General features: G+C 46.7%; 2 protein-coding genes across 10 annotated transcripts; one reads left to right on the forward strand and one right to left on the reverse strand.

The window, feature by feature from the left end:
* Positions 1-735: 735 nt before the first annotated feature.
* Positions 736-28,526, forward strand: PDZD7 (PDZ domain containing 7). Its single transcript, XM_083615305.1, has 15 exons — positions 736-1,223; positions 3,066-3,206; positions 4,432-4,606; positions 8,038-8,214; positions 10,289-10,436; positions 11,461-11,521; positions 12,754-13,224; positions 14,094-14,279; positions 16,401-16,558; positions 19,019-19,110; positions 19,353-19,444; positions 20,549-20,620; positions 21,569-22,162; positions 23,075-23,175; positions 26,726-28,526. Exons 1-15 carry the CDS (start codon positions 1,031-1,033, stop codon positions 26,870-26,872), a joined length of 2,808 nt encoding a protein of 935 aa, XP_083471431.1. The 5' UTR covers positions 736-1,030; the 3' UTR covers positions 26,873-28,526.
* On the reverse strand, positions 28,157-96,647 carry LZTS2 (leucine zipper tumor suppressor 2). Of its 9 annotated transcripts, none has more exons than XM_083615326.1 (7): positions 96,233-96,366; positions 91,397-91,446; positions 84,781-84,870; positions 37,763-38,173; positions 36,200-36,796; positions 33,828-34,097; positions 28,157-32,621 (listed from the first exon to the last, which is right to left on the reverse strand). In XM_083615326.1, exons 4-7 carry the CDS (start codon positions 38,141-38,143, stop codon positions 31,953-31,955), a joined length of 1,917 nt encoding a protein of 638 aa, XP_083471452.1. In that variant the 5' UTR covers positions 38,144-38,173; positions 84,781-84,870; positions 91,397-91,446; positions 96,233-96,366; the 3' UTR covers positions 28,157-31,952. The 9 variants fall into 9 exon arrangements, with proteins under 9 accessions (XP_083471452.1, XP_083471451.1, XP_083471455.1 ...); XM_083615325.1 differs by lacking the exon at positions 96,233-96,366 and adding an exon at positions 92,092-92,281; XM_083615329.1 differs by lacking the exon at positions 96,233-96,366 and adding an exon at positions 91,751-91,887.
* Positions 96,648-117,395: the final 20,748 nt, after the last annotated feature.

A 117,395-nucleotide genomic window follows, 5' to 3' on the forward strand; every position in this document is an offset into this window, starting at 1 on the left:
AATCTGATCCATTTTCTTTTCAGCTTTAATTTTTCTACATTTAGCTAGGTCAGCCATAGTCAAACAATATTATTCCTGCTTTTTATTCTACATAAATTCCATGGAACACAACAGTCCCACTACAATGAAAATGTTTCAAACAATGTTTGCAACATGCTTATGTCTTACTGTAAAAATGTCTTCATCCACCATATTGCTTAGATAATAAATATGAAGTGCCTTCATGTCTGAAACTGTTGAATTAGCATTGGACCCCCCCCACACACACACACACCTAACTTCAAAGAGTGGATGCAGTGAGCACTGTGTGAAAGGTAGTAATATTTTTGTAAAAATTCTGCCAGCCACAAATTTCATTTTTTTAAATTTCAGTTTCTCAACCTTGTGAGTGCAAAAATATTGTTATGACTGTCCTCAAAAGTTCAGGTACTAGAGGGACTGACTGAGGGTATGCTCCCTTGTCAAGGAGACTTCTGGAGTGCCATAAAACATGTTCTTGTTGCACCACAAACTCAAAAGAAATCCATGCAGCCATCCTAAACTTATTTACATAGAAATAAGTCCTGTTTAATTCAATGGGAATTGCTTCCAGTTAAATGTGCATAGGGCTTAAATTTGACTAAAGGCTTTAGGGTAAAAAAATGATAGTATTATTATTACTACTACTACTATTATTACAGAATACATGTCTGGAAGACAGAGAAAGAGCATGAATCTAAACCCATGAGAGGCAAGATGTTTTCACTGGATCCTGCATTTTAAAAATAGGTGAATTTTCCTAAGGACAATCCTCAGTGGTAACATCACCATCGACAACAACAAAATGAGTCTACGAGAGGTAATACTATGATTGATGGAAACATGTCCAGCAACGGTTTCCGCTGGTGGGAAGCAACCTAAGGGGCCAAAATGTAACAAACTCGCCCAACTTTCCTGAAGGAATCAGGCCCAAGCGCAGTGTGCTTCTCCAACCCATCAAGAGACCCAACAGTGAGAGTCCTTCTGTGCATAACCAGCACCCTGTCCTGCCATGGCATACACTCCTGATTCATTCCAGAGCGAAATCATTTACCCGACTCACTCCCGGGGCTCCAGCAGTGACATCAGCACTGCCAATCGCCTCCTGCTGAGCAGGCAGAACCGGCTCCTGAATGGGAACCTTCGGGACTACCGCACCTCGTCCCCCATGGGAAGAGTTATCCTCATCAATACACCCCTTGAAGGTACCGCTGGGGATGAAGGTGGGAGGTGGTAGTGTGCAAAGGACGTCATTTCTACCTACATAGCCAAGCCAGATCCTGGCTGGATGGAGAGAGTTGGTGTCATCCTTTTGCAAAGGAGTAGAGCCATAGCCAAATGGTGCTGTTTGTTCCTTTCCTTGCAAGATCAGTTGCAGATTTATGAGGAAGTTGCTGTGACCCAAGAGAGCCAATTAGCACGCACACCTCATTGCCCTGCAATTTTATATACATTCCAGTATTAGTAAACAAACCAATTATGTGATTAGGAAGTATCACAGTAATTAGAAACGTGCATTTGTAATATGCATAATTCCAGGAAGTAAATGTTACCTCATGTTATATAGGATGGGTTGTTTTCGGCAATTATTTGGTGCAAAGAAATGAGGTGTTAGGGGCAGAGATAAGAGGACATAGAGCAGTGGCAGACCTTGGGGTCTCAAAATTCAGCACCCCATACCTCTTGCCTTCCATACTACATTATAGTTGCAGTGGCCCCTATGGCACACCAAGGCTCCGCACCCAGTGCAACTGAACCAGCCGTGCTCCCCTAAATTAGCCTCTACATTGAGGGAGAGAGATAAAATTGATTCAGGCAGCTTCCCATAATGCTGAGCCTCAGCAAAACGGGACTTTCTACTATGCTGCCACTTTCTGATTGAGGACCAAAGAAGACACGGTATGAGAAGTCGATGAGCAGAACTGTGGATCCTTTTTAAACAGGGTGCATTTTAAACAGGCTCGAGCAGAGAGGGTGAGATACAGCTGGGTATACCTGTTCCAGGCCTCAGAGGGCTAGGCCAGCCAAACGGGGAGTGCCACCAGGCCTGCCAGACTTACACTGTTCAGGATCTATAACTTCATTCTAACAAGACTCCTCCATCAGGCCTCAGACAAGCTCTGCATGCGCCTGATTTTAGTTGTGAATTGCAACCATAGGGATCATAGGGTGAGGAAGAGCTAATTTGGATCAGGGCCATGATGGAGATAGAGCTTAACACTTTCTCTGGGGCTGCCCTCCCCCATTCTTCTATTTGCCCCAGGTAGCAAAACATATAGGTGTCATATAGAACATTTTACAGGCTCCTTGATATATAGAGGTCAAAATCTAGAGATTTAGAGGAGAAAAGGCTCTTGCCACCCCAACCCCAACCCCCTCCAATAGACTGATCTGTCTCCTCATTTGACCTTGCCCTGAACAAAGCCACTCCCACAGCTCCTATTAACATGTTGCAGTCATTTTATTACGGTCAATAGCCAGTGTCAAGATAAAAACACCAATTACAAAATTGAAAAGCTGAGAGCAAAATAAAATAGTATAAAATCACATCCGCATAAAAAAGCAGTTCTAGTTGGGACTCTTCTGGAGATGGCCATGTTCCCAGGGTGTGAAGGCATTTACAATATTGCTGCCAGATAGGAGAAGAGGAGGGGGAGATGCTTGTTGCAGTTCTAGGTTTGTGTTGTGTGTATTGTAATCATTTATATTAGACAGGACATCCATGTGTGCATTGACAGAGGAGATACACTTTGACAAACGCTCCCATGTCTCCCTAGGAAGTAAACTGTCAGGGATTTCATGGCATGCCCTCCAGCCTGCCCAGATGTCATTTCTGGGTCTGGTGGACCCACAATGATGGGGAAGAGAGGCTAAAATGCAGAGCGTAGGGAGGTGTGGCATATTTCTCTTGCAATTCTTTCTACTATCACTTTCCCAGTGTTTAGGGTAGAGGATCATGGGTAGCTCCTTTTGCTGGTCATTCGAGCGCAGTGAGTGTCCTTAGTGGTGCCATTTCATAATTATATCATGCTGTATCCCCATGACAGCTAACAGTGATGAGAGTGATGCCATCAATGCCATTACGGTGGAAAAAAGCACAGATGGGAAGCTGGGCTTCAGTGTGCGCGGAGGCTCGGAGCATGGCCTGGGTATCTTCGTCAGCAAGGTGGAGGAGGGCAGCAGTGCAGGTAAGCAAAATCTCTCCAACCCTCCCAGCCTTAAAAACAGACAACAAGCTGCTTGGATGTTCTGTCCATAAAATCAGGACTTCATTCTAGTCCCTGCAACACTGGCAGAATCACCTAGACTTAAATCTTTGCCAACAAGTGGTCTTCCAGTGCTGACCAGTTCTTCTTCAGGACCTAACCCATGTCTGGAGGTTGTAGCAAAACCCAAGCAAAGTAATTTATTTGAGACAATGTTTATGTGTCATGTTGCTAAGTAGTTCTGGAAGCATATCAGTATAGAATTCCATGACATCGCAAAATGTCAGATTCTCTAAGAGCCATGCATACAGGTCTTTAGAGCTCCAGTGAAGAATAAGTATTTTAAACAGAGAGAGAAAATATGCTATCAAGGCTATTATTATTTTTATTTATTACATTTTTAGCCCACCTTTCCCCCAAGGAACTCAATGCGGTGTACATGGTCCTCTCCCTCCTCTGAGGGGAAAGGGCCAAAGAAGGAAATTATAAAGTAAAAAGCTGCTGTTGTTATATAAATAAACTGGGAATATAAAGGAAGGGGATAAGAGAGAAAAGCTTTTACAGGAGGAAGAAGCAAATGTCTGACAAAGGAGGAGAGATGAAAGAAACTTGTAGTTGTGGGAGAGGGGCAGAAATTAGGTAGAAGTTGAGTGTGAAAGGAGAGTGGGAGAAGAAATTACAGAAGATGGGTAAAAATACTTTTAGGGTCATGTGGGAATGCGGAGGGGGAAATATTTTTTAAAGTTTTTTCCCACTTGGAGCCCCTGAATCAACAAATCCTGCCTGAAATGAGGAGGCCCTCACAATATCTCCATAGCAAATTATGTACTTAGCCTGAGGAAAACTGACCCATGGAACTCCTTGCCACAAGAACAATGCTGTGGCAGAGTTTAACCATTTCCAAAGATGGATTAGATATCAGTGGGAAACGATGTCAGTAAATGCCAGCTGTTTGTTCCAAACTCTGCTTCCTGAACCACCGTTTTGTGACTGAGGTAGGCCTCAGTAGTTTTCAGCTGTTTCAACTGGGAGTAGAAAGTTTGAAAAACCCTGCCTTACTCTAAAATGTGCGTGCTACATACTTTTATATTTTGTCATTTTAGTAATACTGTAAAAAAAAATATATTTTTAAAAAAAGAAAACCAGGAAAGAGAAACCCTCTCTAATCCTTAGCCCAAGTTGAGTTACCTGTATTTAATACCAACAGAACAGGCTGGGCTGTGTGTTGGAGATAAAATCACAGAGGTGAATAGTGTGAGCTTGGAGAACATTACAATGGGAAGCGCAGTCAAAGTCCTGACGGGGAACAACCGGCTGCGGATGGTCGTGAGACGCATGGGCAAAGTGCCAGGGATAAAGTTCTCCAAAGAAAAGACCACATGGTAAGCGGAACTGCCTGCTATGGTGACACCCTATTGTCAGCAGGCCCTTGGGTAACCAAAAATCACAATGTGTTGTTTGTAAGGGCCGAGGCAAGTGTGCTGGGCTCAGTGGAGCAGAGAAGGTGCGATCGGGTTTCGTGAGAAGCAAGGAGATGCTATTGGGATGAACTCTGACCAGGGCGCAGGAGAGGGACGGGTCAAGGTGACCTGGGGTTACTGGGCTAAATGCTCCCCTCTGACTTAGGGCACTTCCAGACTACTGCTGTTTCCAGGTGGGGTTCAATCACATACAGTTGCACTGCTTGGGTTGTGTTTACACCATACCCTTTAAAGCACGTTCAAAGCACGCCACCACCTTCACCAAAGAATCCTCACAGAGCTAGCATTCCCAGCACCCTTAGCAAATTACAGCTCTCAGAATTCTTGCAGGGAAGGCAAGCTGCTCTCAATGCATTTTAAAGGTGTGTTGTGTACCCAGCTGTAATTGTCTAGGATGTCATGCAACAATCCCTCAAAACAAGGTTGCCATATTTCAAAAAGTATAATTCATGACACCTGCAAACTTTTTTTTAGGAAGACCCCAAAATTGTAGAGCTTTTTTAGGAAACCACCAAACTACTTTTGGGGGGAAACCTACCCCCCAAAATACTGATTTTAAGCTTTTGGAGCTGTTTCCGCTGCTCTTTCCATCGCATTGTCATACATCTGGGTTTTGTCTGACATTTTGCCGATTTGGCAAAGTCCCCCCCCCCCCCGAACGCCATTTTTACACCTGAAAACCAGGACGTGTCAGGAATTATTCTGATGTATGGCAAGCCTACCTCAAAAGATCCGAGTTTTTGTATTAAGGAAAGTAACAAGGAAATGCACTGGAAAATGTGGGGTAACTCCTGCTTTTAGGTAACATCGCCAAAGCTCCCTGCAGAGAAATTGGGATGAATAAACAGGCCATTAAAACACATGGGGAAATGAGGCTGGACACGGGCTTTGTGCATAATATGTAGATAGGAAATGAATAGTGATGAGCAGAGGGCTGGGAAATCTTCTGCTAATGTGAAAGAGGGAGACAGAAGAGGATCAAGGGGGCATGCATGGGACTCTGTAAGCAGCAGGGCTGGATTAAAGCCTTTAGAGCCCCTAAGCACTGAAAATATTTTGGTGCCCCTTATGCAATTCAAAATCAAACAATGTTAAACTGTAAAACGGCATGTTATTTCTGGAAATGACACAATACATGTTGAAATTAAAATAGCTTCTTTCTAAGTTTTCTGATTGCAAAACTGGATAAATTCATCAAAACTGACTTGATGAAGCACATTCGCTTCCATAAGCAGTAGGGAAAGGGAATCAATACCTACCGTATTTTTCTCTCTCTTTTTTATTCATTTCAGATGAGGAAAAAGCATTTTTCACAGCATTCATAACCCGATCTCTACAGTTGGAAGTACATATTGTATTCAGTCTTTCATTACTATGAAAGATCCACGACTGAATTTCATGTTTTCTGTTTCATTAAACTTCGTGACATATAACAGTAGAACTGCTGTAGTTGCCCACAAAAGATTCACATTTCAGTCCTGAGGGTATGAGTCAACTAGTTTTTGGGAATCTTGTAAATATAGTACATCAGATAAGTCTGTATTATTTAGAAAATTAAATCCACTTGATACTTCTTCACATACATTTCACTTCTCTTCATATTAGCTTCAGGTGTATCAGTTATATCACAGTAAGTAGATACGTGAAATTTGTCTCTAAGATTCAGATGCTGTTTCTGATGCGCTGGTGCATTTGCTTGTTTTTTCCTGATTTGCTTGCAGGACTGGGCTACTTTGTAGTTAATGTCAGGCAAGGGATGCCCTCAGATCTTTTGAAATCATTCCTCAAAGTGTGCAACTGGTCTGCTAATGATTGACAGGTCTGCACAGGTTTTCAAATCCTTCTTAGTGGTAGCCCCTGTGATTTTGGAAATGTTTTCCCAGGGAGGTTTGGCTGGTGCCAAGCTTATGTGCAAGCTTTGGCACACTCTTCTAATCTAGTTTATAGTGGGGGGGGGGGGCTTTCTGACTGCTTTTGTTTTAGGTTATACTTGTTGGTGATTATCATATTATTGCACCACAAACTAGGCCCAAAATAGAAGACCTGTGCTCCTTCACACTCCCTCCTTTATAGTCGCTTTTAACCATTTGTCCTTGTTTCTATCTTTTTAAGTTATGTATGATATACCTTTTAACTACTAGCTTTTATTCCTTACCTGTTTTAAGTCTTATGTATTCAGTTTATCCATATGTTTTATCTTATGCTGGTCTGTGACCGAAATAAAGTTTGATACTGATACTTGCTCTATTACGTCAGCTGCTCTGAAGGGTGGGAGATAAGCAGGGCTTTTTCTTACACGAACTCAGTTCCGACACCTCTCAGGTGGGTCCCATTGCAATTCTAAGAGAACGAGGGAGGTGTTCGTGTTGAGTTCTGGCACCTATTTTTCTAGGAAAATAGCACTGGATATAAGTTTCCTAAAATACAATACATCATCCCCAGATCCAGCATGGAGAGGTTCTCTTCTGAAACCAGAAATGCCCAGGCTCAAGCCTGCTTGTTAGTCAGACACACACACTTATGGAAAATATATGGGTGGGACGTAGTTGCGTAAAGCAGAGGAGGGGAGTGGACATGCTCAAAGCCTCTGTTAAAAGCATGTTCTGGAGACATGTTTTGGTGTGTTGGGTGCAGTGGCGTAGCGTGGGGGGTGCAGGGGGGCGGCCGCACCGGGCGCAACATCTGGGGGGGGCGCTCACACTCGTAGCTCTCTGCCCCTTCTAAAATCCACAGGTTAGGGGGCACAAATTACTTGCCTTGCCCCGGGTGCTGACAACCCACGCTACGCCACTGGTTGGGTGTCAGCCCTAATAAGCCCTGATTCAAATAAAGCTTTGTTCCAGAGGTGGCCATATGTTAGTGTGGCTGGAGCCACCCCACATTGCTTTCATTCTCTTTCTGTCTCACACATGGACACATAAATTCTCTTCTCTCTCTCTCTCTCTCCCCTTACTCAGCCCCACTCCCCCCACATGGCACTTACCCCTAAGAGGAAAAAGCTCCCATCTGCATCCATGGAAGCTTTCCTCTAAGCCTAATTGCCAAATAGGGAGAGCCATTTTTCTCAGGGTGGTAGCTGGGGTAGTGGAAGACGAGCGAACCCTCCCTGTGTACAATAAATTAATAAATCATCCTGTTCCTTGGGTCTATTCCTAAGTCTCAGTTACGGTTGTTCAGCTTCCAGATTGCAATTCTGGTTACATTCTGACCGCCACCTATGGGCTTATTGATTTTCCAAGTTCCATTCAAAATATTTCAGCTGTTCATGGGGAAAGGTCTGTGTAGAACTCCCAGAGTCCAGAATCCTGAGTGAATTCTTTATCTCGCCACAGGGTTGATGTGGTGAACAAGCGCCTGATTGTGGAGAGGAGTGGCTCAACTCCATCAGACACGAGCTCTGAGATTGGGAGGCGGCGGATTATTCACCTGTATACCACCTCTGATGACTACTGCTTGGGTTTCAACATCCGTGGGGGGAAAGAGTATGGCCTTGGTATCTACGTCTCCAAGTAAGTCTTGAGGCTTGTCCACACTTCCGCTTGAAAGCATGAGTCTGAGTGGTTTTCTGCTCACCCCACTCAGTTCTCAGGGAAAACCCACTCTTTAGTGCTCAGTCGGAGCTAACATCAACCCAGAGAAAAATCCTGAATTGCCTTTGTTCTGATTGAGCACTAAAGAGCTGTTTCACACTGGAGCTTGCCACTTTTAACTGTTTTGGAATCTTGATAGCACCTTGGCTGAGTACACACCATACATTTAAAGCACATTGCTTCCCCCAAAGAATCCTGAGAACTGTAATTTATTCCTAACTGAGCTACAACTCCCAGAACCCTGAACAATCTACAATGTCCAGGATTCTTTGGAAGAAGACATGTGCTTTAAATGGATGGTTTGTATGCAGCCTAAGATTAGGTTTACTATCCCTGCATAATACTTAGGAACCATTTCTATTAAGCAGCTCCAGCCATAATGATACGATACGATTCTTTGTAGAAATACAGTGGTGCATTGTAGAACTTGTTTTGCTTGCTATCCTTGCTCACTCTGCAAGCCACAGAATAAACTACCAGAGCTAGCTTAAACCTCAATTATGGACGTTTACTTGGGTGTAAATCTTATTGAACTTAATGGATCTGTTTAATAGGTGCTCTTTAACACCCTTGATCCACCTTTTAAATGTAAAATTGGGTTAGTTATATCATGAGAAAAAGGTAGATTCCCCCCCCCCACTCTTTTGGTACAGGGCTGTGACTGTAATGGTTATTCAATCTTATTTGAATTTGATACCAAATATAGATCCTTCTTTCAGGTTAATTAATCTAGAGTAAAATGGCCATATCTTATGTCTGTAGTATTATCTTGTGTCTGTGTAGCATTTGTATGCGACTGTAGCAGCCCTCTAGCCTCTTGTATTTAGACTTTTTCAATCAAGTTTGTTCAGTCCCAAATGCATGCAGCCTCAGAGAAGCCACAGCTGATGTCACCTTCTGTAGCATGACCACATCATTAGATTTGATCCATGGCTTTCTATGATCTGGGGACAAATAATCTTCAGCTCTGAATACATTTACGGGGCCTATGCCAATCTTCCACAATTAGTTTAAAAGCTGGGTCATTTCAATAATTTACTGAGCCATTGGTGAATTTATTAGAAGGAGTCGCTCACATCCTGGCTGTTACCTCCAATCTAATCCCCAGATTTGCAAATCTTTCCCCGGACAAATTCCATCCCCAGAATGTCCCCAGATTTGCAAATTTGTCCCCAGGAAACGTGGCAGCCTCAGCAGCCCAGAGCCAGCCTGTTAGCAGGCAGGTGGCCGTTGCACAGGAGCGGCGCAAGGCGCATGGTTTCTCTGCCGGGCAAGGTGCAAAGCCCTTCTTTCGCACCCTGTGAAGCCTAAATGTGCAGACTTTAAAAAAAAACTGGGCAATGGTGCATCGCACACCCATGACTCCCCCGATCTCCCGCCCCCTTCCCCTTTTGTTTTGACAGATCGGGGGAGGCTGGGGGACCACGGGTGGGCAGCCATTGCCCAGTTTTATAAAAACTCTGCGCATTTATGTTTCTCAGGGTGAGAAAGAAGGGCTTTGCACCTTTATACAATATGCATGTGTGCTTGGGTCCAGGGTCTTTTGCCTCACCATCCCCACTACTGACTCCCTGTTGCTACTCAGCTTCCAAAAAAAAAAAATGTGTCCCCAGATTCATTGAAAAAAATCTGGTAACCATAATCTAAAAAGAAGGTAAAAAAGGCTCTTCTGTTTTCAGAATCCATTCTTAACACCTCATTCTCCTTTGAGAGCCATGAGGGAAAGTGCCTTAGAGGGACATGCCTTCCAGTTGTGCTAGGAGGAACCAGAGTTGTTACCACCCTTATTGTCATAGAATCCTGGGACTGGAGAGCTGGAAAGACCCAAAGGGTCAATAGGCCCAACCCTCTGACAGCTTCCCCTCTCTGTTGGCCAAGAACACGTTCTAGTTCCCCTTGTCCTGTTCACTTGACTTGGAATGCCTTGTATACCTGCCCCAAGCCTCACTGTTCCCATTCAAGAATAATCATCCTAATGTCGTATCGTTCCCAGAGTGGATCCTGGCGGGCTTGCTGAGCTTCATGGGGTCAAGGTCGGCAACCAAGTCCTTGCAGCCAACGGAGTCAAGTTTGACGACATCAGCCATAGCAAGGCAGTGGAAGTGCTAAAGGGGCAGACCCACATCATGCTGACCATCAAGGTGAGGCCTGTGCCTTGCCAAGTGCTGGGCCAAGATTGGGATAGGAAGGAGTGTTACTCTATGGGAGGATGACCCAGTGGTCCCATTACTATGGGAGGTTAGGGCCATGAGACGAGGCATCAATATCCTGATTGCTGGGTGTTGTCAGAGTTCTCACCAGCTCCCATAGTCAGCTTCCTACAGGTATAATCTCTTTCTCTACCTAGCCAGACATAGGATACATCCTTTCTATGGCTTAGCAGAGAGCATGGCACCCTGGCCTAGGAAAATGGCACTTTATAAATAAGTAGGCTACAAAGGGCCAGGGAGCAAAGACTACTATTTTGATAAAGGGCTGATCCACACTTTTGCTTGACCCTTATTTTTGATCATATAGTGTACCAATTAATTCCCCAGGGTTTGAGAGCTTTTCTCGTTGTTCCTAGCAAAAATCTGATCTTACTCACTGAACTGAAGCTCAGTTAAGCAAAATCTCTCTTCAGATTTTCCGCACATCTAATGAGATCTGATTCAGTGGGTGAGATTCTTACAAGACACGGCTACAAAACAAAGAGGAAAGCTCTTGAATCAGGGCGAATTAACTGGTATAAAACACAATCAAAATACCGGTCAAGTGGAAAGAAAGTAAAAAATACGGGTCAAGCGAAAGTGTTGATGAGCCCTTAGGAAGTGATAGCTGCTAGAGGTGGAAAGCAGAAGCCCTCCATTTCTGCTAAAAGTGTCCCGAAAAAGAGACCATACCCTCTAAGAAGTTGCTTGCCAAAGCAGCAGCACTGAATTCTCTTTCTTGCTGCCTTCTGTGACGCCCAGCAACTCCCTCCCCAAGACGCTGTGGGACCCAGACTCTTGAGACTTAGCAGATTCAGTTTCAGCTGGGAAGGGACCTGGCAGTGGGGGATGCATTATTTATCAAAGTGTCTCTCCGCCTGGGATCGGGTTAGCCTCTGAAGACACCGCTCAGTGCTGGGCAGGCAGCAAATGATCCCATGACGTGTTGTGTCTCTCTTCTGTGCTTTCCATCTAGGAGACGGGGAGGTTCCCTGCATACAAGGAAATGGTGGCTGAGTATTGCTGGCTCAACAGATGTAAGACACAAATGCACATTTTCTGTCTACATTAATATGCTGGATGTTGCTTTGCTAAGGATGAGTAAGGAGTGCCAGGGCATCCTGCAAGCAAATTGCTTTCCCTCCTTGCATTTCAGAAAACAACCCTCCTTCCTCCCTCACCCTTGTGTTTGGGATGTTTGCAAAGAATGCAGTGTCATCAAAAGACAAAACATGCAGAAAGAATAGCCCAGGAGTGGGTGCTGTGTTGCACAGACCATTGTTGATGGAGCTCAAATTCTCTCCTCCCAGTTGGCATTTTCACCCTTAAGGACATGCTTGTAAAAGCATAGATCTATGAGTCTGTTGCACGAAGAAAGAAAACAGCAGTTCAGAGGAGCATAGGAAGCTGCCTAATAGTGAGTCAGGACATTGGTACAGTGGTACCTTGGTTCTCAAACTTGAACCATTCCAGAAGTCCGTTCCAAAACTAAAGCGTTCCAAAACCAAGGTGTGCTTTCCCATAAAGTAATGCAAAATGGATTAATCCATTCCAGACTTTTAAAAACAGCTCCTAAAACAGCAGTTTAACATGAATTTTACTGTCTAATGAGACCACTGATCCATAAAATGAAAGCAATAAACAATGTACTGCAGTCACACAATCGATCAATCAGTAGCTGAACTGGGTTCCACACAGTCACAAAAACAAAAAAGAGCCACAAAAACAAAAACGCAAAATAAATAGCAAAAATAGACAGACCTCAGCGTAACACTCAAAACGGAAATGTGGCACTCCAAACGGAAGCGTAACGCTCAAAACGGAGCATGTTTGGCTTCCAAAAACAGTTCACAAACCAGAACACTTACTCCCGGGTTTGCACTGTTTGGGCTCCAAGTTGTTTGAGTACCAAGGCATTTGAGAACCAAGGTACCACTGTACATCTAACTCAGTATCAGGTGGGTATCCATGGCACACTCATAATCTCATTCCACACAGCAATAATAATAGCAGTGCTTGAACTATCTGGCACAACAATTGGGGTTGTTGTTTTTCCCCAGATACAAAGTTGTAGCACATTCCTTGCTGTGGAAATGCAATATTCCCACAACAAAAGCAATGTAAGTCATTTGGCCTGTGTGCAATAATGGGTAGCTTCTGTGCATTTATTGTACTAACATGGATTGTCAAAACAGGAAAGACTCCTATAATGCTCATTTCTCTCTCTCTCTCTCTCTCTCTCTCTCTCTCTCTCTCTCTCTCCACACAGTGACCAATGGCCAGTTGCAGGAGCTGTCCCAGACCTCGGAATCCAGCTCCTCTGCATCATCCTACTCCTCAGGGACCCCCTTCAGCTCCATGAATGGCCTGTTCATGGCCCCGATCCCCAGCTCAGCAGCACAAAGTGGCATGGTGGATGTTGGCATCTCTGCTGAACTGCCAGTCCAGAGACACACCTTGGAGAGAGCAGAGACCGCCATGCAGACTGATCCGCTCTCGGACGGTGCCTCCTATTCAGGGAGTCTGGTGATGGAGACCCGACGGGTTGTGGAGCCCTTAAAGATCCTGAAAGACACCGCCATCCGCACCGAGAGCCTCAAAGAGTCCTTCCGCTTGAAGAAGCACCGGCCCTTTGCCAGCAGAGAGACAACAGACCCCTCCCCTAAAACTGCCCTCCTTCTGGCACTCAGCCATCCACGACAGCCCATCAAGAGATCGCAGAGCTATCTGACCATTTATGGTAGGTGCCATGGGATCGTTATTCTTACCATGGTTCATGGAAACTGCAACATTCCAGTCACCCTCCCCATGTCCCATTTCCCCCCAGGGAGCATTCCACGCACACTGAGCATGCTCAGTCCTTATTGGGCTGCTGGGGTGATGGGGGTACCTTTCTGTTTTGACTACATAAATACTGAGAGAATTGAGATTGCTGCTGCTGTTATCATCATAGCAATAATGGCAATAATGTAGTTTAAATCAGGAGGGTTTACATTTCCCTCCCCCCCTTTCATTCTACATTAATGCAACATTATTTTGATGTCAAATATTAAACGTGGACCCAGAAAATAATTTTATGGAGGAAAAAGGAGAGAGGGATAAGGCAAAGAGAAGAGGATCAGACAAATTCATGGAAGATAAGTCTATCAATGGCTACTAGCCATGGTTGTGTTCTACCTCCACTGTCAGAGACATTACACCTCTGAATATCAGCTGCTGGAAATCGCAGGTGAGCAGAGTGCTATTGCACTCATGTCCAGCTTGCAGCCTATCCACAGTTATCTGATTGACCTCTTCTCTACCAGGGAGTTCTGAAAATGTACCTTATTGCTAAACAGTCCTGGTCCTTAATATGTAGGCAGAGGGGAGAAAATCCCATGGCACATCTGAAAGACACTGGTCTGTGCATTTTGTTTCATCATGCAGAAGGTTTCTGGCCCCCATTTAACAGGCAGAGTCGGAAAGTTACATAATCAGATACCTTTTCTTCTCCTTCTTAAAATGGTACCCACAATACACTGTCAATGGAGCTGGAGTGGGGAAGGATCATATTTTGGGTTATCCCACGCCTATGATCTTCAGGTATGACTTTTTGGATTCTTGCCCCAGAGGAGAAACGCCAGAGGAAGAAAGAGAAGCCGGTCTCCTCAGAGAAGAAGCCCACGCTCCAGCGCTCCAAAACCCTCGTGAACCTGTTCTTTAAAAGCACCCAGACAGGGAAGCCAAGCTCGGCAGCTGGGTCACCACAGACACAGAGGCGGTCCAAATCCCCAGCGCGGTCTGATGGCGAGAAAGGTAACAAAAAGATGTCCTGTTTCTAGCATCCTCCAGAGAACACAGTACTCTGGTCCTGCTTGATTGTAAACTTGCGCATGGCAGCAAGGTCCACTGAGATTTTTGGTGGGGAGAAACAAACCTTTCACTACAAGGCTTTCCCCCTTTATTGGGCAGGGACAGAAGCAGGGAGAATAAGTGTGTGAGCATTTCCCCTCACAGAGTTAAAATTCCCAATGACCCTTAACAAACTACAATGCTCAGAAAGGGCAAGAGTGTGTTTTGAATGTGCTTTAAAGCTTATAGTGCGTACACAGCCTGAATGTGATTGCCAGCCAGCAGGCAGCGGAACCAATCACCATTCCTATTTATATCAACAGCTGAGCTGGAGAATTTCTGTTCCTTTCTTGGCTGTCCATTTCTCTCCGCAAACCATGACCAAAAGAGAAGGCCCCGGAATCTGGCCTAGCCAAGATTAGGGGCCCATTTTACCAGGTGGATGTAGACTGGGCTGTTGGTTCATTTAGTAGAGCACTGAGAAACAGCATCTTCCATTCTGTGCTAAGGGCTTTTCCATTTGGCCTTTCATCCTTTCTACTGGTTGGGAGGTTCTTGCCCCGAGCAACAAGGGAGCACAACGGAAGTGCATTTGCCAAATGCTGATGCTTTGATGTGAAGCAGCTAGAGCAAGAATCTGTCTACAGACAGGAAGGTGGCCAGAGTCTGTCTGTGAGGCACATTAATCCTCTGGAGGTCACATTTGGCAGAACAAGTTGTCATAACCCTTGCTTCAGCATTTCATCACTAAACTGGAAGTGTCAGGAAAAGTCTCTGGGAAACATGGGGAAATGTGGCACAGAGAATTGTACTGTATACTGGCCTGCCTCCCTATGTCAGGGGGGAGGAGCCTCAGGGCCAGGAGCCAAATGTGGCCCCTTCTCCAGATCTTGCTCTCTCTGGGCCTCAGAAACTCTGCTCAGGCCCTGCTCCGTGCTCTTGTCTAGTTATTTTACCTGGCTGGGCTGGGTCCTTTGAAGTGCAGTAATACATTTTGGCCACACCCACCACTGGTATGTGGGCCCTGGAAGGTTTGACCATGAGGGAATATGGTCTTCTTCAGGCATCTTTTCTGTGATTATTTGTGCTCGTGATGCTATTGGGGCAGTCATACACCCTTCTGCTTTTGCTGCTGTTTGCACTTGCAAAGGTCCAAGGCGTGCATACTGCTTTGTGCAGTCAGTGCACATTCTGTAACTCGCTGCTGAAATCCTGTAACTTTTCACACCACAAATGTTTGGAGCGGGGGGGGGCATCATTTCACTTGTGTTGCACTAGACGCAGACGTGCCCCTCTATATGGTAAGAATGCACTAACATTGGGGAAACATCGCGGGACAACTAAGAAAGCAGAAAGATGTGTGGATGGCCCGGTATAAACCCATCACTAATGCACAATTATTCCACCGTGACTGGTTGAAGAACACACACATAAAACAATCTGTAGGAGCCAGTAGGTGGTAGAGACAGCATTGTCTGTCAGACTTGCACAAATTGTGAAAAAAAACACTTCTCCAAAAGGCAGAATGGCAGTAGTTTTCCTTTTCTCCCTTTTCATCAGACAGAGCAGAGACCAGTCCAAAATGGCCCCCGCTTCCCTCCAATTTGCCCTTCTCCACTACAGATTCCAAACTATTTGTCTTTGCTCTTTCTTCCCATCTCACCCTCTTGCCTGCAGTTAGCGTCGTACAGAAGATTGTCACCCGCACTCTGAGACGGGGTAACTGAGCAGGAAGGCATGCTGTGCCTTGGCCAACAAGCATGTAGCTTCGCGTGAGCATGCCTTTGGAAACCCGTGTGTATGTGTGTTTTTGTGTTGATATCAATTGCCACTTCTTCACGCCTTTCCTTTCTCAGCTGTGAATGTACAACACCTGAACATCCCATATCCAAATCCAGCACCCTGGCCATCTTCATCTACACTGGGGTGCTTGTGAGTACAGAATAACTTGCATGTGCAATGCCAGTAGTTACTCACAGACATAAGATTTCAAGTGCATGCGTACATTTCAGGCTTGTGGTTCCAGGTGGCTAATGGCCTCATGCTTTATGTTTTTGCACTGACTTTCTGTGGTGCCCCTCCCAGAAAAAGGCCGCTTTTTCCCCTCCTTGGGCTCCTCTCCCCAGTACAATGGCACGGAGCGCAGCAAAGTCACCGAGAGCCACCTGCTGCTTATTGAAGACATGGCCAGGAAGCTGCTGATGGAGGATGAAGTGGCAGCTGTGCTGAGACACTGCACCCGGGTAAGGATGGAGGACAGCTGCCATGTGTGCCATGGTGCCTGAATGGGCCGATCTCTCCCTTGATTGTGAAATGTCTTGCAACAAGATCTATAGTTGCCTCACTCTGCCTTCAGTTACGTTTGTACCTCTCTTCCGTAAGGCTGTGCTTTAAGGCATCCCATTTGTCCTGTTGCTGACAGGCTTCCCAGAAGCACCAGGCTGGTGACTACTGTGCCAAACAGGACGATTAACAGGATGGTCCAACATGAGGCTCTTGCATTTTGTCTCACTCTGGCACATGGTTTGGCAGTCTTTGCATTCATTTAACTAAGAGCCTCTCATTTTGCTTTAAGCGTCATGGCTTCCCCACCAAAGAATCCTGAGATTTGTGATGTGTTGAAAATCTTCAAACAGTTCTTAGCTCCCTTGACAAACTACAGTTCCCAGGACTCTTGGGGTGGGGGGAGACACAGATGACTCTTAAAGTGGAGTAAGAGTGTTTGTGGCCACAGTTGGTTTGCTTGTTTTTATTTGGAGCCTATTCTGTGCAGTAGTGATGTATGGAAGTGAGAGCTGGACCATAAAGAAGGCTGATGGCCAAAGAATTGATGCTTTTGAATTATGGTGCTGGAGGAGACTCTTGAGAGTCCCATGGACTGCAAGAAGATCAAATCTATCCATTCTGAAGGAAATCAGCCCTGAGTGCTCACTGGAAGGACAGATCCTGAAGCTGAGGCTCCAATACTTTGGCCACCTCATGAGAAGAGAAGACTCCCTGGAAAAGACCCTGATGTTGGGGAAATGGAGGGCACAAGGAGAAGGGGACAACAGAGGATGAGATGGTTGGACAGTGTTCTCGAAGCTAGCAGCATAAGTTTGACCAAACTGCCGGAGGCAGTGGAAGACAGGAGTGCCTGGCGTGCTCTGGTCCATGTGGTCACGAAGAGTCGGACACAACTAAACGACTAAACAACAACAACAAATTATGTACAGGCTTAGGGTGAAAATCTGGTAGGGCAAAGCAGGCATTGGCATGTCTGGCAATCCAACCTTCACTGCAGCTTTGAAGGTCTTACATACCCTCCAATGCATCAAAGGCAAAAACCGGGATGCCATCTTCCCATTTTTTCCCACGAGAGGACAGTGGCCATTTTTGGTGCTTTGATCTTGCACCATTTTGCACTGCAATCCCCCCCCCCAAAAAAAACCACCCAGTGCTTTTTGGGCATGGGTGCCATGCAAGATGAGGGAGGTCGCTGTGCGCAATTGCGTGAGGTCACAGCACCCAAAAAGGCCAGTGTCCTCTTGTGAGAAAAAATGTGATGTCCTGGTTTTTCTGGGACACTTGCAGGATATGGAATGTTTGCCCTCACCAGTTTGGTCCCTCCCACTTCTCACCATTCCTGTTGACCTTTGATGTGCCACTAGAGGGAGCTCTGAGCTAGCACATTTTTGAAACTCATTCCCAAGATTGCTTCTGGGAAGCCCAAGGAAGAGAGGGGGGCACTAATCTTCGTGCAGAGAGGGACAAATGAAACTAGGGCAGGGAGAGGATTGCTTGATAGCCTGATGCAGCAGCCACCCTGAAACGGGTTTCTTTTTGCTAAGACCGCTAAGGGCAGGATTACTTATCGCTTATCAGGAATCCTATAAACTAATAAAGACTTCCACCTACAAGCATGCAATTCAGCCCTATGCATATTGAATTGTGTTCATGGTGCGCGTGTGTGTTACATTCTTGTGTGTCTAGGACTGCGACCTTAAAATGCTTTATTAAAATGTTTAAGGATAGCATTCTGATTAAAATGGCTCAGTCTGCAGATAGGTCCACTGTCTGTATTCTCTTAGATTTTCCTGTCAAGGATCACACTCCCTTGGGAGTAATCTGTTGAGGGCCACTTACAAACAGTGGGCAGCGCTGAAACCAGCAATGGGCAGAAGCAGAGCCCAATGTGGGGTGGCTACCTATTTTCTTGCGCTCTTTCTGTAACACCAGCACCACACTGTATCTCTGACATGCCTTGTTCTCTGCCCCCCTCCCAGCCTGACTCTTGAAATCTGAAGTGATTGCTGCTGGGGCCACACATTGCCCACCTGAAGCCAGGACCAAACAATTGATGAGGGATAGGAGTCCAACTTTGGGTCAGGGAGGGGGAACCACCTTGGGTCTGAGGCCCAGTTTTGGCCTGCCAGGCCTCCCCATTTTCCCCAAATGAACACCTGCTTCACATCTGGTACAGCTGAAGATCCCAACAGAAAGCCAGATTGAACCCCCCAGCCATCCATTGATGCCCAGGCAGTTCAATTCTGCTTATTCTGGGAAAGAGTTCCTTACAGAAAGCAGGATTAAACTCCCCACCCATCCTAGAGCAACAAAGAGTAGTAACGGGGATCAGGGGATCTGTTGCTGCTTCAAACTGAATAGCAAGATGGGGCTCCCATTTGATCTCTGCTGATGGTTACTTTCCCCCCAACACACAGTACATCCAAGAAAGTGGGGTGGAAGATCTGGTGAGGCCACTCCTGGCGATTCTCGACCGGCCCGAAAAGTTGCTTCTCCTCAGAGATATCAGGTAGGAACAGGAAGCAATAAACTGTGGGAGGGTGAACTGCACCACTAAACTCAGAGGGTGGGGAGAGGGAGCGCAGGAGGGAAGCGCGCATCATCCCAGACATGCCCAGGGTGACCATTGCTTCCTTCCGGTACTCTTTGGTTATTTGCCATGTTCTTCCCCCAAAACAGCTGCATTGCATGAGCAGAGAGTTGAGCCACCAGACACCCATGAGTCTTCTCTCCCACTTTTTATTTTTACAGGAATGTGATCACCCCCACGGATCTGGGCCGTTTTGACAGTATGGTTGTGCCAGTGGAGCTCGAAGCCTATGATGCCCTGAAGAGCAGAACAGGTGGGGAAGGAACCAGCAAGGATCACAGGTGGAAGAAGGAGGGGGGACACTTTCCCTCCCCCACCTACTTTTATATTGGGGGAGGGTGATGGATTTTTTTTGGGGGGGGGCTTCTCAAAGCTCTCTTTAATTTTATGGATGCTAGAAGCAGTTGGTGGAAAACATTCCTATTTAAAAGGGTTGCCACGAGGAAAGGATTATTTCAGTCTATTTATTTGTCCTGAAAAGAAAGCAAATGGGGTGATTTGGGGAGAGCTCAGCTGAATCAACATTTCTTGCAAACCATCTGAATATTTATTCCAAATGACTGTTGATTTTTCTGCTCAGTTCTTCTTGGCACCAAGAGACAAAATCATGGTTGAAGCCAGGATTTATGTTGGGGGGAGGGGCAGGCTTCATGTTAGGGGGCAGAAGCTTAGTTAAGTATTTTTATTGATCTACTTGATTTAGGGGGGCAGCTGCCCCCCTGCCCTCCTTGGCTACACCCATGGGCAAAATGAATGTAGTGCCATTCATGCAACTAGCAATTGCCCCGTGCAATGTGAGAAAAGTGGCAGTGGACCCGTTGACTATCTAGGGGCCCCAGCCAGTCCCTTGGCTTGCCAGTCTCCACTGCCAGTTGTGCCTTCAACCTATCCTGAGTGCCAGCAACTGAGCCTGGAGTTGTGTAAAGCAGGGAAGGGAGACATGTGGTCCTCCAAGATGGGGCTGGGCTCCAACTCCCAAGATCCCAGATCCTTGGCCATGGTGGCTGAGGCTGATGGAACGTGGAGTCCAGCAATATCTGGAAGGCCTCATCCTTAATGCAAAGTACGAGGGAGTTTCTGAACATGTACATAGCACATCCTCCTTCATCACAGAGTGTGAGCTTAGCTTGTGTATGTATATATACATACATAATACTCTCCTGGGAGTAGGGCGAATAAGCCTTCTATAGAAGAAGAAGGCCTGACTTCCGAAGCCCCGGAAGCTCCTTTTTCTCTAGAAATTACCGGTAACCTTTGAGGGGAAAGTAGCCAGGAAGAAGGGCTGGCCATGATGCCAAACAAGATCACTGTGCAAAAGAAAATGAAGCTCAATTTGTCCACCTTTCCCTCTTCACAGTGAGGTCACCTGCTCTCCGCCCAGCACAGCAAGAAACACCTCCCAAGAGACATCTCATCACCCCAGTGCCTGGTGAGTCCCCAGCCTTCATCCTTGGGGTCACACACACACCGTGCGTGGGGGGAAAGACTTTGAGTTTGAGTTTGGGAGTGAGTTATAATACAGATGGCATGAATGTGTGCATTTCATTTCATTTGCAAGAGATGTTCCAGTTGCAGCGTTGGGGTTTCTGCAAAATCTGGGGTGTGTTTGGCAAAGGAGGGTGTCGGGCCCAAATATCTGGCACCTCTGGTTCAGTTAACTCAGAGAGCAGGGCTGGTGAAAATCTTCTGTGAGCCTCTGCTCATAGGGAGAGATGGTGCTCTGAAAAGAGGGGGACCATTGGACTGACGTGCTTTAAGCCAGCTCCTTACCTAGGAACCGAGAATGGCACATAGGTATTGTGGTAACTATTGGGAAGGGCCATATTTGTGATTCCTCCTAACACACACACACACACACACACACACACACACACCTCCAAAAAATCTCAGCCGAGGAAGCGCAGTCGAGACAATTAGCCATTTCTTTTGTATTCAGTATGGCGACATTAACTCAAAATGTTATGTTTTGAACAAGGTTGAAGTTGGTTGCTATTTCAAAAATCCTTATCTGCATGGAAGTACCAGTGCAACCAAGGAACTGGGAAGTATTAGCCAACTTCAACCACACATTTCCAGTCCTTTCCACAAGTTACAGACAGAGGAAACTGCCTAAAACCCAGACCATAAGTGTAGAAACAGCTTGTTATTGACTGGAAGCAGTTCTCAAGGGTGTCAGGCAGGGAACATTCCTAGCCAGGGACTGAACCTGAGACCTGCATGCAGCGCAGATGCTCTCCCACGGAGCTACAGTTCCTTCCAAGTTCACTTCAGGCATTCAGATACTAGACCCATCTCACCCAGTTGCTTTCCCTTTTTCTGAGGATTGCTAGGACAGGGCTGCTCGGGTGATGGTCACATCCTGTAACTCTGGTTTCAGATTTCCGGGGCAGCTTCCTCCTGAAGCCAGTGACCAGCGAGGAGAAAGGAGGGAAGGCGGAGGAAGCAGCAGCAGCAGCGCTGAAGGATAGGATGAAAGGCCTGCAGCTCTCATCCAGCCCTAGACGGACTCACCCCCGAGGCTATACCCCTCTTCCCGACGTGCCAGTGGATGCCTACGCCTCCCACAGCATCTCCGCCTCAACTGCTGGGGGCGGTGGGCAGCCCCACTGGTTCCTAAGCAAGCCAGCAAAAATGTCAGCGAGCCCCACGCGAGCACCACCCCCTCGGGAAGAGGCGGGGCAACCCCAAAAGCAAGGGGACGAGCGGCCTGGCCGAGGGAGGCCTCGCACGCCCAAGTCAAGCCATGGCAAAGCCACAGTGTGGGGGCCACATGGGGAAGTCCAGCCTGCCAAGGACACCCTGTACTCTGCTGTCAACAGGCCCCGAAGAGGTAGGCCCCAGCTGAAGCAGCTCTTCAAGGACGCCCCGGCCGCTGACCAAGAGGGCCTGCACCAAAATGGCCCCAGTGATGTCCTGGAGGAAGAATATGAGCTGCTGACGGTCAACCTGTCCAAGAGCAAACAGTCTCTGGGTAAGTTAAAGGCACCGCTGACAGCCCTGGAAATGGAAGCAAAGGTCCCAGCCCTTCCTCCTAGGTGATTTGCGTACAGCTAAGGAAACAGCTCTCAACTCTGACTATTATGAGGTGAGGAATCTCAGGCTACCGAAAGGAATAGATCTGAGATTTCAGGCTTCAATTCATTGGAAGGTATCAAAGGGAGGGGGGTCACATATGGATAGCCCTTCCTGTCACCTCCAGCAAAGTGGATAGCAGCTACAGACTCCCTTCAGTCTGGGAGGAGCATTGCAATGATTTGCTACCCAGGTTGCTTGTGTTCCCCTGTGGTGGCCTGGACTGTACTTCCCATTTCCCTAGAACAGGAGAAGGGAGATTGGACTCAACTCCCATCGGCCCCAGCCAGTGTGGCCAATGGTGAAGGAGGACAGGAGCTGTAGTTCAGTAACATCTGGAAGGCTGAAGGACCTCTCCTTCTCCTGACAAGGGAAAGTTCAGAAACCTCTCTGATTTTTCAGCAGGACTACCCTGCTTTGGAGGACTGATAAACAAGGTGGTGAACACCCGTTTAGAATTAGGTCTCATCCACACCATACATTTAAAGCAGTATTATGCCACTTTTAACAGTCATGGAGAAGTCTTTTGCTTCCAGCCGCAAAACCTTTTGACTTGGTCCTGCTACCTCACAAGGTCAGGACACCAAATTGGAAGACCATGTGCTTAAGGAGTTTGCAGGCCTATTGTTTGCCGAATTGCAAGTGAAGCATGTGTGCAACTCTCTGGCACCACCTGCTGTTCCCGGCTGTTGGCACACCTAGTGCTCCTGTTCTCCAGGGAGGGAGGATGGTATTGGCAGTGGATTGTATTGGCTCAGCCACTTTTCCAACTTACTACCAAGTGCTCACAGAGAACTACTTTGTTTTCCAGGGATCAGTATTTCCGGTGGCATAGAGTCCAAATTGCAGCCAATGGTGAAGATTGAAAAGATTTTTCCGGGAGGAGCAGCATCCCTGAGTGGAGAACTGGAGGTAAGCAGAGCAGCAAAGCAAGGCTGGCTTTCAGCGGCACCAGCGCCATACAGAGGCCAGGTACCCCCCACCCACAAACCTTCCTTGTTTCTCTACTTAGCAGCTGAGTATTACAATCAGCCCACTCATACACCCAGAGCAAAGCACTACTCAGTTATTGATGGTCTGGGCCAGCCTATCTCAATCTTGTGTCCCCAGCTGTTATTGGACTGCTATTCCCACCATCCCTAGCTAGCAGGGACAGTGGCCAGGGATGGTGGAAGTTGTAGTCCAACATCTGGGGGCCCAAGGTTGAGAAAGCCTGGTCTAGGAAGCCAATGTAGTGTGTGCTCTCCATGTTACAGGACTATAACTCCCATCAGCCCAAGTCACCATGGCTCAATGGTTAGGGATGGTGTGAGGTCAACAGGATCTGGAGTGCAGCACATGGGCTGTCCCTAGGGTAGCTGATCTTTGCATAGCCATTATATATTTCTTCTCAGCTTGCCCACAGCAACATACACAGCTTCTGCAGGATGCAGCAAACAACACTTACTCTGTGCACTTTCAATAGGATTTGTGCAGCTTGCACATCCAGCTCCTCCCCCCCCCCAAAATAAACCACCAGCAGAGCAGGACAGCACCCTCCCTCCTATCCCCCATACTAACAGGGAAACAATTTGGCCAAGGTCACCCAGGGGAGTCTGTAATAGAGCAGGCAGCAATCTCTCTCCTTCCCTAATCCCTGTACTCTCGCTTTGCTGTCTCTACAGTCTGTTCTTCCCCTCTCCTCCTCCCATCAAAGCAGCCTGTCCCTCTGCACCACTGTTCATGCAGCCTTAATCCTATGCAAGCTTACTCAAAAGTAACTCCTCCCGAGTGCAAGGGAGCTTAATCCCCAAAGATGAACAGGACTGCAGCTTCTGTGTGGAACTGGGACACATAGAACCTACTAAATTTACTCCTCTGTTCCTATTGCTATGAATTAATAAATTGCTTTCAAAGCAAGCACACTTTTACTGTACAACTGAAAAAGACTGCATGGATGAATCTATTGCAGCTTGTAGGATCTTGATGAAACCATTGTAATCTAAAAAGATCGGTGCATAAGTGGGACTAATGTGGAAAGAGTAAAAAAAAGAGACAGAGAGATTTCAGCCAGTCAAATCCATATACAGGAAGGTAATATAACAATCCTACAAGTGTGCCATATCATATCCCTTTGCCAGGGAGGGAGACCTTCATCGGCAAAGCCTGGATCTATTTATTCATTAATCAATGACATCTTTATCCCACTTTTTTGTCCCAGTATGAGGACACACTGGGTTATGCTAGCAACACAGGATTTTCCCGTAATCCACAACTAGGGTTCAAGGCATCTCTACAAAACAGACCCACCTTATTCCAGAGTATTTACCGTATGTCTCAGAGTCCATCACCACAGGACTGGGATGGGATCACTAGATCACAAGCAGGGGAATCCCAAGTGAGCCACACTGATCCCTGTGTTTGCGAAAGAGTGATCAAAGCTTTCTAAGGAGCCACCAACCCACATTGAGCAAGCCAGTCTCCTGGCTCCCAAACAGAAGAGTGTGCCGTGGTGGCCATACCAGGAATCTGACCCCCACCCCACCCACTTACATTGCCCCTTCCATGGCAAAGGGGTTGCGCCTCCCATCTGACATCCCCACAGCCCTACCTCCCTGCGCGGTTTCACCCTTTTAAGACATCCGCCCCCTCCCCACCAAGTAAACGCTCATTGTGCTTTGTCCTATAATGAGGCCGAGGGCCCCAGCGGCAGGCATACACACCCCATTGTGCCATTCAGGGTTCCCCACGGTTCAGGGCGCTGTGCGGCATTTCACAAGGCCTGCGTAATGAGGCCGGGCGCTGACAAAGAACCATTGTGGGCCTTGGCCCGCCCACCAGGCAACTTTTCATCTGTCCCCGGGAGCAGCTGTAATTAGATTTCCCCCTCGGTGGCCTCTTCGCTGAGGGGACGGCAGGCCCAGATTGCCAGGTGGCTCTGGAGGGGGGGAAGCCTAATGGTCCCCCAGGTTGCTGTGGCGGGGAGAAACGGTCAATGGCTGGCTAGAGGCACAGGTGACACTCCTCTGCGATATTTATGGAGGGCTGCTGGTGGAGGAGGGTGTTGACCTAAGGCTTGCCAGTTTCTTCAAAGCTCCCTTCTCTGTGGCCAGACCACCTCCCTGCCAAGCCCAGAGACAGGAGTCTCTCTCTCTCTCTCTCTCTCTCTCTCTCTCTCTCTCTCTCTCTCTCTCTGCAGCTTAGCTTTTGCGTTACTGCTATTCACAGGGATCCAGCTATTCTGCTAACTCAGGATGCAATATCCAGCTCGGCATTGTCGCTTGACACGTAACTGAACTATGGGACTCTCTCCAACAGGAGGCTGTGATGGCCACCAGTTGGAATGGCTTTTAAAGACAAGTCAACAAAACTGATGGCTACTAACCACAGTCAGAGGCAGTTGTGGTTCTCAACGCAAGTTGCTGGAAATTGCAGAAGGGGCGTGCTCTTGCCCTTGGGTCCTCCTTGCCACTTTGCTACAGGCATCTGCCTGGCTATTGTGAGAACAGGGTGATGGGCTAGATGGGCCTGATCCAGCAGACTGTTCTTATGTTCTTGTGGCATTGCTGGGCATCTGCTAAGGTCCACATCTGAACAGGGGACCCGCTGCCAATCTCTGGAGGCTCCTGGACATACTGTTCCTCCTCCCTGTTGTTACTTCCTGTTTTGCTCCTCTCTTCAACCTCCTGAGCAGTGCAAAGATCAAGAGCAGTCACTTCTGCACACCTTGCAATGGGCAAGCTGTGGTGCCCACTGAAGGCAACGGGAGAGGCAAGTTGTTGGGCAGCAACAATTGCAGTGAGAAAGAGGTCTCGTTCAGGGGAGGGAGCTTACCGAGGGCATCATATCCAAGGAACCAGCACTGAAGAATATGTGCAGTGTTCCCCAGCCTGGTGCTCACTAGATGTTTGGGCTTACAATCCCCATCCACCAAGATGGCCAAAGGTCAGGGATGATGGAAGTTGTATTCCACAACATCTGGAGGACACCATGTTGGCTGCTCCTGTTTTAGACTGTAATATCCATCAGCCTCAGTCAGCATGCTAGCTGGGGCTGAAGGGTGTAGCGCAAAACATCTGGATGGTTAAGGAAGGCAGATACAGAGTACCAAGGGGCATAGCAAAGATGGAGCTGCTTACACAAGTGAGACACAAGAAAGGTAGGTCAGCTGAGGGGCTTGTTCCGTGCAGCATCACCATAGCTAAGACAACTTGGTTCCCGTGTATATTTGGTGACTCTAGCTCTGAAGTGTAGCTGCACCTACCATGCTTCTGCTCTAAGAGCTCCCTGGCAGGTTTCAGACAGGGGTCTTTCCCAGCCCTACCTGAAGATGCTCAGGGTTGAACCTGAGACCTTCTGCATGGGAGGCAGATGTTCTGTCACTGAGCTGCAGTCCTTCTTCTTGAGCTACATCTCTTCCCCGATATAATACATTTGGAATACTGGGCCTCCCTTTCTAACTCCTTTGGGTTCTTTTTGCTAGGCGGGCCAAGAGCTGGTTGCAGTGGAAGGGGAGAGTTTGCAGAACGTGACCCACCAACGAGCTGTGGACATCATCCGCCAGGCCTATCGCAACAAAGCCAAGGAGCCTATGGAGATTGTGGTGAAGGTGCCGAAGAGAGCCAGGTAATGCCGTGGACAAAGCGACATGTCCTGAAGAACGTGGCCAGCCCAGGCCTTCGAAATGGCTGCAAGCCCCCACTGTCAGCAAAGGACCTGTTTATGATGGCTGCCTATTGCTCAGAAAAGTAGTGGTACCGCTGAAGCAAACTACTGGCTGGGTGAGTAAGAAGGGAAACCACTTAGCAAGCAGGGGGCTTAAGGGAACATGTCAAGCTTCCCATTTCCGGAGTAGCAGCAGGGAAGCGCAGGTGCACCTATCATAGGACCAGCCTCAAGAGGAATCAGGTGTTCTGTTTCCAAAACCCACCAAGAAGATGCTTTCATGAGCAGCTGTAAGTGGGACAGCTGCAACCAGGACTAGTTGCTTTGCAACAAACTTCATGCTGTAGTGAGCAGGCAACAGAGTTGTTTTTGGCATATGGAACTTTGTACAGCTCTCATTCGAGTGGAGGTTTCAGATAGCAGGATGTAGGGCTGGCACCTTTAAACCAGCCTGGCCACTTTTTAGACACTTGGCTAGTTGAGGTTGAGCACTTAGGCAATGGCACTGTTTTAACACATCTGAACATCCGTCTGCAAGTGAGTTGTGGATTTTCTTCTCTCCTTTTGGAGAGACAACCGTCTGAGGGTCCACGAGATCATTAGTGGAGGGAACAGGGCTTAATATATTCACCCAACACTTTCTTCCATTGAAACTCAAATGCTAAATCCATAGAGAAATAACAGGCAGCAGTCCCAGTAGGAGACGTATAGCAAAGCAAGCTGGTGGTCACTGTTTCCATCTAGCCTCAGAGCCGCTCTGCAATGGTCATGATGTTGCAAGCCAGCAAAAAGGAAAATCCTCTTCTCTGAACTCCACGTGGGGAGGACCTACAGAGGATCTCTAGCCTGGAATCCTAATGTCTGTTTCAAAGCATCCCCCAGCTATTGCCTAATAGGGAAGATCTGCTAAAGGAAAGGGATAGATCCATCCTCTTCTTATCCCTGAGCTGAAGTTGCTATTTTGGATCAGAGAGTGTCCATTTCCCAGGTGGATACATTCCCTATGGGGCATTTTTTAAAAGATGCTGCCACAAATGTTTTGCAAGCCACTGAGTGAAGGTGGCAATTGTGAACCAAGGTGCATTTGGACCCAGTTTTTATACAGCAACAAGTGCAAGACCACCAGCCCACCCACCTCTGCTTCTCATCCATCATCAGAACCATTCTACCCTATCTTCATCCTTCCATGCTCCACTACCTTCACCCATCAAACCACCAGGTGGCTTTTCTTAAAAAACACAGAAGTGGCTTTGTCGTCTTCTTCTTTTTTTAATTCACACTTTTCTTTTGGTTTGTACAAGAAATTTACACAGCTTGGAAAATATACAATTTCAGAAATAAAAGTAAAAAAAAAAAAGTAAAACACAAAGTGGTGCTAAAAAAAGGGAGGGGAAGAGAGGGATCAGGTAAGCAACAGTCACAGAAATAACATGCACCAAGCTTTTTCCTTTGGTCTAGTGTTGTGTGTCCCTGGCGCCAATCTCATGCACTCCCATAGCTATGGGCAGGAGAGTTAAGAATGACCAGGGGTGGAAGTGGGCGGAGATGGCTTGTTCTCTCGGAATGCACAACAATCTCCCAAGTGAACGTGGAAGCCATAAACTCCCTTCTGCAAACAATCCAAAGTATCATACAGAGCTGGAATGCGTCCTCCCCAAATTCTTGAGTGTGCTCTTTCATTTTCTTGCATGCGGATAAACAGGAGGAACTGGAGCTAAGGCTAGACCAGGCTGGCAGATATCAGGCAGTCCCTCCTCTAGCAATGGGGCTGTTATTTCCAAAGCGGCTTAAGCAGGGTGCTGAACTAGGCTGGGCTTTGGCTGCACTCTGGTCACAAGTCACTCAAGGAGAGGCTTCTCTGCTCAGCGCTTGCACAGCCAGAGGGACGGGGCTAAGAACATCTGACCAGCTTGGCAGGATGGGCACATCAAGGACTAGCTGCACAAAGGAGAACTCAGGGTGGTCAAGGAGAAGGTGGTGAGCCACTGTGGCTATCAGAGCCATGTTTGCTCTGCCATCTGGTTCTTCCTGCATTGGCTGAAATGATAACTCATTCCTGTTCCTAGTCCTCCTTGTTCAACTATACCCTGTTAACCCCAGGGATGTGAAGTCAGCCTGGCTACATCTCTCCACCAGAGAGAGCTTTTCTCCTTTACAGGATATTCAGCCACTCCCAGTCAAGCTCCTCTGGAAATTACTTTTCCGCACCCCTGAAGACAAGACCCTGCTTCGCTGACCTTTTTTGCTCCTGGGCAAATATCACAGGGTATTTGCAATGAAGCTCTTTTTGAAAGCACTTTACCTCCAGGAAGCTAGAGGGCAGCATAAAGCTTAATTTAGCAGGGAGGGTTTCCACAGCAGGTATGGAGGTCATCGCTCTCCGCAAGTGGAGATGCTGCCCTCTGAAGAGCCCATCTGCAGAAAAGGTCCTAGGCTATTTGGATGTGAGAGTAGAGGGTGGGCATTTGGGCCGGGCTTTTTCCTCATTTCCAAAAGCAGCTTGAGTACAGATTTTTAAAGATGTGTGGGCTTGAGGACACTGGATGGAGCAACTCTGGTGTTCAATTGCCTCCAAGCTAATTGCAACAGAAAGTGGACAGCTGAGTACTGCAAGATCAGAAAGGAAGGCTGGACTGAAAACAGGAACCAGGCATTAAAGAGAACCAGGATTCAAACTGAATCACATTTGGTTAGAAGCCATGAGGTGGAATGGAACTGAGACACCTGGAGAATGCAGGCATCTGGGAACAGTCAAGGGACGCTGTCCATCAACTGACCCGATCCTTTGCTAACCTGGTGTCCTCCAGATATTTTGGACTACAACTCCCAACAGCCCTAGCCAGTGTGCCGGCCGAGGCTGATGGGAGCTGTAGTCCAAAATATCTGAAGGACATTAGGCTGGCAAATGATGACCTACCCACATCTTCCATGAGAACCAGAAGCTAGCAGGGCACTCTGCCAGCCAGGCATGAAAGGAAAGCAATGGGTGTATCGTGAGGACGGTGCTGCAGGCAGGCTCAAAGGCAGTACCACTGGGCCCTCAAGCAGCTTATGGAGCCTGCAGGGAGTGGATACAGCTGGGCAGAAAAGCACAAGCTGGAGGAGGGCAGCCGGTGGTCGGGGGGAGACCCAGGCAGCAAGGCCAAACAAAAGGCACTCTCAAATCAGAGCTCAACCAGGAGCGACAAAGGCAATTGGGGGTGGGGTGAAAGGACATCCCAGATCCCCATGCAGCAGGGTTCCCCCCGGGGGGGGGGAGGGAGGAGTGGGGCTGGCAAGTAACTCGGAGCCCTGGTACAAGACTCAGCAACACCAAGCGAATGGGCAGGCCCTGCTCTTGTGTGGAGAACAAGACATCCCCAGCTTACAACAAGAGAAGTTCAAATATCTGGGAATGTCCTATAAAAATAACTTGGGCATCATTGTTATTACATATTTACTTATACCCTGCCTGTTTTCCATGACGGGACTCATCATGGAAGTGAGGATGGGGCAGGAATGCAGATGACATCGTCTATAGAAATTCAGAGACATCGTCTATAAACTGTGACACGTTGGCTGTCCTGGTCCCGTTAAGGTTAGGGCACGTGGCAGGGCATCAGTCAGCCAATGCAGATGCCTGAGAAGCTTTGGCCTTTTAGTCTTCTTGGGGAGGTGCTGGGGGAGGGGGTGGCTCCTGCTTCCACAGCACAGAGGGAGACTATTTTTCCTCAGCAAGCCTAGCACAGTGTCTTCCCACAATGCCTTGGGTGAGATCAGGTTAGGCCTGCATCTCTTCTGTAATTCCACACAATGGCTACCAGTCACATTTGCTAGATGCTACTTCCATACATCAGAAGCAGTTTGACACTGAATACCAGCTTTTTTTGAGGTGCGTGTGGGTAAACTGCAGGTGAGGGCTGCTAGACTCATACGCTGCTTGTGAGCTACCCTTAGGTATCTGGTTGGCCACTGTGGAAACATAATATTGGCCTTTGGTCTAACCCAGCAGAGCTCTTCTGAACGTTCTTTAGCACTGAAATAAGCACTAAATGTGGGACCAGAATTCAGCATCCTGAGAATCGATGTTGGGTCTTCCTGCTATTTATCATTCTTATTATTGCTGTCCTTATGACTATAAAAAAATAGCTTGTGTGGACCTTACAAAACAACCTGCCCTTTATAACTACTGTAAGCAGCACAAATTATGCAAACAAAGCGCATGTGTGCAAGTTTGCTTAATTTGTACAACTTGTCAGAGTCACAGCATCTGGGGTTCTCTCGGTGGCTTTTGATTGTATGCCCTCCCCCCCCCCCCCCATTTAGATTCACTTTACCCAGCCCGGGACTGGGACAAAGGTCAAAAGAGCATCCTGTAAAATGCTTCTCCAGCCAGCCTAAAAACAGGCGATGCTAATTCCTTCCCATCAGTTAAGTGGATCAGCTGGCTGTCAGCAAAGCCACGTCAGCCTAATTTCCAGCCAGGTGGTGGCTGAGGGCCAGTTGGGTCACTTCATACAGGTAGTGGCAGAAGAGAGAGCTTCCTGCCTTCACCGTATCTCCAGCCCACAGAACAGGAGGCAAAACGGTGGTAGCCATTTTCTACCACAGCCAGCACCTTTGTGAGAGGCTGAGGAGCATTAGGACCTAGAGGGCAGCTGCTTCCCCATGGGGAGGGGTGGGGAATGGAGGAGGAGGAGAAGATGCTGCTGCTACAACATTCCAAAGGGCGGGCTTAGTTAGAGGTTAGTCCCATCTCCCTACAAGGCAGGTCTGGAAAATACTGACAAAATCCTCAGCAGCCTCTAACTCCCAGTGAAACTGCCTGGCTTCTGGTCCTTGTCTTATCTCACTGGCAGTGAAATCTGTTAAGCTGGTGGGGGTGGGGGGAGTTCCCCAGACAAGTTAAGTAATGGAACAAGTGCTACCCAGTGGGATTCAGGTATAGCAGACTTCTCCCTCCACCACTGGTCCCAAGCTCACTCCATTCTCACGTCCGACGGAGCACGTTCCCTTGTCTGCAGCCGCACAGCCTATTCACCAAGGCCTTCTTCCTCCAGGCACGGTCAGATCTCGGTGGCGGCAATCTCCTCGAAGCAGATGCCTTCGCCCCCGTGCATCTCGTACTCCTCCATGTCCCGGGCCTCCAGTTCGAGGCTGAGGTGGCGCAGCTGGCTCTCCAAGTCACGGTTGTGCCGGTACATCTGGATATAGTTGTGCTGCAGCTGCTTCTGGTAGCGGATGACCCTGTCCTTTTCCCCCTGCCAAGTGACGCGCTCGGCGTGGAAAGCTTCCCGCTGCTCCTCGCCGCGCTGGCGCTCGCACAGCAGCTCGGTGCGCAGCCGTTCGGCCTGGGAGCGCAAGCCCTGCAGGGTATCGGCTGCCTGGCGCTGGGCCTTGGCCTCGTCGCACTCGGCCAACAGGGGGCAGAGCTCCCCGCCCGCACTGCGCAGTCCCTCCAACTCATGCTCCAGCCGCCCCACCTTCTCGCGCAGCAGCTCCGCCTCGCTCTTGCGCCTGGCCAGCTCGTTGGCACACACCTCCAGCTCCAAGGACTTGGTGTGGGCCACTTCCTGCAAGCCCAGCACCTGCTCTTCACCAGCCTGCAGCTCAGCCCTCGCTTCCCTCAGCTGGGCCCTCAGAAGCACCAGCTCGTTGCCCCGCTGAGCCACCTCCGCCTGCGATTCCTTCAGCTGCTGTTTCAGTAGCGAGATCTCGCCAGACTTCTGGCACACCTGGTGGGAGTGAAACAAGATGCATCAGCTGACCTGGAAGATGCCAGAGATTCTGACCCAGCAGAACGAGAGGCGTGGTTGGATTAAGAATGTAAGAAGAGCTCTGCTGGATCAGCCCAGTGGACCGTCTAGTAATAGAAAAATCATAGACATCATAGTTGGAAGGGACCACGGGGGGTCATCTAGTCCAACCCCATGCAGTGCAGGAATCTTTGCTCAACGTGGGGCTTGAACCCACAACCCTGAGATTAAGTCTCATGCTCTACCGACTGAGCTATCCCAGCATCCTGTTCTCACACTGGCCAACTAGATGCCTGTGGGAAACCCGCCAGCAGGACCCCTGAGCACAAGATCCTTCTCCCCTCTGGTGGTTTCCAGAAACAGGTATTCAGAAGGATTACTGCCTCCAGCAGTGGAAGGCAGAGCACACCCATCATGGCTAGTAACCATCCTTAGCCTTCTCCTCCATGAGAAGGTAGTCTGCTGTCCTCAAGCCCTGGAGCAAAATCACAGCCTGCAGAACAGGAGCCGTTAGATCACAGCGTAAGTGCATTTACAGCCTAGGGCAAGGATGGAAGAGACTGAAAGGGGAGTCCAATAATCTCAAGCAGGGTGAGCCCTGATACTCTCTCCCACCAAAGGCCAGGAATAATGCGCTCCTGTCAACAGGAAGATTTCCTCCACTCCCCCCACCCCAAAAGACCCAAACATCTCTGCTCGACATCTTCTGAACAGTGCCCAAAATGATGTGTTTTGAGGATATGAGAGAGAACTAAAAAGTATGCCAGGGATTATTCCCAAGCCCATGGTGAAAGCTATACTTCAAGACTCTATACCAGCCTTCTTCAACAACCAGAGGCTGTTGGGCTCAAACTCCCATCAGTCAGCAGGGTGAAAGGTCAGGGATGATGGGAGTTGTTGTCAACTAACATCGGGAGGGCAGCTGGATGGGAAGGCTGCTCTGGTCTGTCCTCCAATTCAGCCAGAAAGGGATAACTAGTGATTGGGGGGGGGACTTCCCTGTATAGACTAAAGGCAGGTGTTTAAAGACTTCTAAGGGGAAATAAGGCAAGAGGGAACCTCCAGGATCTCTGAAAGCAGCACAGCCAGCCCTCTGCTAGCGGTGCAACCTTGTGCACTATGCAACTTTCAAACCTGGGGGCGGGGGAGCCAGGGAAGCCCCTCTTTCACGCAGCCTAGGCTCACCTCCCACTTAGTCTCTTCCAAGCGGGGCCCCAGCTCCGTGTGCTCTCGCTCAAAGGAGGCGCAGCGCTTCTCCAGCAGCTCCCGCTCGGCCAGCAGCTGTGCAAAGTCCTCCTGGAGTTTCTTCTTCTCCTGCTGCAGCTGGAAGATCTGGAGCTGCAGCACCTGCTGGCTGCGCTGGGCCTTCTGCGCTGACTGCTGGAGCTTGGCGGTGTAGCCCTGCCGCAGCTCTTCCATCTCTTCCTCGCAGCGCCTCTGCTTCTCCTCGTACACCTGGAAGGAAAGCACCCCTTTTCATCAACCCCTTGCATTAGGAAAGCTCTGCCGCCGCTTGCAGCTTCTGTGTTTTAATTCAGTTGGCATCAACATTCCAGAATTTCCACTACCCCTCCCAGGGATCAGACCTATCAAATTTCAGGCAGGTGGGAGGAGGGAAACAGTCCCTGTTTTGCATACTTTTTTTTAAGGCTGATAAATAGATCTTACCATTAAGAATTTTCTCCTAATGTTTAGCTGAAATCAGCTTCCTTGCCATTTCCACCCATTGGTGCAAGTTCTGCCCTCTGGAGCAACAGAGAACACATCTGTTTCTTGATCTGAGTGACAGCCCTTCTGATAGTCAAAGGCAGCTATCATGTCTCCCCTTAAATTTCTCTTCTCCAGGCTAAACACATCCAGCTCTTTCAATCGTTCTTCATATGACTTGGTTCCTCCACATCTCAGCATCCTAGTTGCCTTCCATGGAACATTCTCCAGCTTGCCCGTATCCCCCTTAAAACATGGCGTCCAGGACTGCATGCACTAGTCCAGGTTCAACTAGCGCACAATAATAATAATAATAATAATAATAATAATAATAATAATAATAATAATAATATAATAATAATAATAATAATAATAATAATAATAATAATAATAATAATTTATTATTTATACCCCGCCCATCTGGCTGGGCCTCCCCAGCCACTCTGGGCGGCTTCCATAAAAACCAAAAATACAATAAAATATCACACGTTAAAAACTTCCCTGAACAGGGCTGCCTTAAGATGTCTTCTGAATGTCAGGTAGTTGTTTATCGCTTTGACATCTGCTGGAAGGGCGTTCCACAGGGCGGGCGCCACTACCGAGAAGGCCCTCTGCCTGGTTCCCTGTAGCTTTGCTTCTCGCAATGAGGGAACCGCCAGAAGGCCCTCGGCGCTGGACCTCAGCGTCCGGGCAGAATGATGGGGGTGGAGACGCTCCTTCAGGTATACTGGACCGAGGCCGTTTAGGGCTTTAAAGGTCAGCACCAACACTTTGAATTGTGCTCGGAAACGTACTGGGAGCCAATGTAGGTCTTTCAAGACCGGTGTTATATGGTCTCGGCGGCCGCCCCCAGTCACCAGTCTAGCTGCCGCATTCTGGATTAGTTGTAGTTTCCGAGTCACCTTCAAAGGTAGCCCCACGTAGAGTGCATTGCAGCAGTCCAAGCGGGAGATAACCAGAGCATGCACCACTCTGGCGAGACAGTCCGCAGGCAGATAGGGTCTCAGCCTACGTACCAGATGATACCAGATAATGAAACTATCACATTTTGTGCTCTGGATACTACGCTCCTGATCACACATCCTAGTCAGCATGGGAGGGGATGTAGCCAACCACTGGGTCTCAACAGAAAGATTACAATAATAGCAGCCTGCAAGCGCCCAAAATTACAACTAATTCACCTAGATGATAACAAAGTGCAAACTGGGTTCCAGGAACAGATTATTATGCTGTCTGGAAAAGCAAGATGACAGACTGGAAACATTTGTGAAATCATGACTCTGGTAACAAGACACACAACAATGCTCCTTTATTAGATTATGTAGACCTTATTTATGATTACTCATTTTTGTCCGTCACAATAGGATGCTGTGAGACAAACAGTTGGAGAACTTGTTAATGTCATAGTACGGAAGCTGCCAAGAAGGGGAGTGGCAAATCTGCACACTGGAAACCAAGTTATGCTGCTAATTCCTGCAAGGACTAGTTTCCAGCATGCAGTGCTGCCAGCCTACTCAACATCGACAACACCTTGCACCTTGCGATAGGCAGTGTACCCCTTTCTGCCTTGAGGTGAATTTAACCTAATTGTGCCACAAAGGAGCTCCCAGTTGCTTGACGTTATTGGAGATGAACCTGCCGGTTCCTGCCCTACAGCAACTGCCTCATGAAAGCTGCCTGGTAAAACGAGAAGCTGCTGCCGCTCCAAGCACCAACAAAGGCAGTCCCACAGTAGAAGCAGCCTTTCAAAAACCAAAGAAACCCTCTCCCTGGTGAGAAACACGAGCGCTCCCCTTGCTGCATCAGACCTGCCTGCATTAGGAGCAAGCGAGCAACCCCGAGCAGCTTACCTGGCAAATGGCCACCTCATTCTCGTCCAAGCTCTCCCTCAGGTGCTGCAGCTCGACCTCACGCTCCCGCAACTTCTCCTCAAGTTCGTGAATGAGGAGGGCTTCATCCGCTCCGCTGTGCACAGGCGAACGTCCCCCGCAGGAGCCGCTGTCGGAGGAATGGTGGCCCCGGCCGCTCAGAGAGCCCGTGCTCTTGCTCGACGACGAGCGGCCGCTGTCCGAGTTTGAAGGCCCCGTGAGGCCACGCGAACCGGCTCCTCCGCCACCGCCACCATCCAGGGTGATGTGGCCCATGGAGATGCTGACTGGCTCCATCTGCTGGCTGCATCCAGTACTGTAGGTGGGGAGGCTCGAGAGGGAGTTGCGCCCAGAGTCCGACATGGTCCCTGAGTGAGAGCTGGTTCGGCAGCTCAGGGAGTTGTGCTTCTCGGTGCTGCCCGCAGGGGCACCGCCAAAGAGCTGGGCGAGACTACCTTGGCTCTCGGAGAGCACGGAGGCACCAGGACGCAGAGCCAAGTGCCCCTGCAGGGGGCCATTGCGGTTCTTGGGCATGACTGGCTTGAAGGCCGTGGGACGGATAAGCGTCTTCTCCATGGCCTGAAAAACAGCACACAGGCACAGGATTGCTAGGGTGGAAGTTGATACCAGAAGGTTAAATCAATGGATAATGAACCCTCTCCGCCTTATCACACTTTGGGCAGACGTATACTCCATATATCACAAGAGAGGTAATGGGCCTTGTCTAATCTCAGTCAAGATTAGAAGGGCTGTTTCTGAACTTCTTTCGAGGATGGACCTACCCGCCTTCTCCTCAGCTGTCACAACCCTCTCCTAAGCAAGGAAGAACACGAGTGACTACGGTGCTACTTGTAGTAACTGATGTGGTGCGACTCTGGCTGCCCTTTTTTAGCTGATACAGACAAAGGCAAACAGGAGCACCATTTAGCAACATGGATAAGAGAGCTCATTAATAGTTGCCCACCCCCTACGGTGGATGAACCATAATCCCCAGCTTTCATTTTAAAATAAAGATGGTGTTTCTGGCACTTGTAGAAGCTGAGTTATGAGGCAAAATGTAGAGACACTATTCCTCTTATTTTGTGGGTCGTGAGAAACTAACCTGCTCCCTCTTTCAGTGCCTTAATATGCCCCTGGAAAAATTCCTGCAGAAACCCATGGACACTCTGCCATGGTTTTGCCTTAGCTGAATACACCTTCCTGGGTTTAACTGGGTGACATTATAGGTGCACTGAGAAGGATGAACTCCTGTGTTCAGTATGCATTTCTCTCAAGACAGAATCAGGATAGAGATGAACAATGGAGGAAGAGGATCCTTATTAGCCTTTTGACAGGGCTGAGGAAACATTCATCAGCTAGAATAACTCTCCGCAGCCTGGTACCCCTCAGGTAATTTAGGACTACAGCTCCCATCAGCCCTAGTACAGCATATCCAATGGTCAGGGATGGTGGGAGTTGTAGTACAAATATCTGGCAGGCACCAGATAGGGGAAGGCTGATCTAGACAGAGCAGCTTGTTCTGCCCAAAGCACGCTCTCTACTTACCTTCTCAAGTTTCCCCGAGACAGGCACCAACTTGGGGGGTGGTCCGCGGATGGTGCCAACTCGGGGCTTGTCATCCTGCAGGTCTTCCGTGTCACTACAGGGGCTGATGGGAGACACCTCTTCAGCCCAGTCCTCTTCGCTTACGTAAGCATAGCTGCTCTTCTTGGTGGGAAGTCCATGGCACAGGGGCTCTTGGGAACCAGCCCCGCCAGGCAGGCGGAAAGGGCCAAACTCTGTCGTGGCTTTGTGGCAAGGCCGGCCGGAGATTAGGCTGCTGACACTGCCCATGGCTGCAGGGGACGGGCAGGCACTCGTGTGGAGCTGGGCAGCCCCTTCAGAGGCGGACTCAATGGAGACAGGCAGGGTCTGCACTATGGCCATGATGTCCGCAGGAGGGGCTTTGCGCGTGGTCTGAAAGAGAGACGGGATTGGCTGCTAAGAACATGACCAGGAAATCGCCACATCAGCAGGGCCCACCAAAAACAGGCAGCATAAGCAGCCTCTGACGCAAGGGTCAGGTCTCAGAGTTGGTTCTCCTTTGAGGAGAAGAAAAAGAAGGCCTCGCCCGGGAGTGACAGCACTGACCACTGAGGAATCAGACCACACAAAGGAGCCCATCAGCTCCCAACCTCCACACTCTGCCAGGCCAGAGGTCAATGGGAAAGGTCCCTTTCAGCTGCTATGTGGGGAGACGATCAAAGGTGGCTTAGGGGAGAAAGAGAAGCCTTGGCAGCAAGGAGGAAAAAGCAAAATAGAAAACAGGCCAAGGAGCAGAGTTTGTGTTCCATAGTTCATTTACACTGGAAAAGTTAAGTCAGTCTCTTTCCTGCCAGGGAAATACTGGCATTCAGAAAATCCCAGTCTAAAAGCAACTCCAATTCCCCCGATATCACTGCCAGGCAATGATATTTAAGGTTAAAGATAGCTTCCAAAACACAAAGGAGGAGAGATCTCCCTTGCAGAGCACATCCAGAGCCTACCTTGCACTTGTGGAGAAGGGTGTTTTGCTTCCTGGTCTCCATCAAGCCAGGAAGATTCCCAGGAGCTATTTTTACAGAATGCTATGGATGCTACAAATCCTCCTATTTCAACACATGTCCGGATGTAAATTTATATGCTCTACATATATAAACTAGTCCTGGAAGAATCAGCAGCAGTTACGTCCACTGCTTTCCTGCCCCACTGCAAAATACACCAGTGTGTATGTGGGGAGTGCCCTCTCAAGCTATCTCTACTGCACAGAGAAGTGGGAAAGTCCCCACCTAAGATTCAGCACACTCAGAGTGGGCAGGAGTGATAAGAAAGCTGCAGAACGTACCTGCCATGCCTTTTTACATAACAGCAGGGACGTAGGAACCACTATCATTTAAAGGCCACCTTTGATTGTGTTCAAAGAGTTTCAAAGGCTGGAAGGGAACTGGAGGGAGACCAGAGTGCCAACTCTTTCCACAGAGGCAGGTTTCCTTTCGAGCAGAACCTGCGGCCTCTTAGCTGTTGTTGGACTACAAATCCCATCAATCGGCTATGCTAGGCAGGGCTGATGGAAGTTGAAGTTCAACCACAGGTTCCCCATCCCTGCTTTAGAGTTCCCACGCAATACTATGTTTCAGAGGCGCAACAACCCACTTGCCTAGGGCAAGTAGAAACAGCCCATGAAGTGCAAAGCCTCTCTCACAGCTAGAAAGGCTGTGTGTCTTTTCTGGCCCTTGAATCTAGGAGAGACAGCTGGGGTATTGTTTGTTCCTTCCAGGATGGGCATCCTGGCTGCCTCTCCTTGCTTCCAAGAGCCAGGACAGCCAGCTAGAGCTGCCTGCCAGTCTCCATGGAAAATGCCCATTGCCCAATTGCTTTTCCAACGTGGATTTCTTTTGCACGCCTCTTCCTTTCTGCAGCTGAAGCTGGGAGCTCCAAGCAGGTCTGCAGACAACCACCCTGCTAATGTTGCACAGAGGGAAACGACTAGCCTGCCATTTATACATACGGCTTCTGTTAATCTTTCCCGGAATTGCATGTGATTTTCCCCCTTCCGCAAGAAGCAGAACATGCTTCGTGTTCGGTTTAGGAGGTACTGTAGTCAATGGGGAAGCCACCCACCTAGAACTGATAGGGGAGCTGGGGTGGAAGGAAGCAGAAGGATTCCGGGAGGCAATTTCTCCGCCATGCCACCAACGGAGAAGAGCCATGGGGGAGGGAAGCCCAAGCACAGCAGCACCTCCCCGCTCTCGGCTTCCCTCTCCCTTCGCTTCTGTCCGCAGAGCAGATTTCCTTTTTATAACCTGCCCTCTGTGCTGTGCTTTAAATAGAAAGCGCCTGTGTCTCCCGCTCCTGCCAGCAGTTCAGGATCACCGAGCGGAACTAACTCGCATTTATTCCAACCCTAGGCACTAGACCAGCCCCTGCTCAGCTCCCATCTTGGGCAGTGCATGAGTACATGAGCATTTTTTTAGAAAAGCAGAGGGGAATTGGGAGCGGAGAACGACTCTAATAGAACAGGATCTACAACAGGAGAAAGACCTCAAAGGTAATACTTTGGCCTTGTTTTCCTTGCTTACCACAAGCCTTTGGTCTTGCGTAATGAAAGGCAGGCTCCCCAATGCTCCCCAGCGTAAAGGGATTTGTGCTTCACTACAATGTTTCAGAGAGCATCAACATGCAAAAGACTCTACCCTTGCTCACAGATTTAAACGGTGTTAAAGGGAACAGTTGCCAGATTGAGATGCCCAGATTACAGTCTGCAAATTCATGCAAAGAGATCAGAAATATCCTAGCCCAAGGTTGTGGGGTGTGTGCCTTCTGTGTGCTATCATCAACTCAAACATTCCTGATACACCAACACATCTAAGAGGGACAGAAACCACTGTCATAACTTTTGCATTGCCATGTTTGAAATCCAGCTGCTCAGGCAGTGAGATGTGAATGGGAGGCATGTGAATGAGGTGAGAGAGCAGCTGAATGAACGGTGGCCACAGGTGCTACTGACTAACAAGTGAAAACATATGCAACACATTTCTGTTAGTTCTTCACACCAGAAAGCAGCAAGATGATAGCAACCGAGGTTGTGGGATTTGCACTCACAAAAATCTTCAGACAGGCACAACTGTTCAAAATTGATTACCGTATTTTTCGCCCTATAGGACGCACTTTTCCCCTCCAAAAATGAAGGGGAAATGTGTGTGCGTCCTATGGAGCGAATGCAGGCTTTCGCTGAAGCCTGGAGAGCGAGAGGGGTCGGTGCGCACCGACCCCTCTCGCTCTCCAGGCTTCGCAGACCTCTCCGCAAGCAGCGGGAGCGCTTCCGCTGCTTGCGGAGAGTTGCCTGCATGCTGAAGCCTGCCCTCACTGAGCTCAGCGCGTCCAGGCTTCGCAGACCTCTCAGCAAGCAGCGGGAGCCAGCGCTGGGCTCCCACGGCTTGCAGAGAGCTGCCTGTTTGGGGGCTGGGGTCGGGGGAAGCTCGGGCCTCCCCCGCCCCAGCCCCGTGCCTGGGGGGAAAATAATTTTTCCCCTTTATTTCCCCCCCCAAAAAAAAAAACTAGGTGCGCCTTATGGGACGGTGTGTCCTATAGGGCGAAAAATACAGTAAGTACCAACAATGTGGCCAGTGCAGTACAGAATATACCAGTGGCAAGGTTAGGAAAGTGGCAAGAGACTGGGGGAAGTCAGGTGAACCTAAAGGTGCAGTTAAGGTCAGGAAAATTACATTGCTGAAGGAGCAGATATTGGGATGAAGGAACTTAAGGAGTGAGAGATGTGTGATGAACAGAAAATAGAAAGATGCTCCAAGTACGGGATTCACAGCATGGCAAAACGACGTAATGCAAGAACAGGAGGGAAGTAAAGGTACAACGGAAAGGATTCACTTTCAGGGGTAACTTCTGCTGCATCCTACCTGGCTACATTTTTGCACAAAGTGAGCCGACTGCAAAACAAAAAACATCCTTTTAAAACTTCTTCTAAAAGAAGCCAAAGCAGCTAGCTGTAAGAAAATGTTCCCAAACCACTTTGGCTTGTTTGTCTGGCTGACAATCTCATAGCCCTGTGATTTTGTAATGACTGCAAAGAATTTTAGATGACTGAGAATCTGTTCTCCTATTCAGCAAAAGGGCTGGGGAGAGGGGTGTATATGGAATAAGCGAGGCCACTGCAGGAGGAAGACCATCACTATCAGATCTTCTCAGGAAGTTCTTTCCAGTACACACACTTTAGGAGTACTTCCTGACAACTTCTACTTCCCCTGATTGTTAAAAAAGAAAAAAAGAAAGCCCAGCGCTGAGTCATGGGATGGGCTTTTGCTCCCAAACCCCACATTCCAGATGCATTTGTACAGTCCATGCAAATACGAATTAGATCACGATCTCTGTTTGTATATTCTGCTTCTGTTAAGTGGGGCTTTCAGAGAACTTGGATGTTTTGCCAAAGGGGCAATGAAAGTGCACAGGGAAGGAGGGAGAGATTTACAAAACAGAGGTCAGAAAAATGTGAGTCAAGTTCCCCAACATTTTTCCATAGCAAAGAAGGCTGGAAAGTTGTGCCTTCAAAGAAAAAGAAAAACCTGGAGGAGGTAGCTAATAATATACAAGAACAAGTTTGAAATAATAACATACAGGAAGAAATTTGAAAAGGAGCAACTGCTGCAGGAAGAGTTAACTCTAGTTTTTGTGAGGCCAAGAAGGGATGTTTCTGGGAACAAGGCCTTGAACTTTGAAAATTCAAGCACACAAGAAGGAGACTGAAAATAGCAACACAGTCTTGATACTGGCCAGCGCCCTTGTGTCAAATGGGAAAATTATATCAACAAGGAAATTGCAGTCAGAGCCTAATCCTTTTTAATCTTATTTATGTTTTCGTATTTAAGACATTTATATATTGCTTAATCATTCATGTTTCTAAGTGGTGCACCTAAAAACAAAACCCAGAAAATTAAACAATAAATTATGAATCAGAATTGTAGACTTGGAAGGAACCCCTAGGGTCATTGAGTCCAACCCCTTGCAATGCAGGAATCTCAGTTGAAGCATCCATGACAGATGGCAATCTAACCTCTGCTTAAAAACCTCCAATGAAAGAGAGTCCACAACCTCCCAAAGGAGTCCATTCCACTATTGAACAGCTCGTATCATTTATCATAAAACCGAACACTACCTTAAAATGCCCCCTGAAACAAGAAAGTCTTAGTCATGTGCCTGATGTTCAGCAAGGAGGGTGCACATCTCATGTCAAATGGCAAGGAATTCCACAGCCTACTACACCGAATGCGCAGCTTCTAGTGGTTACAAGCGTTGCATCTGAACCACTCACCCATTGATCAAGCAGAAACACATAACCTTGGATTTCAGCCTTTCTGTGCATTAAAGGTAAAGGTAAAGGACCCCTGACAGTTAAGTCCAGTCACAAACGACTCTGGGGTTGCGGCGCTCATCTCGCTTTACTGGCTGAGGGAGCCGACGTTTGTCCGCAGACAGTTTTTCCGTGCACTACATGCACTCAAAGGCTGCAGTGACATACACTTGAGCTGCAATCCTATGCACACTTACTTGGGAGTAAACTCCACGCCATTCAGTGAGACTTGTTTCCAAGGGGGGGGGGGAATGCCTAGAATTGATTGGGCTATTAACTCTGCTGCAACTGACCACACCAAGCCACATGAGGGAGGAAAGGGCACTTACACAGCATAACAAGTCCCTGACAAGCCGGCCCCAGACATTTGCTCCCAACAGGGTCTGGACGGTATCCTCTCATGCACTCCCTTCCTGAAATTCTAGTCCCAACAGGGTTTTGCTTAAGGCCCTGGGGGAAAGCAAGGCAGCATTAGATGTTGGTGGGACATCAAGTGCTGAGTGACAGCTGTACAGAGGTGGTGCGTCTTGCAGCAAATGGTCAAGGGAGACCCTGCTAAGCTCCTGTTCTGGAGGTCTGCCTTTCCTATGCTTCCTCAAAGTATGCCCAGCCCTGAGCATCTGCTCTCTGTCTTCTCTGCAGAAAGCTGACAGAAAGGAAAGGGCATTATCCCAAATGCAGTCAAGAACTGCCACTGCTCTCAAGAACAGGGCTGATCAAAAAACAGCAAGGGCAGAGGAAGACTTGGCAAGGGAGTCGGGAGGTGATTTACAGCTGTTAACTATTTAAACAATTTGTATACTAGTAAAGGTAAAGGGACCCCTGACCATTAGGTCCAGTCATGGCAGACTCTGGGGTTGCGGTGCTCATCTCGCTTTATTGGCCGAGGGAGCCGGCGTACAGCTTCTGGGTCATGTGGCCAGCATGACTAAGCCGCTTCTGGTGAACCAGAGCAGCGCACGGAAACACCGTTTACCTTCCCACTGGAGTGGGACCTATTTATCTACTTGCACTTTGACGTGCTTTCGAACTGCTAGGTTGGCAGGAGCAGGGACCGAGCAACGGGAGCTCACCCTGTCGCAGGGATTCAAACTGCCGACCTTCTGATCGGCAAGCCCTAGGCTCAGTGGTTTAACCCACAGCACCATCCATGTCCCACTGTATACTGCTTAACTACAAATGTCTCTAGGCACCTTTCATTTGCGGATAACTATCTAGTCCTCTTCTTGGGTACAAAGAAAAATCTGAAGACCCTTAGAGCTCAGAAGGCAAGCCGAGTGAACTCAAACTTGACTCGAGAGTTTTGCATTTAAAGATATATAAGCCCATCTTACAACTGAGAGGCTGGCAAAGAGTTTTGAGAATTGGGGGGGGTATCTTTGTCATGCCAGCTGACAAGGGTCCCACTGCCTCCTTGCCCCACAGAGCTAATGTCACGGTTGCTGCCCTCAGGAGAACCCTGGAAAGGAAGGTTGAGGCAAGGGATAGCAAATAATCCAGAAGAACTGTGAGCCCCAAAGGGTCCCCCTCTGCATGCCAAACACAAATTTAACAATTCAGTGGGGTAAGTGTGGGGGGGGAGAGATTGTGCATGAAGAGTTAATTAAAAGGAACCAAGGTGGTGGGAGGGGAGAAGGAGAAAACAGCTCTCTGTTCTCTTCCACATCCATTCACTGGCACTGTGCAGAGCACGGAAACGCTTTTTAGAAGCAAGGTGGGGATATGGTGTGTGAGGAACAGTAGACAATCTGCAAAAAGTCACAGCTCAGTTCCATTTCTCTAACCCAAAGCTTGGGAACACAAACTCAAGTACGGTTCGATTCCAAATAGTTTGCCTTAACAACACCATCGTATCTGCAGAAGTACGAGAAAGGTTTGTTCTTATTTCCACCCTGCCAATGCATATCCATGGGCACCATAAGCCTCACTTTGAAATCTGACTCTAGTGTTGCCTGCCCAGGCAGTTCTTTGGCCTAATCAAGGAGGAGGAAGAAAGAAAAATTTGGTGGGGGGTTGAAGCCCACCTGCCACCAGTTCCATCCAGGCCCACTGGCTGTCCACCCTGGCCATAAGGCTTCCAAACTGCAACAGGGAATTGCTGAATCTGAATTCCAGATTGCTGAAGACGAACACATTGCTTTGTGCACATGCTGCAATGAGGGACCATTGCTTAGCGGCAGAGCACATGCCCTGCATCCAGAGGTTTCCATGTTCGGTCCTTGGCCACTCCAGTTAAAAAAGGTGATGGGGAAAGACCTCTGCCTGAGTACTTGGAATGCTGCTCCCAATGAGAGTACACGATACTGGGCTACGTGGATAAACAGACAGACCTCATATACATTTTAGCTCCATGCTCACACTTTCACTACTGTCAAACAGAATCACAAGTGCTTGAGGGCTTCCTACAGGCATCTAGTTGGCCATTGTGAGAACAAGATACTGGATTAAATGGGCCTTTTGCTGGATCCATCAGGGCTCTTCTTATGTTCTATACATAGCTGTCAACTTTTCCCTTTTCTTGCGAAGAATCCTATTCGGAATAAGGGAATTTCCCTTTAAAAAAGGGAAACGTTGACAGCTATGGTTCTATATAAGCATGCCTTCGAAGTGTGGAAAGCCAAGGCCTTTAACAAACAAAAAACAAACCCCCGATTGTGGATGTCCCAGTAGAGGAAGCAATATGGACAGCTCAGCCCCCAGTCCAGATGGCATAAATAATAAGATAGCAAATAATTAAGCTGCAGAGTCTATAGCTGTGGAGCTGGAATTCCCAAGTGCCCACAGGAAATTGTTCAGGGCAGATGGGGAGCTAAGGGGCTAGATGAATGGCCACAGAAACACCATTTGCACTTGCTGCAGAGAACACCAGAATAGCATCAATGTCCTTTCCAGTTAGCTTAGGCTTCCTATCCATAGACAAGGGATTATTCTGTTCCTACTCCAAGCCGGCACAGACTAGTTTATAAAGCTGCCAGATTTTAACTCAAAGGTAGCTGCATGGCAGGGTTAACACAATTCAACGTTCGCTACAATTTGCAATTGGAATCTATTCAAGAGAGAAAGCAATTTCGAAGAGGAAAATAGCCTACAGAGCCTGCAACAGCACAGACAATGAGCTGCCCGTATGGGCCAGATCAGAGATGATGCAAAATTCATCTGCTGCTGCTGCAGCACAGCCAAAAAATTAGGGAATGTTCCACAAGAGTAAATGGCATTAACTTTGGTTAAATAATACCCTTCCTACTCAACAGGTAATAATAATAAAATGTTTTCTTATCCACCCTTCACCATAAAGTCCCAGGGCGTCTTACAGCAATGTTAAAAATACGATTAAAAGATCAAATCAAACAATTTACAATCAAAAGAATAGGTTAGGTTCTAAAAACATGCATCTCAGGTGTCAAAGGCATCTTCAGCATATGGTAAAACCTTTATAATCTGGTGTACCTCTATAGGGAAGGAATCCCACAGCTTAGAGGCTGCCACAGAAAATACTCTCTTCTAGGTCACCACCTCCCTCACCTCTGAGATAGGAAGATAGGAACTGCTGCCTTATATAGAATCAGACCATTGGCCCATCTAGCTCAGTACTGTATACACTGACCAGCAGCAGCTCTCCAGAGCTTCAGGCAGGAAGTCTCTCCCAACTCTTGCCTGGAGATGCCAAGGACTGAAGCTGGGAGCCGCTACATGGCCCTGGGGATGGCAGATCTACCAAGAGGGCCCAATCTGTTGATCTTAACACCTGAGAGGGCCTCTAGGGAACGAAGCAATCTTTCAGGTATTTTTGACCTCAGTCAACTAAAGCTTTAATCCAGGGATAAGGAACCTTCAGACAGGGGACCAAATCTGGGTCTCCAGGTCTTTCCATCTGACCCTTGAGACTCTCCTCAGGCCACATAAATGCCAATGCCTGCTGTGTCAGTAGCCCTGCTCAACCCCATCCTTGAGTGCTTTTGCTTGGATGGAATGTGTCCTTGAACTGTGACAATGCCTCTTACTTGCCTAGATGGAGAGGCAGGTGTAGAAACCTCTGAATTGTGCACCTATTGTGTGGAGGAAGGAATCAGACATGTTGCTCCATCCACTTGTTGCCACTGGCTACACCCACCGTAGGTATGCTCCCAGAACGTTGCCTTTGAGGGAATATGGCTCCCCAGGCTGAAAAAGGTCCCCCAGCCCTGCTTGAAACACTGAGCCATGTTAGTATAATGGAAACCCATCCGGTAATCTGGCCAGTGCATTTTGGGCCAGCTGAAGTTTTTGAGTCATCTTCAAGGGCAGCTCCATGTCGCATGTGTTGCAATAATCCGATCTGGAAGTTACCAGGGCATAGATTGTGCAGTGACCAAGTCGTCTCTGTCCAAAAGCAGCCTGCTGAGCTTCTCATCAAATGAAATAATGAAGCAGGGCGTTAAATGTTTAACAAGATTCTGAAAGGGAATGGAGATGGGGCTCTGATAACCAAATTTATCAAGATCAGAGAGCCAGAGTCTTCTGCCTGATAGCGAAGTCCAGCCTCCTCACAGCGGGAGCTGAGCCATTTTTGCGCAGCCTGAAAACACTGGCTGAAATTCTCAAAAAGCTAAGCTTTCCTTTTTCTGATCGCTTAGCCTTCATGGCTGAGAGAAGATAGAAAACATAAAAGTGTTTCCGTAATAGCTCACAAAAGCAGAATGAAAGAACCCACCTAACATGATGTTTTCTTAATCTCCTCACAGGATTGGAGAGAACAAAGAGTTTTGAGCATGCGAGTTTCTCAACCATCCCAAATAGTTGGAAAATGCCATGGCTCAGTGACAGAGGACATGACCTGCACGCAAAAGATCTCATATTTAACCCCCTGCATCTCCAGCTACAAGGTCCCAGGTAGAAAGACATCTTCAAGATTGCTACACAGAGTAGATCAGGGATGGGAGGGAACCTCAGGACCAGGAGACAATGCAACACCCAAGTCTCCCTATCTGAGTCTGAACCTTAGGATCCTCCCCATGCTACATTCCCTCCCTACCCTCCCTACCCTTCTCTGCTCAGGGCCAGCCCTGTCATTAGGCATGGTGAGATCACTACCTCAGGCAGTAGAAATCCCTGAGGCAGCATCCCCACGGTCACCCCACCAGCGTCAGAAGTGGCAGGGCACACAACAGACAGAGGCAGTAGCAGTGGCAGGTATGGTGGGGGTGGGAGTGGTGGCAGCAGCAGAGCAGCACTTCCCATATTGCCTCAGGCGGCAAAATGGGATGTGCCACTCTCTGGTAGGAATGTGAACTCTCTAGTAATGCCCCCTGCTTGCATTGGTATACAATGGAGGGAGGACAGAGTGGGGTTTGTGGGTGGGTGGTGATACAGAATAAATAATAAGAAACTAGGCTACCATATAAAGGTAAATTTTACACTAATTTCTCCGTCCACTTTTGCAGCTGGCCCCACCCCACATGTAGCCCAGCCCCCAGAAGACATGGCTGGCCTTGGGTTCCCCACCCTCAAAGTAGACAACAGGGAGCCAGAAGGAGCAATGGTCCAACACGAAGGCAGCATTCTCTATGTCCATATGCCACTGGAAATTTGAGATTATTTTAAAGGAACTCCCCCACTCCCGGTCTTTTAAATGACAGACACAACACAGAGCTAAACTAGGTATCCATATGTTTATTCACCCATTTGCCTATAAAGTCTTACTTTTTGCACCAAAATGAGCGCATGAAGAACAAAAAAGGCCCCATCCTGTCTGAACTCGCCATATTAGCCACTTAAGGCTGTTTGCCTCTCACAGCCTGGCTCACTTCTGGTATCCAAGCCAGGCTGATGGAAAACAGCTTAAACCAGCATGGCATGGCAAGGCAAGGGACAGGTTTCGTTCTGCTCCCCCTGACACTCGTGTTGATATAGGAAAGCAGGAGACACCCCCTGACCCTCTCCAACACTTGAATAAAGTGTATTCTGTTAGTGTATAATAAGCATGCACATATCTATTTTGGCCCACAGAATCAGAGATGTGTGACACATGCTGAGAAACTGCAGTTAGCATTGAAAGGAAAGTTCATTTACAGCAAGCAGACAACAATCCGCCCTTTGTCAACCCCCTTCCGCATCACCCAAGGACACTGAATTTGCGGCTTCCACAAACTTTAACAGAGGCATCTTGCAGACAGATTCTCCACCACCCCAGTCTTTCTGCCAAAATGAAAGATGCTGATTTTTGTGCAATGTGCTATACAGCGTCACTCTTCCCTAGACAGCGCACATTTCCATGTTTGGACTTTGATCAATGTAAACTGAGAACTTCAGTTCACTGGTTGCTGGCAAAGCATTCTAAAGATGGTGTTTTCAAAGTTCGACTCCTGAACTGGCTTTATATCTATCAACTACGACTTGTGCTCAGCGCATTCAGCCCTCTGGACACTTTCCAAACACGTCCCATCCTGTTGATCAACAAGAGCTAGAACAAGGGCAGCCAAAGCTGTTAAGGCTGCAAGCTCCCATCATATCTGACCATTGCCAGGGCTGGTTGTGGCTGATGGGTGCAAGAGTCCAAAAACACCCAGAGGGTTCACGTTGGCTAGTCCTGAACTAAGGAATATAGCACAATTTTCACAGAAGCACAGGATGGAAAGCTGCTCTGCTCTGAGTGTTGCTTCTTCCTTTTGATGATCACCACTGCTGTCCATAACCAGAGGAGGAACAACTGCTGGGAGGTGCGCACCTGCATCTGCGCAACCAGTCACCTTCATCTGCCCCAGCTGCAACAAAACATGTCTCTCCTGTATTGTCTCTACAGCCACAGCAGCAGCTGTAACTCCCCAACAGTTTAACTTCATCCCCGAAGGCACATTTTTCCATTGTCTCCCAAGACAGACAGATGCCAACCAACCCTACCAGCACAAGTTATTAGGCCAGAAGGATCATTGGCATGAATCCCAACTATGCTTAATGTATCCCATGCTTCCTGCCTGTCCATCCCTCCCCACTCTTTCAAGCACTGGAAGGAGACACATGGAAAGGAACATCTTGAAGTGAACCCAGGACAGCAGAGTGCTCATATAATAATGCAGGGGTCAGCAACCTTTTTCAGATCATGTGGTGGGCCAGACTATATTTTGGGGGGGGAGATGAACTAATTCCTATGCCCCACAAATAACCCAGAGGTGCATTTTAAATAAAAGGACACATTCTACTCATGTAAAAACACGCTGATTCCCAGACCGTCCGCGGGCCAGATTTAGAAGGCGATTGGGCCAGATCCGACCCACGGGCCTTAGTTTGCCTACCCCTGTAATAATGTATCTATATTTTAAAGAAAACAACAGCCAGGTTCTTACATAACTTGTTGAAGTGGCCATGTTTGCACGAAACGGTAAGCCAAAGTTTCCAGTCTATTGCAGCTTATTGTGAACAAGCAGTGGGTTAGTGCGCATTGCCCAATCATTCCTGCTTTGCTCCCCACCCTGGAGAAGGTGCATCTAAACGATGGATCATGGTGTATTATTCTCTAACAAGTCCCAATCAGCAAATCAATCACAAACCGCGGGTTAAGGTTGGCTCGTTAACATTGCTTGTTAAGGAGCAACAAACCAGGGTCTGTGAGTTCAGACATAATGATAAGCCAAGTATTCCTGGACTGTTTACCACTCTCATGTCAGGGAAGGAGTGAAGCTGGAACTATTGGACAGGATGCACCAACACATGGCTTGTTCACAATAAACCACGAAAAGTCAGAAAGTTTGGCTTGCCAATATGTGCCAAGGCAGCTGCTGTGGCCCAGCTGAAATGTAATTACAAACAAGAGTTTGATGCTTATTTATCTCCTCCTTTGTCCTCACAATGCCAGTACTTTAAAGAGGCAGGATCTTTTTTGGCTAGTCAAATGCCCACCTCTAGGTTTCATAATCACAAAAGGAGTGCACCTCAAAAGACAAAGTATGAAAACAGCCCAAAATCATGCCAGAGACATTATCCCCATCTAAGTCTATTATTTGCATAAGTCATAGGCTGCTGTGTGACAAGAAGTTCTCTGAGCAGCCTAAGACTTGCCAACACAACACATAAATGTACTCGAGACACAATAATCTGTATGTCATCTAACACATAAGTTCAAGAAGCATTTATAAGCTGAATTTCAGGGATACCCAGAGAAGGGAGCCCATTTTCCACAGTCCATCCATCTAGGAAGCCATGCCCTCCCCCACCCACCCCACACTTGCTGCTCCTCTTCATCCAGGACAGGCATCTGCCTGGAAACCGGATCTTTGTTTCCATGCAGGCCCCTGCTGCTCCAGGCCCTGTTTGATGTCAGGATCCTCTTGTCCTTAACATAATCAACATCTCCCAGCAACCGCCAGGCTAAGGGATTATGGGAGAAATAATCCACCAGCAGGAACAGCAGCAGAAGCCGAAGTTGGGAGACAAAAGCTCCCGTTTTCATGCAAATGTTGGCCTGAACCAATGAGCCTGGGACTCCAGGGAGGTCCCGAATTTGACCTCACAGCTGGGCCACTCTCAGAGACAACAGCCTAAGAAAGTTGCAGATTGTACCACTCAGGCCTAGCACCTGGGAAACCCATTATGCAAGGCAGGAGAGCACAGTAAGCAGATCAGTTCAAGGGAGATGAGGATCTTGGGAGTTTTTCTTTCTGCAGGGTGGGTAGGGGTGTCACAAATATTTCAGTGAACAAAGTATCACAAAATGGGATTTATAGTTTCGAAACTGCTGAGGAATTAAACTATTCCATCGTGAGGACTAGAAACTTTATTTGATCATTAAAGTAAACAGCTTAACAGAATCTGTAAGGTCCAAGCGTTAGGTGAGTTTTATATTAAAATAGCTCCTCTACTGGGGACGCAGGTGGCGCTGTGGGTTAAACCACAGAGCCTAGGACTTGCCGATCAGAAGGTCGGCGGTTTGAATCCCCGCGATGGGGTGAGCTCCCGTTGCTCGGTCCCTGCTCCTGCCCACCTAGCAGTTCAAAAGCATGTCAAAGTGCAAGTAGATAAATAGGTACCGCTCCGGCGAGAAGGTAAATGGTGTTTCCGTGCGCTGCTCTGGTTCGCCAGAAACGGCTTAGTCGTGCTGGCCACATGACCCAGAAGCTGTACGCCAGCTCCATCGACCAATAAAGCGAGATGAGCACCGCAACCCCAGAGTCGGTCACGACTGGACCTAATGGTCAGGGGTCCCTTTTCCTTTACCTAGCTCCTCTACTACTATCCCCTCTACATTTAGAAGAGCAAGAGAAAACTGCCTTAAAGGTAAAGGTAAAGGGACCTCTGACCATTAGGTTCAGTCTAAAACCCTCATCATCCCTATGCTTATAAATCCAATATTATTTTGTTAGAGGTTGGTCCTAATGTCTGACAATTTTTAATACTTGTCAAACCCAGATCACTAGGATCAATCAAGCAGAGGTCTTATTTTAAAATGACTGTGTTTGGGGGGGAAAATTCTTCTACCAGAAAATCCTTAGATATGTCAACGTTGAAATAAACCAGTCTAGGGAAATCCCAACCTCTTTATTGCCAAGGGATGCAAAGCAGCACCTAGAAAGTTGCACCATTTTACCTGCATGTATTAGAGTTTATAGCACCTGGAAAGTTGTGTGGATAGTAAACAGAACAGGCGAAATAATATTCAAATCCTGAAACAGACATGTTGCTGGACATCCTTCAGTTATCTCCTCGGTTAAATTTTTGTCTAAAAATCTGAAGTAATGGCAGGAAAGCATATAAAAATTTCCTAATTAAAAAGTACTAAGCATTATTATTTGAGACTTCCACTTTTGACCTGATTTTCAAAAGGTTAATTCATGATGCCTATTAAGTCTAGAATTGAGAAAGCCTGGCTGCAGCTGATGGAGTCCAAGAACTCTGGAGGGCACCAGTTTGGGAAAGACTGTTCCGCAGGTTATGACTCCCAAGCCAGAAATGCATTGGGATGCACTATAGTGGATTTCAGAGTAGAATCGTTGCTTATTTGTATTTATTTGCTCGTTGCAGATTTATATACAAGGATATGCTTTGTGAGTTCAACATCCTCAGGTTTGTGAACATGGATGGCACAGTCAGCTGAAGTTCTTTTCTAGACCGTTTACATGGTCAAATGGGATCAGACAGTACCTTCCACACACCTCCACCAGGGCTTCCTTTGCTCTGGGTGTCAAGAATTTGTGAGCCTGACCCCATCAGAATAGCCACATTTCTTTTTGGAGGATTCAGAAAATTTTGTTTATGCTTGGTGTCTAATAAGCATTCGAAACTCCATTGTTCTAGGCACGTTTTGCGACAAGGAATTTCATTAGCTCAAGCAGTTTCTGAGTTCTGGGCCTACGATTTCAGATTAAAACTGCAGAGTGGAAGGAAAGGAGGACCTTTTTCTGCCTCCCCACTTCCAGCCACTCTCTAAAGACTGGAGAAAAGACCCTCTTACGAATATTTGGGGGGCAGGCAGGGGAAGCATGGCTTTGTGTTTGTTTGTTTTTTGCAGTCTTCAGATGAGGACTAGACCATGTGAAAAATGAACATAAGATTTCAGCTGCAGGTCATTCATTTTTCATCTTTGTATTCTTGTTATTTTAAAAGTGTGCCTAGGTTTAAAGTGCCGTTTAGCTCCTAGCTTTCATATCTCAGTTTCTAACACTGTGTCTCTCCAGTCAAACAAATAGGGTCCCTGATAATTTGTTGCTGTTTCCTGTAGAGCACTGGGTGATTTGGTTATCTTGAGCCAAATACTCACTTTGGTACAGTGGTACCTCTACTTATGGACACAATCCATTCCAGGGTGCCGTTCGCACTCCAAAGAGTCCGTAAGTAGAGCGCCGCTTCTGCACATGCGCATGACGTGATAATGTGCTCCTGCGTATGTGCGAAGCAGCAAACCCGGAAGTAAACACTTCCGGGTTTGTCGCATTCATAACCTGAAAAAACGCAACATGAAGCAAACACAACTCGAGGTATGACTGTACTTCACATTGCTGTGCTTTCCTACCCCCTACCTCTACTGTATAAAGAAATAACTCAACAGGAACATATTTGACATGTTTGACAGTGGAAAGGACCCCTTTGGGAGGTTGTGGACTCTTCTTCCTTGGAGGTTTTTAAGCAGAGGTTGGATAGGCATCTGTCATGGGTGCCTTAGTTGAGATTCCTGCATTGGGAGGGTTTGGACTAGATGACCATTGTGGTCACTTCCAACTATGATATGAAGCTGCCTCATACAGAGTCAGGCCACTGGCCCATCTAGCTCAGTATTGTCTACACTGACTGGCAGCAGCTCTCCAGGGTTTCAGGCAGGGGGTCTCTCCCATCCTTATCTACAGATTTCAGGAGTTGAACCTGCAGCCAACACTGCATGCAACAAAGGTGCTCTACCACTAAAGTCAAGAAGACCTGTCTCTATGATGCAGTTATCAATGGCCCCTCTGACACATGGAGATGTTGTATGCAGGCAGATGCTGCAGAACACAGAGAACAGCACATCATGACTGGACCAATCTGCCAGAGGGCATCCCACCCCTTTAAGTGCAGATCCACTCTCCCCAGCATGAGGGCAGGCCATGTGATAGCTGCACACATGACAAGCTAATGAGTTATGATCACTAGGAGCGCTGGATGGATGTGGAGTGACAGGCCACCCAGAAGAGCAGCCTAGTGCACACTGATCAGGGGCAGCATTCAGTCGGGGCACAGCTGGGTCAACCCAGCAGGGTTCCTCTCCACATGCACACACACACACATTCCACATAAAGCCATGGAGAGGAGGAACCATCTTCACCCTCTTGTTGAACCTGGGGAGTAAGAATTTAATCCCACATGATGACCTGGGCTGGCACCGGAGGACCGAAAGCTGCCAGGTGATGTGTCTGCGCCAGGTTTTTTCCCCAGGAAAGCTGTACAATTAACACGGAGACCCTTCAGAAAAGAAGAGAAGGGGGAATGAACAGGTACAAACAGAAGGAGACATGGCCTTCTGAGCACTACTGAACCCTGCAAGTACCTGACACATCATAACTACGTAGCATAAGCAGATCCCAAGGCGCATGTGTGCACATGTGCGCACACAGTCCCAACTCCCCCAGTATGCTGACACCAGATCCCGGCAGCCAGCAGCTGGCCACACTCCTGTACTCCCAAGCCCAAGGCCTCGCCACCTAGGCTAACCCAATCATAGTGGCAAACTGGATATGCGGGCACCACAATTCCAGCGGCATCTGCCTCAGCTATGTGAATACTTGCAGGCAGAGAGAAATGTGCTGTGTTGCACTTTTGGGGGGAGGAGGAGCACAAAGCAAGCTCAGCGACTCATGGGATGGGCAGGGCTCCCAACATACCAGGGGGCACAGCCTGATTGCCAACTGATCTCTGGAACACAGGCCCAGTTGTCAAGGGGAAGAAAGGAGTTACTCTGAAAATTAAAATGAGAAAGCAGAATTCCAATCAACTCTTGATCATTGCGTATGGTGGCATTGTACTGCTCAGCATACAGTTAAGGGTGTTTTTTGTGGGGGGGGGGTTAGAGATGGGATTTTAATTTGCTGACTGCAGCAAAGCCTAGGGGCAGTGCTGCCGACCACTGTACAAGTTTAAACAGCAGGAAGTCAAAAAAATGGATTGGCAGATAAACAATCTAAATAGAGGGCCAGCTGCAGAGAGCCTTAATCCCAACTAGCTGCAACATGTTAACCAAAATAGTTCGCTTTTACAGAGCATTTTAGAAAGTTTAAAATGTATCACATACATTGGTTCAGTAATGATGCCTCACAAGGTAAGATCAGCCTTATCATACCCATTTTGCAGAGAAGGGACTGAGGCTGAGAGAGAGTACTGGTTTGTTAAGACCTCTAAGTTTGCTGCAAAGGAAACATTTGCTTGAGGACTTCCTAGTTCACAGTTTATACACTTCAATACACCTGCCTTGTAAATAAGCCAACAAAAGTTTGTTTTTCAATAATATTCCTAGCCTGCATTCCCATGCTTGCCATAGATGTGGAGAAGTCCTATTCTGCAATCCCACACATGGAAATGTAGGCTTCTCTACCCTCCTAACAAGCTAGCCGAAAGAAAGAAAGAAAGAAAGAAAGAAAGAAAGAAAGAAAGAAAGAAAGAAAGCCTTCTACCAAGTGGACTGGAAGTAGGAGGATGAAAGGACTGACTGGCACTCCTCTGCATTTCCATGCTGATTGCAGAGAAAGGGGTTTTTCTTCTCCTACAGCTAGCACAGAAACCAAGTGGGCTGTTGGGAGAAGGAGCCGCCTCCCCCAGCCCTGTCAATCCCCAACATGGAACTCCTGAAATAGAACTCTGCCATTGCGCATCCTTGGGCAAGCCCTAGCCAGGCATGTCCAAAGTCTGTTTCAGGGGCCTAATCCAGCCCGCCAGTCTGTTTAATCCGGCCCCTGTGGTAGTTTATTAAAAAAAAACCTCAACAACAACTTTGGTTGGCCCTCACGGCCCTTCACTTCATCAAATCTGGCCCTCTTTGAAAAAAGTTTGTGGACACCACTGCTAGGCATTCATATCCTGCAAAATTGAGATCTCTAGATGTGAGCAAACCAACTGGCTACAGTTAGTAATTAACCTTCCACAAGGACCAGGTTCAAGAGCCCTTGGCGCTGTGCTGGGCTTTTCATGAGATAAATCTGCAGAGGTATATAGACAATGTACTATCCCTACCCTAGCTGGATCTGAGAGTCATTGACTGTAACTGTTTCTTCATTTGTTTCTCTGTCTAAAGGTCTACTACCTCACTTTTCACAGTTGTCTCAAAGCAACTCACAAAGAAAAAAGTAAACATACAATGTACAAAAGGCATAGATTAAACATAAGAAAACAAGAACATTAAACATAAGAAAACAAGAACATTAAAGCAGCCTCCTGAAATAAAAAATTGTTCTGACCCAACATCTGAAACCTTGCAGTGTCAGTCCTCGTCTGGTTCCTACTGGACGAAGCTCCATAGAACTGGGCTCACTATGCTGAGGGCGCAACCCCTTGTTAATGTGGGTCATGCTTCTGGACCACGGGGAACCACTAGTAGCTTTCCATGTTGGAAATCTATGCTTATCCTCCACTGGGAGACCAAAAAAAGAAGCCCCCTTCTGCCACCATTTCTCCCAAACCACTCTCAGCACTCAGAGGCTTCTTTTCCCACAATGCAGCAGCGGAGGGCAGCACCTGTGGCCCTCTAGAGATAGTTGTACTTCAACTCCCATCAGCCATAGCCTGCACTGTCAACAATCGGGGGTGATGAAAGTTGTAACCCAACAATGACCACAGCCTCCACTCCCAATGCTTTGGAATAAAATGTGCTACTTTGTGCATGGTATCTGAATAAGTCTAGGAAAGCCATCAAGGGAGAGGAGAAGCCTGCTGCCTCCACTTCTTAGCATCGGTCTTAAGCTGCGTGCCTGTGTAACAATGCTGCCCAGCGAACAAGACACTGCAGGGAGGGGAGGGGAGGGGAGGTCAGTCAGGGCTGTACCCTCCCTTCCCCCATCTATTTCACTTCAAAGCAAGGAGCTGAGGCATCTGCTGAAGCTATCAAGGCTGTCCAGCCTAAAGCTGAGGAACAAAGAACATGATCAGAGAGTAAGCAGACTCTTACCCTTCCACAGTCCCCCTCCCTCCTCTCAACTCTGCCAGCAGAATGTACCCAAGAAAAAGCTGCTCTCCCCCCCCCCCTCGCCTTTGCATGCACGGATGCACCCATCACCAAAGATTCCCTAAATCCCAGCCCTGGCAGTCTGAGCACTAGAGAGGCTTCCTGGCCCTTCAATACTTTTCTCTCCTATCCATCGTTCACGGGCATCTGGCCTGGAACTGAAAACGGCAAATGGCAGTGCTTTGCCCAGACTTTTCCAAGCCCTGCAGGACCAAACTGCCAGCAGCAGAGAGTTTTAAAAGTTTCAGGGCTTTCAGGTTCTTGTTTATAGAGAATGGTGATTCACAAGCTTGCAAAGGACAGCAAGCTGCCCCTAACAGGAGAGTCCCTACCGCAAACAGGCTCACGCTGGATCTTAAAAAGCACCATATACACAGAGGCAAGAATCCGAACACAATGAGTTGTGATGAATGGTTCCTGTTGTCTGTCCTCTTCACAAACACAAAGAGGCCACCTCATTTCTCCAGGAAATGTAATTAACACACACAGTCGCCTCTTGGGAGTCCCCAGCTCACTCACATGTACCCCTAACGACAGAAAAAGAGAGAACAGAATAAGAGAATTCATAGAGCTGGAGTGAGATGGCTTAGAGCAGCCTTCGTCAACGTGGTGCCCTCCAGATATTGCTGGACTACTGCTGAGCAGGTCAGACCAGGACTGTGGAAACCCAGGTCCAACTCCCCATCCAACTACTGTACAAATCTTATAGGGCAATTCTGAACCCGTCTCTCAGCCTAGCCTGCAGGGTTGTTGTGAGGATAAAACTGGAGGACAGACATATATTCATTCCTGAATTCCTTGAAGGCAGGATATAAATGCACCTTATTTATATCCTTGTCCTAGAGAGGATCTTTTATAGTTAATGCTTCTGATATTAGCCCACAGCACCCACTGTTATTCCACATGCAAACAAAAATCTCCAGGGCTTATCGCAGTCAGTCACCACAGCTAAATGCAGAAAGAGGAGCTGACAGAAACACACGTACAACAGGGAAAGCCAGCTTTGTTTGGTCTGCCCAGTGCAACGCACATGCTTCCAGCATAATATGCAACTGTCTGCATATAAACACATTCAAAGAGACTTTTTAGCTGTTGCACATGCTCCTACAGGATGCTTGCGGAGCATGTCCCAGTATCAACATTGGAAGGTTTCCTCATTGGCCTCCCCACACCTGTGCCGAAAATAGAAACCTACACTCATCCACCCTACAATTTCCACACACCATGCACACCCACCTCCAGCATTGAGAGACTAACACTCTGTCCCAGACCCCACAGCCGACCACTGAACTCCAGCTCCCATCAGCCCCAGTCACCATGGCCAATGGCAGGGAATGATGGGAGTTGTGGTCCTGCTACATCTGGAGAGCCACAGGTTTACTCCCCCTGCTCTGCACAGTATCATCCAAGGGCTTTGCATAGCCTATTCTGGCTGCTGGGGTCACTCTGGGGTTCCTTTGGGGCATCCACAGCCCTCTCCCTGGGGGCAGCTGGAGGACTAGCCCAATTGCTCAGAGCAAGCACCTGAAATGGACTCTCAACAGGCATAAACCCCAAGCCAACCCATCCAGGCAGGGGAGGGAGGGCTCTGGCAAACAGCCTGGCCTCCCTCAACCCAGGTACTGGCGCAGATTCAGAGCACCGGGGATGTGGAGGAGGAGGAGGCCACGGCCAAACTTTCCCCATGAATGAAAGGAGGGAGAAGGAGAAGCCCACTAGGCCAGACCAACAAGCTCATTGGCTGGCAAGAGGCTGCCCCGTGACGAAGAGGGAGAAAGGGGCACCTTCACGCGCGCCACAAGCCCGGCAGCGCAGACTCCCGCTTCTGCGTTGCCCTTTCATGGAGAAAGTAACGCGAAGGAACAACATTACGCGCTCAGAAACCGACTCGCCGCCGGGACAAGAGGCAGTGGCGCCTCTCCTTTCCCACCGCGGGAGACGCAAGTCGACGGATGGCGAAGGGAGAATGTGATTCCAGCAGGCAGATGGAGGGGGAAGCGGGGGGCGCATAAACAGCAACATCGCCGGCCTGCTTCCGACTCCACGCAACAACAAAGATCGCCGCGGCGGGACCACGCAGCCAACTCAGCCCCCTTCAGGAAGGGAGGTGGACGGGGGAAGCGGAGGAGCGACCCGTCGCTGGAGAAAGGCATCCCGAAAGAGGCTCCCAAGCAAGCCCCCTCGGTCGCCAACTGTAACTCAGCGCCCAAGACTCTTAGCGCACAAATCGGCTGGTCTTTTTTTTGGAGGAGGGGGGGAGCTCTCCCCTTCTGATCTTCCTGGGCCCCGGAGCGAATTCCCGCCCGTCTCCCCCCGCCCACCGGAAAGTGGATCGCGACCCCCCGCTGCCCGCCTTGCCCCGCACCTGGCCTGGCCGCCTCCATGGTGCCGGTCCGCCGCTGGGCCGCTACGGGGCACAGTTCCCCCGGCCGGCTCGCAGCGCCGCCGCGTCTCGACAAGTTTGAACAGGCTCCTCCCCTCGGCTAACCGGGACTCTCGTGTCTCGGATCCGCCCCCTACCCTCCTTCTCCGCCCAGCCCCACTTTCCTCCTCCCTTTCCCCCACCCCTACCGACTCGGCCGGGCCTGAGACACACGCGCAAAACGACGAGCGGGCGCACCAGCTCCGCCAGAGCACTCCCTAGGCGCGCTCGGAGCGCCTCACCACCCAGAGGCCCATCTCAGAGTCGCCTGGTGGTGCGCCGCGCGACTGACTTTTTTGCATCCGCACATCGCCAACAGCAAGCGATGTAGAGTAGGAGCGCGCGCGCGCACAACTACAGCTGCTGTGTAACTTTAGCGCCTGCTAATGTGCTCGACTTTTGAATTATGGTGCTGGAGAAAGTCCCATGGACTGCAAGAAAATAAAACGCATGCATTCTTAAGGAAATCAGCCCTGAGTGCTCACTGGAAGGACAGATCCTGAAGCTGAGGCTCCAGTACTTTGGCCACCTCACGAGAAGAGAAGACTCCCTGGAAAAAACCCTGGTGTTGGGAAAGATGGAGGGCACAAGGAGAAGGGGACGACAGAGGACGAGATGGCTGGACAGTGTTCTCGAAGCTACCAGCATGAGTTTGACCAAACTACGGAAGACGGGAGTGCCTGGCATGCTCTGGTCCATGGGGTCACGAAGAGTCAGACACAACTAAACAATGTGCTCGACACTGTACATGACAATGTACCTCCGAGGCTCTAAACACCCTCCATCCGACTGCGAGGCACGGGGCTCTTTGCCCACTCACCAAACACTCTACATCCCCAAGGGGCACCTGTGTGAGAGGGGGGGCTCCAGTTAGCATGTGCAGCCCAGTTTGCCCCAAGGTTTCCTGGTTGCACACCTTTACCCAACTGTGTAGGTGCAGGTTCAGTAGCTATGGACAGGCTTCAGGCTTATTCCACCCTGACCTAAGCTGAGCAGCTGTGGTTGCATAACCGCCTTTTTCCACTTATCTCTGACTTCCTCTTGTTTATTTTTCAAAGGTGACTGGCTACAAAGGTGAGCAAGACTCCTGCATCTTCAATAGTTCTGTGGCTTGCAAGATTTTTGGTCCATGCAGCTTGTCATGCAGGACTTGGGGGTGGGGGGTGGGACGGACTGCATATATCTGCCAGAAATCCATCTTCTATTAAAGGTGCAATGAGGCTTGATCTCCTTTGTAAGTTGGTCATTCTCCGGAAGTTGAGAAAGAATCCCTTGGGAAGAGATTGGCTTCACACACACACACACACACACACACACACACACACCTCGCAATTCAACAATCTCTGTGGAAGTTCCACTATGTGCATGGAGCTCCTCCCCCTAAAGGGCTGCCCCCTTCATTTCACTGCAGTGGCACTGGAAGTTTCAAAGGATGTAAAGGCATCTCTCCCAGGAAGGGCAACGTAAGCTCATTGGCATCAGCCTTGCATGAAGAAGGTCCCAGGTTCAATCCCTGGCATCTCTAGGTATGGCTGGGAATGCCCCCCATTTAAAACTCTGGAGAGCTGCTGCCAGTCAGTGCAGACCACACTGAACCAGATAGGTGATTGGTCTGACTCTGTATAAAGCAAGCTTCCTGTGCTCCTGCAAACTAGTGTTCAGAGTAAACACTAAGCTCATGTCATCTTGCCTATGCATCCTTTCCCATCCACCCCTAAACTGCTCCTTGACCACTTCTATCCATCCCTGGGCTCCCCTCCCATGGCTGCACTACGTCTCTCCATGCTGTCATTTAGTCCATATCTGCCTGGGTCCAGGCATGTGTGTGCAATTCCTGTCCCCAGCCCATGCCAGCCAGCCAGCAGTGCAGGCCAGGAAGTCAGTCACAGTCACACACACACACACACACACACTGATGCCTGGTCTCATTTTCTACGTCCGCCACAGAGGAAGCTCCTTGCCTGGGTGTACCATTCCTGTCCCCAGCCCATGCCAGCCACCCAGCGGTGCAGGCCAGGAAGTCAGTCACACACACGCACACTGCTGCCTGATCTCGCTTTGTACATCTGCCACAGAGGAAGCTCCTTGCATTGGCTGCAGCAAGCAAGGACCCAGGAATATGGCTGCATGCAAGACTCTGCCTGCTGCTGTGCTGTCGCTTGCAACTGATCTGCCCACTGAGGAGATAGAGCCAAGACAGATGGCAAGCCGAGTACAGGTGCAGGCAGGCCTTTCCCCAGATGGTGATATTCCACCCCCAACCCAGATAGCTGTCCTCATCCTCAAGCCTGGCCAAATCCTTTTGAACACATCTCCCACTATTATTTAAGCCAGCCCCCCCCCCAAACCTGTGATCCCCAGAAATTGCTCCCTCCTTCAGGCACTAGAGGGCGCCATTGATTTATATAATCCATCAGGGATATTGCTCTGGTGGCTCACTGCCCCCTGCTCCAATAATGTGCTCATGCAGGATTTTTAACTTGCCTCAAACCTTAGCATTTCAAAACAAATAATAGTTCCTTAAAGTGCCATTCACTTGGGAAGTTCCCAGTTCTAATATTGTACCAGTTTCAACAGATGGCAGCCCTGGGAGCGCAAACCTGCCCCACTTTTGCCTGCCTGGCCCCAGGGCACGTCTTCCAATGCTCATTTTAGGTATTTTATTTGCCATCATTCAATAAGCATATGGAGGTCATAGCTGTCAACTTTTCCCTTTTCTTGCAAGGAATCCTATTTGGAATAAGAAAATTTCCCTTAAAAAAAGTGAAACATTGACAGCTATGATGGAGGTATATGCAAACTTTTAAATCAGCTTAGGTCTAAATCAGTTTATAAAACCACTACTTGTTTGTTGTTTACCCTGCCTTGAACCCCTAAAGGAAAGTTATTCTACAGGCAGAGGATTGGGGCCCCTCTCTGGACCAAGAACAACAAAACTCTCCACTGACTATGGTCTCCCTTACTAATCCGCTCCTGGTGAGTTAGAATAGTCCAGCTCTATCTGATGTTGCACAAGAGGTTGCTTCTTGCAAGATAATAATAAAAGAAATTGAATATATATGTGTAAAATAAATGGTAATATATTTATTAGATAGATAGATGATAGATAGATGATAGATAGATAGATAGATAGATAGATAGATGATAGATAGATAGATAGATAGATAGATAGATAGATAGATAGATAGATATAGATAGATAGATAGGACAGGCCCAAGGTAAGCTAAGCAGTGTGACACCTTCCTGAAGCTGTAAGGGACTGAGCAGATCAGAGAAGATTTCACAACAGCAAATTGTCTGAGGGGAGATTCTTCAGTGTATAGAGTGGTACCTCGGGTTAAGTACTTAATTCGTTCCGAAGGTCCATTCTTAACCTGAAACTGTTCTTAACCTGAAGCACCACTTTAGCTAATGGGGCCTCCCGCTGCTGCTGCCACACGATTTCTGTTCTCATCCTGAAGCAAAGTTCTTAACCCGAGGTACTATTTCTGGGTTAGCGGAGTCTGTAACCTGAAGCGTGTGTAACCTGAGATACCACTGTGAAGCCTAGTTCAAACTCAGAAGTGGTGTGTGAGGACAGACTGGAGGCAGTGCCCTTCCAGTGTCTGTGGTGGTGTTGCAGGATGAGGTGAGGTGAGGCAATGCTGAGGCTGCGAACACGGACCTCGCTGCTGCTTGGCCCACCCCATTCCTGTTCTGGTGAGCCGCTTGCCACTCCGCTCGCACCCCATAGTGGAGTAAACCTACACCCTGACTGTACCACTTTGGCCTCAAGGGAAGAGGACACAACTCCTGCACATGGAAAATGAACATGTCAGAGAGAAGGCTAGGCCAAAACCCTTGTCTGTGGCATTTAGCTTTTATGTGCAGGGATTTAATTTTATTTTGTAATTTGGGTGATTCCAGTCTGTCATCTCCCACATTCAGTCTAAAGCAGCGCAGCCCAGGCACAGGTTTGCGGTCCTTAAAGTCCTGCCTTTGAAGGGCTGTCTGGTCCAAATCCAGTTTAAGGATGAAGAACCATAAAGGAGGGAGAAGGCCTTTAAGTTGCCCGTTGATAGTTAGCACTGGGACAGCAGACTGAGCGGGCACATAGGCCACCTCATTGCACTTCACAGAATCCAGTCCAATCCCCAGCAATGGTCAGGTATTATGTGAGCTGTTGGGTCAGCACAACATCTGGAGGACCCCAGGTTAGCTTATCCTAGGTACTGAACTTTTTTTTTTTATAATATTTTTATTTTTTCCATATAAACACAACATACATAAACATACAAAGACAAAAACAGAACAAAAAACATGTATCATTTCATATCTTAATTTCTTATACCTTTCTTCCCCGACTTCCTCATGCCTCCCTTTTCTGTATTCCAAATTCTTATCAATTGTTCAGCAAATCTTCCCTTATTTTAATTTAAATTTAGACTAATCTTCCTTATTCTCCTTGTCTTAACCATAGCTAATAGTAACCATTTACTTTCCAGTCCAACATCATTCTAACTTTCATTAATTTTGTAATATTTCTTTAAATAGTCTTTAAATTTTTTCCATTCTTCTTGCGCTGCTTCTCTTCCCTGGTTTCGGATTCTGCTCGTCATTTCTGCCAAGCCCATGTAGTCTATCACCTTCATCTGCCATTCTTCCAGTGTGGGTAGCTCTTGCGTCTTCCAGTACTTCGCAATGAGTATTCTAGCTGCTGTCACATCCTGCGCAAAAGTAGTGGGGAGATAGGGCACCCCTGACGTGTCCCTTTTTCAATCTTGAACTCTTCTGTAACCACATTATTTACAATTAGTTTCGCTTTCTGTTCAGAGTATATTGCACCTATACCATTCTCAAACCCTTGGCCTACCCCCATCCCCCGGAGGTTCTTCAACATAAAACTCCAAGAAATGTTGTCAAAGGCTTTCTCGGCATCCACAAATATCAAAACAGCCTTAGTGTTTATATTCACTTCCAACTTTTCCAAAATGTCAATTATATTCCTTACATTGTTCGACAAATGCCTTTTTGGGAGAAAGCCTGCTTGGTCCCCATGAATCTCCTCCATCAAAACTCTTTTCAGACTCTTTGCTAAAATGTCAGCAAAGATTTTGTAATCCACATTCAATAACGAGATGGGTCGGTAGTTTTTAAGTTGAGTCTTTTCAGTCTCTGTCTTTGGTATAAGTGTGATATAGGCCTCACTCCACGTATCAGGTGCCCTTTTCCCCTCCATAATCTCATTACAGACTTCCTTCAAAGGCTGTATCAGTCCTTCCTTCAAAACTTTATAATATTTAGAAGTCAGTCCATCCGGCCCGGGGGATTTGCCCAGCGTCATGCCTTGAATGGCATCTTCTATTTCTTGTGCTGATATCTCCTGATTCAAAATTGTTTTACTTTCCTGCGAAACCTTTTTCAGCCCATTTTTCTCGAGGAATTGTTGTATATCCATTTCATTTTGCGGCCCTTGTGTGTAGAGTTGTCTAAAGTAGTTCTGAAAACAGTTCCTAATTTCCGCTGGGTTGCTTATATTCTTTCCTTCCACCTCTATATTTGTCACCGTGTTGAGTTTTTGTCTCTTCTTTATTTGCCAAGCCAATAACTTACCACATTTGTCAGCAGATTCAAAGGTCTTTTGTCTCATTTGTTTAATTTTCCACTCTAATTCTTGATTCATCAGTTCCATATATTGTGTTTGATGAAATTTAATTTCTCTTAAAATCTCTTGGGATTTTGGCTTCGATCTTAGTTGTTTTTCCCCTTCTTTTATCTTTTCCAAAATTCTCTCATTCTTCTCATTTTGCTTTCTTTTCTTTAAAGTATTTTGCTGAATCAAAAACCCTCTCATCACGGCTTTGCTTGCGTCCCATACTATTCTTTTTTCTACTTTAGACCTTAAGTTGATTTCAAAGTAGTCTTTCAAAGTTTTTTGGGCCTTCTTACAGATCTCCTCATCTCTGAATAAGGTGTCATTCATTCTCCATCTGAAGGAACCAGTTGTTGTTTGCCTCATCACCATCTTTACAGCATTATGGTCGGAGAAAGTTTTTGGGCAGATTTCTACTTTTTTTATGTTCGGCGCCATACTGCTAGTCACCCAAATTTGGTCAATCCTTGTCCATGTCATTTTGGCTTCAGAAAAGAAGGTTCCCTCTCTTTCTAATGGGTGTTTTGTTCTCCAAATATCAATCAAATCCATATTGTCAGTCATTTCAAAAAAAGTCTTTGGTAGTCTTCCATCTTTTGTTATTACCTGTCTTTGTGCTTTATCCATATTTGTTGAAACTACTCCATTCATATCTCCCATCAAAATTAAGTTGTAATCCATATGGTCCATCAAGATTTCATGCAACTTCTTAAAGAATTCAGCTTTCCCTTCATTTGGTGCGTAGATTCCCACTATCAAATACTTCTCTCCTTGAGATTGAATTTCAATTGCCAAATATCTTCCTTGATCATCCTTAAAAATTTGTTTCGGTTGCAACTTTTCTTTTGCATAGATCACCACTCCTCTCTTTTTTACTCTGTCTGAGGATATAAATTCCTGTCCCAATCTTTTATTTATTAATAATTTTCTATGTGCTCTTGTCACATGAGTCTCTTGTAGACAAATCAAGTCCAGTTGGTCTTTCTTTAGGGCATGAAATATATTTTTTCTCTTTCTGGGAATGTTCAAACCGTTACAATTCCAGGTTAGAAGTTGCAAAGCCATGATGGGATTATTTACTCCTTCCTCCTACAGCTCCCTGTTTTTGTTCCTCGTCTGTCGGTGGTACCGTGTTCGTGTCCAGTGACGGATGCCCTTGTCCTGGAAATGTCTCTTTCTGTAGGTCTTCTTCGTGTTCTCCCAGGAACTTGTCTTTATCACTCACAGTCTTTATTCTTCTCTTCTTCCCCTTGTATTTAAAAGACAAGCCTTGGGGAAACTCCCACCTGAATGGTATGTAGTTCCTTTTCAGCAATATCACCAGGTCCTTATAATGTCCTCTTGCGTCCAAGATACTCTTAGGGATGTCTTTAAAGATCTCAATATAAAAATCTTCAATTCGAAGGGTTGTTTGGTAATGCAGGTTCAGTATTTTATCTCGCTCCTCCTTTGATCTTAGAGTTATAAGACAATCTCTGGGTCGATTCTTCTTCTGCCTTGTTCCCAATCTAAATGCACTTTCTATCTTAAAATCTTCTTTCTCCAACTCCTGCTTCCAGAAATCAGAAAATTCTTTTGTCAAGTAATCCACCAAGTTGTCTCCTTCCTTTTCCGGCACAAGTCTAATCCTTAAATTCCTCTCCTTACGTTGCATATCCTGCATAGAGAGTGCCAACTCATACTCATCCAATTTCTTGTAAACTGGTGGAAATTTTTCCTCCGCAGCAGTTGCGATTTCCTTAGCTTCCTCGGCTATCTTTCGTGTTGTAGATGAATCTTCCAATAATTTCCCAATTGCTTCTGCATTTGAATTCACTTTGTTCCCAAGGTCAGTTATACTTTTTGTATTTAAGTCAATTTTCCCAGAGATTTCTTCAATTTTTTTATTTGTTTCAGCAACTTGTACTTTAGTTTCAGCAACTTGTAATTTAGTCTCTGCGCCTTGCTTTTTTAATTCCTCCAAAGAGTCATTTATCTTCTCCAGTACCTTAGCAAATGATTCTTCTGTAGACATTGCTTTCACTTTTGACTTTGCAACAACTGTAGTTCCAGAGGCTCCTATTACAGAAGCCCTTCTTTGCATGGAAGGGTCAATTTTGTATTGTCTGCCAGATCTCAAGGTTGTTTCTTGTAAATCCCCTTTCTCTTTACCATCTGCCATAACAAAGTCTTTTAGTCAAGGTCATTCCCACACTTTGGAGCTATCAAACAAAAGTTCTCAGATTTTAAACTCCACTTGTTGCTGAAACAATTTGTAAGTCCTCTAGAGGGCGTAGAGTCAATTCTTTACTTCTCAAAATAGTCCCACACTCTTCAAAAAAATAACAAAAGTTTTCCTAGTCCCTTCCAATTTTTCTTTTCTCTTTCAAGGGGGTCCCAATCAATAGTGTCCTATAAGTAACTTTGCAATGCAACAAAATCAATGTTTCAAGTTGGAAGTAGCCAAAGTCAATTAAAGATACTTTTTAGCCTTCTTATAGCAACAGTCCTTAGCCGGTTCCTTTTCTCCGGCAGTCCGATCCCAGGTAAAGGAGCAGCGGTACTTAATTCAATTCTTTTAAATTGGCAGGGAAACACTTTAAAGTCTTCTTCCCCCCCCTCCTGCCTTCGGGGAGGGAGTTCTTTGCTTTGGTGGTGGATTTCTTAATTCCCACAAATTTCCTCTCAAGCAGTTACAGCTAGAGTGCCTTTCGCTTTGATCTTGCTACAGAACGGAAAGCAGACTTCCTTTTTAGTGCTTGTCCGTCTCGGTACCCAATTTCTTTATTTTTAGAGTCCAATTATATTTTAGCGGTCAATCCTACTCACGGATAGTTGTTCTTTTAGTCCAATTTCACCGGAAGAAATCAGCGCTCTCCGCTAATGGCGACGCGGCTTCGCTTCGCAGGCTGGGTGAAGACGACTCTCAGCACCGCTCCAAAGCCCCTCCGCTGCTCCGCAGCCTTTAAAAAGGCTATTTCGCAGCGTCGGGGGGGGCGCAAAGGTGCCCGCCGAGTCTCCGGTTCACAGGCAACGCGCCTGTGATTTTTGAGGGTCCCCGCTTCGCCGTAGCTGACAGGACCCGAACCTACGAAGCAGATATCTCCCGGAGCTCCGGGTGAGATCCGCCATTAAGCGCTGGCGCTAACCGGAAGTCCAATCCTAGGTACTGAACTTCAGCAGATTCTGAATTAACAGCAATGGCGGGAATGACAGATAGCGGTGGGAGAAAGGAGTCCTCACAACACAGGGAGAACAAATAAACATGGAGGTACATAGGCAGAGTGGCAGAGCACAGATGGGAGTTCAGGAAGGTGCCATATACCAAGCCAGATAATTGGTCCATCTTGCTAAGTATTATAGACACTGCCTGGCAGTGTATCGGAAGATCCAGGGATGGAACCTTTTTGCACGCAACATGTGCGTTCTACCACTGAGCCAAGGCCCTTCTCCTATGCAGTACCACTGGCAATACAGTTCAATGTAGTTATCACTGGCCCTGCTGTCACAATGCGATGCTGCATGAAGAACAAGCCAGATGCTACACAGAGCTCCATATGCTCCACACTGACTGGCAGGTGCTCTCCAAGGTCTTGGGGTCTTTTCTAGTCACACCAGGAGATGCCAGGGACCAAACCTCAAACATCCTTGCATGCTCTATCTCTGAGCAACAGCTTTTTCTCGGAAAAGGGAGAAACTCTGATTAAGTGGGGACTCTGGTATGGAATCTCAAGGGCTATGGGGTAGGATCACTGGAAGATCAAGAGCCCTTTGGCCTTCTGAGCCTCTACACTCCCTTCCAACAGTGCTCTGGCACCACGAGGCATTTGCAGTGAGCCCCTGATGTTGCCGCCCCCTCATCTGTTCAAGAATGCCAGGCGGCTTCAGGACTGGCTGGCAGAGTAGATATATCTGTGTCCTGCTTGCCGATCAGAGAAGACAGGCCTGCCCGCATCTTCCTTGTCACGAGGCTGCTCCCGGCCTTGGTGTTTATTTGCTCTTTGGATTTCTGCTTCTTCAAACAGAAGTGCATCCCCAACCCCCTGGTGTGACTGTGGCAGCCATATGATTCGCCCAGCAGCTGTTCCTGGAAATTCACTGGAGAATCTTGCTATTTGGCAGATATGGGGGGGGGGCAGACGGACACATGGGAGGGGCTTCTCTTAAAGGCCTATGACACCAATAGTGAAGAAATGTTATTTGGTCGGCAGTGTTGTCTTTGGAACAAGGACAGATTCAAATCCCTTCTTGCCCACAGGACCTTGGGCAGGTTTCAGCCCAACCCATCTCACGCCACTGGTTTTGAGCAATGGTTAATTGTAAAGAACTGAAAAAAACCCAAATATCAAATGGTTACAACTCTTTAAACCTGGTCTTTTCATATACCAGCCCAAAAAGTTGGGCAGAAAAAAAATCAAAGTCTCATCCACTTGTGAACTACAGGAAATGTTTCTGATACATTATTTCCCTGTATCAGGAAATTTTTTATGTCGGATTTTTACTATTTTTTATATTTGCTGTAAGCTGCCCAGAGTGGCTGGGGAAACCCAGCCAGATGGGCAGGGTATTATTATTATTATTATTATTATTATTATTATTATTATTATTTTCTTCTTATAACAGCCTAGCAAGGTAGGTAGTTTTTAGCACATGCCATTAACATTTACACTACATCAGCTCTCCATCTGTACAAAGTTTAAAGTGATTTCAAGGAGATTGTTCTACAACCACCTTAGGACACCCACAAGTGGTTTCTTACTTGTCTGTTGGGAACTATGGCACTAAGATATGGCCCAAGTGCATTCAGAGATATGGCTAGTTTTCTGATGATGTCTCTCTGAAATGTTTCAAGTGCTCCTACTACATTATTACTCATGAAGGAGAGCTTTTGCTCCCAGGCGGCCCAGTCCTGTGTAAGTGTCCTCAGAAGTAAGTCCCACTTGGTTCACTGGGACTTACTGCCTCTTTAGTATGCTTAGGATGCAGTCATAAGAGTTACACAACTCAAGGGAAAGCAAGCAATAGACTGCCCTTGATCTGACACTAGAGGGCAGTATGTTAGTTAAGCTGAAGTTTGCAGACTGCTACACATTTTTGCCTGTTTCTGACAGATGTTAACAATCTGTAGTCCTGCTTTCAGAGGTCTGCCCTGTATGAGTTTTCTTCCTGTCTTCACCAACCTAGTGCCTTTCAGAAGCGTTGGACTGCAGCTCTCATCAATCCCAGCCAGCAAGTCTTTGTAATGTAATCCAGGATGTCCTCTCTCCCTCCCAAATCCTCGCCTCCTTCACCAGGCTGGGCAAACACCAGATGGGGAGAACACTCCACCCATAGCACACCATACTCTCCAGCCCAAAGCCTCACATGACAGGATGGAATCCATCATGTGCCGCCAGTCATGTGCTTACAGAGCACATTAAAGCCTAGTAAATGTTTAACCCCTTCAAAATCTGGCACAGGCAACCTATCCAGCTGCGCAGGTTTGGCTGGTGAAATGATGACCAACTTTAGCAGCTCACCGGGGGGAGGGGGCAGAATCATAACAGGAAGGAGAGGAACAACATACCTCTCAAATATTTCTGCTGTGCCACCCAAACAGAACAGTGTCACAAGAAAAATGTCAGAGCAATCACATGGGGTGAAGACCTCAAGGTGAGTCAACATTCAGGCCCTTTCAGAACTAGCTTTCAAATTCCACATCTTTCTGTCAATAGTTTGAATAGAGATGAAATAAATCTTCCAGCTTGGAATAGGATTATGCTTGACAAGCATTGCCAAGGGCTCATCCAGACTTCCGCTTGCCTCACTGCTCCCCCAACCCAGGAGAAAACCCCAATCTTTACTGCTGAATTGGAGCAAACAACCATCAGTTTTTCTGCAGATTGATGTTTGTGCCAATTCAGCGCTAAAGAGCAGGTTTTCCTGGGGAAAGTGGCATGGAAAATGGAAAACTGCTCAGACCCATGATTTCCAGGCATGGGACAATCGGAAGTGTGTCCCAAGAGAAAGCTGGTATTTTGATAACTAAATTACTGAAAAGTGGACTATATTTATAACCAGCTGTTTCATGCCAAGAGTTGCTCAGGTGTTCAAGGAAACGAAAGTGCAGTTTTGAAATCAGTGGTTAAAATCAGCAAAGTTTCGAAATCTTGATATTCCCTTTTCCTTTCTAAACAAAAGTATTCTATTTATTATTAAGTAAGAATTATTACTTACTTACTTACCTATCAGTATTTATATACTGCTTCATCGTCATCAAAACCTTTAGATAGTTCACACAAAATATAAACCAGTGTTTCTCAAACTTTGGCCCCCAGGTGTTGTTGGACTACAACTCCCATCATTCCTAACTAGCAGGACCAGTGGTCAGGGATTATGGGAGATGTAGTTCAAAAATATCTGGGGAACCAAGGCTTAGAAAGGCTGCTTTAGAATTACAGAAATGCAGAAAGGGACCCTGAGCATCATCTAGTCCTGCGGTCCCATATGGGGATCGAACCTGCAACGTTGGCCTTAACAGCACCATGCTCTAACCAACTGAGCAACAGAGAGCCAGTGTGGTGTAGTGGTTAAGAGCGGTAGTCTCGTAATCTGGGGAACCGGGTTCACATCTCCGCTCCTCCACATGCAGCTGCTGAGTGACCTTGGGCCAGTCACACTTCTCTGAAGTCTCTCAGCCCCACTCACCTCACAGAGTGTTTGTTGTCGGGGAGGAAGGGAAAGGAGAATGTTAGCCGCTTTGAGACTCCTGAAGGGGAGTGAAAGGCGGGATATCAAATCCAAACTCCTCTTCTTCTTCTATCCAGGCATATTTAGGAAGAGCCATTTATAAGCAGTTACAGTCCTTGCACAGTCGCAAAGGGAAGTGGCCAACCACCGGGGGCGGGGGCAGGCAATTTCACTCAGGCTTAAAAAGATGACATCCTTTGTTAAGAGAAGCTCTGCAAACTTTGGAGCTGAAGCTACAGCCCCTTCATTAAACAAATCTGGGCAAAGCAAACGAACAAAGCCAAGGCTGTTTTCCCAACTGGAAAACACGGGGGAGGCTTGGAATTAAGGAGCCTCTGCAGAGACTTGCTCAGAGCCCATGGGAGGCGAGAGGAGGCTTTGGGGCCAAGAATCTACCATGCACAAGGTGGATTCCCAGGCTGCCTCTCCCTGAGACCCAGGCTGTTCTTCTTCACCCTTCCTTCTTTCCAAATTCCTTGCACTACACAATACAGAGAAGGACAACGAAAGAAAGGGGGCTACGTGACAGTCCTTCAAGCTGCCATCTGTGGCATGAGGTGGGCTAGTCTCTCTGTCATGGCACCGCCACTTGCTCAGGAGGACCAGAAGGGGGCAAGGCAGGGTGGTGGCAGGTGTGCCACCACTGCCAACGCGGTGCTTCCACTGACCTCGCCCCACCCTGCCCCATCAAGTGGCAGTGCTACCCCAGGACAGTGCAGGAGACACCCAACACACACCTCAGACACCACAATGGAAGACATCCCCTCCAATATCAGGCAAGACTGTTTTATGCCATGGATAGGACTCGTGTTGCATTTTCCAGAGCAGAACTTAACAGGCCAGGAAGAAGGCCTGCAGGGCAGTGTGGAGTAGTGGTTAGAGTGCTGGGCTGGCAGGCCAGTTACTGCAGAACAGGGGTCCTTGAAAGCTTAATTTGGGTGAGGAAAAAGAAGCCTTTTGTTGTCTATTAGGAAGAACAGAGGAAGCTGATTTATACTGAGACCATTGGTCTCTCTAGCTCAATATTGTCTATTCTGACTGGCAGCAGCTTTCTGGGGTTTCAAGAGGCATGCTCTTAGCCCTATCTGGAGGCACCAGGGATTGAACCGGATACCTTCTACCTGCCAGGCAGATGCTCTCCCACAGAGCTGCAGCCTTTCCCCCCAAATATCACTGCAAAAAGCCACGTCAGCCTAGCTGCAGAGAAGTGCACAGGAACACTGGATGCTGCCTTATACTGAGTCAAGCCATGGGTAAGTTTAACTCAGTATTGTCTACATTGATGGGCAGCATTTCACACAAGGGTCTCCCCCAGCCCTACCTGGAGATGCCGGGGATAGCTGTGCTATCATAATGATTAAGGTCTTAAATGATAATTTTAGGCTATATGTTAGTGACTAAGTTTTAATTTATATATATTATACCTAATTGCAAATTCAAATGTATCCCTATCATGTTTTAGGACTTCTTTGATATTGTATGTGGGCTGGAACTGGTCTGTAACCAAAATAATAACCTGGGACCTTCTGTATCCAAAGCAGGTCAACTGCCACTGAAATATGGGCCTTGCCCCCGTAGGAAATAGGAGCCAGAAACCCTTGCCAGTCTACTGCAAACCAGCAAATGGATTCCAATCTACCTTCAGCGCACAGAGTCCTACCAGTGCACTGTGTCACATGGAGAAGTGTGCACACAATCATAGTCCTCTGCTTCAACATCAGCAGGTCCTCCATGGCACTTGAGTCCCCACCATCACTGGGCTTTCTGAGGCCAGGTATCACCTGCAAGGAAAACTGGCAAAGCACCCTGAGCACCAACCACAGCCACATCTTAAGACATTGCTCAGTGGTCCTCCCTTTCACGTGCACCAGTTTGGCTTGTTCTGTAGAGGCCTCTGCCTGCAACAGAAAGGCACCCATCTCTCTACTTCATCCATCTAAAACCCACCAAGGTTAACTGGGAATGATGAGTGACACAGGTAGAGAGCAGCACCAAGCCCCAGCCCCACCCCGGCAGATCTAGAGCAGAGAAAGGGTCCACTATAAGACTCTCTGCCTCTAAGAAAGTGCATTCCTTTGCTTCATGTTGTCAGCTGGGGATTTTCTTAAAGAAAACAGAGACGAGGAAGCAAGTCCTCTTGGCAGGCATCACATCACCAGATGGGGCGGGAGGAGGTGGAACATTTTTTATTTGTTTGCACAAATCCGGATCCAAGTTGTTGCAACTTTTGCCAGGCAGACAGAAAGGTTTAGAGTCCTAGACCGCAACATCTCTCAACTTAGCAAGCCCTAAACATCCAACACCAAAGGCTGCTCCTTAGGCCTACTGACATCCAGTGTAATTCTTCTGTTTCTCCCAGAGGGGAAATTCCTCCCCAAAGGGTGAGTCACTTTGCTCTCATGTATAAACCTAACCCATTGCACTGGCTTGAGATGCAGGAAATTCAGGCACCCATTGAAAGCTCTGTCACAGATTTCCTGCAGAGCCATTGGAAAGTCTGTCTGTCTGTCTGTCTCTAATCAAGGGGCCTTTTGGACAAGATGTTTAGAAATATACAGGTTGAGCAGATGGAAAGCAAGCACACATAGGCAGTGCTAACTCCAGAAGAGCAACAACCCAGCACTCCCAAGATTCTAAAAACTTGTTTCTACCAGCCAGAAACTTCACAGCAACCTTTACCAACCAGCTTCAAAGTATCACCTTTCTCTTTCTCTGGCCCAATTCAAAGTGCACAAACTGATCCTTTCAGACTCAGCCAGAATCCTCCAGGGAGGTGTGGCTTGAGATACTTCCTACATGGATTTTTAGATTAAGACTAGCTTAATGATCATCAGACAGTAAGAAACCACCTATGGCTACAGAAGAACCTTAGAAGATAATGCAGTACTACTAAACCTAGGACCAGCCCAAATGGAACAAGATAGCAAGCAAGTTTTTGAGTGGTCCAGAATTCCTCAGGCAGGATGTCAGACAAAGGAGATGGTGCAGGTGAAGGGAGAAAAATATGGTCTAATGGTAAAGCCATAAATCTGAATTGGTCTTAAAATAGAGCAGGGGAACAGCTAGGTGCTGTGCTGGTTTTGGGTCAAACTTCAGGATTTTGGTATGAAGAAACACACAATGGCCGATTCCCGCTTTTTGGAAATGTAAAATCCAGCAGATACCTAGATCTGTTTCCAGCAGGTTCCTTATGACAGAAAACAGAAGTAAAAAGACACATGACAAGTCTTACAATAGGAAAGCCAGAAATTAATTTTAGCTGGTGCACTCTTTTCCCTTGATAAACCATAACAGCGTCCCCATGACTATTGAGTAATACTGTCATATTTGCTTTCCATGCATCTCCTAAAATTACTTCAGCATTACTAATTTCTCTTCTGTGACATCAAAACCCAGAGTTAGCTGAAGATGTAATTATTCCTGTTGCTCCATTCCCCCCAAATGTGCAAACTAAGACATGCAGCCTGATCTAATGTATCCTTACTCAGAAGTAAGCCCCCATGAAATCAGTGACATTTGCCCCCTGGTAAATGTGCAGAGGGCTGCAGCTTTAACTGTGTGATGCACATAGTCAATGAAGTATACACTCCTGCATGGCCCTGCAGAGACACTTCTCAGGGCCTCCTCAGACCCAATAATTTCTAGCCATACCCAGACTGTGTGCATGTGTATGTGCGTGTTAAATGAGGAAAACAGTTAATGAATCGGACAAAGTGTAATTTAGTCCACAAAAGCGCATCATAAATGTGTTTGTCTTTTAAAGCTTAACAGCTCTCTCCATTTTATTTTTTTTATGCCACAAACTAACATGGCTACAAATCAAAGTTTCAAGACAGGTTACTTATTCACTGGCTAGGCATTGTTGGGACTCCTCTGACCAGTCACAATAACCCTCTGGGAAACAGTGTCCAAGGCTTGTGGCTCCCAGCCAGGAACTCTTGAAAATGCTCCTGCAAGTCACTGGAAGCGACACAGTTGTAAAGTCATCTCCCTTCTCCAGGTACAGCTGGAGGGTGTTGGAGCTGAGGAGGCTGTGCATGATGAGAAAATGCACGGTCTGCACCTAGTAGCGCTGCAGACCTTTACGAGAGTGCTGTGTCTGCCCCATAGTCCCTTGCAATGCATACAGAGGAGGCTGCTAGATTTATAAAGGACAACCAACCATTAATAATTGCAACTCAGAGGACACAACAGAACACCCTCCCTCAATCACAGAGCATTCAAAGAATGCTGTCGAGGAGATGCTGATCCACATCAGTGACAAAGACAACATTTCTGGTTAATTGATCAGAAATAATAATAGAAAAAGCACGATGCAAATTAAGTTTGTGAGCTGGGCAGTGGAGGAATCTTTGGCCACACACTAAACATGCATCAACTGTACTGTGGGGATAAACATGTGGTTAAAAGCGTCAAGACATAAGTAATCCTTCTTGAGATCTTGAGAATGCACCCCCAAAATGGACCAGAGCAGGAGTTGGGGACCTGATGCCCCATTCAGATATTGTTGGACTACAGCCCCCTAATCCCTGATCATTGGCCATATGGGTTGAAGCTGATGAGAGGCCACCAACAGGTAGAGGGACATACCTGGTCTAGAGCAAAGCGAGCTAAGGGGTGTGTGTGTATGTTAATGACCACGAGAACCAAAATGAGGGAGTTTAGCCCAGAATAAAAGAACACTGTAGCTGCAATCTTATGCACATTTTTCTGGGAGTTGGCCCTACTGAAAACAGTGGGATTTAGGGCTCATCCACACTTGTCCTGTGTTTGATTTCTAAGCACAGGTCTGCTAGATTTTTTGATTGATATGTGCTCCAATTAAGCAGTGAACTGTGGGTTTTCCTTTGGAAAGAGGTGGGGCAAAAGAAAAACTTCTCAGACCTATGTCCAGAAATCACAGGATAAGCAGAAGCATGGACAAGCCCTTACTTCTAGGGTTGAGCAGTGTTTTGCGACAAGTCTTCCAGAACAATCTAAAGAGCGGATGTGGTGAGTTCCTAGCTTTGCTTTAATAGTCAAGTATCTTATGGCCACAGAAAAGTCAGGACAGTATTGGTCATCATAGTCGCCTAATCAAATCGCCTAGACTGGCATGGGATTTGCGAGCGACCACATCTGCCACATGATTATCTGCTCTGCTTTTGAGCGACCACAATGAGCCCAAATGACCAACGCCTGGTGGTCATTTCTAAAGAGGCGTGTTAGACCTTAGGCCCATGGAAGCCACATCCTCTTGAAAATCTTCTTCATAATCCCACACGTGTGGTGGTGAGTTATGGCTACTTACAGGAGTAAGGAAAATGCACTTTCCACATCTTCAGAGGCACCAGCTTAATTACAATTTTGTGGCTTCCCAGGATGAGTCCTGACACTGCAGTTCCTCAGGCTGAGCCCCAATGAGCCTTGCCAAACAACCATTCCTAGGGCTAGAATGTTTCTGTAACATCTGACCCAAACCGAAAGTCTTGCCATTTGAACCCATTGCTTCTTGTGCCCCCCAGCCAGAAAACTAAAGGAAAACAGCTTGCTATCTGCTTTGCTGCTATCATTACAATATTCCAAGATTGTTAGCAAGCCATCCCTTGCTGCATGAGGGCTGCTTGGATGGATCAGCCTATGCCCATTCCGTGGGGAAGGATGGAAAGATCTGTCACTTTTGGTGCTCTCAGTTTCTTGTTTTTCTAATCTTAAATACAGTTCTCCTTATTTTACATCGATTTGAGATTATTATTATTTTTTTTAAATCATGAAAATTCATCAGCACATTAGTGCAAATTTCTCCAATAAACACGTTTTTAATACACCGTTTTAACATTGTTCATTATTCTAAATAGCCAATCATTATCATTAATTCCTCCATTTTGGATACTTTAAATACATGCAAGTATAGGGGGTGTTTGTTTTTTCATTCATTTGTTCATTCTCTCATTCATTCATTCATTCATTCCAGCCTTTCATGCCTGACAAAACACATCTGGGGCTACTGTGAATAACAACTTCACCTCCTGAAAAGCTATTAGTCTGCAGAATAATGTAGACAAAAGAAAGCAGTCCCATGATTTTCATACCACCTAGTGGGAAGAAAGGAATGTCTCTAGGAAATAAGGCCTACCCATTGAGCTCTAGTAGAAACCCAGCCAGATGGGTAGGGTATAAACAATAAAATTATTATTATTATTATTATTATTATTATTATTATTATTATTATTCACTTCAGTGATGAACCTGTGTCTGGACTGGACCATTGTAGACTGGGTGGGGAAAGGCTTACTTTAATTTTTCTTCTACACACATACGCCTTTAGGTAGAAAAAAGGATGTCACAGAAAAGGTTCTAATCTAGCTTTCCCCCTGACATTATGGATTTTATGTGAAGGGTTTTATTTATTTTTAATGCAAGACCTTTCAGTCTCCCATACTAAACAGCTGGGGTTTTAAGACGTTCAGGAGAAGCCCTCTGGTCTGTTCCAGGAACTTGTGAAAGCGTAGTCTTTGCATTTTATTGCTGTTCTGTTTTATTATTATTATTATTGTATTGTTGTCATTAAACACCTTAAACACCATTTGGTGGGAAGGTAGGATTGAATTTTGCAAGCAAACAAATGAATTGATTTGCCTACCTTGCCCACCCCCAATCTTTGGCCACCTGAAGTGGTACAGCCCAGACATTGGTTTCCCATCTCCAAGACCCCCCTACCTTGAGAAAAGTCAAAGCATTCTGACAGTGAAGACTGTTTATTTTGCTGGGGACTATACAATATACAAAGGGATTTGACTGGAGATGAAAGGAATTGACAGGAGAAGGAACTCATCCCAGATATGTTTAAAAGTGTGGTCTACCTTCCTGCTTGACTCAAGATCAGGTGGAAACAGTGAGCAAAATAATAACCAGACATAATCTGTCTCTCCAACCCACAAGTGGGAGAGGCTGCGATGCAAATCCTCTCAAACTTGGTCTAAAATCAAAACAGCCAGCCAAATCACGGGACCCAAAAACTGCCTGAAAACCTGGGTTTCAGGGATGCACAAAAAAGCAGTTGTGAAAAAGAGGTCTGTGCACATTAAAACTTCAAAGCACATTGAGCTCCTTGGAGGAAAAGGTGGGATATAAACAAATGGCATGACTGCTTCAATATATGCCCAGAAACACTCACGGAGAGGACTATCCTCTCCATGGAAAACCAGGCTAGCAAAGATACTCACAAGGAAGCAAAATCTATTGACTCCTAGCTCCTTGCCTGGTATGCTAACGGTTAGCTTGCCACTTGGATAGAACTATGCAATTCTCTGCATAAAGTTTCTAGTTCTGTTTGAGGATTTAAAGAGTTAAGAGACATGAAAACCATGTTTGTTCTTGCAGCACGTGGGCCCTGTTCATGCTCAGAAACAGATCTATTTGTTCTCCACTAAACTTCCCTGAAGTACACTAGCTCCTCCAAATGACAATTCCAAAGATCACCGCCCCTCACTGTGACACATGCCTACAGTCACCTTGCTGATCTTAAAGAATCAAAATGCTGGAGGAAAGGGACTTAAAGGTCATTTCATCCAAATCCTTTTCCATTCCTTTCACTAGAAGGTCTTACACAGACCATACAGTGGTACCTTGGTTTACAACCATAATCCGTTCCGGAGGTCCGTTTGTAAACCAAAACAGGTTGTAACCCAAGGCGTGCTTTCGCCAATGGGGCTTCTAAAAAAAATTTGTTTGTATAGTGGTACCTAGGGTTACAAACGCTTCAGGTTACAAACTCCGCTAACCCGGAAGTAGTACCTCAGGTTGAGAACTTTGCCCCAGGATGAGAATGGAAATCAAGTGCTGCGACTCAGAAGTAACGGAGTGTGTTACTTCCAGGTTTCGCCGCTTGCGCATGCACAGACGCTCAAAATGACATCACGCACATGCGCAGAAGTGGTGAATCACAACCTGCGGGTGTGGGTTGCATTCGCTTCAGGATGCGAACGGGGATCCGTTCCGGAGCCCCGTTCGCATCCAGAGGTACCACTGTACTCAGAAGTAGTGAAAAATAACAATGCCACCTAATCAGTTTCCCACAGCAACGGGGTAAAAACAATAAGAGTACACAAAAAAGACAAAAGCCTTCTGGAAAAGCAAGCCAGATCTTGGGAGATGCCAAAATGAATGCAGTGTAGGGGGCTTGACAAACCTCTATGGAGAAAGCATTCAACTATCACGAGCGGATCCTGCTCCTTGGGGAATGTCCACCATACCTAACCACTGTAGCCCAGGCATTGGTCACCTCAAGGCTGCATTACTGAAATGTGCTCAATGTGAGGCTGCCCTTTGGCTGGTTCGGAAGCTCCAGCTGGTGCAGAATGCAGAATGTAGTGGCCAGACTCCTATGGGGACACCTGACATGTGACATCATTTATAGAACAACTGTACTGGCTGCTCATCCACTACCAAGCTAATTTATAAATTTAATTTATAACGCCCAGAACATCTTAGGTCCAGGGTGCCTTAGGGAACCACCTGAACCCTTATATCCCAGCTTGATCAATGAGATCATCTATACAGGAATGTCGTTGGTCATCCCCCAAGCTGGAAAGCCCATTTCTCAGCAACAAGAAACAGCCTTTAGTTTCATTGGTTCAGTCCTGTGGAACAGAGGTCCAAGGAGGCGCCTTATGTTCCAACCTTCAAATGCCTGTTGAAAACCTTTCTATGCCTCCATGCTTATTCTCTATTCTAAGATAATATTCTTAGTGAGAAAATATCCTTCTGTAACAGTTGATCTCTGGGTTTTTTAATATATACATATATGGTTTTTACTGCATGGTTTTATGTTTGACTGTTGTAAACCACTTGGGTTTTTAATGAATAGAATGTTTTTTTAAAAAATAATAATAATAAGCCATGTCGGTGTGAAGTGTGGCTGGTTTTCAGCCCAGAGGCAAATTCTGTTTCTCATTCAAATGCATGCAAGTTGCCTCTGGACTCAAAACCAGCCACACTTTGCACAGACACAGCATAAAGTATAGCACATACATCTCACCTGATTGCAAACGCTGTGAGCTTTTGGGAACCTTTGACAGATGTGCACCTCAGATTTGGGTCTGGCTGTTCTTTTGTTGGAAAGGTTCCATATGCAACCTTTTCTCTTCCCTACATTTACCATCCCACTAGTTGGGTACCATAGAGCTGGAAGGGCTCAAATAGAGTTCTCACCTGGGGTAGACAATGCTTGGCACCAGCCCTACTGCAGTTATAATGTGGGGAGGGAGGGAGTTACGAGAACACTTCCCTTCTTGCATTGAAGTGCGTAACTCTTTTACATTTGAGCAACGGACTGGACCATGTTCCTATCAAACCTGCAGCCTTTAAAAATCGCACACTTTGCTGCAGAGCAAACTACTTGAAACAAAAGGGTAGGGAACTTCAATGGCAAGTGCTTTCATTTTGCAGCAGCGCCTATGACTAGGAAACTAAAATGAAGGGGGGGGCTGCCTGGGTTTGTTGCCCTTGCATTAACAAAGACTTCCTCCAGAGGATCAGGACATGTCCTGCCTGACCTGGTAATGGAGGAACAATAGCTGGCTCAGTGGGATTTGCCCACTAGAGTCACAATGGGAAGCAACAGTGGCTTCGACTGGGGTGTTCATGAGGCTAGCATTCCATCCATGCTCAAAATGCAAAGTAAATTCTCATCAGCACCAGCTAAAACTGGCACAGTGCTAAACTTTGTTCCTATCCAAGCTCTTATGCAACCAACCAACCATCTATCCATCCATCCACAGCAGGCTGATCATTGATTACTCACAGAAGGAGGAGGAGGAGCAAAAAGAAAGTTGTGCTCTTGCCAGTGCCAACCAGGAGCTGTGGTGCCCAGCACTGGATTCCCCTGGCACTAGGGAAGCACATCCTGCCAAATGTGTTTAGGCAAAGGAGCTTCTCAGCTCTTTAAAGATTCAGTTATCTGTGCTCAGGGAGAGCCTTTCAGTTCCTTATCTGCTCCCCACCCCCCACATGCAAAAAGGAGGCTTAAAGGAAGACCACAGGTGCAGGCCACAGACTAAGCAAAACTGCCTCATCGATGAACCCTTAGCTGATGAGAGAGCAGGAAAGCAGTTAAGCCTGTTCCTGCCCAGGAGATGAGAGAGTGGGGCCATGTCTGGCTCCATCTGGAGTTTTGCGCAGACCACGTGCATGTTTCAGCTTGCACTAAAATAGCTGCCAGACTTGGAGGAAAACAAACTTCACTTAAAGGGGAAAGTGGCAGCATTTTCCACAAACAAACAAAGGGTGTAAGATGCACATCACAGAGATTCTTTTGGTTAACAGACCCCAAAGGACACCAAGCAGATAACCGGTGGATGGGGGTGGGGGTGGGGGGAGACATTCTATATCTGGATGGATGTAAGGCAATAAAAAACACTGTTCACCGCTGAGGAAGGAGGGAGGAGATAATGAGCCCTCCCTTCACAAAGCGAGCACAGTGCCAACAGCAACCTCTTGCATCTTTCTTAAATGCTATTGTTTCCTTTCACAGCTGACCTGTTTATCTCAAAAGACGCTCTCTCCCAGGTACCCAAATCTCAGCCCTCCACATTTATTTTGATTTCACCAAATTTATGTAGCACTTGATTGTAATAAAAACTCTAAAAACAGTTTGCAAGAAATATGAGAACCATCAATAAATACAGCTAGAAACAAATAATCCAAAACATTCAAGAAATTGTTAAAAAGCAACAGTAGCTAAAAAGAAATAAAACGTATATAACTTCTACATGTCTGGATAGGTTTGCCTAAACAACAAAGAACTATGCAAGTATAGAAGATTGTAGCCTGTTAACTCTTACTCAGAGTAGACCCACTGAAATTAATAAACCTGTATTAGTCCTGTCTATTAACTTCAGTGGGTATTCCCTGAATAGGACTAACACTATCACCCAGTGCAGTCAGATGCTAATGGTGTTTGTTATGGAAACCCAAAAGTTCTGCGTTTTGTTCCTGTTAATCTCCTAATGTGAAGTCCTATCCCTCCCCCGTTCCTGTACTATTTCTTTGTATTCTCCATTGGGAGGAAGGGAGACGTCACCGTCCTCCCTCCACAGATGAAGGTCAACATCCTGAGAAACAAACTAACTTACTGGTTATCACCCAAACATCTGTCAGAACAGAGAAGTGCCTCCCAAGGCCAGGGGCTTGTTTGAGTGTTTAAAATTCCTCAATGGAAAACCTCAGAATTTGTGGGCAGAAAACAGACATCCATCAGCTGAAACATATTACAGAATTTCCACTAGACAATTCTTCAATGTGTCTGCATGTGTAGATGCATAGATTTGCATAGCATGATTGCACAAGGGCCAAGACGTCAGGTGGGACTCCTCGATGATACTGTGGCTGCCTACATACCATATATTTAAAGAACATTCTCCACCCTCTCAAAAACAAAAGAATCCTGGAAACTGTACTTTACCCCCCTACAGAACTACAATTCCCAGCACCCTTAACAAACTACCATTCCCAGGACTCCCTGGGTTGGGTTGGAATAAGCAATGTGTACCCAGCCTGTGCTACAAAGTATTCTGAGTGGGCAGGGCTAGGCTGGCGCCATCTTGAAACAGACTGCACAGGAGCTCAGCTGTCAGGGAACCATTCTGAAAGACTGTCATGATATTTCAGGGGAGGACAAGTAGCTGATCTGTGGATTTCAAAATAGCCTTTTACTGGTCAGCAAAGCACTCCACAGTTTTCACTTCTGGGGCAACAGGATAGGCCAGTTCCTGCAGACCCAGCGCTTACGGATGCCCATCAAAGCCCCATTACTTCCAGCAAGCTCATCAAGCTTTCTCCGGATTGCAGCCCTTGTTCTTTCACTGCCCAGTCTGCTCATTTGGGCAAATGCTCTCTTTACAAATTTGCCTTTGCAGAAACCAAGCTTTTGCTTGCTGCCGCACCTGTCCCTGCTGCCCCCTGATTCTTGTGCTCCTTATCTCTGTCATCCATCTGAGACAGATTGCATGCTTGAACTCTGTGCCCCAGCTCCAGTCTGCCCCCTGTGCTCACTGCCTGTGTTGATGGATGTCCTTGTTGCAGACACGAGAGACTGAATGCTGCTCTACACCCAGGCAGGCCTCCCAACCTAGCAAGTCAGAATGAGATCCTCTCTGCCGTGGGGAGGGGGGGGCAAACTCAACCATTGAGAATTGCACAGCATCAGTGCCATTTAGGGTGAGGCAGAGGGGAGTCTGGCTGCGGCTTCCAACCCTTGCAATTTTCAAGTGTAGCAGAGAAAATTGCTAACCTCAAGTGTGGGAGGCTGTCCTTTGCTCCAGGGTCATGGGGAACTGACCAAGCTGCAAAGATAAGGCGCCAGCTCAAAATTCTTCCCTTCCTAGCAGAGACAAAAAAACAACAACAAGGGCTCAAGTAAGGAGCGTTGCCAAGCATGCTACTAGCCCGGGCGGGTGGAGGGTGGGAGAGAATGGGACTTCTCACGAGCACAGCCGCCCACCACTCCCAGAATCCCCTGGGGCAGAGTAACAGCAACAAGAACACATGAAATGTCCCGTTGCACCATAAACGAGAGCTTGCAAATCTATGTTGCTCGTGACACATGTTGAGCAAGATTTAGAATTCAAAGGGAAGAGGCCCTCGCCCACTGGGCCCCCCATCCCCTTCCCACACATAAGGGAATAATTAGTTCCAGCAGACTACTTTCCCCAGACACAGTAACCTAAGAGGCAGGCTCCAGTGACACAGCTGATATGTTGCCGAGTGTGACAGAACACGGTGACTAACCATCAAACCGCCTAATGCAAAGGCATTCCATAGGAAGCAACAGAAACTGATTTAACAGGAAGCGCAGTGGGGGCAGTCCCCAAGGCCAGGGGGAAAATGAGTTGCGCCTTGTGGATGTTCTTTTGCATGTAGATCAGGCACATGGCCGCTCACACCAGGTACATGGGCCCCACCCCAAGCAGGATGCATCCTGGAACAAGGGATCAACCTTTCTCTGCTGTGCCATTCCACGGAACAGCTCCTGTTAATTCCTCCCTTGAAATCAAGCTCTCCTGTTTGTTCGGTCAGTTATCTTTCTACGGAGCCATCTGTGCAGCCTGCGTCCCACCAAGGGGTGTGGCCACCTCCCGATCGCAATCTATTCAAATTGGGGAGGAAACCACAATTAACCTGATCCACGAGTTATTCTGTTTGCAGAAACTCTATTGACATGCAGGGCCCACCCACACAAGGAGGCCTCTGGCACCTGGAGAGCAGCTTGCAAGGCACCTCCAGCAAATCCATAAAACTATAGTAGTGCAAGATCTCCATTCAAAATAGGGTGACAAATTGGTATCCTAAATGACTTACACCAAGCGATAACTCTTCCAGGTCACTAAAGCACCTTAAGAACTATCAGATTCCTTTTGCTCCACCGCGATCACTGAGATCATCTAACGGGGCACTTCTGGTGGTTCCCCATATCCTTGAGGTTCAGTTGGCCTTCACTAGGATTCGAGCCTTTTACTTGAATCCTAGTGTGGCATGCACTGCCCTGTGGAACTCCCTGGCAATAGAAGAAGAAGAAGAAGAGTTTGGATTTGATATCCCGCCTTTCACTCCCCTTCAGGAGTCTCAAAGCGGCTAACATTCTCCTTTCCCTTCCTCCCCCACAACAAACACTCTGTGAGGTGAGTGGGGCTGAGAGACTTCAAGGAAGTGTGACTAGCCCAAGGTCACCCAGCAGCTGCATGTGGAGGAGCGGAGACGCGAACCCGGTTCCCCAGATTACGAGACTACCGCTCTTAACCACAGCACCACACTGGCTCTCGTGTAGAAGTTGGGCAGGAACCATCTCTCTCTTCAGACACTTTTTGAAAACTTTTTTGTTTAGGCAGGCTTCTAACAACATGAATCCCCCTCCCCTCTCCTTTTAACCAACCAGTATTTATTGATGTTTCATGGGTGTTTTAATTATGGATATTTTTGTTGATTTCATTATTATATACATTATTGTATTCTGCCTTGCTGCGTTTTTACTATAGATTATAAATTTGTAACACAATCACATGAACATTAGTGAGTACTCCCTTTGAGTCAAACAGCCCGATCGTGCTGTGTTTGTGGACTCATGTAAGTACATATTGCTACCATAATCAAGTCTGCCTTTATTTGAGGCCTCTTGGCCCAAGGAAGGCAGGAGGAATCAATCAGAAAGTGAAGGAAACTGAAATGATTCTCATTCTCATTTATTTACACCAGGGGTAGCGAACCCCAGGCTAGGGTTTTTTGCCTGGCCAGAATGCATCACTTGCTTGCCTGGATGCAGACCAGAGAAAAACGTATGGCTGGCTGTGTGTTCAGGACTACTGAACAAAAGTTAAATAGGCATTTGTTGCTCTGCCCATTTTTGCTCCTGGCCCTACTCACCAGTGGCATGAGGCCACCAGGAGGCTGCCTAGAAGGGAATGTGGCTTTTGGGCTGGAAAAAGTTCCCTGCCCCTAATTTGCACCATTTTCGGATGCAGTATTGATGAGCACTTGAGCTGCCATGTAAACTGGAACCCAGCACTCAAAGGAAAGGCAAAATCCCATTTCACATCACCTTTCATTTCTACCAAAAATTCCTCCCCGCAGCTTGGAATCTTAGCCATTTAGAACAACTATCAAAAGAAATTATGGCTGTTCCTGCCTTGCATGAAACAAAGGAACACAGAGAGCTGCTTTACACTGAGTCAGACCATTAGTTCATCTGGTTCAGCATTGTCTACACTGACGTCAGGGACTGAACCCTGGAACCTTTTGCATGAAAAGTGCATGCTTGCTACCACTGACCTATATGACCTTTCCCCTTCATTCACCCCCTCTGTAAAAGTGCATTGTGACTGAAAAAATTTGCATGATCCACTACTGAAAATTGTGCAAGAAGCTCTTTTATTCCACATCAAATTTTATGATTGGGAGGTCTTTAGTACTCAGGTTCAGAGTCATTTTATAAGCAAAATTATCAGTAACAAGGTACAAACTTTCTCCCTATTGCCATTTCAGTTGTACACCCATTTATCTAGATATCAAACACAATTCTTCTGGTGGTGTCTTTTAGCAGAAGCTAAAAGACCCTGATGTTGGGAAAGATTGAGGGCACAAGGAGAAGGGGACGACAGAGGATGAGATGGTTGGACAGTGTTCTTGAAGCTATGAACATGAGTTTGACCAAACTACGGGAGGCAGTGGAAGACAGAAGTGCCTGGCGTGTCCATGGGGTCACGAAGAGTCGGATACGACTAAATGACTAAACAGCAACAACAACAAACCTGGCTACTTCATAATTCATAAATAAGTGAAACTGTACAAATTCAGTATTCATTATGAAAACAAAATCTGCAACCCAAGCTTGCAGTTCCAGGACGAGGAAGCATATGTGAAACCCTGAGATTGGTATAAATAAGGTGAAATGGCAAAATGGAAATGAAGACGAAAGCAGGAGCGTACGAAGTGGGGGGCAGAGGGGGTGACCCCTGCCTCCCCCCAGCTGTAGAGCGGCTGAGGGCGCACACAGTCCATATGGGCTGCCGCGCATGCACAGTCCGTACTGGATGCCATACATGCGCGGTCCGTACGGGATGCTGCTCGCACAGTCGCCTGTACGCCTCCGTGCACGATCGGCTGCCCATATATGCCACACACGGGAGCAGCAGCCCGTGTGCATGTGTGGCAGCCCGTACGGTCATTGCACATGCACACTCCATACGGGATGCCCCGCCCCAGGTGCCGGAGAAGGTTCCTCCACCACTGGACGGCAGTACTAGGCAACCTGACTAGTTTGGAGTGAGACTCAATGAACTCATTTGAGACTTTCTTCCTAGTACAAAGATCCATACTTGTAAATGAAATGCCATACAGCACTTTCCTGGGCGCATCCAAATTCATGCCGTTGATGTTTTAATTTGCTGATGCTTTAAGTTGTTGGAAGCTGCCCAGAGTGGCTGGGGCAACCCGGTCAGGTGCACAACATATAAATAAGATGTTGTTGATGTTCTTGTTATGCATGTTTATTCAAAAGTAAATCCTGCTGTATTTAATGGGGCTGTAACCTCTTGCACACCTACTCACAAGTGAACCCTCCTGAAATCAGACTTACTTCCATGTAAATATGAGACTTGCTTCCATGCACATTATATCCTGCATATTCTTTCAGTCATTTTCCAGTCCTGAATAATATGATTGCCAGATGGAACCCAGCAGCTTTACATTAGTGCGGCGAGCATGTGGCCCTTCAGCTGCTGCTGGACTCCAATTCCCATTAGCCCCACCCAATATGGCCAATGGGTAGGGATGATGGAAACTGTAGTATAACATCAAATGGAGGGCCACAGGTTTGCCAGACCCTCCAAGTGTCCCTATTTTCCAGAGATAGTCCTGGATTTACAGAAGCCGTTCCACTTTCTGATTTGATCCCAGAATGCTCCACTTTTCCTTAGGATGTCCCTATTTTCATCGGTGAAATGTTGGAGGGTATGGAGTTATGCAACCCACGTGCCAAAGAGATAAGTAACTATACAACCTTTGGAAGACATCTGAAGGCAGCCCTGCATGGGGAAGTTTTTAAATGCACCTAATTTTACCACAAAAAACTGGGAAAACTTATTGACTAAAGTATAAGCTGGTTCACCACACAACACACTTCCTGGTGGGCCGGAGTGTGTGTGTGTGTGCGCAGAGGGGGCTTCTCTCTTCCCCCCTGTCTACCTAGGGTGCTGCCCAGAGGCAGAGGCTGGTGGCAGCGGCAGAGGAAGAACAAGCAGCCCAGAAGGGCTGCTTTGGGGCTGCTCCTACCTCCTCCTCTGCCGCCAACAGCGGCAAAGGCGGCGGAGGAGGAAGGAGCAGCCCGAAAGGACCCTCACTCGAGTAAAAGCCGAGGAGGGCTTTTTCAGCATAAAAAATGTGCTGAAAAGGTCGGCTTATACTTGAGTATATACAGTATATGTTGGAAGCCACCCAGAGTGGCTTGGGCAACCCAGTCAGATATGCGTTTAAATTATTATTATTATTATTATTATTATTATTATTATTATTATTATTATTATTATTGAATAGGATGTCCCTGTTTTTATCAGAGAAATGTTTGCAGGCTTCATTCGAAATCAGAGGGCAGCTGCAGTCTTGTGAAGAGAGGCGAGGTCTCACCAAGCTGCAGGTGTTAATTTTGCGTTTCAGAATATAGAGATTAAACAAAGCAAGCAAAGAACTTTGTAAGTACTTTCGGTAATCACACCCAAAGGGATGCAAAAGGAAAGCCCCAGAACTTGTTTCAAAATCAGAGCTCAATCCTCAAATGTGTGAAGTAGTAACAATAAAGGGAGTGCCTTTCTGCAGCTTCCAAGCTCCTTTCCCTTCAGATGGAGAAACTGCAACCAGCTATGGACCCATGTAAAGAGTTTCCAGAGCAAAGAATATTGTGTTTCAAGGATGTATGAATTCTAGCATCTCCAATTTTGAAAATTAAGCACTTAAGTGATGAAAAGCACAAACGTGACTAATAACAAATTTCTCAGCTATTTGATGAGGGAGGATGTCCATCAGTCCATGCATGCACCACAGTTTTGTGGGACGACACAACAGAGAATGAGTTTCCATGAGGCCAAGTGGCCTGGGTCTGACTGTCATGTGAAAGATCTAAAGAACCAAAAAAAAAAAAAATCTACTATAAACATGGCCATTTCCTAAGACCCTGGTGCCTCTTTCTGTCCACCTCCCATCTGAGGAGGCATTAGAACTGCCCTTGTTGACCTCAAGACATGTGACAAGCCTTTCATGCACAGATAAAGTATAATACTATTACTACGCAGGGCAATAACACATGGCAAAGACAGCCCCAAGGCTGTCCATATCTGCAAATGCTCTGAATACAGATTAATGTCAATTTCACTGCATTTATCATCACTGCTCCGAGCTGCCTTGAGCAGGAACTGCAAGCCCAAGATTGGAAGGTCATCTGGTTTAATGAGTGCTTTTGTGTCAGTCTCTTAGTAGCCTTCACAAAAAGGGGAAAGGGTGGGGAGGGCCCTTTTGTAACTTGCTACATAATTAACTCCCCCTCTGGAAGTCAAAGCAGGCAACCCAGTTCTTTTCTCTCTCTTGCCACAAAGACAACCAGTGTCAGAAAAGTTTTGCCAAGTTAAGTGGGCAGGCTAAGCTATCCTCTGTTGGCACCAGAGGAGAACAGAAATTAAAGGGAAAGGCCTTAGGACTGCAGTAGCATAGCAACCAGGTGCAGTGACAAGAATGGGGCGCATTGAGTGCCGTGTGGATGCACAATGAAAACATGGACTACCCAATTTTATTTAGTAAGCTAGTAAATCTTTTCATTCTATATGCAAGACTAAGCCAAAATAAGGTCCAAGTTTCCAAATACACACAGGGTCAGTTTCCTAAAGAGGGTATTGGTGAGCAATATCCTGAGAGATGGTTGTTTTAAATATCTAAGTCATTTGGTGTGGGGGGTTTGGGGGGGAGGGGGAGTTGCAAATTCTCCAAAAGCTATCATAAGCACAAACCATCCCCTTTCCAAGTGTCAGTCCCTCAAAGAATGCAAGGGGTCCAAAGAAGGGGGGTGGGAAGATAAATGAGAAAGACAAAAAAAGGAGGCTGTTCAGAATGTGATTCCTTGGCCATTCCTTGCCAACCAAATCTGCTGCACTTTGATATATTCATAGATGTACCAGAGTAAGCAAAAGACTGCACATTAAACTAAACTAGCTTGCATTATGGGGAGAAGAAGAGTGGCCTTAAGTGAATCATATAAAGAACAGCACATCATTTCAACCTCCAGCACATCCTAGGAACACAGAAGCCAAATGACAGTAATTCTGCAAATTTTGCTGTGGTATCTGAGGGGACTCTCTCTTCATGTACCTTACCTGCCTCAGGTCTTGAAAGTGAGCTCTGCTCTCCTGTCATCAACTTCCTCCTGAAACAACAGAAAAATTGTGAGACCAGTAGATTAAATGAAAAATCAGTGCAGTTTCTGGCATGTGTAGCACATGATGAGTTTCAGTCACAACAACCAACCAGGCTATAGGGTAGGTTCTCAGAAGTTCTCAGTCCCCACTCTCCATATTGCTCTGGATTCCTTGTGCAAATGCAAAATTAAGGAGCACTGAAGGATAAATACACAGTAGGTGGTGTAAGAGGAAAATACAGATCCCCCTTGCTAAAATCAGCCGAGACCCTCTCTACATGCACAACTCAAGAGCCACAGGGAAAGTTCGTACTTCTCTACTTTTCTATTCTGCAATTCATTGCTGGAGGACTCCCTCATTACAGTGATTTTCGCTCTAAATTCCTCTGCTCCACAGTGGAGTTCTCCACCCAAACAGCCAGCTTTGGTGTCCAAGTTACAAACGCAAGCAATTAATTTAACAGCGGCTGAATGGAGTTTGGTTTTTTTCCCTCCTCAAATTTATCGTTCGAAGATCAGGGCAGGGACACTCTTCCCTCTAGGCAACATTATGTTTCAAACTGTGCCAGAGAAAAGTGAGCTGCACAGCACCACCTCCCCTGCTCTGTATCCCACACCATATGCCTTGGCAGGCAGAAAGGCAGAAAGACATACCGAACAAACGCAAACCCGGTCAACAACAGCCAGACTTCCGAACCAAAGGACAAACCACCAGAGAAGCTTGTCCATGTAGGAAAATGGCAGATGAGGCTGGCTCACACATCCTGAAAGAGTAAAACCACTAGCGGTTTCAAGTTGATTCCTGCTGCCTGCCCTTCTCACTATCATTCCAACTCCCCAAAAAAATCCTGGCCAGCGTCACAGCCAAACAGTCTTACCAGCTAATCAGAGAACAGGAGGGGAGGGACGCCTGCCGCTTCACATTTATTTCATGCTAACAACTAGGTTCGTGTGTGCATGTTCCCACATGTGCAGTGCATATCACGTTCCTCTGTTTCCGTGCAGTTCATTTCTTGTAGTCTTTACCAGCTCCAAGACATAACCTAGAACAACTTAAGGCAAATGCACACGGAGCCACCAAATTTAGGATCAGGACTAGAAAGCAGCAATTTGTACAGCCTCTCTTCTTTCCTGCGCCTGGCACAGGAGAGCGCAAAAACTCCTGGATTCGTGCCAGAGGAAGGCCGATGAGATTTTTCTCTTTCCAGCGGGCACAATGAGCAAATCACACACAGCTTACAAGCCCCCAATACTCTCTTCCCTCCCTCCCTCCTTCCCACCCCATTCTCCAGCCTTAGAAGTCGGAGCATCATGTTACAGACCCTTTCATGCTCCAAACACAAAGCAGAGACCGGCTCATTATGTAGCGCTCTACTAACTACTCATGGAGCAGCTGCTGTCAGCCTGCCCCTACGTGGTCCAATCCACAAGCTCTGAAGAACAATGTCACATGACCATCAAAATCCTTGCATATGCTTATTAACAAATGTGACCCAGTAAAAAAAAGTACCATTTTACCAATCTCTTTCCCCCCAAGGTTGTGCAACGGATAAGGTCATGTTATATTCAGAAGAGAGGAGAGGGACACATTTATCCCACTGCTGCCCCCAATTCAAAAGATCATTGCAGGCAAAAGAAATGCCACCAAAGAAAACAGTGGCTTTTCAATTTTGTTTTTTTGTTTTAAAAAAAACTTGCCATCAGTTCTACATTAGAAGAGAAAATTTTTCAAAAGGGTCAGAGCAAAGCTAAATATGTTCTCTACCCATGAGGAGCTCACATAAGAGTTTCTTCCTTTGATTTGTAAAGTGTCATTCCTATGTTGGGACTTGTGTTAACAGGATGTATGCGCAGGGCAAGAAAGCTGAGGAGCACTGAGGAGTGCTATCTATTTAGGGGCCTCGGAATCTGCACAGGAGGTGTAGGATATGATGCATATGGAAACAGTCGCACTGGGGTCTAGCAGTTACATGCAAAGCTAAGGGATTGGGCTGAGCTAATGCTGAGGGGCTAGGACAGAGGTGAGGAACATACGGCCCTCCAGATGTTGTTGTCTCCAACTCTCATCAGCCCCAACTATAAGGTTGCAATCCTTTGCACACTGACCTTCAAATAAGTAAACACCCACCAAACTCAGCGAAACTTAATGCTGAGTAAGCATACATGGGAACCCTTTCTGTTAGAGTGCAGAAATTATAATGAATTTAGTGAGAAAAAAGCTAGCTCAATTTGACAGAAGGGGAATCTGGGGGTCAACGATATAGCACAGCCTTGGAAATAAGCCCACAAAAGTTACCAGCTTCTGTTTCCATGCTGGCTGTAGAGGAAAGGAAGCCCCCACCTTCTGCTGCCAGCATGCAGATACAGGTTCCTTAGACTCTTCAAGTAGGCTACTGAGTGAACCGGCAAAGGAAGAACAGATTTTTTCCATATCCGCCTCTCCTCCACCAGCCTGCTTGGTTTGCAGGCTTCTCAGGGAGGAAGGGGCTTTCCTTCCTCTGTGGTTAGCACAGAACTCAAGTGGTGGAGGGAGGCGGAGGATCCACCCCTCACCCATTTGCCTGCAAGTACGGTAATTCTTAGTTACCTGTGGCAAGTTGTTCAATGGAGTTTCATCGACGGCTGGCCCATTTTAGTGACTGGAACACTGCCCCACCAACCTCAATCTGACCATAGCTGTCAACCTTTGTGGGAAATTCCCTTATTCCAGCACCGTTTCCCGCTGCTTCCCGCTGCTATCCCGGATTGTTAGACTGTCCCCGGGACAGGTGAGGCTGCTGATCCCTTATTTTCAAGGCTGCTGATCCCTTATTTTCAAATCTGAAAGTTGAGAGCTATGAATCTGACATCAGCCAGGCAGCCCAACCAGCCTTGCCTTCCAGCCTTTCTCAACCTGTGGGTCCCCAGATGTTGTTGAACTACAACTCCCGTCACCCCTAGCTAGCAAGGCCAGAGCTCAGGGATGATGGGAGTTGTAGTCCAACAACATCTGGGGACCCACAGGTTGAGAACCGCCATGAGTTGGCCTTGCCTGTCAGCTTCCTCCACCTTATGTCTCAGTGTTGCCCTTGTAACACAAGTGCCAACTTGGCCCCACGACCGTGGGTACCCAGGGCTATGGCTGCCATGCAGCATGCCCGGCCCTGGCACCAAAATTTCCCTTCATGGGGAATTTTGGGGCCCAAGGGAGTTTGCACCTATGCCTTGTAAGGAGGCGAGGAGGAAGGGGGCAAAACTCGAATTAGTTGGCTCTGAATCTCACTGACTCTGACTCCGTCAGCTGTTGGGCTCCCTGCTTTCTGCCCTTGCAGCTCCAATGGGCACAGACCACCACTGTGCAGAGAGTACATAAGGTGAAGCAATTTAGGCAAATTTAGCTATAACCTGGGGAATGCCCAAGAGGCACAGCTTGCAGCACAACCCTGAAATAACCATCCAAACCAGCTAGGCAGGAGTACTTAGGCTTAAACCATCTGCTCTGCATCCTGAAAGCTAATACCAAACAGGAGAGGAGAGTTTGCCCAGGGAGGGAGGGGCTAACAGGCAGTTGCCACTCCAGATACCAAAGTCTCTGCTCCTGTCCAAATAAGCTAGAATGCCCAACGGGTAGATGTGGCCAGGGATGGGAGGAGGGAGGGAAGGCGTACGAATACTTCTAGCCACAGTTTTCAATATATCTGATTGCGATGGAGCCAGCTTTCCCCATGTGGCTGCGAAATGGAAACTCTATATTCCGAAAGGGAAAAGGAAGGCTGCCAGGCCAAGCTGGGCACTGCATATATCGGAAAGAAGCTTCGGGGAAAGTTTGCACTGGAGGTGAGACAGGGAAAGAAAGCCACCGAAACCTCTCCGGTCCCTGCCGACTCCTGAGCCAGGAATGTACACTGTTGAAACAGTCCCTCCCTCAGCATGCCAGAGACTGCTACAGAGAGCCACCCTCTCAGGCCCAGAGCCCATCTCAGCCAAACCCCTTGAACCTCCAGAACCCTGGATCCATTATTTTTATATATATATATATATATATATATATATATATATATATATATATAAAAGCTTTTAAAATCAAACAAACAAACAAACAAATCCCCCTTCAGTAATCAAATCCCCTCTTCCACAAATGCTAGTCTCCTACCAGTCCAGGAGTGGGGAGCCTGTACCCTTCCAGTTGTTGCTGGGACTATGACTCCCATCATTCCTGACCATTGACTACGCTGTCCAGGATCAATGAGTCGGAGTCCTGCACAACAACATCTGGAGGGCCGTAGGCTCCCCTGCCCCTTGCCCCTCACCATCAGCATCAGCTCCTTCCGCCCCTGGAAGAGTCACTTTTGCCTTTTCAGCCACTGCCCCACACTTTGACCCAGCACAACACCTCAGTACCACCGGATCTCGCAGTCCCTTGCTCCACTCCACCCAAGATGTCTCCCCAAAGACCCTCCAACAACCCATTGCCCATATTCCACTTCTGGACAGTGGATACATAGCCCACCAGCCTCGTAGCACATTTTCCCCATACATGATACCCCACACTCCTTACACAGATTCTCAGCCCCCTAAAAATATCACACTCCAACTCTTCTGCCCCACACATACAAACCCTCAACACAGCAGCGTATTTATTTTAAGCTTAGTTTAAAAACATGTCGAGGGCATTTAGCCCTCCGCAGAGGCTTGCCTTAAGCGCCTGGAGGATCTCTCCCCTGTATCCCCACATTTGCCCTACAACGCGCGCCCCCCCGCCCCCCGCGTTTTAATTCATCGCTGCCTCAGTTTTAAAGCGTTTTCCTCCACTGACCGCCACACAGCATCTCGGGTCCGCACAGCCAGCCAGCTCTCTCCCCCTCGCCCAGACGAGCGCTAAAACAGCCCGCCGCAGCCTCCAGCTCCCCTCGCCCCTCGGCCAGTCCATGCCCGGCCCCAACGCCAGGCTCCGCCCGGCCGCCACCCCCCTAAAGCCCCCCCCCCTAGACGGACGGACGGCCGAGCTAACGGGCAGTGGGAAGGGGCCGCCCTCGGGAGAGTCTCGACGGGCGGACAGTGTCTGGTCCCAGACGATCAATCGGGGGAGGGGTAAGGAAGGGCGCCTTTAGGGTCGAGGGCAACGTCCCAGCCCTAAAACTGTGGGGTTTTTAAGAAAGACAGCGGGTGATGCCGGCATGGCTTGGCCAAAGCTATGCCTCTTGCCCTCCCTTCAACTTTTTAAAGTTATCATGATGTCTGGAGCACTTTTTCTGGTCTTGTTTCCGGGATGGGTGTTGTGTCGTTGTTTCCCATACCACGTTCCTCTGTGATGCCCTTTTAACTTCTGAGATTACAAAGGAAGAGCCAAAAAGCTGACCACCTGACCTCACTATACTGTATACTGTAATTCCCGGGCTGCGCGCACGTCAATAAAAGCAAACGAGGTTAGATGCGCCTCGTTAAAAAAGCTATTCAGAAACAACCGCCTTCCTTCTGCATCACGTGCCGTCAGAGACATATCTTTATTTCTGGACCAACTAAAATATTACAAAGCAACAATTAAGCAAGCTTTCGAGGTCCCCAGGGCTCTTCTTCAGTCTGGGTGTTAAGCAAAACATAAGGCAGCAGCGGGAGGTTGGGGGTGGATGGCGAGAAATACTAGTCTGTAGTTTGTAAGAGCCTTAAATTGGAGTGCAGGAGGCATTAGGCGGACTTAATTAGATTAGACTCTGTAGGTGCAGAACAGATTTCAGGTTGCAGCAAAGGCTGCTGGGACACAGAAGCAATAAGAGCTGATTTCCCTACTTGCGGAGGGAGGGACTGTCATTGCGGGTGGGTTTCGTGGTTTTTTTGGTCACAGTAACTTTTAAGGTGCAACCTGAAATCTGTTGTATGAGGAGTGTATAATCTTCCCAACACCTCCTGCACTCCATTTTAAGACCCAAATTGTGGACTTCGAGGCTCCAACATTTTGTCTTCTTTCCCTCCCCTCCCCCCTTGTTTTGCTCAACATCCAGAGCTCTGAAGAACCCCAAAGCTTGCTCACTACTTTGCTCTGCTCTAGTTACTCCTCCTCATAAGGGTATTACCATATGGTAACTTTTTGGGTTGTTTTCTTCAAGTGGGTCAAGAGAGTTAGTTACCTACATTTTTTTTTTTTTTTTTACTCCTGTGCACTTCACACATTTTATACACGGGAGCTTATTCAATATTTTTCATTATGAGGAAGATCACGTTTATTGAAGCATTGCATATGCTCTGTTTTATTCTCTTCTGTTCTCACAGTGCAAGCCATACATTCAAAGCACATAGCCTTCGTCCAAAGAACCATGGGGACTGTAGTTTTCCACTCACAGAGCTACAATTCCCAGCACCCTTAACAAACTGCAGTTCATAGGGTTCTTTGGAGGGGGAACATGTATGGTGTGCATGTGACTTGAGTGCCACCCTGGACCAAAGTGAAACTGAACAACTGTGTATTCTGGTAAAGATTGCAGGAGCAAAATAGTTCTAAGGTGGGCGTTATGTACTAAAAAAGGCCAAGGGATGGAGGCGTTTCAACAGAGTCATAGCATAAAATGCCACTGCTAATATTTCTGTTTGCCACTTTGCTTTTGTGGTAGGAAAATTGTGCTTCCTTTGATAGCATTATGGGAACAGGTTTTATCACTTGCTGTTTACTGTGTGTGTGTGTGTGTGTGTGTGTGTGTGTGTGTGTGTGTGTGTAATTTTATGACTTTAATCATTTACATTGCATATGGCCCAGAGAACTTCTGCTATTGGACAGCGCAGAAAAGCAACAAGTAAAACAAAAAAGATATAAGTAAAGCAAGTGCTTGAAGGGAGTGGGGAATGGCACAAAAGAAACTCTAGAGTTGTTGATGATGTTCTTTAGAGTTCTGCCAAACTACTACAACCTGGAAAAAAGGAGACTATCACACTGTAACATCTTAGAAAAAGAAGGGACATCTGGCAAAATGCATGCTGGAACAAGCAGGTAAACAAACCTCTGCAAAGCAGGAGACACATGAATGATCAAACTAGATTAAGTTCCTTGAAAAATAAATGCTGGCATAAAAAGACTATGTGTAATTCATTAACCATAATTTCCAATGGAATTAACACGTAGGGTTGTCACAGAGCATGCATTATTTGACATTAGCTATGCAGGCATCTCAAGGCAAGTGACTTTTCCTATGTTGCCTGCGAGACAGGAGTTAACTTCCTGTGCTTTTGAGGGCAGGGAGCAGAAGAAGCCTGTTTTTCCACTCCATTACATTCCTTTTAACCACCATGTATCTCCAGTGAATATTGCATTTGTTCACCTTTTGCAGAAGATGCCTGGAGCCCCTCCTCCCAACCCCAAAAAAGCACAGTAGAGCACAGACCCCCTATTACCAAACTATAGAAGCACAGAATAATAGGATGGGAGGGATACAAGGTTCAGAGCAATTTCTGCATCAAGGTGGGACCTCCTCCTGAGTTCCTAGGGCCAGAATACGCTGGCAGAGGGGGTGAGAACCCTGATGTACCTTCGTATTCATGCAACAAGCACATAAACAGAGGATCCCAGAGGCTACACTGGAGTAATGGAGTCGGGGAGATGTTTTGTACAGCACATGGACAACCCTCTTCCTGTTTTGCTGACAAAGCTGGGAGTGTTTTGTTTTGTGTGCATGTGTGTGGTCTTTTTTTAGCATCAGGCTGCAACGTACTAAAAGCATTATTCTTTTTTACACCAGGCAGCATCTGTCCACCCACTCCAAGAAATGTCTCCACCCAAATACGTCAAAAGTTCCCCTCTCTGTGCAATATACACACATAGTAGTTTCCATAACCATGTTATCGATTTTTTCTTTTCGCTCAGATCATTTTTAGCTCAGATAATTAGCCAAGCCAGTACCAAGCGTCGACTTGCTCTGCACTCACTGCATTTCATTCCTTACATAAATCACACAGCATTTGGGAGACACTTTGCGCATGAAACATTAAAGATAAAAAAAACCTTGATTAGTAGCTTATGAAACGTTAAAGAAAAGAGAGTCGGTTTTGCCATTAACTGATGCTCCAAGATTTGCATAACTGCCTTGAGCCCCTGGCATAACAGCCCTGCTGTTGCAATGCTTCGTGTGTGTGTGTGTGTGTGTGTGTGTGTGTGTGTGTGTCCTTGCATGATGCAGCATTTTGCAATTGTTTTCTGAAGCAATGTGTTTTAGGATCAGGCTCTTAGTTATGTAAGCAAACACACACACATACACACGATTGCTGCCGATTCTCTCTACAGGGAGACTGCTGGAGATTTTCTTTGAAAAGTCAGTGAGCATTAAGCACAGACTACACATTAACAAGCAAACATATGGAGCTGAAACCATGTCTATGTCACATGCAGCCAGGATGGAAGATCATACACACTTTCCCTCTCCACCTCCATCTGTTCTGACCACTAGTCCCTGTGCATGGTTCGTGTCCCTACTGCTTTTCCAAGACCTTTCCCAGAAGATGCCAGGGATTGAAACTGAGATGTTCTGTATGGGTGGCATGCAGCCTACCATCAAGCTATAACCTCTCCTCCAGAAATGTGTGCTGGTAGTAATGCTTATACAGAGATAGATAATACTTTAAACAAAAGGATTTGTTTGTTTGTACTGTATATACCAGGCATAGGCAAACTCGGCCCTGCAGATGTTTTGGGACTACAACTCCCATCATCCCTGACCGCTGGTCCTGTTAGCTAGGGATGATGGGAGTTGTAGTCCCAAAACATCTGCAGGGCCGAGTTTGCCTTTGCCTGGTATATACACACAAGGTAGGTGGGCAGGGAATACCATTCCTCTTCCAGATAACTGATTTTAAAAATTTGAAATTGCAAGGGGGGCTTGGGTTGCATGGATATTTTGTAGGCTCAACTCCAACATTCTTTATTGAGACTCAACAAGATGTCACAAAAAGGTGGCAAGCTTTTGAGTGCTTCAGAAGTCTTCATCAGAGAAGAACAAGGAGTAAACAAAACTCAAAAAGTACAAAAATTAGGCTTAAAGTTCATTTGAAGTTTGGGACCAATATGGATTAAAAGCTTCCTCATCCTAGAATCCAATGAATGGTATCTAACTTAGTACTAGTCAAAGTAGACCCATTGAAATTAATGGACCAACTGAAATTGCTCACAAACCAACATTGGCTACAACTCTAGGTGTGTAACCCATATTGGGGGAGGGGAGACGGTGTCCTGTCTCCAATGAGCCTGCAAGCTGATCTCATGGTTACAACATTGGCCAAATTTCTGTACTTCTTATGTTTTATTTGTCTTTGCCTCCTTCACCTTTTGTTTCGTGAAACATCTTGCATAATTACTAGTTCCAGGGAACTCAAAAGCTCGCCCCCCCCCCTTTGTGGCATTCTGGTTGATCCCAATACAGTGGTACCTCGGGTTACAGACGCTTCAGGTTACAGACTTCACTAACCCAGAAATAGTACCTTGGGTTAAGAACTTTGCTTCAGGATGAGAACAGAAATCGTGCGGTGGCAGCGGGAGGCCCCATTAGCTGAAGTGGTACCTCAAGTTAAGAACAGTTTCATGTTAAGAACGGACCTCCAGAACGAATTAAGTTCTTAACCTGAGGTAGAACTGTAAAAGTATTGCTCAATTGTGGATTTTAGAGTTCTTTCTTAGGAACCAACATGGCTACCTTTTTAGGTGCTTGCCATTTGTGAAGCGAGACCCTGTCCTTTCACCAACATTGGAGAAAGATTCAACTACCAGTCCAGTTGGCTTCTGTGCATCTTGTCCTTCACCTCAAGCAGCAAAATGTCTTGAACAGGCCCTGGTGGCCATGATCAAAGTAGAGCTCAGCACACCAAGGATCTATCGCCATCAACACAATTAATGTCTCCTACTCAGTCGCAGTTAATACTGGAGGTACAATGAAAGCATGGTATGCCACTAATAATAGCGACAATCAGGCATGACCAAGTAACACCAGTGTATTCAGTTACACCCGTGTTATTTGGTTGTATATACAGGCCCGTGGAGAGCTGCCAATGAAAAGTACAATTTTCATGCTGGAGATAATGATCTTTGTGTGATAATGAAAACCACACAGATTTGAAATTGGAGAACATACTGCAAATGTTGTTTGCTGAAAGAACATGTGGATTAAAAAAAAATACATTCCAAAATATCATCAGCAAGTTATAGCAAAGCTGTATGCAGAAAGTAGTTACATTTTAAATAAAATACTCCTTACATTTTTTCCCTCAGACCAATCCTGTCACCACAAAACTTTTAACTTCTTAATGTATCAGGATTTATTATTATTATTTAAACTTCTCAAAACCACGAAGAAAGAAATACTTTACTTATTCAGAGGATTAGAACATTTTTTTTCTCCACAATTTGGGGTGGGGGGGGATGTTTTTGCTTTGCCAAAATGAAAATACACATTATGCTGTTCAGGGAAGTTCCCCCAGGAAAGAAAATAGAAAAGGGTTTTGCTATAGTCAATCTGTTTTAGTTTATTGTGATTTAAGAAGAAGGGAGTACAATAAAGGCAAGCAAATAAAATAGCTCTGAAGTATATCAAATCCAGGCATACAGAATTGCCGAGAGCAAAAAGATCCACAGGCAATCATTTTCCATTATTTGCTACCATTCAGACACAGACTTAGGAACTGATGCTACGACAATCGTCTCCTCCCGGGTGTCCAGACAGAATGAACATTTGAGACAGTGGTCAAGTGACGTCAGATATAATCAGTAAGAAACAATTAAGAGTCACCAGGAGAGTATTTGGTCCAACTCCCAAACTGATTATGTTGGAAATCTGGCATACGCCTGTCAGCTAGCGAAGCAACCAAAACAAGCAGCCCATGAGTCAGCAAGTTTGCTCTTTGAGGGGTTTTTTATTATGGGAGCATTTCAGGTTACAAAAAGGGCTTTGTGTGCATAAAATTCAACATACACATGAAATGGGAATTTTAAAAAAGCAAGAGTGAGAAAAACTATTATTTGAGGTTAAAGGCTTGCACAGAAAAATCTAATTTTTGCCTGGGGAACTCAAAGGCACAGGGTGCAAATAAATCAGGATGAATTGAACCAAGAATGGGACATTTGTACAGGTAAATAGTGTTTTATTTATTAGGCAGGTTAGGATTTCGCACCACATACAAATTTAAAATACATTGGTCACCAAGTTGTGGGGGTTCAGGCGAGACTGAGCCAAAATTTCTTATTTGTTAATAGCTACTGGGAGAAGAACAGAGAAACGGATGTACTAAATGCAAAGGAATGGCTTTTCCCCAGTAACAAAATATTGCTGCTGTGAGGACAATGTTGCATCAAACAACATTATGCTGAGCTACTTGCAGGAGATTAGTGAAACAAGTAATGTTGTATTTTTTTAAAAAAAATAGGACATAAGAAGAATCCCTTGGATTAGACCAAAGGTCCATCTAGGCCAGGGTCCTGTTCTTATAGTGGCCAATCTATGGGAAGCCTGCAATAAGCGATTCCCAGCCACTGGCATTCAGAGGCATGCTGGGTCTGACAATGGAGGCAATACACAGCCAACAAGGCGACTAGCCTTTGGCAGCCTTATCCTCCATGAATTTGTTCAGAGATCTGAGTTTTAAAACAGATGCCCTACACTTAAACAAAAACCAAACCTGTCTGCAAAAGTGAAGACTGCTTAATAATAATTAAAAATCCAACAACTCCCCCTGAAATTCTAAAGGAACTAAATTCTGTAATTTTTGCAAGACAGAAGACAGATGCACAGAGTGTGCATATTCCAGCAACCATTGGAAGCATGTCACTACACCTACAGGCTTTCCTGCTCCTTCCAACCAGCGTTCCCCATCACAAAACAGCCTTCACATCACAGAAGGACAGACACAGTCCTGCCATCCCCACCAGCCAGTTATGAAATTAATAGTGAATCAATTACTTCTGTTTCCCTCAGTACATTCTAATAATCCAGCAGGTTCCTTCCGTTTTCTTACAATAATGTTTTCAGGACATTATGGCTTTCCTTCCTTTGCCTTCTCTGATCTTCAGTACTGAATCATTGCTGCAATTTATTGAAACATGGCAATGGGTCAGCGCATCTGGCTGTTAACCAGGTCAAATCTGTATCCAGGGCAGCTGTTTACCAGCTCCATCTGGTACGTAGGCTGAGACCCTATCTGCCTGCAGACTGTCTTGCCAGAGTGGTGCATGCTCTGGTTATCTCCCGCTTGGACTACTGCAATGCGCTCTACGTGGGGCTACCTTTGAAGGTGACCCGGAAACTACAACTAATCCAGAACGCGGCAGCTAGACTGGTGACTGGGAGCGGCTGCCGAGACCATATAACACCGGTCTTGAAAGACCTACATTGGCTCCCAGTACGTTTCCGAGCACAATTCAAAGTGTTGGTGCTGACCTTTAAAGCCCTAAACGGCCTCAGTCCAGTATATCTGAAGGAGCGTCTCCTCCCCCATTGTTCTGCCCGGACACTGAGGTCCAGCGCCGAGGGCCTTCTGGCGGTTCCCTCACTGCGAGAGGCCAAGTTACAGGGAACCAGGCAGAGAGCCTTCTCGGTAGTGGCGCCCTCCCTGTGGAACGCCCTCCCATCAGATGTCAAAGCGATAAACAACTACCTGACATCCAGAAGACATCTGAAGGCAGCCCTGTTCAGGGAAGTTTTTAATATGTGACATTTTAGTGTATTTTTCATCTTTGTTGGAAGCCGCCCAGAGTGGCTGGGGAAACCCAGCCAGATGGGTGGGGTACAAATAATAAATTATTATTATTATTATTATTATTATTATTATTAACCAGAAGGTTGGTGGTTCAAGCCCATCCAGGGACGGCTGTGGGTGGGCAGGATTCCTGCCTTGCAGGGGGCTGGACTAGATGACCCTCAGGATCCTTTCCAGCTCTTTACTTCTATGTTTCTATAAATGGCTTAGAACCAAGTTGCTTAAAAGATCACTTTCTCCCACATATACCTTCCTGAACCTTAAAATGCTCTTCAGGAGCCCAGCTCCATGCCCCCAGTAAGTAAAGCAAGGTGGGTGCTTATTAGGCAGGGAACATTGTTGCGGGTGGCACCCAGCCTGTGAAAAAGTCTCTCTAGAATGCCCCACCTGGCACCATTTTAAGTGTGTTTTTTATACCTTTTTATTCACCCAGACCTTTTCAAATAATTGGCCATCTTGAAATCTGGGCTTTTAATGTCTGGTATGCGACTGGTTTTCTCTCTTTGTGTTGTTGAGAAGGTTTCCTGATGCTATTTATTCTGTTCTCAAATTTTCAATATTTTCATTATTTTATTTCTTCTGAGCCACCTAGAGAATATATTTATTGGGTGGCCTGCATAATAAGTAAATAAAGAAATCAACTCCAGCAACAATAGTGAGGGGAACTACTGTGACCACCTATGGCCAGGCTTATATAGGTTTCTGAAGGGCTTCCAGATGATCAAAACACATATTTTCTCCTTAAGAAGTTCTGCTATGCAAGATTCAGCACTGCTGTTGGGAGAGGGCATGATCTTCATAGGAAGTTGCCTTAGACTAGGACAGACTATTTGTCTGACATGCCCAGTACAATGTGCTCCGATTAGCAGTGACTTTCTAGGACAAAGGTGGCTAATCTGTGACCCTCCATATGTTGTTTGCCTTCAGTTCCCAGGAGTGCCACACAGCATGGCCAACAGTCAGGGAAGATAGAAGTTGCTGGCCAGCAACATCTGGAGGCCACACATCCCACAGCCATGCTTTAAGATTGCAGACAGATGCCTTTCACATCATCTGTTATCTGATCTTTTGGAGTGGCGAAAGAATAGAACGTGGGGCCTTCCCATGAAAAACGTGTTCTCCGCCATTGAGCTATATATGGCGAGTGTTTGCTACCTTTAAGAGCTAAAAGAAGACATCTTTGTTTGAGTTGTACAGGAGGGGACAGCACAACATCCCAGTAAACATTTTTAAAAGAATTAAAATTAACCACAAGGGAGGAGCTTACAGCAATCTGAAGCTGGGATGGGAAGTAGGACAAGAACAATCATGAAGCAGAATGAGACAAGTGCCTCAGGGGATGAAGGTGTCAAACTGCTCTCCTGTCCACTTAATCTTGCTGCTGAATCTGCCACCATCCATATAAGGCTTCTGCAGGGCCCAAGGTTCTCTTCTTCCCCCTGGCTTTGCTCAGAGAAAGGGCCAAGATGGTCCTTCCTCAGAGAGAGGCATTCTAGGAAAGATGGCCAGAGAATAGAACCTGCAGCATGGCAGCTAGGAGACCTTTTTAAACTAAGTTTAAAAACTGGGCTAGGGTCCCAGTTACCAAACATATAAGCCTTCGCCAAAAAGTACTCACCAATGGAGGGCAGAGTTTGTGGATGTAGTCCAAACAGACTAAGAGGAAGCACAAATAATCAGTCTAAGTCCAAGCATGATTCAGAGACAAAACACGGAACAACATCCCAAGGTCAATATCACAAGGAGTTCAGGCAAGGTGCAAGCCAGCAATGCAGGGAGACTGAAGCTATGAGTTCAAGGGGGGTGCCTCATATACTCTGCCCTTCTACACCACACCCTAACCTCAGCTGCTGTCAGTGAAGGAGTGCCTAGGACTGCTTACTCATAAGTAGACCCCTTAAAGGTAAAGGTACTCCTGACTGTTAGGTCCAGTCGCAGACGACTCTGGGGTTGCGGCGCTCATCTCACTTTACTGGCCGAGGGAGCCGGCGTAAAGCTTCCGGGTCATGTGGCCAGTATGACTAAGCTGCTTCTGGCGAACCCTTACTTACAAGTTAACCAATGACTGTGGGTCTGCAGACACATGCTGCTGCTGCTGCTGCTCTTTGGTCTGGACCTGAAGCTTTTGGCAACAGTGCTCTTGGGTCCCAGGAGATGGCTCCACTTTTTCTGACAGCGCCAGGGGTTCATCAACTTTTAACATGGAGGGCCCGTCAGGGAGATCCTCAGCGTTGGATTCAGACTGCTCTGCTTGCTCCTCTAGGTCTTTGACCTGTGGGGTGCCTGGTTTGTCCTCTAAGGATGCCATGTCTGTTACCAGGTTGGGGCTAGGCATAAAAACATAAAGGACTCCATTGGTCCTGTCACAAAGCGAAGGAGGATAGTTGTTGTGACAGAAGAAGAAGAAGAAGAAGAAGAAGAAGAAGAAGAAGAAGAAGAAGAAGAAGAAGAAGAGGAGGAGGAGGAGGAGGAGGAGGAGGAGGAGGAGGAGGAGGAGGAGGAGGAGGAGGAGGAGGAGGAGGAGATTCTTAGGAAAAAAAATTTGCATCTGAATCATTACATAGTCACAAAATAATCCCCAAAGAGCAAAAGAAATAAATCAATATAAATACACCAAACTGCTTCTCAATTACTAAAACCCCAGCCCTTTCTTCTCCCTCCTGCACCAAGCTTGAGTTCTTCAGATATTCCTGTAGGTCAGTATGATCCCTTGATCTGATCAATCTGATCCCTTGATCTCCACAAGCAACACCCTATTTATATCCCTGAGCCACCTTTCCCCCTTTTTTTACAGTATCAATTGTCTTGTTTTCACTGGGTAGCTGAGTAACCAAATGATTTGTCAGCAGCAACACCAAAGGTGAGCAGCAACCAAAGCAACTTCCAGTGCCAGGTCAGTTGGAGACCAAGCAAGCAAGCAACAGAGGGTTAGGAGAGAAGCAAAGTCAGATCAATCTAAGCAGTGCCTGATGGGGGGGGGCAAAGGGGTGTATGTGCCCTGGGCAGTAGGGTTTTTTGGGGGGGCAGCAAGAATACCATCTTGCTTTGGAGAAAATCCCTTTAAGTATGTTAAGCACTTATTTTAGCTGTTTTTATTGATAATGTTTCTTGTAAACCACTTAGAGGCTTTATTACAAGCAAGTGATATATAATTTTTGTTAAATAAATAAAGAAGTGTTTACCTGCTGGACAAGGTTGACTTTGTTACTCTGTAAAGTAACATAACAATTACATAAATCAGACAAGGGAGAAAAAACACGGAGAAGAAAGACCATCTAGTTCAATATCCTGTTCTTAGGCAAAAATTCCTACAACTGCTCTGACAAGTATATGCAGATCCTCTTTCTTTGAAACTCCCAAAGAACAAGATACTACAGTCTCCGTAGGCAATTTGGGCCACCGCTGAACTGTCCTTGCACTGAGGGAATAAGAACAGTTTGGTAATAGAGCAAGCTGGATAGTTAAACAAGCTGAATTTTGCAAAAGGTCAGCTACAAGTCACTTAAGATTACAAAAAAAGAGCTGAACAATAGACCTTTAGTGTGTGTTTCTTAACTGAGCTCTGGTCAACAAGTGTGGGTCATGGGACAGAGGGAAAGTGAGGTAAAACCAAGTTTCAAATTCCAACTCATCCAAAAAAAGTCATTGAGTGTCAAGTCACTTATCTCTCAGTTTACTTAACCTACCTTACAGGGTTGTTGTGTGAAAGTGGAATAATCCATGCATGTTCTCCAGAGCTTCTCAGAGAAAAGGGTGGGGGACCAATGCAACAAAAAACCAGCATGAGTGGAACAAATCTAAATATTATCTCCTTAGGATTTGCAAAAGTTGTCAAGTATGTTGTGCACTCATCCACCACCCTAACTTTTTTCTTCCTACCTTTATATTAGTTTTAAATAACAACCTAATCTGTAAGGCAACAGATGAACTCACTTATGGTTTAACCAAAGTGTAATTACAAGTTTTACATATACAGAAAATGTGTCACCTTTGGGGTGGAATATGCTGCTTGCTGGTCTCTCACTAGAACATGTAATGACTATGTCATCATGACTTTAGGATATGAACAAAAGCATCTGGAGAAGGCAGCAGGACAAGGTAAGGAGGCAGCCTATAATAACCTGGAATTTGGCAGTTCTACAAAGGTGAAAATCTAGGCACACTGACTCTTCAGCGAACTGCAAATTAGGCTGCCCTGTTCCATCAACCAGGCCCTGACAGTTCCAACATCAGGCAACACTCTCCAGAGTCAGATGATTAAATCATGACCACCTTTTCTTGTATCTTTTATTGCTGTGGGGAAAGGCCTGAAAATACAGAATAAAGGCCTGAAGGCTAAACCAAGAGACTGGGACTACTTTTTTAATACCTGGGTCTGACAGTCTAAACACTTAGTCCCTTTTCCGGCAAAACAGGCTTGTCCGATGCAGGTTATTTCTTCAAATCTCCTGAAATTAATTAATGTGAAATTCATGTGAAAATTGGGGTTTGGCTTTTGCTGCCCAACTCCCCATGGGACTCTGAGTCCCCCTAAATCCGTGATCGGCCAGAGAAGAATGGATGGAGGCAGGATCCAGTGGGAAGGAAGGCAGATACTTCTTTTTCTGTTACAACAAAGTTCCCTCCCCTCTTTGCAAGGAGGAAGAGACCCAGAACAAAAGTGTGCAGGAATCTTTAAAGACTTTTGATATCACCCAAGTCTCTTAGCCAAAGACCACCCTAAAATCATCATACATACATCATAGGAGGTGGTCTACAGCATAAATCCTGTCTGTCAGGATACCTGATAATGGTCGCTTGTAGCATTACCTGGGCAGCCTGGCCATTCTTTTGTGATGGTTAATACTTTAGTTCCTGAATCCAGGTCACATGCTCACCCTATTCGTACACAAATACAGTGGTACCACGCAGTGGCGTAGCGTGGGGGGTGCAGGGGAGGCCGGCCGCACCGGGCGCAACATCTGGGGGGCGCGCTCGCACTCGCAGCTCTCTGCCCCTACTAAAATCCACGGGTTAGGGGGTGCAAATTACTTGCCTTGCCCCGGGTACTGACACCCCACACTACGCCACTGGTACCACGGGATAAGAACTTAATTCGTTCTGGAGGTCCATTCTTAACCTGAAGCTGTTCTTAACCTGAGGTACCACTTTAGCTAATGGGGCCTCCCGCTGCTGCCATGCTGCTGCCGCACGATTTCTGTTCTCATCCTGAAGCAAAGTTCTTAACCCGAGGTACTATTTCTAGGTTAGCAGAGTCTGTAACCTGAAGCGTCTGTAACCTGAAGCGTCTGTAACCTGAGGTACCACTGTACACCCTTATGACAGGATTTGTAACCAAAAAGACAATGGGAAAACTTTCCTCATTTGTCTGACTTACTGCAGAGGAATATTTGAGGTCCCTGGGAGAGTAAAAATGGCTTTAGCATTGCTCTCCTGTACTATTTCAGACACATGGTTTATATATTTAGATATGTGTGCATTTATAAATATTTATTCTATATTTGAGATCTGAGAATTCTTATAAGAAGACTCACTATGCATAATCTCTCATTGCCTTGCTTTGGTTGAATATTAGTTCTCACATGGAACACACCTAGCTGATCACAAATGCTTGACTAAGTGAGATCTTTTAAAAAAAACAAAAACAAGAAACATCTATAGGGAAGAAGATGTTTTGGAGCAATAAAGAAGAGTATGTAAAATGTGTGTTTCTCCCCCTGGCACTTGGTAACCACAAGAAGTCTCCAGACATCTGGACTTTACCAGCATCTGAGTCAGGCATCTCACGTAAACAATTTTCACCTGAGACCCAAATCTAAGACATTGCCCTTTCAGCACTGCACTGCAAAATCAGAAAATGTACCCCTGAATCTTTTGCTATTTCTCAGAGGATGGCAGAGTATGCCTCTTAAACTACTCTTTCTTTCTTTCTTTCTTTCTTTCTTTCTTTCTTTCTTTCTTTCTTTCTCTCTCTCTCTCTCTCTCTCTCTCTCTCACACACACACACACACACACACAATTTCCTTTCCAAGCGGTCACTTGAATTGGTGCTTGTCCAAGTGTGCAAGAAGGATAGGCCTTGTGTTTCTTGACTGAGAACATTCAACCTTCCTCCGAGTACTTTAGAACTGCTTTCGTGCCCCTCAGACAGCCTTCCGTTTGGGGGACTAAGCCCCTGTGTGTCAAGTCTGTTTGAGTAGAGCCAGACAGTTCCATCAAGAAGACACCGTCTGGCGCAATGCCCTGTCTCCACTTTCACTGTGTCCAGCCTCCCACTGTGGAAGAAGAGTCAGAATGTTTAATATTTCAACCTAGATGTTGAATATTTAAACAGTGCACTGCTTTTTTGGGAATGCTGAGGCAGCATCAAAGCAGAGAGGGACATGTTCCCTCCAATGTCACTGTCACTTCCCTCAGTGAATCCAAAACACAAAACCCACTTTATGCAGGGCCTGATCAATCACAAAGCAAGCAAGGGAGTTGGGCCTAAGACACTAAGGCTGTATCCCCCTACTCTGGACAAGACTCCAGCCCCAGAACTCTTTTTTCATTTCTCCCTGCCTTCTGGCATGAGCACAAAAACATCATTGACTAGAATGCACATTCAGTTTTCAACTGGCCGGCTGCCGGCTTCTGTTTTATTTCCGTCACTTTGTATCTTGCTCTTCTTCTTAGGAACTCAGGATTGCATACGCGAGGTTACTCCAGAAGTTCCCAAACGTTTTTCTCTCCACGGACCACTTGAAAAATTGCTGAGGGTCTTGGCGGATGATATACGGTAATGATTTTGCTGCATGTTGTAGCAATTGCAGTGCACTGTATGGTTTTTAATTGTAGGTTTATTGTTCATTTCATTTCATATATGTTGTATGTTACCATATTACAGTTTGCATTCCATAGAATTAAAATGGCAATGTGTACAATATAAGAAAGAAAAGAAGCAATGCCAATTCAATTAAAAATCACATGTTTAATGTGATGGGAGTGCTGTCTCCTGTCTTAAAACCACAAATCCATAGATATGCTACATAACATCTGTATCAAAATCAGCCCGTGGACCACAGTTTGAGGAACCCCTGGGTTATTACACTTTATTTGCACCATAATCCTGTGGAGAAAGCCAAGCTGAGACCCACAGCTACTAAAGTGGTTTTCATGGTTGAGTGGTCATTCCCACCCCAACCCCCATACTTAAAAAACTGAAGCAGTTGTACAATTGTGCTGAGATGTAAAAGGGACTTTAGACAGACCACTGGATTAAGCCAGTGGCCCATCAAGTCCAGCATCCTGTTTTCATAATGGTCAACCAGATGCCTTTGGGATGTGCAAGCCCTATTCCTCAACAGGATAAGCTCTTACTTGAAAACTGAAAACAGCTGAGCCAGCTCTCTGTGTGTGGTACGATATCTTCTTTCTTTTATTAAAGCTATTATTTCCCCGTGGTTGACTGCTTGATTTAAGCCCACAGTTTGACGCAGGGCAACACAACAAAAACTAGCACCTTCACAGGAATGTAGGAAGCTGCTCTATCCAGTAGCCAACCATCTTGCTTAGTATTGTCTACTAGACTGCAGCATCTCTCCAGGGTTTGTTTAAGTCACGAGTGTTTCCAAGCCCTCCCTGGTGCTTGTACACAGGACCCTTTGCATGCAACACGTGAGCTATAGCCCTTCCATTATCAATCTAAAGTGTGCAATAATCCAGAGAAGAAGATTGGGGGGAGGGGGTTAAACCAATGTATGGGAATTATTAAATATTGTGACTAAGCATCCTTGTCAGAATATTTAAGAAATTCAGAAATTTATATCAGCCTGTTATATGTAATTAAAATAACAAGCAATAAAACTGCCCACCACAGCGACAATATTCTGGCACAGACACACAGGTCTCCAGAGTTAAGAGCAATGCTATTTTGTCCCTTGATCATGAGAGATCACTGGCCTCGTGGCTTCCATTAGAACGAGAAAGACACCAGTGGGAGAAAAACGAAAGTTATAATTAATTTTCCAAAGTATTAATAATTTAGCATAATGAGAAGAAGTGATCATAGTTAATTAGGGTAATGAATTAGGATGTCTGGTCTGCACCCAGCTGGAGGTGAAGAGCGTGGGTGTGAGGAGGTGAGGGGGTGCAGGGTGGGAAATGACACCTGACTCCTAAACCTATGGGATTCAGAGTTTACAAAGACTCTCATTTTTTCTTTTTTGTGGACTGACTAGCATCCTTTTTGTTGTGTTTCCAGCTCCGGTTAACACATTCAGGATCATTATTTTGCTTGGTATGCAATATGCTTCTATTTTAAAACACAAAAGGGCAAATCACTCAGGCTTGTGAGTGTCTGCATATTCTAAATATGGCCCCAAATTCCAAACCATAACAGTGAGGCTTAATTAATGCAACAAAATTGGTATGCTGGGAATGTGGATCGGGCAGCTCTTTGCAGAATTCATCACATGCTGAAACAGACATCTTAACATAACATATTTTAATCCTTCATTTCCTCCAAGGTGCTCAGCACTGTGAACACCCTTCACGATGTCTGCCCACCACAGGGCTAGAGTACCATGCTGCCGTCTTCAATACGTCCCTGCCACACACAAACTGCTTATTTAACAAAAGCAAAATGCCAGAGACACTACAGTGCTTAGCCAGGGGCTCAACAATGTGGCACCGCCTGATCAATGCTTCCAGGTGCCAGTTTGCAATGCAACCTCTCGTTCCCTCCAAAGAAGAGCAGGTGGGAGGCAGGGTAGCATGAACGTGTGAATATGGTGGGAACTTTGGGGTGCTAAACTGAATGGGTTCTGGTGGCTGTTAGAGGTCTGGATGTGCTGGGAGAGAGCAAGGTGGGGAAACCGATGCATCAGCTGCTCCTTTGTCACTGACTGGCCTTTCTCACACTTGGCAGTTAGACTTTGCTGGCACCGTTCTGTGCCTAGAACAGTGAACAGACTCTGTCCAGTTGCCTGCACCACCCATTCATTCACACAGTGCCTTCCTCAATTGCTAAGCACTCTTCCCCTACTTCCACAGACCAGTACATGGGCTTGGCAGGAGAGACTTCTCAACGGCTTTGATAGAGGGGAGCAGAGAAGGAAGGGTGGCAAGCTGTCCTTTAAATCAACTCCTCCCTAATAAACCTTTCAATGAGTGATTAAAGAAAGGATGGAGGTGAGGGGGGAGGGATGATGTTTGGAGTGTGGGAATTAGGGGTGAGAAGAGGAGAAGTGGCGAGGAGAAAGCCAGGCCCAGCTGCTGGGAATATGATCCCCGTTCTTAAGCCTCCCACCCGCCCACTCTCTTCTTCTTCCACCCGCCTGGAGATGGACTGCTTGGAACTCAGCTGCCAGTTTTCTGTGAGAAAGGTCCCCATGTATGTGGCTTTGACAACTGGGCAAAGATACAGCTGCTGATTTCTCCCTGCCCAGCGTCTCCCTTTCCCTTCTCTTCCCTCGCAGCAGAGTTTTCTCAGGAAGGAGGGGGACGCAGCAAGCTAAGGATTCCTCCTTTGCCAGAGTAATCCCCCAATCTCTTGGGAAGTAAGGTGGGGAAAACTCCGGCATCAAATGGTTCCGCCCTGATTATCTCAGAAGTCCATTTCTGAACCAAAACCAGGGTGCCATTTCTTTATCCAGTGCCATTTGCCTTGGGCAGACCACGCCTGGAGTACTGTGTCCAGTTCTGGAAACCACAATTTAAGAAAGATATTGACAAGCTGAAACATGTGCAGAGGAGGGTGACCAAGATGATCAAGGATCTGGAAACCAAGCCTTATGAGGAAGAGTTGAGGGAATTGAGTATGTTTAGCCTGGAAAAGAGGAGACTGAGAGGAAATATGGTAGCCATCTTCAAATATCTGAAGGACTGTCGCATGGAAGATGGAGCAAGCTTGTTTTTGCCTGCTCGGAAGGGTAGGACCCGAACCAATGGCTTCAAGTTACAGGAAAGGAGATTCTGAGTAAACATCGGGAAGAACTTTCTGATGGCCATAGCTGTTTGACAGTGGAACAGACTCCCTCAGAAGGTGGTGGACTCTCCTTCCTTGGAGGTTTCTAAGCAGAGGTTGGATGGTCATCTGGCATGGATGCTTTAGTTGAGATTCCTGCATTGCAGGGGGTTGGACCAGATGACCCTTGGGGTCCTTTCCAGCTCTGATTCTGTGATTTTATGATTCAATCCTAAATTCCCTGTAGCCCGACTACCAAGCATCTAGGCACATGGAGATTCTAAAACCCTAAGGCTGGCAACCATGCGCACATCAGTGGTCAAATTAAGAAACTTTATAAGGTATAAAGGAAGAGGGGGAACAGGCAGAAAGTCAAAACAAAATACAAAATAAACCTGAGCACAGTCTGAACTAACTGTAGCCTAAAAACAACCCTTGTTCAAGTTTTCACTCAAAGAAACAGCAGGGCTGGTCAGCTTCATAAGATTGTCTTGGAACCCTAAAGCTGAAAAGGGAATGGGATTCTCTGGTGTTGAGGGGAACAAGCTGCAAAAAGCAGCCTAGCTTTTTGAAGGTTTTTTTTTTTTTTGTCAGATAGGCCTCTTTTTTGCATATGAGAAAGCATAACAGGAGACACGTGACAATTGTTTAGGGAAATGGTGGGCAGCTCAGGCCCATTCTTCACATATGTGCCCTGACCTTCTCACATACATATTTTATTAAGAGCTAGAATTCTATGTACATGAGATAATCTGTCCCACATAACTCAGTACTGTTTAAGATTGGACTGCACATTGAGCCATAGGCTTTGTAATACTTCAGTTCAAGTTTTCATACTAATCAGAACCAAGTCACATCTGGTATCTTGCAAAATTGGTATTGCTTAATCAATGCCTTTAGTAAGGAATTCTGGCTTGATCTAATGCTCAGCTCTTGCAATATCTTGCTTTAAATGCAAAAACAAACAAACCCATGGCTGGGTCAGAATTCTAGAAATGCCTCTACTGGGAAGGTAGCTGTGCTTTAGTGAAACAAACCACCTCATTAACAAGCTGGTTACTGGGAACACTTAACTGTAATCTCCTTGGGATCAAAGGGACTCAAGCAGCATTAATCCAAGGACTCTAGTTTAACTGGTTTACAGGTCAAGCTGCTAGCAGCTATGGCAGATGTGTTTTGGTGTGCTCTTGCTTGTTGTGCAGAAATCTTTGTAGAGTTTCTGGAGTCCTTCCCACATCTCCCTAAGGACAAGATCCAAGAAACACAAACATTGCACCATCTTATCAACCCATTTTGCACACCTTTAACAACCATCACAGTCTGTGACCAGGATAACACCTTTCCTTTCCCCACCATTCTGTGTTCCCAGCAGTTTCTATTGAAGTTAGGTGTCAATAGTCACTGGTGCCTGATCTAAACAGCATACCTTAAGCTCAGACGTTGGACTGGAATGAGGTACTTGGGGTGTGTTCACACTTCTGTTTACTGCGGCTCCAGTGCTGGCTTTTTAACACATGTTCACACCGCAATATCCAGAATGTGTTGTGATCCTGGACTTCTTCATGGAATGCTTCCGTTTGATGCATTGCTTCTCAAAGCAGCTTCATGCTGGCTTTTCCCCTCAACATGTGCCTGATCCGTTTCCTTTAAGGGCATGAACACCTCTACAAAAGACTACACATCAGCCAGGCACCGTGCCTAGATGGCACCAAACCTATAAACACACCTGTTTATGGATGAGGTAAGAAAGCACACACACTTCCCAATGTGAGCATTTGCAGAAATGAATTAGGCACTGACCAGTGCTGGTGTGAACAGACAGCAAGGGAATGTGTAGCGAAAAAGAACCAACAAAAAAGCATTCACTGCTCTTTAAGGTGTGAATGTGGAGATAGGATTCAAATCCCCACTGAGGCACATAAGCCAAGCCCTGGGTAACCTTGGGTTCTCTCAGCCAAATAAACCTCATAGGGGTACATGGGGGAGGGGCTCCTTGAAGGGTGTGAAAAACATGTTGTAATACAGATGGTCCAATGTTGCACAAATCGCTTATTTCCTGACAGATGCAAATGTCTGGTTTGCCCACAGCTTTGGGTTAGGGAGGGTGGATGCCTGTGATTGAATCATGCTTCAAGAGCAGCTAGCCATAGCAAAGGAAATCGCTTCCAGGCACAGCTCAGCTTCCGATGAGCCCCGTTTGAATTCCAGGCTCCAGCCTTGGTTTCAACTCAAACCACAAATCAAGAGGCAGAAGAGTTTGAAACACGCTCAGAGTCTGGTGTGCCGCTCTGTCCAGACTGTTGCAATGTGCGATGTTTGGATTCAAAATATCCCTTGCTGCCAAGTTGAAGGCTAACTGGGAACCGGGCTATTGGGTCATCCTCTCAGAGGAATAGGCCCTGCCCATGGCTCAGTGTTCAGACCCGATTCTCAGCCAGCCCTGGGCCCTTGTTCCTCTGCCTCCTTCCAGTTCCCATCATTCAGTGGCCAAGTTCTTTTCATCCTGCCCTGGTGCTGCCAGAAGCTAATTCTTAAAAGCTGCAGTTGCCCAGGTCCCTTTCCAACCCTCTACAGAACATGCTCTGACTAGAACTAAGTCGGGGTATGTAGTAAAGAGTCCTTCCAGGATCAGCCACCCTCTGCTGTGGGATAAACCTTTGGAACCTGCAATTGTACAGTGTACTTCACTTCACCAAGATGGCACCCACCATACATTTTGGCCTACAATTCCCATCAGGCCCGGACAGCCTGATGTTGGCTGGGGCTGATGGGAGTTGTTGTCCAAAACTGCTGTCAGGTACTAGGTTGAAGGCCAGTATGGAGGAAGGGAACAAAACCAGCACTTAAAGTTATAGGGAGGAAGCTGGAAGAGTCCCATAATAAAATCCACAAGCCCCCTCTTCTCCCCGCTGGCCTGTTTTAGACAACCATGTCCTTCCTGTAGCCTTTCTAAGCAGGGGCCATCGCAAAAGATTAGGCTGGTTCCCTTCTGCAATTCAAACATTGACATGGAGGGGAAAGAATTGCTGCTAAGGGGAGGGGAGGAACAGTCTAAAACAACCTAGCCATAGAGAAAAGGATATTACTAGAGAAAGGTTGCACCTTCTCTCTTCACCTCACCCTGACCTGATCATACCCCCAGGCATGTAGCTTTCTGACACAAATGAGGGCAAGTGTGAGAAAACAGAGGTCTGTGTCAGACCATGAAAACAGACCCAGCACAGCTGTTTGGCAGGGTCTTTGTGCCACCAGACCCTTGCAGAGAGCCCTGAAGGAAGTTAACTTTCCTCTCATAGCAGTTAGGCCTCGTGCC

This window comes from Podarcis filfolensis (assembly GCF_964270895.1).
Source record: "Podarcis filfolensis genome assembly, chromosome: 5".
Classification (NCBI taxonomy): domain Eukaryota; kingdom Metazoa; phylum Chordata; class Lepidosauria; order Squamata; family Lacertidae; genus Podarcis; species Podarcis filfolensis.

Excerpts from the sequence above, each read along its gene's own strand:
- PDZD7 (XM_083615305.1), top strand. The coding sequence starts at position 1,031 with ATGGCATACACTCCTGATTCATTCCAGAGCGAAATCATTTACCCGACT. Across the intron at positions 19,445-20,548 it reads TGCCCTGAAGAGCAGAACAG|TGAGGTCACCTGCTCTCCGC; the intron begins GTGGGGAAGGAA and ends CCCTCTTCACAG. Across the intron at positions 23,176-26,725 it reads CCCTGAGTGGAGAACTGGAG|GCGGGCCAAGAGCTGGTTGC; the intron begins GTAAGCAGAGCA and ends TCTTTTTGCTAG.
- LZTS2 (XM_083615324.1), bottom strand. The coding sequence starts at position 38,143 with ATGGCCATAGTGCAGACCCTGCCTGTCTCCATTGAGTCCGCCTCTGAA. Across the intron at positions 36,797-37,762 it reads TCTCGGGGAAACTTGAGAAG|GCCATGGAGAAGACGCTTAT; the intron begins GTAAGTAGAGAG and ends GCTGTTTTTCAG. Across the intron at positions 34,098-36,199 it reads ATGAGGTGGCCATTTGCCAG|GTGTACGAGGAGAAGCAGAG; the intron begins GTAAGCTGCTCG and ends CTTTCCTTCCAG.